The sequence below is a fragment of the Crinia signifera genome, chromosome 3 (assembly GCF_055691185.1).
Source record: "Crinia signifera chromosome 3, ASM5569118v1, whole genome shotgun sequence".
Classification (NCBI taxonomy): Eukaryota; Metazoa; Chordata; class Amphibia; order Anura; family Myobatrachidae; genus Crinia; species Crinia signifera.
Window position 1 is genome coordinate 29,785,319 of NC_139219.1, and position 144,179 is coordinate 29,929,497.

Here is a 144,179-nt window from a genome sequence, read left to right on the forward strand (position 1 = left end):
CTTGGACACAGGGTTTCATGCGGCCGAAGGGGAGCAAAATAATTCGATGGTCACCGACCATCAAATAATTTTCCTCCCCTTCAGAAATAAAACACGAAACTGACCTTATATCCCCTGCTGATCGCCGAATACGGGGCTGAAGCTGATGTCATGTGACACTCAAAGGGGTTTCCCGGACACTCCCAGCGGTTTCCCGGACTTCTAAGCCGTTTGCTCTGACACTCCCATCGGTTTCCGGGACACTCCCAGAGGGGTGTGGCCTCATGATGAGGGGGTGTGGCCTTGAAACGAGTCACTTGCACAAGGCCCCCGTTTTGCCGCTACTGCCCCTCTGCCTGTGGGGAATAGACGCTGTGCACATGCTGACAAGCGGCTGGCAGCTGGGACTCCCAACTGCTCCCCCGCCATGGGACGCTGCTGGTTCCGGGTTGGCCATGGGTTGGGTCCCCAAAAACCGGGACGTTCCCGCGGTAAATGGGACAGTTGGAAGGTGTGGTCCCAGACACTCCCAGCGGTTTCCTGCACACTCCCAGCGGTTTCCTGCACACTCCCATTGGTTTCCCGGACACTCCCATTGGTTTCCCGGACACTCCCATTGGTTTCCTGGACACTCCCAGAGGTATCCTAGGCACGCCTGTGTTTTTCTTACACTCCCTCTGCCGGTTACCACCCCCAGTGATCAGAAAAAGTTGCTGGAATTCATTGGAGCCAGGCGTCGGCTGCCGTGCGAACTCGCAGCCATGCAATCAGGTCTGAATTGGGCCCTATGTGTGTGGGGGTTAGTGGGCAAGTTTGCTTATGTATATATTTATTTATACAACTCTAGTGCTATATTGTAGCCCGTTCATCCACAATCCTGCATGCTGCATGACCACCTGTGCGCACACCACTGGCCTGGAGGAACGGAGATGTGATATTATCTGAGAGCTCAGCACATTCCACAACGTCCAGTCATCTCTGTGTCTGTACAGCAGTCAGGTAACCAGAGAGAGTGCAGGAGCCGCAGTACAGACACCACCCCCAGTCAGCTGTTTTCGCTCCCAGGAGTGCGCAAATCTGGGGTCCAAGTGGAGCAGGAGTGACGCAATTATCTTTTTTTAGACGAGATCCACCGCCTAGGATCGCATTGCAATATGCAGGGCCGGTTTGGGGGGGGGGGGGAGGGTCTCAGGGGGTCAGTAGCGACCTCGTCATGGGAGGGTTCTTAATCAGAGGAAGCGCTGAGTAAGGTACAGAGGGACAAACACAGGCCTTTCGTGTGGTATTTTATACATATATATTATGTTTATATTGCCCCCCCCTAAAGCCACTGCCCGCCCCCCGCGTCACGGGCGTATTAGCATGGGAACACCCAAGAAACGCTGGGCATTCCCGATGGTGCGTCCCTTTGCCGCCACCACACCTCCTGCCCGCACTGCTAGGTGCGAACGGGACGATGAACTAGCAGTAAGCTGTGCCCGCTAGAACCAAGCAGCTGCACATGCGCATAATTGTTTATGCACATGCGCAGTCGCTCAACATGTTCACGCAGGCGAGCGTATCAACCAGAGTGAGTGTAGCACAGGCAGTGAGAGCAGAGCACAGTGAGGGAGGGAGTGGAGCACAGGCAGTGTGGGTAGTGAGTAAATGTGGAGTAGAGAGCGTGTGTGGAGCACAGTGGGTAAAAAATGGGCGAGTAAGAGTAGAGTGCAGAGAGTGAGTGGAGCACAGACAGGGAGTGAGTGTGATGCACAGGCAGAGAGTGTGGAGCACAAAGAGGGAATGAGTGTGGAACACAGCCAGTGAGTGAGTGTTGAGCACAGGGAGGGAGTGTGTCACACAAGCAGTGAATATGAGTGGAGCACAGATAGGGAGTGAGTGTGGAGCATAGGCATTAGGTGAGTGTGGAGCACAGGAAATGAGTGAGTGTGCCACACAAGCAGTAAATGAGTGGAGTAGAGGGAGGGAGTGAGTGAGGAGCTCAGGGAGGGAGTGAGTGTGGCGAACAAGCAGTAAGTGAATGGAGCACAGGCAGTGAGTGAGTGTGGCGCACAAGCAGGGGCGTAGCTAAGGGTTCATGGGCCCTGGTGCGAAAGGTCACCTTGGGGCCCCCCTACATACAACAAAATTAAAATCTCGGTCTGTTTATATTTTAATACATCATTGCCAAGGGGGGTTAATGTCCGTTGCCATGGGTTCTTGCTCGTTGCCAAGGGGTTAATATGTGTTGCCAGGGGTTATTGGATGTTGCCAAGTGGTTAATTTTTTTTTTATCAGGGGTTAATGCTCGTTGCCAAGGGGGGTTTATTCCCGTTGCCAGGGGTTCTAGCTCGTTGCCAAGGGGTTAATACGTATGTGCCCACCCCAGCCACCCGCCCGTACACTGCTGTTGCTGCCCCTGCCTTACCCTGCGCAGAGAGAGACAGACGCTAGAGCATAGTTGCCTACCCTCCCGCATTTTGCGGGAGTCTCCCGCTTGTTGATCATTCCTCCCGGTCTCACTGGAATAGGCCTCATCCTCCCGGTTTTTTTAGCTCTACAGAGAAACCTGTGACTGCGCATGCGCGAGTCACAAAGTACCAGGGTTGGACTCTGTAAGCGCGACATCATGACGTACCCTGTCATGACGGCGCAGCTTTCCTGTTGAATGCCGGCCGTCGCGGGGCTCTGTGGGTACTGGTAGCGCTGTCCGCAGCAGCAGCTACACAGAGCTTGGCACTCAGGCAGCGCAGCATGGCCAGCGGGAGCGGGAACAGGAGCGGCCGCGGGAGACATTTATTGGTGAGTGCCGTGAAGACTACTCTAGTGTACAGTAGGAAATAGCCGCAAATGCAGCGCAGCACGGGGAGCATACACAGCGGTAGTGGGTAAGATTGATTGATTGGTGGATGGTCATGGAGAGCTTGTGGCTGCTGAGCTTTTGCTTATTAAATCACGAGGCCAACTTCAGCCTCGTTATTAAATCTCCAATAAGCAGTGGGGAGGGGGCAGAGGGAGATGAAACATTTTTATAAAGCTGCTTCAGCAGCGTGGATGGGGGGGCAATTGAATACGTTTTATGAATATGTGGGGCGGGGTAAGGGAGAGAGAAATCATTTACTCTATTACCTAGGGTAAAAAGTCAGGGTGGCACAGGGCACAGTTAGGGAGGGCACAGTCAGGGTCACACAGGGGGGAAAAGGGTAGAGTGGTGGTGGAAACATATGTGTCATTAGACACGCCCTATGGATGGAACATGACACGCCCCCCTCCACATCTAAAATCTCCCTGAAACTTCTTTTCAAATGTAGGCAACCCTGCGCTAGAGTCATTTTTCACTTCCAGCGTCTCTGACAGGGAGCACAGCTCTGCAGCCGCGTTACCAGGAAGTGCAGAGCTGCGCTTCCTGTCAGACGCTAGAGGTGAATTATGACTTCTAGCGTCTGTCTCTGTGTGCAGGGGAAGGCAGGGGCAGCCGTAGCTGACGGGCTGGTGGCCGGAAACATAGGCGCACCGGCAGCTATTGCAGTGCTGCCGGCAGCCTAGTGAGAGCTGAGATGAGGACTCGGAGCGGAGGTATGACCTCTGAGTAACCAGGCCGGACAGTGGCGGGGGCTGGGCCCCCCTGGCTCAGGGGCCCGGTCGCAGGTGCGACCGCTGCGACCCCTGTAGCTACGCCACTGCGCACAAGCAGTAAATGAGTGGAGCACAGAGAGGGAGGGAGTATGTGGAGCACAAGCAGTGAGTGTGGTGCACAAGGAGGGAGTGAGTGTGGAGCACAGGCAGGGAGTAAATTGTGGAGCACAGGGAGTGAGTGTGGATTACAGGGAGGGAGTGAGTGTGTGTGTGGAGTGCAGAGTGTGAGTGTAGCACAGGCAGTGAATGCGGGGCACAGTTAGGGAGGGAGTGGAGCACAGGCAGTGTGGGTAGTGAGTAAAAGTGAAGTACAGATCGTGTGTGGAGGACAATGAGTGGAAAATGAGTGGGTAATTAGAGTGGAGTGCAGAGAGTGAGTGGAGCACAGGGAGGGAGTGGAGCACAGGGAGGGAGTGGAGCACAAGCAGCGAGTGAGTATGGAGCAGGGAGAGAGTGCGAGTAGAGACTATGGTTTGTTGCTATGGTAACCCATGTTGTGCCCCGAACTTGAAGGGAGGGGGAGACCGCGGCCATTTTACTTTGTTACAACTTCTCCCAGACTCGGGCACACGGTGACCGCGCCGCCCGGGGACGGTACATACGGCAGAGTTCAGGTACAACAATAACAGGAGAGAGGCCGGGACTCGGGAGGTGTGCAGGAGGGCGGCCCGGGGGTGGGCGGGGAGGATGGCGGCCGCGGAGGGGCGGAGCTAGTCAGGGGTGTGGGTGACGTCACGACCGCTGCCGGGGGAGGGTCAGTATCGGCCTGTGTGTCCGCAGCGCCGCTCAGCCACCTCCTCCGCCGTCACACAAAGCTGGAGACACGGACGGGGCCACCGATGCCTGCAGGTGTGTGCTAGCGTCCGGTACCGGGCTGTGATCTCACTACGGCTGGGGGACTGTGCTACCGGCGTCTGTGAGGGGGTCTGCTCCATAGCGCTACATGGGGGGCACTGAACTGTACAGAGCGCTATATGGGGGGGATCTGACTGGTACAGAGCTCTAGACTATATGGGGGGGATCTGACTGGTACAGAGCACTATATGGGGGGATCTGACTGGTACAGAGCAATATAATGGGGGCTCTGACTGGTACACAGCGATATATGGGGGGGCTCTGACTGGTACACAGTGCTATATGGGGGGCTCTGACTGGTACAGAGCGCTATATGAGGGGCTCTGACTGGTACAGAGCGCTATATGGGGGGATCTGACTGGTACACAGCTCTATATGGGTGGATCTGTCTGGTACAGAGCTCTATATGGGGGGATCTGACTGGTACAGAGCGCTATATGGGAGCGCTATATGGGAGCGCTATATGGGGGGGGGGATCTGACTGGTATAGAGCCCTATATGGGGTGATCTGACTGGTACAGAGCTCTATATGGGGAGATCTGACTGCTACAGAGTGCAATATGGGTGAAGGGGGATCTGACTGGTACAGAGTGCTGTATGGGGGATCTGACTGGTACAGAGCACTATATCTGGGGATCTGACTGGTACAGAGCACTATATCTGGGGATCTGACTGGTACAGAGCACTATATGGGGGATCTGATTGGTACAGAGCACTATATGGGGGATCTGACTGCTACAGGGCACTATATGGGGGGGATCTGACTGGTACAGGGCACTATATGGGGGGGATCTGACTGGTACAGGGCACTATATGGGGGGATCTGACTGGTACAGGGCACTATATGGGGGGGATCTGACTGGTACAGAGCACTATATGGGGGGGATCTGACTGGTACAGAGCACTATATGGGGGGGATCTGACTGGTACAGAGCACTATATGGGGGGATCTGACTGGTACAAAGCACTATATGGGGGGGATCTGACTGGTACAGAGTACTATATGGGAGGGATCTGACTGGTACAGAGCACTATATGGGGGGGATCTGACTGGTACAGAGCACTATATGGGGGGGATCTGACTGGTACAAAGCACTATATGGGGGGATCTGAATGGTACAAAGCACTATATGGGGGGGATCTGAATGGTACAAAGCACTATATGGGGGGGATCTGAATGGTACAAAGCACTATATGGGGGGGATCTGAATGGTACAAAGCACTATATGGGGGGGATCTGACTGGTACAGAGCACTATATGGGGGGGATATGACTGGTACAGAGCACTATATGGGGGGGGGGCTGACTGGTACAGAGCACTATATGGGGGGGATCTGACTGGTACAGAGCACTATATGGGGGGGATCTGACTGGTACAGAGCACTATATGGGGGGGATCTGACTGGTACAGAGCACTATATGGGGGGGATCTGACTGGTACAGAGCACTATATGGGGGGATCTGAATGGTACAGAGCACTATATGGGGGGGATCTGACTGGTACAGAGCACTATATGGGGGGGATCTGACTGGTACAGAGCACTATATGGGGGGGATCTGACTGGTACAGAGCACTATATGGGGGGGATATGACTGGTATAGAGCACTATATGGGGGGGGGGGGCTGACTGGTACAGAGCACTATATGGGGGGGGGGGGGTGTCTGACTGGTACAGAGCGCTTTGTTGTGGGTGGTTATGAGCACTATGGGGGTGGTTAGGGGTACTATGGGTGGGTGCTGCCTGGTACGAATGATCTATGACAGCGGGCATAAGTTTGGGGGCAATCTGATCATGCCCAAGGTGGGGTGCTAACTCACAGAGAACAGCTGGCACAAAGTGGGGTGATAACTGCCAGAGAACAGCTTAGACAAAGTGGAGTCCGGTTGACAAAGTACAGCTGACACAGTGGGCACTACAGATCATTTGATAACACGGAGGTGAAACTGCTGGGCACAAACACCTTCCCACAAAGGCTTACTAGGGAGGTGTATGTGAAGGCCTGGGGCACAGGGTCTCGGTGACACAGGCATATAATGGTACATGCCCATAGCAGAGGAGACTATACCAGGCCTGTCACTTATGCATCTACTTGTACAATCCTAGGTCCCCATGCCCCATCAGTAATCCCGTGGTTGTGTTTACACTGAGCTCAGTGGTTCGAGATCATCCAACACATCTCTTCCGGACACGGCCTCTGGCTTCCATCCACTGCGTAAATGCGGTACGGGCCCAAAATGATGCCGGTAAGTAACTTTCTTCCATCCCGTATACGTTTGCTTATTCCTAGAGGTGGTTTTACAGTACACCTAAAGCCACGATAATCGTTCTGCACATACCTAAACAAGGACTATAGTGGCTATAGGGGTCTATAACATGTTTGTCATTGTAGTAGTAGTTGCAGAGATAGATCATTCGCATCTTATTGGGTGACAGTGGTATTGATTTCCTTACATGGGAGATTTCACATTCACCTGGTTACTACGTGGAAGATAAATACTCAGCTATATCTGGTTACTAGCATTGTGCTTTTAAATGTGGCTGCTATTGTTTAGTAAAGCACCCGCTCTGTGTGGAGCGGCTGTCCGGTCACCTGAGAACCCTTAAGCCTGCCTCTTTATACCACCCACCCATTATAATGCCAACTTGCAATGCCCCCCCGTGATTGCGCTCTGATTTTGGTGGTACTGTTCTGTTCCCAGCAAATTGTTGGGTTTATACTATAGACACCACTCTACTGACCCCCTCCTTGTGTTCCCGCTTGTGTTGCGCTGGGTGCCCTTTCGTTTTGAGTGTTGTTGTTTAAATTTCTCGCACTGAGATCCTTCAGTGTAAAGTCCACTCTTGTAGCAATAAATCTGAGTGGGAGTGACACTCGCAAAACTGTTGCGACACTTCATGTTCATTGTGAATTTTCCGTGTATGTGATCTGAAAGATCTAGGAATTCTCACATTCCAAATCATATCTGTAATTGTCGGAGAACCACTCCTTCAGATTTGTAGTGTGTTAGCTACGTGTATTAATGTTATCTGATATACAAGTATAATTGTGTGACTTGGTGAAGGTAGTGCACCTCTGAGATGCCCCAGGGTTACAAATTCCACAGGTTAAAGGACCATGAGACATTGACTGCCTGGCCGGCCAGATTCTCATATACAGTATTATTTCCCTGGGTTATTTTCCTGGCGTTTGCCCGCAGCTTCGCTCACGTGGGTGTCTGTTATTAATTGGCAAATGGAACACGCGCCGGGGTAGAGCACCTGGCCTTCCCTTTATTGCTCGCCTGATGTCACATGGTGATCATACATACCTCAGTTTCGTTCTATGTCCTTAAGCGATACAATAGTGACATCGCCATCCAGATTCATCCAGTAGTTTTTGCTTTATGCCGGAACAGACAGACACCAACAAAAATTCCAAATATTTGTTTGGTCTCCATGGTTAATATACAGTCCCTAGGAGTATATTTCTCAAAAACACTTCTATTTACAGATGGGGTATGTATAATTTATTTATTAACAGTTTCTTATATAGCGCACCCATAATCCCTGGCATTCAGGATGACAGCACTCAAAAGACCAACCCCGGGATCTCTATATGGAGAATGCACACGTGTGCTAACCCCCAAACCATTGCCGCGTGTCTAACCTCCGTATCTACCGCCTACCCCTAACCCCCCTTCCCCACAGCCTAAAGGTGCCCATATGCGACTTCTCCGAAGAGAGAAGTCACATTAGATTTCCCTTGACCCGTCCGGCAGCTTCCCTGTCAGCAGGACTGCATAGAATACACCGTATGCCAACCCAGCCAAGCCTGTTGAAGGCTGCCCAAACCGACACATCTATAGTGCAACCCATGTGATTTCCAGCTCCAATTGGATGTCAAACACATGCATTTTTAACACTTTTCATCCGATTTCTCTGGTGCGTCGGAATTGGATGAAAAATACCAAAATCTTACAAGTGTATGGGCACCTTAACCCTGACATAACCTAACCCCGCCTTCCCCAGCCGCATGCTCCTGCTCCCTGCATACTTACCAATTGTTGGTATTCCGGTGTATGCATCTTGGCCTTCTGACATCAGTGCACCCCGTATAGACACAACCCTCAGATTTTTCATTATATGTAGAGATTATTTTTTTTAAGTTCTAGGGAGATGATCCTGCTGTGTAAACTGATTGTTTAGACCAGGCATGTCCAAACTGTGGCCCTCCAGCTGTTGTGAAACTACACATCCCAGCATGCCTTTCCATAGTTTTAGAATTCCGTAATAGCAAAACTGTGGCATGGCATGATGGGACTTGTAGTTTCACAACAGCTGGAGGGCCATCGTTTGGACATGCCTAGTTTAGATGCTATGACTGTACATAACGTCCTTGGATATTACATACACCCTGCTGAAAGACATCTGGATGTCACTGTTCATTTGTTTTGAGGTTGTTCAGGGTAATATTTGCTCTCGCACTTGTCGGACAGGAGCGTTCGTGTTGGTCTGTTAATGAAAGGACAATTATGGTGAATTTGTGTTTTCAGTTTTTGGATAGCTTGAATTGTGCTGACCGGGGGCACATGATATAACTCTGGATTTACATGTAATCGGTGTTAGAGAGATGACAGTTGGGGGTATTTCATCTGGTTTATATAATGAGCCGGTCCCTGTATCTGTGACTGCATTATGCGGGCTGTGCCGTCCTTCCCATTGGAAATGTAGTGTCCTGGTATTGCAGGATAAATGCAGCAATGGCGGTCTGGAGAATTACCTGGAACTGGGGGGCATTGTGAAGTATCGCCCTATTTATATGAGAACTGGGATGCAGATCTTACACTGCTCACAGCGTTCAGGTTCAGCAATTGCCGGGTAATGTTGCTTATGCACCCGCCTCCAGCTTCGGTGCCTCATGCCTCAGTGATCTCTTTATAAAATTAATATTGGGGGTGATTCACCGGGATATGGTCGTATTATCGACCACACTTAGGTCAACAGGGTTCTAGGTCGACATGGATGAATGTCGACGTCTCTAGGTCAACATGAGACAATGTCGACATGGTTTTAGGTCGACATGGGTTATGTCAACAGGTCGCAATGTCGACATGGGGTTTTTCACTGTTTTTTTGTGCCGACAGGCGGTATTTCAGACCCTACCATCCACTAGGGCGTGGTGGGAGTATAAAATAGTGGTCCGAGCGATGCGAGGGGCTGTGGTTGACTTCTAACTGTGTCCATGACTTTTAACTGTGCCCCCCCCTTGCCGAGCGAAGGAAGCATTTGAATGGATGTGTTCGCTGACGTGACCGCACGGATGAAAAATCATTTGATGATCGCTGAAAAGGGGGTGTAGGCGCTGACGCCAGCTGCCCACCCAGTGCAGGCTTAGATCCGCCTGCATTTGCATGGAGACGCCTAGCGGTTTTCTGGTCACACCCACTATTTTTATGGGCACGCCCAGGAAATGCAGCCCCACTGCCCTGCCCCCTGACTGTGATGGTCAGTGAAGGCATTCACACTGCGGCCCTGCACATGCGTAAATTCACTGTTACCCATGCGCAGTGCAGCAATATCTGTCCCTGCATCGAATTCGCTGTGGCATGATTGTTGCTGAATCGGGCCCAGTGTTTCATTCTCTAGTATGTGGTACTCCTGCATTGCATGTGGTTTCCAGGATAAGCATGTATTGCAGGCAGTATTTACTACCGCTGCGTAACTCAGTCCCTCACCGCTGTCTGACCCTTAGAAGTGCCTGTTAGGGGATGCAGGCACTCTGGAATGACTCTCGCTTGCTTTATCTTCGTGTACAGGAGTGTTCGTTATGTCCACATGCCCTAATACTGGGTACACGCCAACTATTTACCACCTAACAGGCCCTTATCTATGAGAGGTCTAAGTGGAGATGGGTTCCAGTAATGGTGTGTGTGCACAACAAACAACAAACCTCCCCCCCCCCCTCCTCTCGCACTCAGAGCCTGTAACCACCTATATCCTCTCCTGGGAGACTGCTGGCTGCAATAGGTGCAGTGCTGTCCTTTCTAGTAATGCTGTATACACAGAGCAGTCAGACTCTCCCTCCTTATCTCTGTGGCCAGCCAGATAAGAGTCACTATAAACAGGTATGTCAGGCTGACATAGAGCAGGGCTGGAGTGATTGGGAAATATCCCACCCGCCTGCATATAAGGGGGCCGCCATTATTTATTAACCACATCTCATTTTATATTCTTGTAAATGTATCTTTGTGTCTAATGCCCGGCAAATGTAATTACTACCGCCTGGAGTTCTATGTAGAATGCTCGTCCCATACAGATGCAGGAGAAATCCATTTCCGTGTATGGACACGCCTCCTGTAATGTACCATCAGCGCTCGCTGCTCTGTGAACCGAAGTACTAGGAGAATACACCCCACTCGTTCTCTCAGGATCTGCTGCAGGACCTGGTGAATTGTGAGGTTCTCCACGGTCTGGTAGCGATGGCTGTTTCATAGGATGTTTACACAAGTTTTTATTGGCGTTATTTAATGATTTGACTGCTGTGAAATCCTATACCTCCAGCTTTAATGTTTTATGGGATTCCTCATGTGAATTCTTCCTCGATGGGATTCCTCGTCTGCTTTCCATAGCCCCTGGCTACACATCTGCTTTTGGCGCTGGACCACGGCTGCTCGCCATGGGGGTCCTGTTAGGACGGATTCAGTCTGGCGGAGACCTGCGGCTGGGAGATGGATGGCAGTGGGCATCTGTGGCAGTATTCTGACAGCATTAACCAACAGTGTACAGTCAGCACGTCGACACCAGAATGTCAACATGTTCTAAATTTTGACCTTTAAAAAGACAAATCCTTTCAATTTTAATGACTTTTGTGGGAAACGTTATGTCAGCATTTGACTGTCGACAGTTAATGGACACCAGAATGCTGACATGTTCTTAATGTCGACAGTCAACATATCATACCAACATGCCCAATAAGGATTTAGTGGAGTTTGATACATTACCCTTGTGATTATTCTTGGGCCTCGACTGCCACGGCGGGCCAATTGCCCGATCTAGGCTGCAGCCTGCGGGTTACACCGCTGTGTTACCGTTACCTGTCCGCCAAGTTCTATAAATGTCCTCATCAAATGCAAAGAACTGGTAAAGCCAGTGCTGGATGCATAATGTGTATTAAAGCTGTTGTGTTACTGATGTGAATAAGTGTGTCCTATGTCCTTCATGTCTCGTGTCGGCTCTCTCTGTGTCGGCACCTGACAGAGCAGGCAGAGTCTGAGTGACAAATTTGTATACTTGCTGTGTGGGTACAATAATGCAGTTGTTCCATATAGAATGTAACAATGTATTGCCATGCATGACTGGCTTGTGGCAGGCGTGGAACTGCAAGTCTCAGCATGCCCTGCCAAGCTCTTGCACTCTTAATCGCTAAAATGCTTCCTTCCTATTAGTGCTGGGATGATTATAGGTGACTTGAGCTAATAGCTGCAGCCCCCCCCCCACACACACACACAAAAAAAACCTGGGTTATTTGGTTCCTTGTTTGTATGTAACAGCTATTGTTGGTATTGGACTGTTTATGTCCACCTCTTGCACCTCTTGGGGGATGTCATTTTGTATTGTGTTGATACCCGACTGAGCAAGTTTGCACTTTTTTGTTCTTTTGTGTTGTCCAGAGGTCCCTGGGAGGCAACACAAGTGGTCTGCCATGGAACATTAAGCTGTTTAGCTGATACTGAGCGGTGTTGGCTCTCACATTGGAGCCCAGTTCAGCTTGGAAGTGTTGCTAGCCTCCAAACTTTCAAGCGTTCCCTGAAAACTCACCTCTTCAGGCAAGCCTATCATAGTTAAGTTCTACACACATAACCCTCTGAGGCACTTATGTATTATATAGTTTCCCTTCTGGACTTGTAACTTGGTGGGCCTGCTTTGCTATTACTGTTGCCTGTCCTTGTGTTTCCCTCCTATGTCCCTATAGATTGTAAGCTTGCAGCAGGGCCCTCCTGCCTCCAGGTCTGTCTGTTGTTACCCAGTTTGTCTTATCTCTGTCTACAATTGTAAAGCGCAACGGAATCTGCTGCGATATGTAAGAAACTGGAAATAAATAGACTTCAGCGATGGGGTTGGAGATCACCCAGTCTGGAATAAGTGGTGACGTGTTAGGCAGAGCCCCCCCCCCCTTTCCTTCTACCTGCTGCAGTAGGTTTAGAATGTCAAGACTGGACCTTGTAGTGAGAATGGGGTGGACTATAGCATAATAAGAGCCCCAGTATCCCATATAAAGCAATATCTGCTTTTGGTACACTGGTGGCACATGGGAGAGCTCTTATACATTCTTACTGAGCCAATAATCTTTCCTGCGCGATGTCAGTCCCTGCACTGTTCCTCTGACCATCAGATTATAGATGACTCTTTAATCCACCCCCCTTGCCGTCCCACATTGAGCCCAACATTCCTGAGTCAGCGCTCTGCCAGCAGCCCAGATCCACAGTAAGCAATCAAGGAGGGTCCAGCCAGTGCCACCAGCAAAGAGGTGCTGCAGCAGCTGCTGCATATATCCCAATAAGTGTCAGTGAAGTAACCACATTGGGGTGCAGCTGAGCCTCTGATGGGGAGCAGTTGGCTTGGCACCAGTCTAGGTGCTGAAATTCAGTGCGGCACCTAAATGCATGGCACGGGGCGGCATAGTGTACCCATCTCGTCACAGAACCTTTTACGAAACAACCCCTGCACCTGTCAGTTTGGTATACTTTGCATTCCTGTGAAACTTTTCCACTTCTGCTGTTGCCAAGTACCCGCATTGTCTTCCCATATAAACAGGATCGTGTTGATCGGTGTGTTTTCTGAGTAGTACAATTGTAGGGAAATGTGTTCTAGAGCAGCCAAACAATGGACAGTGTTCTAAGTGCTTCCTCCTGCTCCCTGCCTCACTGCTTGTGCTCCTCATCCAGTAGGATCTGCAGACTGGGGCCTATCAGGTACTACCTGCACATTCCTCATATCCCCTGAGCCAGTGATATCTGATATTCAGCGAGAGCTGTAACCAGAGAAACCGAGGCTTTTTTTTTTTTTTTTTTCATTCCTGATTGGCGTCTCTCTTCCTCTGTGTGCTAGATAGGTAATAGGAGACCGTGCCCCGATCTCTCTGTTTTGTAGCACGCTATCTGTACCTCCTTATTCTTGTTTTGATACCTGTCGTATCTGACACTTATACTCTTTGCCTACGGCACAATAGACGGGAAGTGTCAACCTGACTGGGGGCTGAGTCTCACAGCTTTTGGGGGGGGGGTGTCCCTGCCAGTTATTAATACTGAACATCTGACCTTTTATTTTCTAGGGCCTTGATGGCTAACCTTGACACTGCAGATGTTTTTAAACTACACATCCCAGCATGCTCTGCTTCAGTTTTGCTATTTTGGCCATGTTAAATCTGATGCAGAGCATGCAGGGATTTGTAGTTTAAAAACATCTGTGTCAAGGTTCTAGGGAGACGCAAGGAGCAGCCAGTGGCTGTGTGGCATAAATATTTTTAGGATAAAAACTAAGGGGCAGATGTATTAAGCCTGGTGAAGTGATAAAGTGGAAAGTAATAACGCAGCAGCCAACATGCTCCTAACTGCCATGTTACAGGCTGGGTTTGACAGTTTGGAGCGGATTGGCTGCTTCATTATCACCTTTCACTTTATCACTTCACTAGCTTCATAAATCTTCCCCTATTTTAGGAATGGCCATCTGTGCCATAGCCATCAATGTCATCGATGGTGATACTGCAACTGAATCGATAGTAAGTAATAAAGTATGTGATGGATGACCAATGATAGTTTTACCTATCGATGGTCATCCATTGGGCCAATCAGAATGTGGGGGTGGGCCTTCATGGGTGTTGGAGGGCAAAAACATTGATTTTTGCTGTGCCATCAATGGAGGGAAACCATCTGGTTCTCCCTCATCAATGGCAAAAGTGTTTGACATTGGCCATAAACCATTGATGACCATAAACCATTGATGATATTGTATAAGCAATCCCTCATCTATATCCCTTCTATGGCACTCTTGTCTGTCTTCGCCTCCCCTTTAGAATGTAAGCTCTCACAAGCAGGGCCCTCTCCCCACGTGCTTTTTCTGACAATTATTTTCTCCGTACTAACATAACCCTAGGCCTCTGCCGCCCTTATTACTTCAGTGTCCTGTCCTTGATGGCACTGTCCTTTTATTTACCATGCACTTGTCCTAAACTGCATTGTACTGTCAGTCATTTTATCTCATTTATGTGTTGCTAGGCGCTGCAGAACCCTTGTGGCGCCAAATAAATAATGATGACGGTCAGCAAGGTCGTTTTACTCCATGCCAAATAAGTCTGATTCTGGGGTCCCCAAAATATGTTTTAGGGTCCCCAGAATAAGGCGTTCTTGCTAAGTTCTCATCCCAGATTCTAGACGTGCTTTATGGCTACAGCTGCTGGATTTGTAGCGCTACATTTTTTTCCCTTTAATTTTTAAAATCCACCCTCCTCACTGATTTGGTGCAGGTGCTCGGATGAGCACAACCTAGGGGAAACTTTGCGGTGACAAGGACCTGCCACAGTGGGCTCATCCCTCCGCCTTTCATGTTCAGTACTATTTTAGGATTGGCCACGAGTAAACCGGTTTCACCTGGGCGTGCTGCTTGTTCCAGTACGAGTTGTTCATTCTCCGTGGAAGCGTCGGGGACATGTGTTGGTGATATAAGCCAGTGGCGCAGCCTCTGGTTTTCTACATACACCTTTCCGCCTTCAGAGCTATTCCAGGAATGTCAGGAATGTCCATTAGAGTCGGTGCGGTGCGTACCCGGTGTCACTGCACACCTCTCACCCACCCAGAACTGGATCTACAGTATACAGCAGTGATTTTCAACCTTTTTACCTTGCTGCACACTAAATAATATTTTAAAATTTCCAAGGCACACTATGAGATCCCCACAGGGCAAAACACCTTGGCCCCCACAGGAAAAAACAAACCTATTGCCCCCCATAGGGCAAAACACCTTGGCCCCCACAGGAAAAAACAAACCTATTGCCCCCCATATAAAAAACAATCACACTGGTCCCCACAGGTAACACAAATAAAATACATTTGCTCTTTAAATGAAAAGAAGAGACCAGTAAATAACACTTGAACTGGTGGTGGCTGTAAATGGGTTTGGGCATCTCTAGATCTGGGGGCACACTGGAGAACAGCTCAAGGCACACTAGTGTGCCACGGCACAGTGGTTGAAAAACACTGGTATACAGTGAGCGTTACGGTGCTGCGTGCCTCAGCTGGCCAATCAATGGGCTCGCCTCACAAATGGGTCACCCATTGTACTAGTCTATGTGCGGACAGGCCTCCGGTTCTAACCAACTGGGAAACCCAGGTTAAATAACATTATTATGTCGAGGGTGGAGCACTGACCTTTCCTTCCCCCTGGCGTGGCATTCCTACTTTTAGGAAGTTTTCCTACATAACACGTTGCTTTTAATTTTAAAAACAAAACAGAGCCACCGGGATCGCCTGTAATTTGGCAGTGTCGCTTTGTCCTTTATGGGGTTAAATTATCATTTGGATTAGGACGCTTCCTAGTTGTACAGTTCAGTCACCCGGATACAGCTGTCTGTGCCCAGGAAACCAGGAAAACCAGTTGTGTTATTTAGGAAGAGAGCAGGCTAGTGACTAATGCCGTCCTGGCTGTGTACTGCTGGTTACATCACTGTGTGTGCGGTTAGTGACTCACACCATCCTCGCTCTCGCACATCATGTTACGGCGTATGTACTATGTGTTCCTTATCTGTGCCTGCCAAGCAGCGGCCCGTGGATTGTCCCTACCACCCATCACACAAAGGGCTGTCTCCAAAACCATCAATTTCCACAGGATCGTTGGCTTATTTAGCAGGGTTCATTTACTTGTGCATCCAAATCATTTAGTTTTTTTAGGCTGTCATACAATTTTTTTTTAAATTTATTTACAGTTTCATATATATAGCGCAGCAGATTGCATTGCGTAGACAGTGATCAAACAAACTGGGTAACAACAGACAGACTTGGAGGTAGGAGGGCCCTGCTGCAAGCTTACAATCTATAGGGATATAGGAGAGAAACACAAGGACAGGCACCAGTAATAGCATGTAAAAAAACAAACCATGGCCCTTATTCTGATCGGTGCGGCCGGATCCGAATATGCGGCCAGGACCGTGCATGCGAAACCCCGCCTTCCATACGGATCGCCAACTCCGTCCGTACGCGGTAAGAAGCTGGCCGAACGGACCGCACGTGTATTTTTCATGGAATACGCCTCCTCCATCTCAGGGAACCTCCCCCATCATTCGATGGTCACAGAACATCAAATGCAGGACCGAGTGCTCCACCAGCTCCCGCAACCTCAGACCACACGGACATTTTTCCGTGCAAAAGTAGGGATCTGGGCGGGCAGCTGACATCCGGCGATGTCATATGTCCGCCCCCTACACCTGCGTCACGACTGCATTACCATACGTACGCCCAGCGTTTGCATGGGAACGCCCATGAAATGCGGGGCAAACGCATATGGTAATGAGCCCAAATAGCCCTTCACGCCCCTCTCCACCCCCTGTTCGGAGTGTTCACATTTCATGCAGGATTTGGCCGTACGCCCTGCTCGCACATGCGCAGAGACGCCTCTGCACATGCGCAGACACAAAACATCGGCGGTATGAACGCACGCGGATATTACCGCACCAACCAGAATAAGGGCCCATGTGCAAAAAGGAGTCCTTCAGAGCTGTGCGGGTTCTATGCTGGCATTATCCCTGTTACTGGAGTACTCTCCTTCAGAGCTGTGCGGGTCCTATGCTGGCATTATCCCTGTTACTGGAGTACTCTCCTTCAGAGCTGTGCGGGTTCTGTGCTGGCATTATCCCTGTTACTGGAGTACTCTCCTTCAGAACTGTGCGGGTCCTATGCTGGCATTATCCCTGTTACTGGAGTACTCTCCTTCAGAACTGTGCCGGTCCTGTGCTGGCATTATCCCTGTTACTGGAGTACTCTCCTTCAGAACTGTGCGGGTCCTATGCTGGCATTATCCCTGTTACTGGAGTACTCTCCTTCAGAGCTGTGCCGATCCTATTCTGGCATTATCCCTGTTACTGGAGTACTCTCCTTTAGAGCTGTGCCGGTCCTGTGCTAGCATTATCCCTGTTACTGGAGTACTCTCCTTCAGAACTGTGCGGGTCCTATGCTGGCATTATCCCTGTTACTGGAGTACTCTCCTTCAGAGCTGTGCGGGTCCTATGCTGGCATTATCCCTGTGACTGGAGTACTCTCCTTCAGAGCTGTGCAGGTCCTATGCTGGCATTATCCCTGTTACTGGAGTACTCTCCTTCAGAGCTGTGCGGGTCCTATGCTGGCATTATCCCTGTTACTGGAGTACTCTCCTTCAGAGCTGTGCGGGTTCTGTGCTGGCATTATCCCTGTTACTGGAGTACTCTCCTTTAGAGCTGTGCCGGTCCTGTGCTAGCATTATCCCTGTTACTGGAGTACTCTCCTTCAGAACTGTGCGGGTCCTATGCTGGCATTATCCCTGTTACTGGAGTACTCTTCTTCAGAGCTGTGCGGGTCCTATGCTGGCATTATCCCTGTGACTGGAGTACTCTCCTTCAGAGCTGTGCGGGTCCTATGCTGGCATTATCCCTGTTACTGGAGTACTCTCCTTCAGAGCTGTGCGGGTCCTATGCTGGCATTATCCCTGTTACTGGAGTACTCTCCTTCAGAGCTGTGCGGGTTCTGTGCTGGCATTATCCCTGTTACTGGAGTACTCTCCTTCAGAACTGTGCGGGTCCTATGCTGGCATTATCCCTGTTACTGGAGTACTCTCCTTCAGAGCTGTGCCGGTCCTGTGCTGGCATTATCCCTGTTACTGGAGTACTCTCCTTCAGAACTGTGCGGGTCCTATGCTGGCATTATCCCTGTTACTGGAGTACTCTCCTTCAGAGCTGTGCCGATCCTATTCTGGCATTATCCCTGTTACTGGAGTACTCTCCTTTAGAGCTGTGCCGGTCCTGTGCTAGCATTATCCCTGTTACTGGAGTACTCTCCTTCAGAACTGTGCGGGTCCTATGCTGGCATTATCCCTGTTACTGGAGTACTCTCCTTCAGAGCTGTGCGGGTCCTATGCTGGCATTATCCCTGTGACTGGAGTACTCTCCTTCAGAGCTGTGCGGGTCCTATGCTGGCATTATCCCTGTTACTGGAGTACTCTCCTTCAGAGCTGTGCGGGTCCTATGCTGGCATTATCCCTGTGACTGGAGTACTCTCCTTCAGAGCTGTGCAGGTCCTATGCTGGCATTATCCCTGTTACTGGAGTACTCTCCTTCAGAGCTGTGCGGGTCCTATGCTGGCATTATCCCTGTTACTGGAGTACTCTCCTTCAGAGCTGTGCGGGTTCTGTGCTGGCATTATCCCTGTTACTGGAGTACTCTCCTTTAGAGCTGTGCCGGTCCTGTGCTAGCATTATCCCTGTTACTGGAGTACTCTCCTTCAGAACTGTGCGGGTCCTATGCTGGCATTATCCCTGTTACTGGAGTACTCTTCTTCAGAGCTGTGCGGGTCCTATGCTGGCATTATCCCTGTGACTGGAGTACTCTCCTTCAGAGCTGTGCGGGTCCTATGCTGGCATTATCCCTGTTACTGGAGTACTCTCCTTCAGAGCTGTGCGGGTCCTATGCTGGCATTATCCCTGTTACTGGAGTACTCTCCTTCAGAGCTGTGCGGGTTCTGTGCTGGCATTATCCCTGTTACTGGAGTACTCTCCTTCAGAACTGTGCGGGTCCTATGCTGGCATTATCCCTGTTACTGGAGTACTCTCCTTCAGAGCTGTGCCGGTCCTGTGCTGGCATTATCCCTGTTACTGGAGTACTCTCCTTCAGAACTGTGCGGGTCCTATGCTGGCATTATCCCTGTTACTGGAGTACTCTCCTTCAGAGCTGTGCCGATCCTATTCTGGCATTATCCCTGTTACTGGAGTACTCTCCTTTAGAGCTGTGCCGGTCCTGTGCTAGCATTATCCCTGTTACTGGAGTACTCTCCTTCAGAACTGTGCGGGTCCTATGCTGGCATTATCCCTGTTACTGGAGTACTCTCCTTCAGAGCTGTGCGGGTCCTATGCTGGCATTATCCCTGTGACTGGAGTACTCTCCTTCAGAGCTGTGCGGGTCCTATGCTGGCATTATCCCTGTTACTGGAGTACTCTCCTTCAGAGCTGTGCGGGTCCTATGCTGGCATTATCCCTGTTACTGGAGTACTCTCCTTCAGAGCTGTGCGGGTTCTGTGCTGGCATTATCCCTGTTACTGGAGTACTCTCCTTTAGAGCTGTGCCGGTCCTGTGCTAGCATTATCCCTGTTACTGGAGTACTCTCCTTCAGAACTGTGCGGGTCCTATGCTGGCATTATCCCTGTTACTGGAGTACTCTCCTTCAGAGCTGTGCGGGTCCTATGCTGGCATTATCCCTGTGACTGGAGTACTCTCCTTCAGAGCTGTGCGGGTCCTATGCTGGCATTATCCCTGTTACTGGAGTACTCTCCTTCAGAGCTGTGCGGGTCCTGTGCTGGCATTATCCTTGTTACTGGAGTACTCTCCTTCAGAGCTGTGCGGGTCCTGTGCTGGCATTATCCTTGTTACTGGAGTACTCTCCTTCAGAGCTGTGCGGGTCCTGTGCTGGCATTATCCCTGTTACTGGAGTACTCTCCTTCAGAGCTGTGCGGGTCCTGTGCTGGCATTATCCTTGTTACTGGAGTACTCTCCTTCAGGGCTGTGCCTGTCCTGTGCTGGCATTATCCCTGTTACTGGAGTACTCTCCTTCAGAGCTGTGCCTGTCCTATGCTGGCATTATCCCTGTTATTGGAGTACTCTCCTTCAGAGCTGTGCCTGTCCTATGCTGGCATTATCCCTGTTACTGGAGTACTCTCCTTCAGAGCTGTGCCTGTCCTATGCTGGCATTATCCCTGTTACTGGAGTACTCTCCTTCAGAGCTGTGCGGGTCCTGTGCTGGCATTATCCTTGTTACTGGAGTACTCTCCTTCAGAGCTGTGCGGGTCCTGTGCTGGCATTATCCTTGTTACTGGAGTACTCTCCTTCAGAGCTGTGCGGGTCCTGTGCTGGCATTATCCTTGTTACTGGAGTACTCTCCTTCAGAGCTGTGCGGGTCCTGTGCTAGCATTATCCTTGTTACTGGAGTACTCTCCTTCAGAGCTGTGCCGGTCCTGTGCTGGCATTATCCCTGTTACTGGAGTACTGTCCTTCAGAGCTGTGCCTGTCTTATGCTGGCATTATCCCTGTTACTGGAGTACTCTCCTTCAGAGTTGTGCGGGTCCTGTGCTAGCATTATTCGTTTACTGGAGTACTCTCCTTCAGATCTTTGCTGGCTTCATCCCAGAGGGCGGGTGGGGTTGTTGTACCATTTGTCTGTACCTCTGATTTGTCCCTCGTGAGGCGGAACGCGGCACTTGCGCATTACAATCGTCATCCTGTGGTGCTGCAGAAAAACCGGTATAATCCATGTTTAATCTAATCTTGTATTGCGTGGTTTGTTCATCTATATTATATGATTTCAAACATGTGATCCACAATTTAGAGGAGAGCAGTCCCGGAAGGCATGTCTGTCTCCGCTGTATGTGACTATCATTAGATCCCGATCATGTGACGTTAAGTCCCCCAGTGTGATGCATTACACACGGATTCGCTGTGAGTGTGCCCACTGTCAGTATTGAGGCAGACTGTTCTTTCCCTAGAAAACAATATATTTTGAGCGCTACGGGCCTATGTTTGAGTGCTGTGTGCAAGTGGCTGCCCTCTGGAAGGGGGTTGCCGCCCCCAAAAAGGTTAGCAGAAAGAAGGAAATACCAGTAGGCGCCTTATGCACACAAATATAACAATTTATTAAATGAACCTATCATACACAAATTAATTAAAATAAATGGACACAAAATATATAACAACAATAGCAATATCAGTATAAAAAGTTAAAAAACATGTACAATAGCAAATGCTGATTTAATGTATAGTTACCAAGTCCCGGTAGATTTTATCATATGCGCATATGATGCCAGGTACTAATGTCCCGAATTGAAGGATAAATTGCCAGCGCTCTGTGGGAGTGAATAAAACCTGTAGAGTCTCCCAACAGGGTTTTTGTAATCCACAGCGGGGGTTTGAAATAACTTTGTGATGGCAGACGATGGTTAAGTGAAGCCGATGAAGTCGACACTTATGTGTCGATGGAGACGACAGCCACAGTGCTTACTTGTGGGCAAATAATTTGCAGCGGATCCCAGTTCAGGGTAACAAATACACCAATGTGCCCCACGCCTGGCGGTGTCAGATGGTTGCAGGGCAGCCGCACCGGCCAGACAGCCAAGTGCAAGCCGCTGGACACTGTGACAGATGGAGGCTGTTTGGGTCGGGAGTCTCGCGCGCTCTGCTGTGAGCGTACCAGCTGTATGCCGCGAGATGATACGGTGGCTGTATAACGTCTCCGGTGACACACCACTGTTGCGCTTATGAGAGGATGCAGGGACCGAGGTAAGCTGATTGTCGTGGAGCTCAATAGGTGAGAGATTCCTCCAGGTCCACTGACTCTATGGCGGCAAAAGGGCTCCTGTTCAAGACGCGTTTCGCCACGCTACGGCAGCTTTTTCAATTGAAAAAGCTGCCGTAGCGCGGCGAAACGCGTCTTGAACAGGAGCCCTGTTGCCGCCATCGAGTCAGTGGACCTGGAGGAATCTCTCACTTATTGAGCTCTACGACAATCAGCTTACCTCGGTCCCTGCATCCTCTCATAAGCGCAACAGTGGTGTGTCACCGGAGACGTTATACAGCCACCGTATCATCTCGCGGCATACAGCTGGTACGCTCACAGCAGAGCGCGCGAGACTCCCGACCCAAACAGCCTCCGTCTGTCACAGTGTCCAGCGGCTTGCACTTGGCTGTCTGGCCGGTGCGGCTGCTCTGCAACCATCTGACACCGCCAGGCGTGGGGCACATTGGTGTATTTGTTACCCTGAACTGGGATCCGCTGCAAATTATTTGCCCACAAGTAAGCACTGTGGCTGTCGTCTCCATCGACACATAAGTGTCGACTTCATCGGCTTCACTTAACCATCGTCTGCCATCACAAAGTTATTTCAAACCCCCGCTGTGGATTACAAAAACCCTGTTGGGAGACTCTACAGGTTTTATTCACTCCCACAGAGCGCTGGCAATTTATCCTTCAATTCGGGACATTAGTACCTGGCATCATATGCGCATATGATAAAATCTACCGGGACTTGGTAACTATACATTAAATCAGCATTTGCTATTGTACATGTTTTTTAACTTTTTATACTGATATTGCTATTGTTGTTATATATTTTGTGTCCATTTATTTTAATTAATTTGTGTATGATAGGTTCATTTAATAAATTGTTATATTTGTGTGCATAAGGCGCCTACTGGTATTTCCTTCTTTCTGTTCTTTCCCTAGGCTGTAACGGAGAGATGATCTGCATGCAATCCTTGGAATTGATTTATGGAAGCTGCAGAGGGCTGCTCCATGGCCTAACCCCACGCTTTGCAGGGTGCATCGATTGGCGGAGCGAGAGGATAGCGATTTGCCATGCCAGGGGAACTTAATGTTTATCCTAGCACCCTGCATCTTTGAAAACCTGCTTCTAGCACAGGTCCGGTCTGCATATCTGTGCTGAAATACAGACCACACTGTGCTATAAGCATAGAGCGACACCCCAGGCTGGGAGGAGGAACAGCATGGTTTTGAAAGATGCTGGGTGCCAGAACACAGAAATATCTCGTTACTTACTGTACAGACTACAATGTCAATGCAGGGCTGGTGGCCTATGGTTGGATAAGGGGGGGGGGGGGTGCGGTGCGTTGCGTTCTATATTGTGCAGCAATAATGTAAAGCTTTCTATCCATAACTGCTGACCCGCACAGAATCCCTGTTCCGCTGAGCTGCCAGGATAATATCTGCTGAGGGGGAATGTTCCACGTTCTATATGAGATTTGTGCAGAGGTAGCGGCAGTAGTTGCCAGCAATGTCCCAGCCGGCTGAGTAGCTGTAATATAAGGGCCGCATCCTCCCAGTAACCTGCGTAAGGCTGCAATGTACTCGTATCCTGGATAAGTGGGGTTCATACCTCTGATTCCCGGCCACGCCGCATACAGCTCACCAGGCTATTGTGTAACTGTTTGTCTACACCTGACAGCTCTTCAGCAGCTGATATTTCCCATATTGTCTGTATTGTTCACTGTTTATACAAGTATGCCTCATATGTGTACTTTACACAGGAGCAAGTAAGTGTCACATTTGGCTCCATTTAAAAGCTCTGTACTCTAAAGGCAAGTAAGAGTGCCGTCATCATTGCCGACACGTCTACTGGGTGGAATGACTGACCTAGTAAAGTTTAATTCTACTTATTAACTTCTTACTAATTGTAGCGGCAGCATATTCAGTAGCGCTTTCCGATGTTGTCCAACCTGGACATTGCTTATGCTTGGGAAGCAGGACTGATACTGGGGTCCTGGGACAGGGTTCTGTCTCTGGCCCCTCTAGATGCATCTAGTTTGGGGTCTCTCTGTGGTTGGGAGGGAGGGGGACTCTCACTGCTCCCATCCGTGAGAACTGTCCTGACGGTGACTCCCAAATAAATGATTCACTGCCAGCCTGTCACCGTGCCACAGAGGCTTAATGAATAGCAGCCCCCTCTCCATAGGACAGGCAGTGTACAGGGGTTATGTGTTACATGGGGAATGTGGTGCTGCATGGGGGTGGGGAGTGAGTTGCTGAAGGGGGGGATGGATGGGAAACAAATGCTTACGGAGGTCAGAAGGGGCAGAATGAAAGATGACCTGTTTTACCATGGGGCCATAGGCTGACAGACAAAATACGGGAGCCAATGGGCAAATCGGGAGGATGTTTCTGCAACCACTGAAGTGATTCCCAAAACTTGCAATGATCTCAGGCCCATTGGGTAAAGGCAGCCTTGGACCCATCTGCAGAGTAACCGCCACCATGGTCTCTGTTATACATACCCGACGCATTAACTGACTGGCATCTTGGTCATGGCGCCAGGTCTCCCTCTGTTGCAGGGGGAGACGGCTTTCTGCAGGAAAAACCTGCTGGCTTCTAACACTAGGCCGCATGTGTAAAAGCTGCAAAAGTAAAACTGCGCCACTGTGTAAGGAGCAGATATACGCTGCTGACGCCTTCACCAGTATTCTATTGGTATGTCTGCATCCATAGTCATCATTGATGTCAACATTGTTCTAAAAATGGCATTTCCATGAAGATTAGCATCGCCACCCGGGTTAGTGACGGTGACTGTAAAATAACCCAGCGTCGACAATTCTAGCAGTGTTGACGTGTTTAAAGTCTTGAATATATACCGAACCCATACCTGGCGAGTTGTAGTGTGGCAATCTAACTCCTGAGAATAAGGCCTAGCTGGCAGTCCAGGACCAGTTAGCAGTAGTCGGCAATTCATGTCCTAAGGTCTACACATGTGGTTCCAGGCGTTTGTGGGTGGAACGACGGGTATATGGATAGGGTGCCTTTCACCAACAGTATCTCTGCTTAGCATATGCTGTTCTGTTCCTTCTCTTGTCACTTACTGTAATAATATTTGACGCTGTCTTCCACAGATGTTCCTCACGGTTTATCTGAGCAACAATGAGCAACATTTCACCGAGGTGCCAGTCACCCCCGAGACCACTTGCAGAGAGGTGGTTGAGCTGTGCAAGGAGCCGGGCGAGACGGAGTGCCACTTATCCGAAGTCTGGCGAGGCACAGGTATGGCTCCTATTTACTATTGGAGTTATCCCACGCTATGGGGTCATTTTACCAAGATGGGAGTTCTGTGGAAGATAGCAACCAATCATTATCTTCTAGAAGATAATAGCATCTTCAATAGAACGTCAATCAGTAACTTTACCCCTATGTCTTTTAATACTGTACTTCCAAATATGTATCAGTCTTGAAGAGAACTGTTTCCACCTCTACGATATCATCAGTGCAAGTAGCGATGCAGCAGATTACATCAGTGACTCTGGCTACGTAGTGTTTTGTTATTGTGCAGAATTACCCCTAGACTGCCCTATCCCGTATTCATGCTGGGAGGGGTTTTGCGGAGAACCTGCATTCAGGCGAATTAAGCCCCACACACTCTAAGCGATAATGTGTACGATATCGCCTAGTGTGTACACTCCCTGCTGTTAACGATGCACACTACCACGCGCATCATCCGGATGGGGGAGGTCCTCGTTAACGACCGCCTTTCTACAGCACACCCGTCGCTCGCCTTCGCCATCTCTCACCTAGGGGCAGGCATTGGCAAGTGTGTATGCCAGTGGTTCCCAAACGGTGTGCCATGGCACCTTGGGGTGCATCGGGACATAGCAGTGATGCCGTAAGTTGGGCCTGAAAAATTCAATTCAGTGTTTGCGGCTTCTGATTATAACACATGTGGTCAAATAGAAGCGGATCCTGTTCCTCACCGTATAACTAACCCTATGGGTGACATATAAACACAATTTACTTAATTTAGTATTTTTTTAAAATTTCTCAATAAGAACTTTTGGACTGGGGGTGCCATGAATAAAATTTGAATACACTAGGGCGCCGTGATTTTAAAAAGTGGGAACCACCAGTGCATGCACTTGCCGATTCGGTCTCCCCCAACCGCAGGGTTGCCTCGTGTGTATGGGGCTTAAGCCCAAGATTTTAAATCCACAATAATTTAAAAGGCCAAAGCCAGGTTGGTTTCGATTTTTTTTTTATTATATTGCCCATTTAAAAATACAGTCTAAATCTCTGTCATTATCTGTGACTGCATCTCGCAGGCTGATAGATGTTTTCTAGTTGTCTAATATTTACCCGGCAGCCGTCTTGAAATTGTCTCCCCGGCTGTGGTAAGTTTGTACATGTTCTGTAGAGCAGATGCTCCTGTTGCAGACAGAACGCAGTACCTGTGACGATGAGTGTGGTAGCCGACAGCTGTGAGGCCGATCCCATTGAATGAATTGTATTGCTGTTGGGGATTTGTACGGTTTTGCAGACCGTGTACCAGAATCCCCTCCTAGAGGTGTGGGGAAGGGTTGCTTGACTGTGAACCCCCAAACGTTGCGTCTTTGCCCATTTTCCAGGCAGTTACAGTGTTCAGCATCGAGCTGGGTCTCTGCGCACTTTCTGATTAATGGGATGAAGTGAGTGACCTCACCATGATAGAGGGGAACCCCCGCCCCCACCCCAAATGTCTGTGTTTAGTTTCTCAGCGGCCTGCGTGTACAATGCTGTGGCTGGGAAGAGTGTGCGTAGATAGTAATTGTGAAATGCTCTTGTGTTCCCTGTATCCAGCAGAGGAGAATGGCTCTTTGTGTTCATACATTAGCTTTTGGCACTCACTGGGAATAATTCCCTTTATTCATAGGGAGAATGTGAGCGCTGAGCTTGGCAGAGAGGATTTTGCTTTTTTAAACCTGGTTTAATTTTATTCTGGCAAAGAGTTTCTCTAAAAATGTCAAGGTTGGGGAATGAGCGTTGTGTTCGGCCCGCCGCGCCTCTGCTCTCTTGCGTTTATAATGCGGCAGCCCTCGTTATCCTGGATGTCCGCAATGCTGCATTCTCTCATTAGCTGCCACATTCATTTGCTGCTGAAACACTACGGACCGCTGGCCTTTCTTCCCTAGGGCCGGTGTCATAACTGAGAGGGGCGCCGCAGCTGGATTCTGAATATGTACTTCTTTCGGTTGAAATTTGAAATGCAGAGAGCGCTTGCAGAGGCGATAATTACCTGAGCTTGTATAGTGGCCGGAAAATATCTAATCCTTTGGGTGCCAAGTGAATTTGTCAAAATAGGTGTGAAAAATGCCAAGCAAACATTGTATTCATCATACTGACCTGTAATGTTACCTTACATAGTTCCTTTACCCAACTTTTTTTATTTGAAATTATATAACTAATGTGAGCGACGCTGGCATTTATAGGGGATAATTTGATCAGCTCTTAAATGGGTTAAAATGCAGGAATGTTAAATGGCGAGAAAATAACCAATGTGTATTTTTTTGTGGTTTCATTTGTTTGTTTTCTTTTGCCAAAGTATATTTTAATACATTTTAATTTGGTACCCTGATTTGCCGTGTATTTCTCCCTCTGCGCAATTAATGATTTTATTGAGAGCAAGTTGAAATACCTGTCTGTGAGACTTCTAGAATTTGGTTTAGTGCATTTTCACTCAAGAGCTTCATCATGAAGATCAGTGAACATTCTAAATTTTTATATCTGAAAAAAGTTATTTAACATTTGGAAATAGTTTTTAATCGTTTCCACCGTATCTCCAAATCTACCTTGAATAGTAGTAAATAGAGAAACTGTAATCTTGCTGAAACAAGTGGTCCCCTGTAATGGGGTGCTTGCCATGGAGGCTTATTAACTCTGACGCTCAATCCTCTATGGAACAGATGGCTGAAATGGTCCATGAGACAACAGCAGATCACGACGTCTACAGACATTTGCCGTAGTAGCAAGGGGCAGTTTTTTTTTTTTTTTTTTTTTTTTTTTAAACATGTACAAAAAAAAAAAAAGGTACTTGTGTACTTTCACGGCTCCCACGATGTGCATCGTACAGGGAAAAATCGCATGAGATCGCATGCAATCTGATGCGATGCGATGTCATTTTTCACAGAAATTATGGACATGAGTTGAAATCATGTAAAATGCACCCCAAATGTAATTTTTCACACTGTACCACCCGCACTATCAACGCCAACCCGAAGCGTGGCGAGGGGCGGCGGTACGCGTCCTACGACCTTTTCATACCCCCACTATCCACGTCGGCGTGGAGTTGAGAATAGAAAGTGTGGCGAGCCACCGAGCCCGAAGCGTGGCGAGTGGACATGGATACCTGTGAAGCCCGCGAGGGGACACGTATACCTGTGAAGGTATCCGCTTCCCCTCGCGGGGTTCGCTGCGCTCTCCACGCTTCGGGCTCGCTGCGCTCTCCACGCTTCGGGTTCGCTGCGCTCGCCATGCTTCGGGTTGGCGTTGATAGTGGGGGTGGTACAGTGTGAAAAATGACATCGCATTGCATCAGATCGCATGCGATCGTATGCGATTTTATAAAAAATGCATAAAAACACGGGAACATTGCATCGCATGCCACTACATAGGGCATGCGATGGGAGCCGTGAAAGTCCACAAGTACCCAAAAAAATAAAAATAAAATCATGTTTACCTTTTCATGTGTCTCCAACTGTTGTAAAACTACACATCCCATCATGCTCGGAGGTGTAGTTTCCCAACAACTGGAGAGCCACAGACTGCGCTAGCAGAAGTACTGTTACCACAGATGGGTAACTGTTTGCTGTTGCTCCGACAGATCAATATTCGCGCTGCAGCAGAGACTGACCGCGGCACTTTACAGCGGCGTCACTCCTGGCGCTCTTGTAGTCCGTGATGGCAGATTTTCTGGTTCTTTGTCCTTGATCAGTTCCTGGGCTACAGTTTGGAGTCTCTACGTAACACAATGGAACCTTTTCTAACGGCATTAATGACTTTTGTTTCAGAGCGCCCTGTAGCAGACAACGAGCGGATGTACGATGTTCTGCATAAGTATGGGACGCAGAGGAATGAGGCGCGGTTTTACTTGCGTCACGAGGGTCCTCCTTCTAGAGATTCCGGTAGGTTGCGATCTCCCTGCTTCTCAATAGCAAATGTCTCCATCTTGTTCGAGTTTTCTGGCCAGCTCTGGTGATGGGGAGCTCAGCAGAAATGGGTGGGGTGGGGGGGAAATATTCCCGATAGACCCGTGGCGTTTGTAGCATCGGCATAGTATGGCTATGTATAAGCCGCTTCCACTTGCATAGAAACAGCGGGGTGTATTCAATGCGGCTGGCGAAAACGAGCCGCCTTCACCGTTTAACTCGCTCGTCCTATTCTACGTTCCGGGGTAATCCTCGTCATCAGAGGACAGCGACGATTCCCCATAATGGCGAGGTCCGCTGCATATAGCCAAGAGCCTCGCCATTTGGATGGCAACACTCGCTGTTTCCACCTAGTCTTTTTTAGAAATAGTGAGGTGGAAACGGCGAGGTGGAAACGGCGAGTGCAGGGTTTTAGTAGATTACTGAGGGCAGGCTATGATGGCGTACAATAGGCACTGCTCCCCGTCATAACGCGCCTGTTTGGCATATACTAAATATACCCCAGTGTGGGAAGTGCACTTGGGCAGGGCGATAGTGTATGGGGGGGGGGGGGGGGGGGTATGAGATGAAATCTGCAAAATTGTTGGAGCCCAGAAACGTGCACCAATTACTTGTAATTGTGTTGCCCATAATGCTAACTTTACGTTTAATGTCAGCCCTAGGCTCTCCTCTGCCCTCTCCTGCCAGACTTGGAAATTAATATACTGTTAAATATGAGTCATTTATTACCATTACGTCCTGCAGAATAATCCTCATCTCGTGGTTACACCCAATGACCTCTTCAATCACTTTAAGTCATTTGTTGTGCTTTATCTGGTAACCGGAGATGTGTTCCTCTCCCTTCACCCAATCGCACAGCATGTAACGTGTATTGTCTGTCTCGAGCCCCTTTGATTTCATGTCGGTGGTTGAGGATGTTGTTTCTTGTATGTAAACAAACATCTGAATCTCAGTGAGCTGTTCAGACAGGTTCAACCCCTGGCACATATGTAACAAAGCTGAAAATCTCTGTATTCATAGCAAATGCCAGTGAAAAGGTTTTTAGACCATTAAGGACATGCCTGTGGTGCGAGCAAAAGAGAGAGAAAGCTTAGTAGCTGCTCCATGCATCTGTGATGTCACTTCTGCTTGGGGACTGGTTACTGTGGTCACTAGTACCTGGGTAATGTTTACTGTGCTCCATCCTTCGGTGATGTCACTAGCACCTGAGGAATGGTTAGTCTGCTCCATGCCTCAGTGATGTCACTAGTATCTGGGGGATGGTTATTCTGCTTCATGCATCGGGGATGTCGCTAGTATCTGGGGAATGGTTAGTCTGCTCCATCCCTCGGTCATATCACTAGTATCTGGGGAATGGTTAGTCTGCTCCATGCCTCAGTGATGTCACTAGTACCTAGGGATGGGTTAGTCTGTTCCATGCCTCAGTGATGTCACTAGTATCTGGGGGATGGTTATTCTGCTTCATGCATCGGGGATGTCGCTAGTATCTGGGGAATGGTTAGTCTGCTCCATCCCTCGTGATATCACTAGTATCTGGGGAATGGTTAGTCTGCTCCATGCCTCAGTGATGGCACTAGTACCTAGGGATGGGTTAGTCTGCTCCATGCCTCAGTGATGTCACTAGTAGTATCAGGGAATTGGTTAGTCTGCTCTATTCCTCAGTGATGTCACTAGTACCTAGGGATGGGTTAGTCTGCTCCATCCCTCGGTGATATCACTACTATCTGGGGGATGGTTATTCTGCTTCATGCCTCGGTGATGTCACTAGTATCTGGACAATGGTTATTCTGCTTCATGCCTCGGTGATGTCACTAGTATCTGGACGATGGTTAGTCTGCTCCGTGCCTCAGTAATGCTACTAGTTCTGTGTCAACTTTTAAGCCCGTTTCTCATAAATATCAATGGTCTCACCTACAGTATGTTCTATGTAAGCAACACTCGTACATTGAGGTTGTTGCCATTATTTTCTGGTTGTAACCCTCTTTTCTCCCCCTGTCCCAGGGAATGCACAGAGAGGCCATGACCCCAATGTGAAGTGGAATGGGGTGAAGGCGCCCGCTGACAGGAGGATAGAAAACGGGGTAAATGCATTTCAAGGGTCTGATTACAAGTATATGTACACTGTATTGTATTACTGATTTATACAAAAGCAGCCGTGTCGCCATTGCAATTCACCTACCTTCCACCTAAATCCGGCACCATCCCAGCGATCTGTACCAGCTTCCTATTGTGTGAAGCCTCCCTTATACCCCTATATAGCAACATTATTATGGCCTGATACATGAGTGACCAGTCCAGCCAATGGGGTAGTTTTCAGTAGATTGCTCCATATTTAGTTTCTCTGTTGAACCATTGGTGGGGCACCAAGCACCATGGGTTATAGTAGTGATGGCTAACCTTGACACTCCAGCTGTTGTTGATTTACACATCCCATCATGCCCTGCATCCATTTTACTATTTGGCCATGCTAAAACTGATGCAGGGCATGCTGGGATTTGTAGTTCAACAACAGCTGGGGTGTCAAGGTTAGCCACCACTGGGTTATAGCGTCCAGTGTAAATTTACTGGCAACAGGCTCAGACTCCTCCCCCTCTGCATCCAGAACACATGGCATTTATTACCCAGGGCTGGTACAGTCATTGTCCAGCTGCACTGCGTAGCGGCCCCTTTGTGATTTAGACCTTCTGTAATGTGGCAAACATCCAGATCTTCGCAGTACGACCAATCACATTGGCCACAGATGCAGCTGCCAGCACGGGGACTGCGGTATATAGACTTATGTTCACGAGTCTCTGTTTTAAAGCAGGTTAATAGCCCCCGGATGGACATGACGCTGGCGGAACTGCAGGAGATGGCGGCCCGGCAGCAGCAGCAAATCGAAACGCAACAACTAATGCTGGCCACTAAGGTGCGTTAAACAAAGAAACTGACACTTTGTCCATTTATGGGAATGTTGCATATTTTACAATATGTTTAGAACAGGCGCCGCCATACAACTGACGCGGCTTCTGTGGTTACTGTAGGAGCAGCGGCTGAAGTATCTCAAACAGCAGGACCAGCGCCAGCATCAACAGGCGAGCGAGCAGGACAAGCTGAAGCGGCTGCGGGAGATCGCAGAGAACCAGGAGGCCAAGCTGAAGAAAGTGCGAGCGCTGAAGGGTCACGTGGAGCAGAAAAGGCTCAGCAACGGGCGATTAGGTGAGCCGCCGGTGCGATTTGGCCACTTTTCAACCTATTCTGACGGACCAGGGCGAGAACTCAGGTGACAAGTGGCCAAATCACATGTATTTGACATCCGATCAGATGCGTTTTGCAGCCGAATTGCTGTAGCATTTTAATTAATAGCGTTTTTTTTTTTTTTTTTTTACTCCCGTGTACCCTCCCCTCATTGTTTGCTTTTGTCTCTCTCTCCTTTCCCATCTATCAGTGGAAGAAATCGAGCAGATGAATAACTTGTTCCAGCAGAAACAGAAAGAGTTGATGGTGGCCGTTTCCAAAGTGGAGGAACTGAACCGCCAGCTGGAGATGCTGAAGAACGGACGCATCGAGGGTTATCACGACAACCAATCCGCCGTGGCTGAACTTGACCGCTTGTACAAAGAGCTTCAGGTGAGCCACCGATTTGTGGGTGGGGACCATGAGATGGAATATTCACTTAACAAGAGGAAGACAGCACGTGATGCAGTTTAGGAAACATTTTATTGTGTAAACTTTTTTTTTTTTAATTCGTTCTTTTTAAATTATTATCAATTTTTTTTCAATTTTTTTTTATCATGTTAGATATTTTTCCTGTGTGGTTTCCTTTTTTAAGCTGATATCTATACGTATAGTACCCGCAATATTCCCTGTATAGATAGGCTTTTATTTCCACGATCCGTGCTCCTCCAATTGTCACTTGTGCAGATTAGCATTCAGGGCTTGCCTAGCTGCTCTCCTAGAGTCCTCTGTCTAAGCTCTCTCTCTCCCTGTGTGACTGCATTCAGCTGAGGAACAAGCTGAACCAGGAGCAGAATGCCAAGCTGCAGCAGCGCCGGGAGAGCCTGAACAAGCGCAACTCGGAGGTGGCCGCCATGGACAAGCGCGTCAGCGAGCTGCGAGACCGTCTCTGGAAGAAGAAGGTGGCTCTGCAGCAGAAGGAGAACGTACCAGTAAGTGACACACGGGATACCCAGCGAGCTGTGCTCTTTCTGTCCTGTACTCTGTTATATTGCTGTATTAACCCAGGCTCTGCCGTGTTACACCGTAATACCCAGCAGAATTGTGCATGGGCCTCACGTGATTGGTGCTAGTACAGACTAACCCAGAGACCTGACGTTGGCTCTGTCCATAGGATAATGGTGATCCTGTATAGCACTGATGTTGAGTCAGTGTATCGCTCATGGGTCACATGTCCGCTCCTTCGTGCCAATCAGAGTCCTTGGCTTATGGTGATGCAGGGAGTTCAGAAATTGAACAATTAGCTGCCCCAATGTAACAAGCACAAGAGGTCAGAGAAGTGGTAAAAGTAACTAAGAGCCAAATTCAGTAAATCATGAAACTTTGGGGCAGCTTCAGACACATTCGTTATGGTCCGAATTCATCCCCGTCACCAATGGTCGGTGTGTACAGAGGGTGATGACCATCGAATGCTTTTTCCTCCTTGCGGCCTGATGTGAGGGCTATGGTACTGTACACACCCCCTTTGCATGCTACTGAGGGGATTCGCGTAGCGGGGGAGGCTAGTGTTCAGCTGGGCGGTGTTTAACTGTACGCTATTACATGCAGGTATAAATCAGGCCTTTTGTGTCTGGAATACACCATGCTGCAATGCGAGGGGGGGGGGGATGCACTTATATTCTTTCTGTGCTGGGAAAATACTGTCTACTTCTGCATGCAGCCCACTGATTTTTACACTGCAATTGATTGAACACAACCCACCCAAATCTAACTCTTCATGTTACATCTGCCCCCTGCAGTGCAGCATGGCTTTACCCAATTGCTTGCTGAATCAGGCCGACCATTGAACAATACAGATGACCATAGGAGACTGCTGTAGCTGGCATGATTGTGACAGAGGAGTACAATGTGCTGATCCATGTATATCAGTTCACCTCTGAGGGGAGAACGTCCTTGGTCACAGTTTTGCAACAACAAAGGTTTTTTGCAGATTTGTGCCGAACGGCAAAACCAACTGCTATGAATCTGCCGCCTGGAGCGTATTACCAGCGGTATACAGTATTGTAATCCATGAAGCGAGGTTTCTTTCTAGTAACCATGCTGAAAAATAAGTGACTCTCTGTTTCCTGCAGTGCATGTGCCGCCGCTGCAGCAGGGATCACATGACTATAGGCCAATGCCGCCAGCTGTGCGCTCAGTATATAACTGATAGGTGTAATGGTCTGTCGTCTGCGGCTAGCCTACGCCATAGCGTCGCACGCTGAGCCTCCATCACTAGACGTGCAAGAGAAGCCGCTGCTTGCATGGGGTGATGGATAGATTAGGCACAATCCATTATATTAATGCGGTTCGGAGCATGGGACTTAGCTGTGTGTTGTGTTGTGGCCGTGGTCTGCGCTTCCTACGCTGTGTTCCCCCTGTGTGATATGCTGCCCCTGTCCCGCTAGCTCCCCCTATCTGTAGTATTGCTTTGTGCGTGTGGGTGTTTTGTGTTGAAAAGCTTGCAACCTCTCTTCAATTTAGATTTCATCTGATGGGAATCTACCTCAGCAGGTAGCGAGTGCCCCCAGCAGGGTGGCAGCTGTGGGCCCTTACATCCAGTCTGCCACAATGCCCCGCCTTCCATCCAGATCCGAGCTGCTGGTCAAAGCACCCTACTCCGAGGGCACCGCCACCACTACCACCGTCCAAGTGCCTGACGTGCCTCTGAAGTCACAAACCTTGCCTAACATGAAGAATGCATCCCAAGGTAAGGCGTAGTCTGGGGATCGTTTGGCCCAGTAGGGTCGGCTGGTCTAAACCAAATTTGTCCTTTTTTTGGGTTGTTTATTTAATTCTGCTTAGACTGCGGGACATGACTGCTTAGGAAAAAAGTAAGAGGCTTTTTAAGGGATTCCCCTTGTTGCTTCTGGTCTTTTTTTAAGTGAGCTGAATGATTGCAGTAAATCAGAGGTGGCCAAACTGGTCCTCGAGATGTAGAATGTGCCGGTTAGAAATGAATGCATAACATGTTTGAAAATGTGAGTTAGTAATAACTGCACCTGTGCACCAGCTAGGGGGCCTGGGAAATGTGACAGTTAGTAATAACTGCACCTGTGCACCAGCTAGGGGCCTGGGAAATGTGACAGTAATGACTGCACCGGTGCACCAGCTAGGGGGTCTGGGACATGTGACAGTTAGTAATGACTGCACCGGTGCACCAGCTAGGTGGTCTGGGAAATGTGACAGTTAGTAATAACTGCACCTGTGCACCAGCTAGGGGGCCTGGGACATGTGACAGTTAGTAATGGCTGCACCGGTGCACCAGCTAGGGGGCCTGGGAAATGTGACAGTAATAACTGAACCTGTGCACCAGCTAGGGGGCCTGGGAAATGTGACAGTTAGTAATGACTGCAAATGTGCACCAGCTAGGGGGCCTGGGAAATGTGACAGTTAGTAATAACTGCACCTGTGCACCTGCTAGGGGGCCTGGGAAATGTGACAGTTAGTAATGACTGCACCGGTGCCCCAGCTAGGGGGTCTGGGACATGTGACAGTTAGTAATGACTGCACCGGTGCACCAGCTAGGTGGTCTGGGAAATGTGACAGCTGGTGTGCAGGTGCAGTCATTACTATCTGTCACATTTCCCAGACCACCTAGCTGGTACACAGGTGTAGTCATTACTAACTAAGTGGTCTGGGAAATGTGAAGCACTGGCAGATCTCGAGGGCATGTTTGGCCCACCTGCAACACAGCAGAGAGGAAGGGAGGGTGAACCAGATCCGAGCATCAGTTACAACTCCAAAAGCTCCTCCCCTAACAATCCTGTAGGGCAGGAGAAAAAACACAACGAAAGCTGGCCATACATCTACAGATTGATTGTCAGATTGGGCTGGTTGGAACAAAAATCTGGTAATACCTGAAATAGGTCAACATGGCTAAGGTTGACGGGGTCGGAAGGTTGACACAAGCATTAGGTCGACAATTGGAAGGTTGATATGGGCTTCGGTCACCACGCCATAGTGGATAGTAGGCAAGGAAATACTGCATGTCGGCTAAAAAAAAAGTGAAAAACTCATGGCGACCTTCCCATTGTCGACCTAATGCTTGTGTTGACCTTAGCCATGTCGAATCCCCTCCCCCCAAAAAAAGTTTTACAAAAACCTTTTTTTCATATCATAGTGCAGCTGGGGTGAGGGGTGGTCAGGTAGACTTCGTCTTGCTCAGCTATAAGGATAAATGTAGCCGAGACGTTCCATTCTATCTGCAACCAATGGGGAATCCCTCAGGATGCAGAGTGACTGCACGGACCATTGTTCTAGATCAGTGGTGGCCAACCCGTGGCTCTTGAGCCTCATGTGGCTCTCCCCCTTGTAAAGTGCGGCTCCTGCTCCCACTGCTGCCCGCCGCCCACCGTCCGTCCCAGTCCCCCCTGCTGCCGGTTCCCTGAATCCCTTCTCTTTCTGAGGGGAGGAGAGCACGCATCGCGCATCTCTCCTACCCCTTACTGTGCATCCTTGTGACTGGGCCGTCCGCCAATCAGAGCTCGCGGGCCAGCAGCCAATCAGAAGCCGGCCAGCGAGCTTTGATTGGTGGACAGCCCAGTCACAGGGAAGTGAGGAGGAAGTAGACACGCGGTGTGCTGTGCTCTCCTTCCATCAGTGACATGACAGGAGGACTGTAGGGGGACACCAGACTGTCCTCTCCCTGCCTGGCAGCAGCAGCAACAACGGTGAGTGCTGTTGCTGGGACATTTGCACTGTGGGGGCATAGCAGTTTATGGCACTGTGGGGGCATACCAGCTTTCTGGCACCATAGGGGCATACCCGACACCGTGTGGTGCATACCTGGCACCATGGGGGGCATATGTGTATCTGGCACTATTGGGGGCATATGTATATATGGCACTGCACTATTGGAGGCATATTTGTATCACACCAACCCAAGGGGTCAAAATAAACTACGCCCCTTTTTTGGGCGCATGCGCCTTCGGCGTGCGCATGATGTCGGCTCTTTAGCTTGACTACCGATATTTTTCGGCTCTTTACCTCTGACCGGTTGGCCACCCCTGTTCTAGATCATTGGTCACTTTATGATACAATAAATGTATTTATCACTGCATCTGTCACTGAAAACTTAGTGACTTCTGCAATATTGTCAAATAGAAATATAATGCTAGGAAACTATTGCATCCGGCTGTACGTAATACTATACACCCATGTATATTATTATTATTTTCTTATATAGCGCACACATATTTTGCAGCACGGATGGTGTAATGGTTAGTATTACAGCCTCACAGCACTGGGGTCAGGGGTTCCATTCCCACCATGGCCCTAACTGTGCGGAGTTTGTATGTTCTCCACGTGCTTGCGTGGGTTTCTTTAAGGTTCTCCAGTTTCCCGCAATCCAAAAATATACTGGTAGGTTAATTGGATCCCAACAAAATTAACCCTAGAATGTCTGTGTGTGCGTGTACATGTGGTAGGGAATATAGATTGTAAGCTCCACTGGGGCAGGGACTGATGTGATTGTTCAACTGTTTTTTTTTTTTGTACATCGCTGTGGAATATGTGTGCGCTATATAAATAAATATGGTTGTTTTATAGTCCTCTAAGCTGTAACGTTTATAAAGCCCACACAGGGTTAATCACTGTCCTTCCCTGGACCACTGCTGACCGCCGTAGGGATATACCGGAGACATTGGCAGATTGCACACCGCCAGTCTCCCACGTGTTTGGCCACTTTGTGCTTTTTTCCATGAATAGAAGCATATGGCTGTATACGGTGCAGCAGTTCTCCTCCCCGATCCTTATTCCTGGGGGTATTGTTGCATGGTTACACCTGCCAGGGAGCTCACAGTAACGGGGCAGCGCTGTTTCCTAGCCCACGCTGTGCCCCGTGATTTATGCCCGTCAGTGGGCAGTGAATAGAGGGTTTGTTGTGCGTCCTGCGGCTGTACATCACAGAACAGTCTGCATTGTGTGTGATGTTTGTTTCTGCTGGTTGTGTCTCCCAGGCACGGGGGGCCACACGCACAAGATGCCTGGCACTGATTGGAGCACCGCCAATGGCGACAGTCAAGGACCGGTGAACGGCTCTGTCAGCGCTGCCGGGAAGGGTGAGTGGTATTACCAGTGATTTGTAGTAATACGGGACCTGTGATCATATACCCTGAGGCACTGATGGGGTCTTATGGCAGTACTTAAATCACTTTTATTCTATATCTGGTGATGCCACCATGCTGTGCAGGTCACCGGACCTACAGGCTGGCCTATGTACACGTACCCTCCTTTCATTGTTAATAGTGCAGGCATCTTTTTTTTTGCAAGTTTCTCCGTTAATATGCATCTTACTTGCAACTAAGACGCACAAGCAGCTTCTGCTGATTAAAATGATATGCTGCATGCCTATATTCGGTGTGTGTGACTACCGCTGTATCTGCATACAGAATTCTACGCCAGTTTTCAGGGAAAACACTGTAACGTTGCATTTCTTATGCAGATACAGCGGTGGCTTCATGACTAAGACGCTATTTTATGTTAACGCCTGGCGCTACAGAGTCACACGGAGTTGTACGTGTTACATATAGCGCTACTTGTATTGAGTGGTGGTTTTGGGCATCCCCCGGTCACAGGTCACCGGTTTTGCCGTAACTGACCTCCTATCTTGCAGCTGCAAACGCTGACCCCTCTGTGCGGGACAAGGATAAGAAGACCCGGCCCAGCTCCATGTTCGACTCTGTCCAGCCGCCTCCAGGACCCCCCAATTTCGGGACATTAAGAAAAAATCAGAGCAGTGAAGACCTCCTTAGAGATGGCCAGGTATTTCTATGTTCCGCACAGAATGATGCACGTGTTCTGCTTTTACGCATGTAGGTCAATGTTGGGGATAATAAAATGCTGGCCACACCCACATTGCACTGACCACACCTCCCGCTCTTCCCACAATAGGTCATTTGATCATGTTCAGCCGCAGGTCCATGTGGCACTTAATCCCTGGCTTTGGTTAAGTGAAGTAAAGTTTGGGGAGAGGGGGAGGGGGGGGGGTGGTTGATGTTCTAGTGCAGGACTGTTTTGGCATCTGGGGGTGTCTGCCATGTGACCTGACTCCCCTAGTATGCTGTATAGCCACTCAGAGCAAACCTCCCACTTTCTGTATTATCTGTAGCAGTCCTGGCCAATCTATTGTTCTCCAGCTGTTTGGGAACTACACATCCCAGCATGCCTTGCCACAGTTTTAGCATTCCATAATAGCAAAACTGTGGCGGGGCATGATGGAACTTGTATGTTCCCAGCAGTTGGTGAGCCATAGGTTGGCCAGGCCTAATCTATAGTCTACGGCTTGAATAACTGAAAGACTGTTCACCTTCTTTTTCTCTTCTCCCTCCCCCAGGTGGCTAATAAAAATGTCAAGGTCCCCCCACCAGTACCTTCAAAACCGAAACAGATACACCTGCCTTACTATGGACAAGCACCCCAGGCTCCTCCTGCCGAAGCGAAGGCCGAGGTCCCGCCTAAGGCACTTGCAAACAAACAGAAGGGGGCATCTCAGCAGCGGGTGCCTGCACCTCCTGCTCAGGAGCTTCCCCCGCCTGCCAAGATAGATAATCCACCTGCCGTAGCTGTTCGTCCATTCACTCCTCAACCAGCCAAAGAGCCACCGCCCCCACCATTCCGTAAACCCCAGATGGTGGCTGCAAGTTCTATCTATTCCATGTACACCCAACATCAAACACCTGGGAAGAACTACAGCGTGCACAGTGTCCTCAACAGAGCCCAGACCCGACAACACTACCCCAGCGGTAAGATCACTATTGTAGAACCTCTGCTTTATATTTCCGAGGTTGCGTTCTATGTATGAGCCAAGGGATCTAGTTATCAGAAACTATATGTTGGGTGGAGATTAATGGTACATTATTTGCTTTTTTTTCCCCCCAGTATATGGTAAACCAGTCATTGGCGGCGCCGGAGGTCCAAGCCAGCACAACGGAAATCTGCCGATAGATGCCACTCTAGTAGATGGACATGGTAAATCAGGCAGCCCGGAGCCGGAGTCCGAGGTGCCAGTGTCTGGTAGCGACAACCCAGAGACTGAAAGAATCCCCCGTCCACTTAGCCCAACCAAACTCCTGCCATTCTTATCCAATCCCTACCGGAACCAGAGCGACGCTGACTTGGAGGCCCTCCGAAAGAAACTTTACAATGCCCCCAGGCCTCTAAAGAAACGCAGCTCCATCACAGAGCCCGAAGGACCCAACGGCCCAAACATCCAGAAGCTCCTCTACCAGAGGACCACTCTGGCTGCGATGGAGACCATTTCTGCCCCTAAGCAGACCTCTGTGAGCTCCATCTCTGAAAGCACAGCGGAGAACCAAGGTGCACAGGTCTCTGTGGACCTAGAGACTGAGGCTCCGTCAGAAGCCGCTTCCACATTACATGTCCTGGACATTGTCCCACCAGTGGAGGAGGAGGATCAGGATCATCATCATGCAACTTTGTTTCCTGACGAAATCGAGATCCTTTCACCACAGCTTGGCCCCGATAGTATCCCAGAGGGCATTCCATTTGAAGTACTGTCTCCTACAATTGAGGAGGCAGAGCCGAGTCCGGAATCGGAGCAGCCGTCTCTGCCCTATGTTGAGGAGTACCCACCTTACCCTCCACCTCCGTATCCTACTGCTGGAGACCCGGAGAGCTTAGTGGAGGACTCTAATAGCATGCTACCTCCAGAGATCACCGGGCAGTTCTCTCTCCCTCCAGTGAGTACCGGACCCCTCAGTCCACAACACACACCAAATGTCTAGCCTTATTCCTTCAATGTTATGCTACTGAGGTAATAGGGATACGCGGCCACTCGCTGTTTATAATGGCGCCTGACACTTCTAATTATGGGGCCCTAGGCATGGGTAATAGTAATTTTATTTACCTAGTGTTTTTCTCCAATAGAACTCAAGAGGAGAGGCAGCCATTTTGTGTCATCAGCAAGTATTATCCTACTTACAAAGGATCCATGTGAGGCGGCCATTTTAAGCACACTACATAGAAGTACGATGGTCAGAATAGGCAATAATGATACATAATTGGGTAAATTAAAGACTTCTAGGTTCTATTCTTGCACCCTATAGAGTAGGGATTCCATTATACTGCAGCAAGAAGAGGCCTATAAAGCGGTCAGCATATTGTGCACAGATGTACATGGTAAAATGGATGAATAACCATACATGAAGACAGTATGCATTAAAACCATAGTAGTCCAAGTTAAGAAGCGATGTGTCCTTGTATCAATTGCTGTGGGAGGAGGTGGAATAACAGCTGGTGGTCTCTCTCCTCACAGGGGAAAAGGACAAACCTGCGGAAGAACGGGTCAGAGCGGATCGCACACGGGATGAGAGTCAAGTTTAACCCCCTCGCTCTGCTCCTGGATTCCTCATTGGAAGGAGAGTTTGACCTCGTCCAGAGAATTATCTATGAAGTAAGTGGTGTGTTCCCCTAGTACAGTACAGTGCGGAGCCTCTGTCCCAAAGCTTCTGGACTCCAGACAGACCTTCACTATTGTCCTCTGTCCAACAGACTAAGCCAAATCTGTCCATATGTGCCTTATTAATATTATTTTCATCATTTATTTATACCACAAGGGTTCCGCAGTGCCTAACTATACATAAATGAGCAAAAAAAAAGAAAAACAATTAAATAACGAATTATAGCACGAGGCAATTTAAGACAAGTACATGGTAAAGACAGTTGCATCAGGGGACAGGACAATGGTAGAGATACACGTAACCTGTAGTATATCCGTACTTTTTTAAAGCCATTTTCTAGTATTTAGAAGTTCTTTTATTACCTTATAACTAATAGTGAGGGCCCCTCATGAGGTCCTTTATCGTCAGCCCCAAATTAGATTAATCAGCCCCTTTTTTCTGCCCCACACCACATTCTACACCTGCCTAATCCTAACCCCTCCCCTCTTATTGCCTAACTTTAACCTCCCCTCTAATGCATAACTCTATGTCCCCCTAGCATAACTTTAACCTTCCACTGTGGACCCTAACTGTTCCTAGTGCCCAGGCTAACACTAACGCTCTCCCTGGTGCCTAACCACAACCGCCTCCCCTCCTGCAGCCTAACCCTAACACCACCTAGTTCCTAATCCTCCCCTCCTGCAGCCTTATCCTATCACCACCTAGTTCCTAACCCTCCCCTCCTGCAGCCTAACCCTAACACCACCTAGTTCCTAATCCTCCCCTCCTGCAGCCTAATCCTATCACCACCTAGTTCCTAACCCTCCACTCCTACAGCCGAACCCTAACACCACCTAGTTCCTAACCCTCCCCTCCTGCAGCCGAACCCTATCACCACCTAGTTCCTAACCCTCCCCTCCTGCAGCCTAATCCTATCACCACCTAGTTCCTAACCCTCCCCTCCTGCAGCCTAATCCTATCACCACCTAGTTCCTAACCCTCCCCTCCTGCAGCCGAACCCTAACACCACCTAGTTCCTAACCCTCCCCTCCTGCAGCCGAACCCTATCACCACCTAGTTCCTAACCCTCCCCTCCTGCAGCCTAATCCTATCACCACCTAGTTCCTAACCCTCCCCTCCTGCAGCCGAACCCTAACACCACCTAGTTCCTAACCCTCCCCTCCTGCAGCCGAACCCTAACACCACCTAGTTCCTAACCCTCCCCTCCTGCAGCCTAACCCTAACACCACCTAGTTCCTTACCCTCCCCTCCTGCAGCCTAACCCTAACACCACCTAGTTCCTAACCCTCCCCTCCTGCAGCTGAACCCTAACACCACCTAGTTCCTAACCCTCCCCTCCTGCAGCCTAACCCTAACACCAGCTAGTTCCTTACCCTCCCCTCCTGCAGCCTAACCCTAACACCACCTAGTTCCTAACCCTCCCCTCCTGCAGCTGAACCCTAACACCACCTAGTTCCTAACCCTCCCCTCCTGCAGCCGAACCCTATCACCACCTAGTTCCTAACCCTCCCCTCCTGCAGCCGAACCCTAACACCACCTAGTTCCTAACCCTCCCCTCCTGCAGCCTAATCCTATCACCACCTAGTTCCTAACCCTCCCCTCCTGCAGCCTAACCCTCTTCCCTAGTGCTTACCCCTATTATGAGAGACTAACCCTAATTCTCCCCCTAACCCTTACCTCACCTCCTGGAACCCGACCATCCACTGCAGATTCGTCCAAACACGTCCACAATATGCCTAAGTGTGTCCCCTGCCTTATCAGGTCTCTCCTATGCTGCTTATATGTTGTAGTAGTTTACAATGCCTAGACCTGACACCTGTCTGTACCCTATTACCAGGTGGAGGATCCCAGTCAGCCCAATGATGAGGGGATCACCGCCCTTCACAACGCTGTGTGCGCCGGGCACACAGAGATCGTCAAGTTCCTGGTACAGTTTGGAGTGAATGTAAACGCAGCAGACAGTGACGGCTGGTACGTGACAATCCACCATATTCCTTTTGCATTTAAGTCGTTCGTGTAACTTTGCAAAAACTCAGAAACCATGCGCTCTTCTAAAGCTTTATGTGCGGCAAGCAGAGGCGCTGTCTGCAAGGGAAAGTTAGCAGTGAGAAGAGATGCTGGTATAGATGGTCACTATAAGCTGTAATTGAAGTGTGAGACCAGGGAGGGGGGGGGGGGGGGGGAGAGGGCAGTGAGACAAGGTCGGAAGAGGGCTGGGAGAGCGGGAGGTCAGTAAGGACAGACTGGAGGAGAGCGAGCTGGTAGTGCGGGAGGCCAGTGAGGACAGACTGGAGGGGAGCGAGCTGGTAGTGCGGGAGGCCAGTGAGGATAGACTGGAGGGGAGCAAGCTGGTAGTGCGGGAGGCCAGTGAGGACAGACTGGAGGGGAGCGAGCTGGTAGTGAGGGAGGCCAGTGAGGACAGACTGGAGGGGAGCGAGCTGGTAGTGCGGGAGGCTGGTGAGGACAGAGTGGAGGGGAGTGAGCTGGTAGTGCGGGAGACCGGTGAGGACAGATTGGAGGGGGGAGCAAGCTGGTAGTGCGGGAGGACAGTCTGGAGGTGAGCAAGCTGGGAAAGCGGGAGGCCAGACTGGATGGGAGCGAGCTGGGAGAGCGGGAGGCCAGACTGGATGGGAGAGCGGGAGGCCAGACTGGACGGGAGAGCGGGAGGCCAGACTGGACGGGAGAGCGGGAGGCCAGACTGGACGGGAGAGCGGGAGGCCAGACTGGACGGGAGAGCGGGAGGCCAGACTGGACGGGAGAGCGGGAGGCCAGACTGGACGGGAGAGCGGGAGGCCAGACTGGACGGGAGAGCGGGAGGCCAGACTGGACAGGAGCGAGCTGGGAGAGCGGGAGGCCAGACTGGACTGAGCTGGGAGAGCGGGAGGCCAGGGAGGACAGACTGGAGGGCGGTGAGCTGGTAGTGCAGGAGGCCATTGAGGACAGACTGGATGGGAGAGAGCTGGTAGTGCGGGAGGGCAGAGAGGACAGACTGGAGGGGAGTGAGCTGGTACTGGGGAAGTCCAGAGAGGACAGACTGGAGGGGAGTGAGCTGGTAGTGCGGGAGGGCAGAGAGGACAGACTGGAGGGGAGTGAGCTGGTACTGGGGAAGTCCAGAGAGGACGGACTGGAGGGGAGTGAGCTGGTAGTGCGGGAGGGCAGAGAGGACAGACTGGAGGTGAGGGAGCTGGTAGTGCGGGAGGGCAGAGAGGACAGACTGGAGGTGAGGGAGCTGGTAGTGCGGGAGGGCAGAGAGGACAGACTGGAGGTGAGGGAGCTGGTAGTGCGGGAGGGCAAAGAGGACAGACTGGAGGTGAGGGAGCTGGTAGTGCGGGAGGGCAGAGAGGACAGACTGGAGGTGAGGGAGCTGGTAGTACGGGAGGGCAGAGAGGACAGACTGGAGGTGAGGGAGCTGGTAGTACGGGAGGGCAGAGAGGACAGACTGGAGGTGAGGGAGCTGGTAGTACGGGAGGGCAGAGAGGACAGACTGGAGGTGAGGGAGCTGGTAGTGCGGGAGGGCAGAGAGGACAGACTGGAGGTGAGGGAGCAGGTAGTACGGGAGGGCAGAGAGGACAGACTGGAGGTGAGGGAGCTGGTAGTGCGGGAGGGCAGAGAGGACAGACTGGAGGTGAGGGAGCTGGTAGTACGGGAGGGCAGAGAGGACAGACTGGAGGTGAGGGAGCTGGTAGTACGGGAGGGCAGAGAGGAGAATGTTGCAGTAAGTGAACTGTGAGATAACCAGTGAGTGAATAATAAGCTTAGTTGCACTCTGGGAGAGGAACAGCCTGACACATCGATGTAGCATAGCTGAAACTGACAGGATTGAGCCCAAATGCCTCTGAGATCTGGGTGGACAGACCTTTCCTTTGCACCACAATACTGGTGAGCGATCACCATCCGTTCACTAGGGACGGTCTCAGGCCTCAGTGGGGTCACCGGGAGCAGCACAATGTGAACCTTACATTTGAAGTTTTGCCAGTGACCTCCGCCAGCTCCAGCTCTGCATTAGTCCTACTACATGGTTCTGGATACAGGACACCGGATGTATAGTTTGCTTAGGACTTGATGGGTGGATTCGCACCACTAATATTCTTGGTCTTGTTCCCTCAATGCCAGGACCCCGCTGCACTGCGCTGCCTCCTGTAATAATGTCCAGGTCTGCAAGTTCCTGGTGGAATCTGGGGCGGCTGTCTTTGCCATGACGTACAGCGACAGACAGACGGCTGCCGACAAATGCGAGGAGATGGAGGAAGGCTACAGCCAGTGCTCCCAGTTTCTCTATGGTAAGGACAGACGGGCGCATGATGCACCCATCCATCTATTAATCAGAACTGTTCTGTTCCTCACCTAGGATGGATGGAGATCATCTACAAACTCTGTCCTCCAGGCATCCTAGCAGTCCAGGTTCTGGTATAAGCCTACTGAAATACGAATTGTCACCTGTGATTAAACCTGGAAATCCTTAAGACATGGACTGTTAAGGTGCCTTGAGGATGAGTTTGGAAACCACTGATCTTGGGCTGACGGTACTGGGAAACCCCACCCTGCTCCTATCTGCTCCTACCTCCAATCTCTGTCTTTGCGGCGCCCTCTCTCTATATCCATAAATATAGATTGCTGTCTGCATGTGTATAGTATATAGCGTATAGTACACATGCATTGCCATTGTGTGTCCCAGCATGTTATACATACATTGCATTGTCTGCTCAGTGTATAGTATACATACATTACCATTGTCTGTTTGTGTGTCATATATATATATATTTTCCATCTTTAACGTTTCTGTTTTGGCCTCTGGTTTGTACAGAAAATAATCAGAAATGTTTTCTGTAAAGTCTTTGCTGTTTTCATGAGATTCTGAGCTGCGAGCAGGATTTTCCCTTATACCTATTACATGAGCGCAAGAGTCCTGTCCCTGCGGTGTCCGGTGCGACCCTCAGGATCTCCCGTCGGACGCTGTACGCAGCTACACAGACCAGGGTTACGTGTTTCCCTGGCTCCCAGCGCATGTACTGGCGGCTGCAGTAGGTGGCTCCCAGCCATTGCCAGGAATGTGGCAGATTACAGGCCTCCGGCTTTCACTGCTTGGGGCTGAGAAAATAATCGTCTGCGTGCTGATTAGATTACTCACTGCTGAACGCCCAGATTCACCCTTTAGCAGCCTTAGCACAATGCTGCGATAGGCTAATCCCATCACATTACAGCTTTCCTGGGATTTCTGCTAGTATCTTTCTTTTTGTGTGTATGAGTGCGATGGTGTCTATGAAAGCAGAGCTTGTATTGGCTCCTCTGCTGTGGAACTACATGTCCCAGCAATTCCTGTCCGGTGGCTATCAGAGTGCCAAGACAGTGTTGTTTATAATAAGGCTTACCGCACTATCCCCTTAAACCAGGACGTTCATGGATTACGCCGGTTCTGCAGCTGATTAAATACTGATGAAGTACAGGCTCAAAGCCAGCCGCAGAACCAGTCATTCATGTGTCCTGGTTTAAAGGGATATTTTAAAGGGATGGTATGGTAACCCTATTTATAACCTTGATATTGTCTATATTTCATAATAAAAGTAGGCAGTGTGTGTATACGGTAACAACGGTGTACCGGCGGCTTCATCCAGTCATGTATACTGTGCTATGGGCAAAGCTGTGAGATACATCGGGTGTACTGAGCCATTGGAGACCACATTCTAATGTACAGTGTGTTGTAACCACAGGTGTGCAGGAGAAGATGGGCATCATGAACCGCGGCGTTATCTATGCTCTGTGGGACTACGAGCCGGAGACTGACGACGAGCTGGGCCTGAGGGAAGGGGACTGTATGACCATCCTGCGCAGGGAGGACGAGGATGAGACTGAGTGGTGGTGGGCTCGTCTACAAGACCAGGAAGGATACGTCCCACGCAACCTGCTCGGGGTATGTACCCCTGCCATCTGTTTTGGTATTTTGTGCCATGGACTGAATTCTAGGTGTGGATTTGGGATCACATCTTGTGCGTCAGTACATAGACATCCACTAAGGGTATAGAAGAAAATTACCTTGATGCAGTACCCAAAACTGTCCGCAAGTCACCCCAACAGACCAGGGTTTAGGGATTTTCCCTGCTTATTCACAGATGGTATAATCAAACGGAGATACTAATTAAGTCACCTGTGTTTTGGCATGGATATCCTTAAAACCTGGACTATTGGGGTGCCTTGAGGCCCGTGCTTGGGAGCCCCAGATTTATTTAAGACTGTGCTAATGATCCTGGCTCTGACTTTTGTGTGTGAAATGGGTATAAGGAGGGGGATATTCAGTTATTGGGGATGTGCTGCGATCATCCCTGTGATCCTCAGCTGTGCTCATATCAGCCAGTTACAGTGCAGGTATTCAGTTACTGGGGATGTGCTGCGACCATCCCTGTGATGCCCAGCTGTGCACACATCAGCCAGTTACAGTACAGGTATTCAGTTACTGGGAATGTGCTGCGATCGTCCCTGTGATCCTCAGCTGTGCACACATCAGCCAGTTACAGTACAGATATTCAGTTACTGGGAATGTGCTGTGATCATCCCTGTGATGCCCAGCTGTGCACACATCAGCCAGTTACAGTACAGATATTCAGTTATTGGGGATGTGCTGCGATCATCCCTGTGATCCTCAGCTGTGCACATATCAGCCAGTTACAGTACAGGTATTCAGTTACTGGGGATGTGCTGCGATCATCCCTGTGATGCCCAGCTGTGCAGATATCAGCCAGTTACAGTACAGGTATTCAGTTACTGGGGATGTGCTGCGATCATCCCTGTGATGCCCAGCTGTGCACATATCAGCCAGTTACAGTACAGATATTCAGTTATTGGGGATGTGCTGCGATCATCCCTGTGATCCTCAGCTGTGCACATATCAGCCAGTTACAGTACAGGTATTCAGTTACTGGGGATGTGCTGCGATCATCCCTGTGATGCCCAGCTGTGCAGATATCAGCCAGTTACAGTACAGGTATTCAGTTACTGGGGATGTGCTGCGATCATCCCTGTGATGCCCAGCTGTGCACATATCAGCCAGTTACAGTACAGATATTCAGTTACTGGGGATGTGCTGTGATCATCCCTGTGATGCTCAGCTGTGCACACATCAGCCAGTTACAGTGCAGGTATTCAGTTACCGGGGATGTGCTGCGATCATCCCTGTGATGCTCAGCTGTGCACACATCAGCCAGTTACAGTGCAGGTATTCAGTTACCGGGGATGTGCTGCGATCATCCCTGTGATGCTCAGCTGTGCACACATCAGCCAGTTACAGTGCAGGTATATATCGGCCAGTTACAGTACAGGTATTCAGTTACTGGGGATGTGCTGCGAACATCCCTGTGATCCTCAGCTGTGCACATATCAGCCAGTTACAGTACAGGTATTCAGTTACTGGGGATGTGCTGCGATCATCCCTGTGATGCCCAGCTGTGCAGATATCAGCCAGTTACAGTACAGGTATTCAGTTACTGGGGATGTGCTGCGATCATCCCTGTGATGCCCAGCTGTGCACATATCAGCCAGTTACAGTACAGATATTCAGTTACTGGGGATGTGCTGTGATCATCCCTGTGATGCTCAGCTGTGCACACATCAGCCAGTTACAGTGCAGGTATTCAGTTACCGGGGATGTGCTGCGATCATCCCTGTGATGCTCAGCTGTGCACACATCAGCCAGTTACAGTGCAGGTATTCAGTTACCGGGGATGTGCTGCGATCATCCCTGTGATGCTCAGCTGTGCACACATCAGCCAGTTACAGTGCAGGTATTCAGTTACCGGGGATGTGCTGCGATCATCCCTGTGATGCTCAGCTGTGCACACATCAGCCAGTTACAGTGCAGGTATATATCGGCCAGTTACAGTACAGGTATTCAGTTACTGGGGATGTGCTGCGATCATCCCTGTGATGCCCAGCTGTGCACATATCAGCGACTTACAGTACAGATATTCAGTGACTGGGGATGTGCTGCGATCATCCCTGTGATGCTCAGCTGTGCACATATCAGCCAGTTACAGTACAGGTATTCAGTTACTGGGGATGTGCTGCGATCACCCCTGTGATGCTCAGCTGTGCACATATAAGCCAGTTACAGTACAGGTATTCAGTTACCGGGGATGTGCTGCGATCATCCCTGTGATGCTCAGCTGTGCACATATCAGCCAATTACAGTGCAGGTATATATCGGCCAGTTACAGTACAGGTATTCAGTTACTGGGGATGTGCTGCGATCATCCCTGTGATGCCTAGCTGTGCACATATCAGCCAGTTACAGTACAGGTATTCAGTAACTGGGGATGTGCTGCGATCATCCCTGTGATGCTCAGCTGTGCACATATCAGCCAGTTACAGTACAGGTATTCAGTGACTGGGGATGTGCTGCGATCATCCCTGTGATCCTCAGCTGTGCACATATCAGCCAGTTACAGTACAGGTATTCAGTTACTGGGGATGTGCTGCGATCATCCCTGTGATCCTCAGCTGTGCACATATCAGCCAGTTACAGTACAGGTATTCAGTTACTGGGGATGTGCTGCGGTCATCCCTGTTATGCTCAGCTGTGCACATATCAGCCAGTTACAGTACAGGTATTCAGTTACTGGGGATGTGCTGCGATCACCCCTGTGATGCTCAGCTGTGCACATATAAGCCAGTTACAGTGCAGGTATTCAGTTACCGGGGATGTGCTGCGATCATCCCTGTGATGCCCAGCTGTGCACATATCAGCCAGTTACAGTACAGGAATTTGGGACAGATTTTTTAAGCTTAATGAAGTGATAATGCGTCTGGTTTTTATCACCAGCCAATCAGCTCCTAACTGTGAAGTTACAGGCTTGGTTTAAATATGACAGGTAGGAGCTGATTGGCCATTGATAAAAACCAGACACTTTATCACTTCACTGAGCTTAATAAATCTACCCCTCAGTTACTGGGGATGTGCTTCGATCATCCCTGTGATGCTCAGCTGTGCACATATCCCCCAGTTACAGTACCGCTGAGCATTACCGTTTCTTGTGCACACCCCTCTGGCAGGTGAAGCAGAAGTTGCCAAGAAGAAAGCAAAGTGCTGTTTTAGAACAGCACACCGTGTCCATCCCATTGAACCCCCATGCAAGTTTTTCTTGTGTTATACTTAAAATAGTTTTAGAACGGATTCTGTCACGTTCTAATATTCATCTCCTATTTTCTCTGCAGCTCTACCCAAGAATTAAACCAAGACAGAGAACTTTGGCTTAAAGTCTTAAGGAACTTGGGGATGATGAGAAGGAGCCAAGTCGGCCTTCCCAGAAACACCTAGAAGTTAGCGCCGTTCGAAAAAATACGTTTGCCAAACAAATGAAGGAACGTCTGCACATTTATAAACAAACCATGTATCGGAATTCCGCTGCTGAATGGACTCACAATGGCGGCTGCATCTATAAACTGTCTGAAATGGGCGCCGAGACACAATGCCGCCTGCGCTACCTTTACATTCATAATCGGCTTGTGACTGGGGCTCATTCCTGAATCTGTGCGCGTGGACAGCTCGGCATCGGAGCAGTGCCCAGAGGTCCGTGTCTACGTCTGTCCATGTACGGACCACACTATGAATGTTGACTCATGCGTCATTTTATTTTTATCACTAATACGAGGCGTATGCATTTTTGGTGACCATCTAGATATAGATATTTTCAGTATTTTACTAAAACATTGTTTTATATTTATATTTTTCCTTATGTAGCTTAGAAATATCATGTAAACTTAAAAGGAAAAGAGATTTTAATAAAAAAAAATGTGATGTGAAACGTGTAGATTGGAAGTGATTGTACAGATTTAGATCTGCCACAAGGTGGCGCCTGTGAGAGCGTTCCCAGATTAGGGTTTACATAGAGCTTGCCACTTTACTTTCTGTTCTTCGGATGCGCAGGGTTCCCTGGGCATAGAACTGCTCCTCTCATCCTATTAGACTTGTTAGGAACAATCAAAACAAATGTTTCCACCTGAACTACCCATACATGTGACCTAGATGTGTGAGGGGCATCGCCACCTCGCCACTTGTTTTACTGTCATCTGTCTTTATGATAGAAAATAGCCTCCATATATTTTTCTTTTATTATTTGTAATCCTTACATATAGAAATTGCATGGCATGGGCAAAACAGACCCAAAAATCATTAATACGTCCGCTAAAGTGGTCAAAAAACATGTGGACTGGTGCTGAATTCACCAATTCACGTGGTTCTCACCTCAAAATATTGTCGTTGAAAATTGACAACTTCATCTGGCAAAAGAAATCTGTCAATAATTGAATACACCCCATGGTGTCTGAGTTAATAACCAGTTCAGAATCACTCCCATTAGCCAAGCCATCTCTGAGTCTAATACCCCTTTCACACTCGCAGAGCCGGGTCATACCCGGGAATGTGTTCCCGGGACTCTACCCGGGAATGTACCCTTTCACACTGCACTCAGACCTGGGGTCGACCCGGGACAGCCTCATTCACACTGTTCCCGGGAAATCCCTGCAAATACATATGCATGTCATTAGAAATGGACTCCAGGGCTCTGAAAGATGACCTCAGCATTTGTGAGCCCAAGAAAGCTCCAATTAGCAGCTTTTTTTAAAGTCCTGGGTATGGGACCATTCACACTGACCGCATCCCGGGTCGATTACGGAATCTACCCAGGTCAGGACCTGGGAAGCAATCCTGGGATGTTCATCCAGGGATAGTCTTTCTAGACCCTTTCACACTGAGCTAAATCCCGGTTTGATGCGCGTACATGTGCAAAAACCCGGGATATTTTTGCAAGTGTGAAAGGGCTATAAGTAGCATATTTCCAATGCATTGCCAATACTGGGCCTCATTGACATTTGATGTTTTCTCACTGTTCACGTGAAATGAGTGAATAGCCATGGCTGTTTTACTCTGGAATTAATTGCAAAGTGAAGACACTTGGGGGCGGTTTCTGGGAGTGTGATTGGATAAATGCGGATATGTCATGTCTGTTCAGAAAGCGTTAGCTGTGTGTGCACAACTTACCAGCTGCAGTCGCACTTACTATTAGGACTGCGTCCCAGGAGAGCAGCTCCGCCTCCACGTCTACATGATGGCACCAATGTATCAGCAATTATACGACATCGGATGGATATGATGCACCAGCAGTATGGGTCCCTGTGCTCAGCTTAGCTTCTGCCCATATTATCATATATTTGTATGAGTGTGGAAAAAAACTGCAAGTACTGCTTCTGAAGAAGGCCCGCTGTGCGTTCCAATCACAGCGGCTCTTCTGTGTGTACGCATTGTGTGTCGTACAGGTGTAAGGATTGTTGTGAATGTGCTGTGGCAAAATAGCGCTCAACTCCATGCCCACGGCGTTGTGGGCTGGATTCAAATGTGGTCGCCACTGAGTGATTAACCGTAGGCTTCACATGCGCCAAGGTATCTTTACATATGCCGCTCGCAGTGAGGGATCAGACGCAGAGTGATTGACAGGGCATAAACCGTGGCATCAGCGTCGTATCACCCCCAGCCAGGGGGAATTACAGGAAGATCGACAGGCCTTAGGTTGACACACTCAAAAGGTCCACATGGCATTAGGTTGACATGGTTTTTTCACGGTTTTTCCTGAATGTTGACAGTCAACATGGACACTGTATCGGTGCTTTGCATGCCATGCTTCGGGCACGGTGCCTCGCTACACTCAGCCCACTATTCTATTCTCCCTCCGATCCCTAGTGGATGGTAGGGCATGACATACCGCCTATCGGTACATGTCGGCTTAAAAAAAAAAAAATAGGTGATTCATCGCGCCCCACGGGCGCTCTTCACCCCGCCGAAAGGGGCTGCGCCCCCTTAATTTGTGAATGTTTGTATATGAGAAAGATGGTTAGAATTGTATGTAAGATGCCTGTATTGCAACTTGAGTTTTAGGTGAAATGTGTTAAATAGAGAGCATATGATGTGGAAGGGGGTGTGTATTGTTTTGTTTAATTAAAAAGCGGTTACAGAGTAAGATGTACATTGATAGTGTGGATGGTACAGTGACATTTGTGGGTGTGTGCAATAGTATAGTAGGGTGTTTTTGAGTCACTGGCGGAAGTCACGATACAGGAAAACAGGAGGCTGGGTAGTGATAGGGGTGTGTGGGCATAAGGGGGACTAAATAGGAGGGTGGGGGACACTGTGCAGCTTCTGCTAGTGGGTGAGGGTCCAGCGTGGCAGCACAGGAGTAAAGGACGGTGGCCCTGAGTCAGTGTCTCCTCCTACTGGGTGGGAGTTAGGGTGCATGAGAGCAGGAGGCTGGGATATGAGGCATGATAGGGGTATGTGGGCAACACGGCGTCAGCGACTCCCCAGTGGTGGAAGTTACGGTTCAGGAGAGCAGGAAGCTGGGTAGTGATAGGGGTGTGTGGGCATAAGGGGGACTAAAGAGGAGGGTGGGGTACATTGTGCAGCTTCTGCCAGTGGGTGAGGGTCCAGCGTGGCAGCACAGGACGGTGCCCCTGAGTCAGTATCTCATCCTACTGGATGGGAGTTGGGGTGCATGAGAGCAGGAGGCTGGGTGGTAAAGCATGATAGGGGAATGTGGGCAACACAGGGTGAGCGGGTCCCCACTGGCGGAAGTTACGGGGCAGGAGAACATGAGGCAGGGCAGTGATAGAGGTGTGTGGGCATGAGGGGTAGTAAAGGTTTTTGGCTGTTGCAGAGTAGGGATGGGCATTGGTGCAGACGCCATCGATGGATGGCATTGATGGTGATTTTGCACCCTGCCATCGATAGTAGTAAAATATTACTTGTATAACCATTGATTGTTGTAGCTATCGATGGTCATCCATATTATCTGACTGAATAGGCCGTGGGTCAATCAGAACGCGGTGGCGGGACTTCCGGGTGTGGGGGGGCGGAGCTATGCTCCGTGTCCCGGCACCATAATTGGTGGTGGGCGTGTACTGTAGGTAGCCCTGGCTGGGTGGGGGGAGGTGTGTAGAACACTGGTCTTTTCCCTAGGGGGGGGGGGGGGGGGCGGGTTTGTGTATCCCGCTGGGCGGGAACGTTATACACAGAGGGGATGAGTGACAGGTCTGGCTATATATATATATATATATATATATATATATGAGATTTCTTGTGTCCACCTAATGACCCTGTCGACCCAGTGACCATATAACCCCCTCGACATGGGTGCAGTCCATTCTCCTCTCACCTGTTTGACCGAGTACGCTGTTGCTACGATTTTATTGGACGTCTCACTTATGGGTGGCAGCTTCTACACTTGTGATGCCTAGCAGTTTCGTCACTGATCAGGATCGGTGCTGCGTCGACCTTGCGACCGTGTTGGTATCAGGCCCTTAGATTGGTTTATCTGTGTTGTAATAGAGCTTTCCCCAACCAGCCATGGAATAAATAGACAACACCGGTTATTTCACCTCTTTCATTGACCAGTATATATTACAGTTGCAGAACTTATTATATAAATACGTCTCTTCCTAAAATATAGCATTTCCAGTTTTGCATAGATCATTTATTGGAGAACACTGAGACTGATGGCTAATATCACACCCCCTTCTTAATGTACCCGTCTACCCCACACACAGAGAGAAGCCACTGGGACCACTATTCATGGGGTGCAGCTTCCCCATTACCCGAGGACCAGTGACATCACCAGGCACCGTGTGTCCTACCGGCTGTATCCTCCGCTTCTGCCTGCTGCCTGTCTGTGGCTAGACCCCAGCCCTTGTTCTAAGCTATTTTTCTCTTGGTTAAGACAGTTTGGTTGATGCTGAAGGCAGTTGCGGCAACGAGCTTTAATGGCAAATGAAAGATCCAGATACATAGTCCAAGTGGGCATACGGCGGGACCTTCTGTAAAAGGGGTTTGCATTCCGGTGTAGCGGCGGTGGGAGAAGTAGGGTCTGGTCCCGGACAGTAAATGACCCATAAAAGGCACGGAATCCTGGACAGAACATTGGTACATTTCTTGACCTCCGGTCTCTCCTGGTGCATAGTAAGTCCGGGTCCTTGTCACAGCAGCTCACAGGACAGTGTACGCCATCCACTGAAAAACAGTTAGTTAGTACATACGGTCTGACAGCGTTACCGAAGAGTAGGTGGTAAAATAAGTTCTTAATCATGGATAGAGGAGCTGACGAACCAAGTCAAGGTGACCCTCACTGTACATTTATATCAGCACAGCTAGGAGAATACTGAACCTGGCAGTGGCGTATCAGTAACCACCACCAACCCCGGATGCGCTGGGGGTCTTTGGGCGCTAGTGTTACACCGCTGACGGGACCTGCATTAAAAGTGTCCCTCCCAAAATGGCAGCCACCTTGCAGGAGACTGTTATTGAGACTTTTAGAAGAGGAAGTGGCCATTTTGGGAGGAACATTTTTAATAGGAGTGACAAACCCTCCAGTAGCCTGGGAATCCTCTGACAAAAACCAGGTACCAAGAGATGAGAGGGGCGTCAGGTGTCTAGTACGCCACTGCACACCGGATCTGGTACGGAGCATGAGGATTATTCATCATAATGACCTGTAATGTTACCTTATACAGGAAATATCATTTTTTATTTGAATTTATATAACAAATGTGAGTGACGCCGGCGTCTTTAACAGATATTTTGCACATCTCTCTCAGATGTTGGCACTCAGAGCGTTAACTATGCACTAGCTATGGGTAGGCAGTAAAAGTATCTGGTAAGGCTAGACCACTTAGCTCTGCCAGCTGCGATTGGTTTGTCTTGACTATCATTTTGGGATAGCTATGGCTGTATTGTATCTGTAGGTGGCGGTTGTAGTAGTCACTAGTGGCCACTAGATGGTGCCATCATTTGTCCTGATATGTGATAGATCATTTATACTTACAGAATTAAAAGAAAGGGACACCACGCCGCTCTTCTCTTCATCCATCTTCTTGAACAGTTCTGCAAGTTATAAAAAGTCTGATTTTAAAAGAAAATAATTCATTTGGTGATGACGGAAGTTTGGGGGTGATTCAGATAGGATCGCTCAGGTCTGAATTTGCTACGCGGGGGCGTTTATTCACCTGTGATAGGCGGGGAGGGGGCGACACATTGGACCAGCCAGCGGTTTATGGGCGTGCCTGGGTGTACACCTGTAAACGCAGGCGTGTCCATGTCTGCTTGGGGCGGACAGCTGCCGTCACTCTGTGCGGGGCCGCATGCGAGCGGATGTGTAAGCGCGCATATCTGCTTGCATGCTAGTGTGGAGATACGGGCGACGGGGTGCCATTTACATTGGCAACGAATATACGCAGCCTAGCGAGCAGGGTCTGAATCAGGCCCTTTGTCAGAGGCATAGCAAAATGTGCTCAGGGCCACAAGAGAAGGGCGCAAGGCTAGAACACCAGACATCTAAAAAAACAATAACACTAAGGGGTAAATTTAACTAAGATGAGAGTTCTATTGAAGATGTGATGTTGCTATTGGCAACCAATCAGATTCTACAAGAAATAGAAGTAGAATCTGGTTGGTTGCTATGGGTAACATTCCATCTTCAATAGAACTCCCATCTTGGTGAATTTACCACTAGGTGCAGACAACTGCTGCAATGGAACTACAAGTCTCAGCATGACAATCTAGGCCTTTGTGAATTGCGTTAGTCACCCGTCACTTACTAAACATGATCTCCAGCCGCAGGAGGCATCTCACAAAGTTATCGAAGTCTATAGAGAAGTCGTCATCTGCAAACCGGGCCACCAGCATCTGGTGCAGCTGGGAGTTCAGCTTAAATCCTGGAAGTACAACAGGGATAAGGAGTTTGCGATCATCTGACACACGGTAGAGTGCAACGGGATGCGGTCGTAATACCGAACGCCGCAATGCCGGCACTTTGTCCCTCTGCGAGCGTAGCGAGGCACCGGGCCCGCATGGGGGGTTGATCCACGACACCCCCCCCTTGTCGGCATTGCAGCAGTCGGGATTCCAGCGTCGGTATTTCGACCGAGGGGAGATGGACCACCTCCATCCGATATGCCAACTAAGGCCCGGGGAAAGTGAGCACAGGTAGGTCTATGCGATTGCACCTCTCCTAGGCTGCATATGTGCTGCGCCCACTTTTGCTGCAGAGTGGTAGGCAGCCTTGGCGCAGTCCTCACACCCTGAGGGGTGAGCCCAGACAGCGTCACCACCACAGCTTGCCATTTGTGAACTAGTACACATGCTGCGGCGCCCTCTTTAGGAATACGGAGAAAATAGAAGACGGCAGCGGCACTCAGGGGCTTGAAATAGTCAGTGTATTTAAAAAAAAAAAAAAAAAAAATCACATAAAACAGCCAAAGTTTTGGGGTTCAAAATCCCTTTGTCAGGGCTTTGTAGGCCACAAAAAAAACTTGTGTTGACTTTTTCATGTGTCGACATTTTGCTGTCAACCTAGACATTGTCCGTGAGGTTTACCACACTGGTGCTGAAATCCCAAGTACAGAGACTTAAAAAAAACCCGCCCCCACCTGTCAGAGATTCATCCCCCAGCAGCCAACACCGTGGTTAGTACAGAACTCTACAGACTCTGTCCCGCCTGGGCGACCTCGCGGATGTTCCGGCTAGGTCTTGGTACACATCTAACTAATGGGCAGAGAGAGGACCTGGCAAGGACGCACCCACAAAGGGGTTTAGCCTTGTACTTACCTGCTGCTTCCAGGGCTTTCCTCATCTCCATAGAGCTCATGGTCCCTGAGCGATCCACGTCGATACTCCGGTAAATTTTCTACAGTAAGAAGAAGACAAAAAAAAACATCAGTGCTTCATCCAATGCTAATTTGGGATTATATAGGCCCCGCTGTGAGCCCAAATTCATACACAGATCTGAAAGCCTTCTTCACAATCATAAAATAAGGGGGGAGTGTCAGCCGGGACAGACGCGGGAGGAAAGTCACGGCCACCAACAGCTAACTGTGGTAAGGATTCTACAGGACACATTCATGTCTCCACCTTTGTGAACTCCACTCGTACCGCCCTGTATTGCTGGGCACAAATAATGGCTGCATAGGGGACGTATGATACTATTAGGGGTATTAAATCCCAGTGCTAATTTTTCGTATGCAGCATTGGTGAAAATCGTGTGGATTGTCGAGATTTCAGCGAATTCACGTTTTATTGGTGAATTTGCGACTGTACCATACCCTCCAACTGTACCGATTTAGCCGGTACAGTACCGTTTTTTAATGGTCTGTACCGGCTAAATCTAACTGTACCGAATGTACCGATTTTTTTGTAGCCAGCCAGCGCCTCTGGGAGTTGTAGTTTTGGAAACTGTCAGCATCCAATCAGAGTGAGGATGCTACAGTGAGCCACTGAAAATGCGATGACTTGACCAATAAGGGCTGTGCTGGGAAGAGTGATGTGAGCTGCAGCTAATGAAGCGGCTAGTTGTAGGCTGTGTGGGTGGGCGCGTGTGAGACTTGGTGAGTGACAGTAGCCGAGTCTCGCACAGTGCACACTGTCTGTGACTGTGCGCCCGCTCTTCCGGGTGTATCGGTCTGTGCAGGCGGATACGGGACATGGCTTGCAGAGCTGGATGAGATGCCCGTGCCCTGCGCCAGCTTCTCCCTGAAACTTGACATACTAGCGGCTTCCTGGTCGGGTGTGAGGGCCGCCCTGCACCTGATGTGCGGTGACTGGGTCTGGGTGCTGGGGAGTCCTCCCCGGGGTTAGGGCGGCATGTTTAGAATATAAAATAATGCTGAGCAGGGGATACGGGGATGGGGCAGCTGAGCTAGGCAAGGAGCATGCAATAAAAAAAAAATGCACACAGTACACATTCGGAAAGGGGGTGTGAACACGCCCACTTCCCCTGTGACCACGCCTACTTCACGCATGGCCACACCCCCTTCCCGAATGTGTACCGATTCCTGCCCTTCAGATGTTGGAGGGTATGCTGTACTGATCAGTGAATTATTGCCGATTTCTTTGCCTGGCCAGGATTTAATACACCCTATGAGTCGATTCGATGCACCGTCCTGGGAATGTCCGATCATGAGTTCCCTACATCAAATATTTCTACTTGCTAAAACAAAGGAATGCCCAACAAACTGGCGATGTAGTGGGTACCCTATATATGGCAACAGCGCCAGGTGTTGGACCCACCCCCTAAATTCTATGACAGCATGACATCACACCTATGGGGTGGGGCCATAAGCTCTGGTAAGTACAGCGCTGCCCTAAGGATGCTCCGGTAGCTCTGCAGTTGCGCTACTTGGTGCCATTCTCGCGACCCTGCAAGGAGGTGCCATGGGGAAGCAAGGATGCGGACATCAAGGCCCAGTGCGGTGGCACCGCTCATGCACCCCGAGTTACCGCCCTGTATGACAATTATAGGCCCCACATCTGCAAATGGTGGCAAACAATGGCTGACAGTCTGGCTTCTATGATGTGTTCTGTCCTCCTGATAAGGCACCTATCACAATTACCCATGGATATATTACACATCCAGCTGTACGTATATCTGATGAGTACAGAAGAAGAAGGGTTGCAGAGTACTATCCCTAGATCACCCTGTGAGTATGGAGCAACACACCTACAGGTAACACTTACCTGGTATTTCTGCAATTTTGACCAGAGAATGTTGAATTCGACCAGACCTAGTTTTCCAGACCCATCAGACTGTGGACAAGGGCTCAGGTCAAAGAAAAAGCACATTATCTGGGTTGAAGATTTCTCTAAATCATAGACTCCCAGCATTTTCCAGGAATTGTTTGGCATGAGGCCGGGATGCTCTGTTATTTTGAGGTTTTTGAGGAACTTGGCTTTGGTTTGTTTTATTAGTTAGTGGCAGCCATAAAATGAGCGTTAAGGTGCTGCGCTGCCCCCAGCTGGTGGCGTAGACATACGTCATGCAATAACTCACAGGTGGGTCAATTCGGTCTGCCCCCACTCCAGCTCCACCTGACTCTCCTGCCATCCACTCAGCCGGTCCTGGTCCCGCCCACACCTCCCACATGTAGTCATCATCTATAAATTTTGGTGAATGTTTTCATTACCAGTGATAGAAGTGTGTAACCCGAAAACTGAGCTCTGGAACGCTGAGGTTCTTCAGCCTTAATTTTAGCTTTGTTTAGTGCTGATGACACTAGGGATAGTCATCGACCATTGATGGTTTACCACTGAAGCTCGAGGATTTTGCCATTATCCCTTTATCCATACAGGGCATACTCTTCGCAGGGACTGTAGAAGGGCCAGGTGCTGGCTCCTCACAGGGACTGTAGGAGGGGCCAAGTGCTCGCTGCTCACATGCACTGTAGGAGGGGCCAGGTGCTCGCTCCTCACAGTGACTGAAGGAGGGGCCAGGAGCCCACTCCTCACAGAGACTGTAGGAGGGGCCAGGTGCCCACTCCTCACAGCGATTGTAGGAGGGGCCAGGTGCTCGCTCCTCACAGAGACTGAAGGAGGGGCCAGGTGCTCGCTCCTCACAGGGACTGTCGGAGAGGCCAGTTGCACGCTCCTCACAGAGACTGTAGGAGGGGCCAAGTTCTGGCTCCTCAGAGGGACTGTAGGAGGGGCCAAGTGCTCGCTGCTCACAGGGACTGTAGGAGGGGCCAGGTGCTTACTCCTCACAGGGACTGAAGTTGGGGCCAGGTGCTTACTCCTCACAGAGACTGTAGGAGGGGCAGGTGCTCGCTGCTCATAGGGACTGAAGGAGGGGCCATGTGCTCGCTCCTCACAGGGACTGAGGGTAGGGTCAGGTGCTGGCTCCTCACAGGGACTGTAGGAGGGGTCAGGTGCACGCTCCTCAGAGGGACTGTAGGAGGAGCCAAGTGCTGACTCCTCACAGGGACTGAAGGAGGGGCCAGGTGCTCGCTGTTCACAGGGACTGTAGGTGGGGCCAAGTTCTGGCTTCTCAAAGGGACTGTAGGAGGGGCCAAGTTCTGGCTTCTCAAAGGGACTGTAGGAGGGGCCAAGTGCTCGCTGCTCACAGGGACTGTAGGAGGGGTCAGGTGCTTGCTCCTCACAGGGACTGTAGGAGGGGCTATGTGCCCAGTCCTCACAGAGACTGTAGGAGGGGCCAGGTGCCCACTCCTCACAGCGATAGTAGGAAGGGCCAGGTGCTCGCTCCTCAAAGGGACTGTAGGAGGGGCCAAGTACTCGCTGCTCATAGGGACTGAAGGTGGGGCCAGGTGCTTACTCCTCACAGAGACTGTAGGAGGGGCCAGGTGCCCTCTCCTCACAGCGATTGTAGGAGGGACCAGGTGCTCGCTCCTCACAGGGACTGAAGGAGGGGCCAGGTGCTCGCTCCTCATAGGGACTGAAGGTGGGGTCAGGTGCTGGCTCCTCACAGGGACTGTAGGAGGGGCCAGGTGCCTGCTCCTCACAGGGACTGTAGGAGGGGCCCAGTCCTGACTCCTCACAGGGACTGAAGGAGGGTCCAGGTGCTCGCTGTTCACAGGGACTGTAGGTGGGCAAGGTGCTCGCTGTTCACAGGGACTGTAGGTGGGGCCAGGTGCTCGCTCCTCACAGGGGCTATAAGAGGGGCCAGGTGCTTGCTCCTCAAAGAGACTGTAGGAAGGGTCAGGTGCTCGCACCTCACAGAGACTGTAGGAGGGGCCAGGTGTACGCTCCTCACAGAGACTGTAGGAGGGGCCAGTTACTCTCTCCTCATATAGACTGTAGGAGGGGCCAGGTACTCTCTGCTCATAAAGACTGTAGGAGGGGCCAAGTGCTGACTCCTCACAGGGACTGAAGGAGGGGCCAGGTGCTCGCTGTTCACAGGGACTGTAGGAGGGGCCAGGTGCTTACTCCTTACAGGGGCTATAGGAGGGGACAGGTACTCGCTCCTCACAGGGACTGTAGGAGGGGCCAGGTGCCTGCTCCTCACAGAGACTGTAGGAGGGGTCAGGTGTTCGCTCCTCACAGGGACTGTAGGAGGGGCCAGGTGCTCGCTCCTTACGGGGCTTTAGGAGGGGACAGGTGCTTTCTATTCACAGGGACTGTAGGAGGGGCCAGGTGCTCACTCCTTACAGGGGCTTTAGGAGGGGACAGGTGCTTGCTCCTCACAGGGACTTCTAGGGGGTGCTAGGTGCCTGCTCCTCACAGGGACTGTAGGAGATCTATGATGATCAGGTATATTACACTTTCTCCCATTTCATTCTCTGAGATATATCTGTAGAAGACTAGTTCACATGGCTGCCCTGGACGGACGCTGTAATCGGGACCCGTGATCATGTTCAGCACCAGTCAGAGGATACATCCAGCAGATCAATGATGGTCTTGCAAGTTTCTATAGTGAAGCCGTCAGATTTGATGTCCTCCTCTAAGTGAGAGAAGCAGCAGGTTAGTAGGGGAAATACATTTTGTAATACCATTACTAACCCTATAATCCCTGACCTAGCAGCACAAAGGAGACATTACCTGCGTATAACATATTAGGGCGGTGTCAGAGCAGCATTGCAGTAGATATTATATTAGGGCAGTGTCAGACCAGCATTGCAGTAAATATTATATTAGGGTGGTGTCAGACCAGCATTGCAGTAGATATTATATTAGGGTGGTGTCAGACCAGCATTGCAGTGGCTATATTAGGACAGTGTCAGACCAGCATTGCAGTAGATATTATATTATGGCAGTATCAGCCCAGCATTGCAGTAGATATTATATTAGGGTGATGTCAGAGCAGCATTGCAGTGGCTATATTAGGGTGGTGTCAGAGCAGCATTGCAGTGGCTATATTAGGGTGGTGTCAGACCAGCATTGCAGTGGATATTATATTTGGGCAGTATCAGACCAGCATTGCAGTGGATATTATATTAGGGCGGTATCAGCCCAGCATTGCAGTGGATATTATTTTAGGGTGGTGTCAGACCAGCATTGCAGTGGATAAATTAGGGCAGTGTTAGACCAGCATTGCAGTGGATAAATTAGGGCAGTGTTAGACCAGCATTGGAGTGGATATTATATTAGGGCAGTATCAGTTCAGCATTGCAGTGGATATTATATTAGGGTGGTGACAGACCAGCATTGCAGTGGATATTATTTTTTGGGTGGTGAGAGACCTGCATTGTAGTGGATATTATATTAGGATGGTGTCAGAGCAGCATTGCAGTGGCTATATTAGGGCAGTGTCAGACCAGCATTGCAGTGTATATTATTTTTTGGGCGGTGAGAGACCAGCATTGCAATGGGTATTGTATTATGGAGATGTCAGACCAGCACTGCAGTGGCTATATTAGGGCAGTGTCAGACCAGCATTCCAGTGGCTATATTAGGGCAGTGTCAGACCAGCATTGCAGTGGATATTATATTAGGGCGGGGAGAGCCCAGCAATTATTTCCCTTCTTTGGTTTTCTGTTTCATCTATATCTTTATATCATCAGGCAGATAAAGGTCACATGTTCTCTGAGACCTCTGATCTGAACATAGCATTGACAGACACGACTCAGCTGCTCTCAGGCTGATATTGGTTTGTGTCTCGCAGCCACATCTCAATAAAGAGGGTTACACTGAATGGCGGATACTTACGTTTCGAAACCACCTTCTGTAGAATATTAAACAGTTCGAATGCGGAGATCTCCTTATCCTGAAGACAGAACACGAGTGTTAGAGACCTGTACAAGTTGGGGGTCCCTTATATATTATTATATTTCCAGTCCAGTACATTAAGGCATTTATCACTATAACATAAGAATCTGATCAGAGTAGGACGACCACCATAGTGATCGCACAGCAGAAACTAACGACCCCAACCCAGAATCCGCGATTCATGCGCAAATCCAATCTCGCGGTGCAGAAAAGCCTGGTGCATTCTGCAGGTGGAGGGGAGTTTATTGTAGCTTATCTGGGAGGGGGATCGGTGGTGTTGGAAGCAGCAGAATGAAGCTGAAGAGGAAGCAGGCCACCCAATACATACCCTATGGGAACATTCATGTTTACACCATAGCCCCACCTTCTAAAAACCAAGCCATGAACTGAGACCCCCCACCCAACATCAGCCGCAGACTTTATCCTCCCACAGTGGCAGGAAACCAGTGCCAGGACTGCCGTCATCTTCCCATGGATGCAGGAAACCAGTGCCAGGACTGCCATCATCTTCCCATGGATGCAGGAAACCAGTGCCAGGACTGCCATCATCTTCCCATGGAAGCAGGAAACCAGTGCCAGGACTGCCATCATCTTCCCATGGATGCAGGAAACCAGTGCCAGGACTGCCGTCAACTTCTCGTGGATGCAGGAAACCAGTGCCAGGACTGCCGTCATCTTCCTGTGGATGCAGGACACCAGTGCCAGGACTGCCATCATCTTCCCATGGATGCAGGAAACCAGTGCCAGGACTGCCGTCAACTTCTCGTGGATGCAGGAAACCAGTGCCAGGACTTCCATCATCTTCCCGTGGATGCAGGAAACCAGTGCCAGGACTGCCATCATCTTCCCATGGAAGCAGGAAACCAGTGCCAGGACTGCCATCATCTTCCCATGGATGCAGGAAACCAGTGCCAGGACTGCCGTCAACTTCTCGTGGATGCAGGAAACCAGTGCCAGGACTGCCGTCATCTTCCTGTGGATGCAGGACACCAGTGCCAGGACTGCCATCATCTTCCCATGGATGCAGGAAACCAGTGCCAGGACTTCTATCATCTTCCCGTGGATGCAGGACACCAGTGCCAGGACTGCCATCATCTTCCCTTGAATACAGGAAACCAGTGCCAGGACTGCCGTCATCTTCCCATGGATGCAGGAAACCAGTGCCAGGACTGCCATCATCTTCCCGTGGATGCAGGACACCAGTGCCAGGACTTCTGTCATCTTCCCTTGAATACAGTAAACCAGTGCCATGGCTGCCATCCTCGTCCTGTGGATGCAGGAAACCAGTACCAGGACTGCCACCCCAGGAGAAGCTATTGGTTTCTCCATCAATTACGGCTTATGAAAAGGCCCAGGATCAGTCCCCGTAGAGCCCCACCCACAGAGCCCCCCAATCACCAATCATACACATCGATTTGCTTTTGATTCGATGTTAAATTCGATTTTCTATTAGATCTTTCCATTCGATTTGGCATTAGATTGTACACATTTGATTTACTAGATCGAATTCGATATTTCCTTGGCTGCACAGTAGATTTTTCTGTTCGATTTTGTGAAAACTGGAGCATGCATCGAATTGAATGCAGATCGAAACCATTCGATTTGGTTTAGGATTCGATTTGATTTTGCTTCTATAAGCACTTCTATACTTAATACTTCTATAAGCAAAATCAAATCCAAAAATCGAAAAAAAAAAAAAAAAACAAAACGATGCATGTGTACAGGGCTTTAGCCTAAAACTTTCCAGGTAAAATGACCAACATGATGGTGGAAACTGCATCCGTTGCACATTGTGAGGAGCATCTGACACTATGGAACACTAAATACTAAATTTAAAGTGAATTTGAGGTGCTTAGCATAATTTTGACCCCCCCCCCCCCCCCAATAAAAAAAGGTCCATCAAACGCTGTGATCAGGTTCCCTAACACTAAAGTTACTTTGTTCCCACCACAACAAGACTCTAATTCAGGCATGTCCAAACTGTGGCCCTCCAGCTGTTGTAAAACTACACATCCCAGCATGCATTGCTATAGTTTTTGCATTCTCTAAAAGTAAAATTGTGCTAAGGCATGATGGGACTTGTAGTTTCACAACAGCTGGAGGGCCATAGTTTGGGCATGCCTGCTCTAATTAATAGTTTTTATGTAAATGGTGCCACATGGGGTCCCCAATAATACAACCCTAAGGATGGAGATACAAGAGAGTCTGACGACAGATACAGGGGTGTACTTGAGGCTATACTCTCTGTCTGCTTCCGCCCGGCATAACATTCAGCGCAGGACCGCAGTATCTGGCGTAGCCAAACGTGCTGGGACATTGCCCCTCATTTCGCCTAAGGCGCATGCAGGTAAGACAGAGGCAGCAGCTATGAGCGCCCATATGCCAAGCGGGTACAAAGTGTAATAGAGAACCTGCTGACTGGTGCCCAGTTTAAAATTCGATGGTGAGCAGCTTCCTACCGGGATTTGGAAATTTTTGCTCAAATACGATTGGATGTGCAGCCGTACACATTCATTCAGACAGCGTGCACATTCATTCGCAATGTGGGATTTCACTGGGGCGGAGTCTAAACTGATGGCGGCTGTGCGATCAGGTCTGAATCAGGCCCACAGAGCGCCCCTGCACAAAGTCACATTCAGAGCTCAGACTGGGATAGGAAGATGGCAGGAAGCAGAGCAGAGGGGAAGCTGGGAATGGCGCACACAGCGATACAAACATCCTACCTCCGGTGCCAGCTTTACCGATGACAAAACAAAACCAAAACAAGTGGTTAGTAGGAAGACAATGGAAACGCTGCAGAGCCCATGAGAAGAGATTAGTGCGGAGACAGTGATATTATAATACACGCTTATTTATATCCTATAATATATAGTAGCTACCAAGCGACAATAGTGCTTCATCTACCTCCCATCTCACTGCGGTTCACAGATATTTCCATTACTATTATCCTTTATTTATATGGCGCCATAAGGGATCTGCAGCACCCAATTACAGAGTACATAAATGAGCAAAACAGGAAACAGTGACTAACAGGTGAATACAATAGAGGGCAGGTACAGGGCACATAACCATAGCTGCATCAGCAGCGTACACGGACATAAGTACCAGGGCAGAGAACAAGGGATCCACAGCACCCTATTAGTAGAAGGGAAAAACACATGAGGGAAGAGTGTCCTGCTCGTGAGAGCTTATGCAACCCTATGGGTCAGCAAACAAAAATCTCTGAGTCTGAGGCTACCGTCAGGTGCGGCATATTGAATTGAGCCCAAAATGTCAATTAATAAAATATGGACAAAATCGTCCATGACGCTTTCCAACTGCAACTCCCATATATCTAGGCCACACCCATTTTTGCCAATGCCACGCCCGTTTCACCGCTGAAAATCAGAAATCTTGTTTAAAACCTAGAACGTGACCTATAGTTATCACTTTCTGCCTACTCTGTCTGCATATAACTTCAAAACATAACTCTAGAATATACAATAAAATGTATTTGCACTAAAGCAATTCAACAACTCATTAAAAATTCAGCCCTCGGATAATGACTGCATGAATAATGAATAGCCAAATGCACTCAGTTATGAGGGAGAGGAGCATTTAGGGACAGTAATGTAAATGTCTGCTGATAGCTGTCATAGGCAAGAAATAACTATTACACTTGTGCGTTCTGTCTCTGTCTGTCTGTACGCACTCAGGAAACATGGAACATGCAAATGAAGTGTGTGTGTATAACTGAAGAACAGACACGCCTAGATGAGTTACTGGGTAGGGATATACACGCAGAGCAGGCTGAAAAGTACGAAAGACATAAAACAGACTCACTCCATAATTACTAATAATTTGGCGGGAATCCTTAATGAGTGGAATCGCCACAGTGCACTCACCTCGCCGGCCAGCTGCATAAACAGCAATCTGAAGTACGGATCAATATGGTCTTCATTCAAATCAGGCTAGGAGGAAAAATAGCACATGACGTAATATTATAAAAGTCGCTGATATAAACATTTGAAGAGATCCTTAAAGGCACTTACAGAAGCAATTATGTATAAACTGATGGATCTGAACATTATGTAAAAGCCTCAGCATAGCAAAATCAAATAAAAAAATGTCAAAAATCAATTTTAAGAGCTTTTTGGCCCATCGCAGCAGCTGTACAATCATAGGCTTCAGGCTGAGGCGTTATGGAGGCGGGTAAGGACAGAACTCGGTGTAAGGCCCACACAGCAGCTTCCACGTGAAATATGTATAACAAGTCTAGATTACCTCATCAATATTGGCCTCGATCTCGTCATCGACGACTCTGAAACCATAACAAACAGTAAGTCAGTCGCTATGGCAAGAATCTGAATATTACGCGGGCGCTGCAGTCAGCCAGTGTTATTAGCGGTATGCTATGATGTTCACGGTGGGAATTTCACAAGGAGAAAGGTGATGACCCATCTTTACCAAGACCACGTGAAGTAGCGTGCCACCGCCATTAAAGATAACATGCTCCACCCACTTTTAAAATGTTTCCACCACAAATGCATTAGCCCCATCTGTAAATACCAACAAGTCCGGTGCATGCGTCATGTAGTCAGCGGATGGAATTTCCGACCCAATGAGCCCTATTTCAGCAGATGACATTGTGCATCGCTGATGATTTTATACTGCTGCCGTTTAACGATTTCCCCACGAATGGGTCACGAAATTGCCCAGCGACACTCACTGTGACTCTGCATTCTTCTCGGAGAAGACCCGGACACAGAAGTCGCCCACTTTGTTGGGTTCAAAGGTGGATGGGACGATGATATACTCTCCGGGTGGCAGGCGGAATCGGTTGAGAACCTCGCGCAGGTTTATGTAGGTGTCCGAGCGCTCTTTGGCCTTATTCCTGAGGAAGAAGTCTCTGCTGAGGTGGACGTTTGTCTGACCCTGCATCTGGGAAGGTCGCACACATGCGCAGCATAAAGGGATGTATCAAATTTTTGTTGCATCGCGAGCATTACAATCGGTCTATAGCTTAACCCTTTGAGCCAAGCGAACATCTTTATCCATCACAATGACCGGTAATGTTACCTTACATAGGAAATATGATCCTTTTCTTAACGCATTTTTTTTATTTGAATTTATATAACAAATGTGAGCGACGCTGGCATTTTTAGCGGATATTTTTTACATCTCACAGAGATGTCGGCACTCAAAGGGTTAACAAATTAACAACAACATTTATTTCAATTATTTCGGGATCATGTCCGATAAAAAAAAAAAATATTCCCCTCCTATGTATAAATTACCACCCAAACATTTACATATTTTTGCACTGTTTCCTAATTTATGTCACACACTTACCTTGCTATAGTTTAGGGATAAAAACCTTTGTTAAGGTAATAATGGGAACACAAGTAACGTACCTGCGCTGGGACCTATTAACAAAAGTAAAAAAACAAAAACATTATCATATAATGTATAATGTATAGAGACATCGCGACTCTAGTCCGAGTCAGACACAATATGGACAGTACACGCACAGAGATGACTTGATTCTGCATAGGCCACACCACAGAATTACATATATCATAACAACCACAATGAGGCTCCAATGGTTTTTTTTTTAAAGCCCCCGATTTATAATTTCTGTATCATTTATTTGCATATTAAATAAATATAGCCTACATTTGTAAGGTGACGTTACACAGTAGAAAGACTCCTCAAAAGGGGAGCGCTTCATTTTTGCAATATCATTTGCTGGATGAGTACACAGAGTTGGGTTTCCCATTATACTGAACAAACCAGAGCTTCGGGGAAGGAAATAAGCCAAAACTGAACGTTCCTTCAATTTGCATTTGCAATCTTCACATTACTGAATAAACTTTGCTACGTTACAGTATATACCAGTGACGGCTAACTTTGACGCTCCAGCTGTTGTTGAACTACACATCCCAGCATGCCATGCATCGGTTTTAGCATGGCCAAATAGCAAAACAGTAGCAGGGCATGCTGGGATGTGTAGTTCAACAACAGCTGGAGTGTCAAGGTCAGCCATCACTGGTATATACCTTCATAAAACTAAGATAGACCTTGAAGAAAGCGCATTGCGGAACATTGGGGCATGGAAAATGCAAACCGGGCCAAATAACTGAATGAAAACCGTTCTGCCAAGAGGAACAGCATCCGTAATATGGCCAAGGGAATTTGGCAAGCTGCCAAAAAGTTACACCGAAAACCGCATTACCCAGGTAACTTGTTATTAGAATTGCATGACGCTGCATAACTGGAAGTGACCAAATGAAACAGCCCCTGTAGAACTGCGTGTATCCATCCATCCATTGGGATGGACTCACCTCATAGATTGCAAATCCAATAGTGTGCATATCCTCTCCCATCTTCCTCGCTTTCCTCCGGTTCTTCTGAATCAGACCTACAATGAAGGTACAGCCTTCCTCGCCATCATCTGGATCATCATCAGCCTCATCCAGTTTTATCATGTACTGCGGGTTCATCCAGAACGAATCTGCGGACAGAAATGGTACCAGTGTGATCTAGACCATTGGTTCTCCAACTCAGTCCTCAGGTCATGTTTTCCAGGTCACCCAGCAGGCGCACTATGTATCGTCAACTGTCACATTTTTCAAATCCAAAAGTGACTTGGAAAACATGCACTGTGTGGGGGTCCAATTTATCGGATTGGTCAACTTATTGGATTGGCTACAGGTGGATCTTGCCTAGCTAACAATCAAATGATCTGATTGGCTACAGACTGATCCAGCCCTGTGTATATTCTAAATATCTGATTGGCTACAGGTTAACCCAGCAGTGTAAATATTCCAATGATGTCGCCAATGGTCCCACCCCCTAGATGTGACCTTGTGAGGTCACGGGTTTAGCGGGTGGGGTCACCATAGTGCGCGCTGCCTCCCTGTTCCATTGAAATCCTCATGTGTGACATGAAATTCATGCCCACTGGGAGTATAATAAGTCAGTAACTTTGCATTTAGAACAAACCAGGCTGCAATACAAGGGGGCAGATACATGTATTATGTCTGTGTGCAGGGTACATACCGGCTGCTGCTACATGTAGCCCATACATGCTGGGCAGCTTTGTCATAACACTGCAATTTAGAACAGAGTTTGGACACACCCAGGGGAGGTCCTGGAGGAGGGGTTGCAGCACAGTTCAAAATTCAAATAGGGGAGCCACACTCACTGCCACCAACTGCCATTCCCAACTGACGCAGTGGCAGTGGGTGTGGCACACCATTTGAATTTTTAACTGTGCTTCATTCGCTCCTCTGCCCCTAGACTGCATCTGGAGCTGCCCTTTCCTCAGCCTGTTGTGGTAACATTTCCCTATTCCGCCAAACACCAGAAACTCAGGAAATACCAATATTATATACCGGAGTGTTATAAGCCAGAACACAATATAATAGTCACCTGGAAAGTTCCTGCATCCCCCAGCCGTAGAGCCTCTCCTCCATGTTCCATCCATCTTGACCAGACTCCACTTCTTGTATTTGTCGGACGTTATGGTGTCCGGGGTGAGATTACAGATTTCAAGCCTTGAGTAATGCCTCAGGAAATCATTGTAGGACATCCTGAGGGAGACAAAAAAAACAGATACACCGCGGGAACAGCAGGTAAGTGTCACACCACCGACACTGCGTGTAGATGCATACGGTCAACATTCATGTATGTGGCACGTTGTGTTTATGACATTTACCAGGGTCACGGCCAATGTAGGATGGCGCCTTGTATTATGGTCTCTCATTTAGACCAGTGGTTCCCAACCCTGGTCCTCAAGTACCCCCAGGTCTCCACACAGAATCACAAGTGACATAATTAACTCCACCTGTGGATCTTTTAAAATGTGCCTGAATAATGAGTGCACCTGCTGGGTGACCTGGAAAACATGCACTGTTGGGGGTACTTGGGGACCAGGGTTGGGAACCACTGATTTAGACCTTTACAGCCTCAGTCACTTATTCAAAAGACTTAAAAACCAGAAGTCCATAAAAAATATGTATATTTATTAAGTGTCTCTTTTTCAGATAAGCTTGCTGTTGGAATGTTCCATACATAACGGTCTTTCACTTTAATGCTTGTACATGTGTGAGTTTGAAATGACAATGCAGAGCCCAGGGCGTTTCGTCTCATGTGAGACTTCATCAGGGGTTTTCAGAGATTGTGTGGAGATGCCACATGGTAAGTACATTCAGTAATGCATTTGATCTAAGGCTGCCAAGGTATAACTGATAGAATACCTCTTAGAACTGTAAAATGCTCAAAGTGTGGAGAGGAAAACTCAAATTTGATGTGGGCCCATAAACCCAAGGTAGTCTTTTAGATTCACACAATAAAAAGGCAAATTCAATATAGGCTAAAAGGTTTAAGAAAAAACACCAGTAAAGGGAATTGGTCTTGGGTAGATCACATCTTCTTGAGCCTTTGAGTCTATATTGGATTTCCATTTTTATTGTGTGAATCTAAAAGACTACCTTGGGTTTATGAGCCCACATCGAATTTGAGTTTTCCTCTAAACAGGGAAAGTAAAAACTGTCACAGCACAAAGTGAAAGTGTATTGCAGAAGCCGTCATTTTGACGGGCTTTTAACAATCGGAGGAGCGAGAAACCTAACTTCTCAGTAAGTGAACTGGGTTGAGTAAAAACAAAACACACTTCATTTTAATCATTTAATTAGACTATAAACAGTGCAAAGTCGTAATAAACCACTGTTGTAATACAGTAATAGCATTCGGGTATCAGAAATAGTGTAGTGTCTATGACATGACTGTTATTTTTTAACGATGTTCCATGAAAAAGTAGTTCCAGCTAATACTGATCGTGTTGCGCTGCAGTGCACAAGACGCCTGTAATGTGCCGTTAGTGGTATCTGGAGTTGTACACCACTCAGCATTACAGTGTGTTTATGAGTGACGTCCGTAACCGTGCAACCACAGGCACAAACTCACCCAAACAATCTGCGGAATTTCATATCGGAATAAATAAAACTTAGGGTTGGAGAGAAACCTGGTTTAGAACTCTGAAAATCTAAATGTCCAAAACTAAGCTGAGTATTTCAGTGTACTGTAATATACCCTGTCTGCACACTGGTTACACCCAGATTAGTCACTGCACAACATGTGGTGTGCATTTATTTCCACAGGAGGTGCGGTTTCCCATCCAGGCCACAGCGCACAATTGCAGGCTGAATATGCTGTGACCTTGCCTTATCTGATTTCTACCAGCAGGGGGAGCCCTGACTCACTGTCCTGCCAATGTTAGCAGGATAAGAATTTCCTGCTGTCTGTGGGTGAGGTTATGTGAGTCATCAATGGTGCCTCATCCCCTTCCTAAATGCTCATGGAAATAACATGTGGGAAAGAAGACAATACATTCTAAATTGTTCGTATAATAAATGCAGCTTTTCCTATACTCTCAGCTTGTGTGTGTGTGTGTACACAATTAGTGTGTGATTACATGTAAAATATATGCAGCAGAAATTGTAGAGGAGTAATAAATTAACCTTTACACTGCTGTACCGTTAATCAGCACAAACTACAGCAGACGACTGCGCCTAATCTAATTTACAAGCTGCATGTTCTATACTGAATCCGGGTTTTGGCCAATCACAGCCTCACAGCAGCCGGTTACCAGACGGACGGAAACATCTGTTCATTTAATTACTTTACTTAATATGGATAAGACATGATAAAATGACAGAGATGGGGAACCTGGAGCCCTCCAGCTGCTGTTGAACTACACATCCCAACATGCCCTGCAACAGTTTTGCTGTTTGGCCATGCTAAAACAATTGCAGGTGGAGGGCCGAAGGTTCCCCATCACTGCTTTAAGGAGTGTGATGTACAGACTATCACCCGTATATCGGGCAGCCTTTGTATCGCAGCGCTGCCAGTGTGACTAATGCCCAGGTTCTAAGTGGTCCACCCAGTAGTAATAATAAGTTCCATAAACACCTAAATGCAGGGCCGGCGCTACCCACTCAGCAGCTCCTGCAAAGCAGGGAGGCGCCATGCTGAAAAGGCGCTGTCTCCCTCCCTACTCTGCTAAAGCTGCCTCAGCCCTTACTGTCAATGCCTCCTGCACACTGCCCGCAGTGCCTGTCTGACAGCAGGCGGGCAGCAGAATAAAGAGCTGCTCCCTGCACAGCGGGCGGCAGTATGGAGAGGCTGAGCAGCTCCCTGCACCGCACACACACTGTCCTCCTCCTGTGACCTGCTCCCTCTTCCTCACGGACACTTGCGCTGAGGCATGTAGCGCTGTCTGTGAATGCCTGGATGACATGTCATGTCCGGATCCGCCCCCTACCCATTGCTCCCTGCGCCTGTCAGCTGTCAAGCAAATGATGAACAGGCAGCAGTGCCACCTCCCCTTCCTTCCCTTTTCTCAGTGTGCTGTGCCAGTGCCACTGCCAGTCCTCAACACTCCGCCCCCTCTATCTCCTCCCCTCTACTTCCATCTCCTTCTACTCTCCCCTCCTTTCCCCCTCAGTCACACGAGGGGTGTAATGCTGCACATACTTTTTGTACTGCTTTGAGATCGCATCGCACACACATTGCATGCATGCCGTGCAATGCGATCTAGCCCATAACGTATGAGATTCTCGCAGCGTGTATGGTGCCTGTAACATTTTGCGGACACAGCACTGAGATGGTGTATGCATACATGTACATGCACCCGAGATCCTCCATAGGATCGCATGTTGCATACGCTCCCACAATCGGGCTGCAGCTTGTTGCAATGGCAATGTGAAAGGGCGCAAAATGTATGGTTTGCAGGAGGGCGCCGGACACCATAGCACCGGCCCTGCCTAAATGTATCAATAACGCAAACGATATAATTGAACAAAATGTTATATAGCAGCATGAGTTCGTTAGTGACATTTTGCCTGAGCTGGGCACATCATATATAACATGAATCAGGCCCTTTGTCCGTAATGTGCAGAAAATTGTAATCGGTTGCAAACATCTGCCAGCTATTTACAATGCATCACCATTGTGCTCTGGAAAATGTGACAGTTGGTGCCTGTGTACCTGCCGGGTGACCTGGGACATGTGAACTGTTGGGGGATCTGGAAACTGTGACAGTAATTTGCACTAAATACGGATTTATTCAAATTCAACACCAGTAACAGAAACAGATAACTAATCCTGGCAATCTGCCCTTACCAGAACTCTCCGTCGTCGCACCTCTTGATTAAACGCTCTCGCTCGCTGGGATCCACAGAATTCCATTCGCTTGAGCTGGGTAGAAGAGGAGGATCCAATGTCAGATAAATCACACATCCTGGCTTTTTCTTACACAGCATCTAAGTGCAACTTTGTACCCAATCAGCTTTCATCTATCCCGTGTAAGTCAGACAATGAAAGCTTGAGTCTGATTGGTTGTCCTATTCCGTGTTTGTAGACAAATTCTACTTCCCCTTATTGCTGATACTCACTTATCGCTCCAGGCCCCGGTCCACTCAACCTCTCCCCAGGGATTTCGAATTCGGACTAGCTTCTCTGCACTGCCTCTGTAGTCCACCTGGGAGGATCAGAATGCGTATTTATATTCATATACATATAGAAAAGCAGAAAATCTATTTAAATTAAATAGAATTGAAAAAAAAGGTATTGTATAATACAGGGGCGTAGGGCCTGATTCAGTTTTGTAAAGCAAAAAAAAAAAAAGCATGCAACTTTGCAAGGGGAGAATATACATTTATATTGTTTCCGTGCAGAGTAATACTTGCTGCTTTTGCATGTAGCCCACAGATGTAGTTTTATTTTTACACTGCAATTTAGGTTTCAGTTTGAACACACCCCACCCAAATCTTATACTCTCTGCACCTGTTACATCTGCCTCACCTGCAGTGCAGCATTACCAAACTTTCTTATATAAGAAAAAAAATAAGTTTTCAGTCCATTGGTGCACAATCAGTCAAATTACAATAAGCTACCTCTTAAGACCAAACACTGCTTAGTGGGGCACTACTGAATGTGGGGCCTGATTCAACCCCGCTTGCTAAGCAGCATTATTTACTGCCTAGTGAGAGGGTATACCCCTTCCCCCTTTTGCCCACGAATGCCCGCGCCGGCATACAAATAGAGGTGTAGGCTTACACATTCACTCGCATGTAGGAGTACGGGTGAAAAAATTATTAGATGGTCCCCGTCCATCGAATGATTTTTTTCCCCTGAACAAAGAAAAGTTATTCTAGGTTTCCTTTTATATGGCTTGGAGGTGTCCTAATTTGGGGAGGGGGTAGTGTCATGTGACGTCAGCCACCAACCCGTGCAGGATTCGACCCACCTAAATTCGCACACCACCATTTTTTTTAGAGATGTGCAGGTTCTTATTTACTCTGATTTCAAAGCAGGATCTTATTGGCTATCCCTAATCACATGACAGTTGTTGACAGTTGATAGCCAATAAGATCCTGCTTTGAAATCAGAGTAAATCAGAGCCTGCACATCTATACTTTTTATGGACACGCCCAGGAAACGCTGGCAATTCTCATGCGACAGTCCCCTTGCCCGCACCCCCTCTACGCCTTGGTGAGTGTGGTACTTGCCGAAAACATTAGCACAGCGAATATGCGTATGCATAATTTTGCCGATCTGCATGCACAGACCCGGAACAGCGGTCCCCGCAGCAAATTCGCAGAGGACCGATCAGACCAAAATCACCCCATGATGTAATGCTGTCTTATTCCAGTAACAGAGGGAACAGGAACATGGCGATAAGCACTGACTGGATCTGAGAGGTGGTTTCTATGTTCCCCACATACTGTTGTGGGTTTCCCCATGCCAGCAGTGTGCCTGTAATGGGTTATTAGATTGTAAGCTCTGCGGCAGCAAGGACTGTTGGGAGTAAACATTCTCTCATTGTAAAGCGATTCGCAATATGTTGCTACTTTATATATATTACACAATAACACTCATGGGAAAACAGTATAATAGTATTCATTTAGATATACGGATAAATGTATGAGGAGTTTCCTGTACGCAAAGAGTAGCCAATACCGTACAGCTGAGGTCACAGCGCCCTTACCTCTTCTGCCGCGGTCAGGGAGTAGGCGTGGCCCTTCACAAGTTTCTGGGAAGTAATCGCCTCTGTCTCGGCGGCGCTTGTGATCTGCAAGATGGAAATAGGTGAAACGGCTGCAGCGTATCTGCCAATAGTGAGCGTCATTTCTCACATGCTATGTCCTTTGTACGCCTGCTACAGCCTGCCCTTGATGTAAGCGAGAAGCTCAGAGCGCACCTGCTGGGAGACGGTTACACACTTCCCAATACTAAACAACTGAAATTGCTTTGAAGTTGCGAATAAAGGTCCCATAGATACTACTGGACTTATTCATCATTGTTCAATGGAAAATACAATGTAACTAACACAAAAGAATGGGTCTGATTCATGTAAAGCAAAAAAAGAAAGTAACTTTGTGTCTGGAACAAACCATGTTGCCGTGCAAGGGAAGCCAATACATTTATAATGTTTCTGTGCAGGGTAAATACAATCTGCTTTTGCAAGTAGCCCACAGATGTTAAACAGCTTTATTTTTACACAGGAATTTAGATTTCAGTTTGAACACCCACCAAATCTAACTCTCTCTGCACATTACATCTGCCTCCCCTGCAGTGCAGCATGGGTGTGCCCAGTTCCTTGTTTGTTTTTTTGCTTTGCTTTGCACACTTGAATCAGGCCCTTGGTTTGGGTGAAATGTTATGTTTCATTAGAGGGTACTTGTTTCCTAGCACGGCCACACCGATGTTGATCGGGTCGGTCGCATCGCATCGATCACATCGCATGCGATGCGACGGACGCGATGGTCCCGATTTTTACATTGATTGAAATGTGAATAGTGTCCCTGGGACCCTATTTTACATTGGATTCAATGTAAAAGTCTCCCCAGACCCCAATTTTAACCCCCTCAACGGCACACCACGATTGACGCCAACCCGAAGCGTGGCGAGTGTAGCGAGCCCGTGAGGGGCGGCGGTATGCGTCCTTCGACCTTTTCATACCCCTACTATCCACGTCGGCGTGGAGTTGAGAATATAAAGTGTGGCGAGCCACCGAGCCCGAAGCGTGGCGAGCGCACGCGTATAACTTCACAGGTATACGCGTCCCCTCGCGGGGCTCGCCACGCTTCGGGCTCCGTGGCTCGCTGCGCTCGCCACACTTTATATTCTCAACTCCACGCCGACGTGGATAGTAGGGGTATGAAAAGGTCGGAGGACGCGTACCGCCACCCCTCGCGGGCTCGCTACGCTCGCCACGCTTCAGGTTGGCGTCAATCGTGGGGTGACATTCACAATGGGGGGGGGGCATATACAATGAGAAATGGGCCATATTGGCCCATTTCCCATTGTTAGCTATGTAAAATGTGCTTAATCGCGTCCATCGCATCTTGTGCCATTATAATGGCACAAGACCGACGCGATGAACGCGATTACAATGTTAAAAATATTTTAACATTGAACCCTATGGGAAAATCGGGTGCATCGCGTCGGTCGCGTCGCGTGCCATGTTAATGCACCCGACCGACGCGATGGACCCGATTTTGCCTAAACAGGACACTAACAAATAATGATCATTTATTTACTGGATTAAACAAAAATAAATTAAAATAATTAGTGGAGCATGGGCAGATATCTGGGTACCGTGCCAGTCACCCACGTCAAACCCTGGCAGAAATCACAGCTCCTGCAGCCATGGACTGTAAAAGACTTAGGGATCTATTTATTAAAATTGTGGAACATCATAACAGTAATGTCTGCGCCGCACCCAAATGGAGCATCACTTGAATTCCCCCCATAGAACTGAGGAGCAGCGTTAGCCTTTTATTATATAGGATTAATGCTATCAGTAGTTCTTTACTTTTTTATAGCCTTGATTAAAGTACGTATAAAGATAAATGTGTAGGGAGGCCTAAATTAAAGGCACGCAGATATGACACAATATGGATCTCTCCCATACTGCCCCCTGCTGGTGGAAGTCATGTGACCACACTGCAGTGACATCACCAGATATCCTGTCCACACAAAGCAGTGTCAGATAGGGCTCATTTATCCTCACATTAACTAGAGACCACTCACATCTATAGAGCAGCCCAGGAGCGACCCAGTCTGCAGGGCCTTCTGTATGATCTTGAATAGATTGGCTGGAGCCTTCTTCAGGTCGTACCATTCAGCAAGACCCCCGGTGAAATCTTCAAAGCCCTCAGTGGTGGCACCGCCAGACAGAGCCTCGTAAGATCCATTCAGCCTGTAAGGGACGACACAGATGTACTTACACATAACTTGTTTTAGGAGACATTAATGGTCACAAGAGATTTCTGCCCTCCGGTGTATATAGTGGTATAGGGCAGATTACAGTACCGGGGATGAGATAACAGCACAGCTCTGATTAGTGTAACAATGGTTTAAGCACCATATCAGGCTGACGCGTTTCATCTGTACACCTTAATATGGTTTAAATCCTTTATCTGCTAGGCCCGGCAGGCGGTGGGAACATGTGCATGGATGGATGATATAACGTACTTGGCATAGGCTTTCTCCAGCAGTGCGCTCCAGAATTCCGTCCCCTCAGCAGAGTGCAGGAAGACCAGCTCCCCGTCCTTGGTCGGTAGCCGATCATCTACGACCACATCCACCCATTCGCCAAACTGCCAGAACTGGAAGACGAGGAGAGAAACCGTCATTGCAGGAATAACTAGCCTCACCCTCTTCATCTCACTGAAATAACCCCATCCCGGATAAAGGTTCCGGGTAATTCCTCTCACAGTATACAATGGAACTCTAATCTGGCACCGCTGCAGATGGCCCCAGTGTTTGCTGCCTCTCCACGCGTTTCGCCATAACAGTGTGAACATTTATTTCTTTATTAACTAAACCATGAACACATTAGTTATCATTAAGAGGTAGAAGTGAGGGTAAGCCGAAATGTGTCACTTTCAAAGATGTGTATACACAACGATATACAACCACAACACACTCATATCTGAGGAGAATTAGAAGCTGTGCGTTGTATCTCATTATATTTGGACCACTTTTGTGTATTGCACATTATACATTGTAGGTCTTCATTGTAGTGTATAATCTTTCACCATTACCAGATATCCGGGGATATAGCCTGCATTATCAGTCCAGCGCATATTACACACAATTGCACTGGAAGATGTATCAGTCATAGGAGAGATATACCAACCAATCAGCTCCTAACTGCCATGTTACAGGATGTGCTGGAAAAATGACAGCTAGAAGTTGGTTGGTACTTTGGGCGGGATGTATTAATATACATCGCCGCCTGTCCAACGCGATGCCAGCCCATATGTACTAACGGCTAAGCAGGCTGTCCCCGGCGCCTCCTCCTCCCCCCTGCAGCCGGAAGGATGTCCGGCTGCGTTACTAGGGGGAGGACGGGCTTTCCTTCCGGGTCCAGGAGGACCTGGACCAGGTAACCCAGAGGGACGCGAGAGGAGGGTCAGCGGGTTTGCGGCGGAGGCGTCGGGTGGCGAAAAGAAGCCCATAGGCTTCTATAGGGTATCGCCACCCAAAGGGTGCGATACCCTTCCCTGCGGTAACGAGGCGGCAGGGTTTTAATACATAGGAAAATGCGGTAAAACTGGGGTTTTACCGCATTTTCCCCTTAGTACATCCCGCCCAGTATCCCTTTCCATGATTTAATACAGCTCTCCCTTCAGTCCTCAAGGCAACCTAACTTTTCAGGTATATCGGTGCTTCAGCGCAGGTGACTTAATACCTCAGTATATTTGCCTCAGACACCATCTTGCCTCAGACAAGGAAGTCCTTAAATCTCGGACTGTTAGGAAGCCTTGAGGACAAATTTTAGGAACCACTGTCCTTTTTCATAAATCGATTGCCGACAGTTGATAGCAACTTGTCCAAATATTCACTTCCATACGGAATCTTCTAGATGGATTTTATTGTGGTATTACCTGGAAATGGAATATTCCTGCGTAGTTGTCCTGGAAACTCTGATCTGTGGGAACCACCCGAGACAGGACCTGCTCATTGAGTGTGAGTGAGGCGATGGCGGCCAGCAGCCAGCAGTCCCCTGGAAGACAAAAGAACAGATTATGTGAGGCTGGTGGTAGATGTCATGGTGCATCCATTGGTGGCATCTAATGACCCTGGCAGTGGGCGTCTCAGCCCTTGCAAGTTCATACGCACGGATGTACACCGGGGAAGGGCTATGTAACAGACGGGTGACCACCAACACCAGCTGCCACCTCTGGGTCAGGGGCTGAATGAGGGACACTATACAACTGCTCCTGTAATCAAACGCCCCACCTGGAGCACCGAGACATACAGTCTCTGTGTAGACAGGTGTGGATCAGTTGGTCACCAGCAAGTTGTTAGACAGTCATTAGGTCGACATGTGTCTAGGTCGACATGTGTCTAGGTTGACATGAGTTAGTTTGACAGGGTGATTAGGTCGACAGGGTTTTTCACTGTTTTTTTTACCCGAATGTCAACACAGTCGACATGGACACAGGTTAAAGTGCACCGCGTCCCCTCACATGACTCGCTGGGCTCGCCATGCTTTGGGCTCGGTGCCTCACTGCGCTCGGCACACTATTTTATTCTCCCACCGTGCCCTAGTGGATGATAGGGCATGAAATACTGCCTGTCGGCACATGTCGGCTCAAAAAACAGTGAAAAACCCCAAGTCGACCTTTTGACTGTCGACCTAATGACCCTGTCAACCTAACCCATGTTGACATTCCTGCATGTCGACCTAGACACATGTTGACCTAAATGCATGTCGACCTAATGACTGTCTAACAACATGCTGGTGACCCAATGACCGTATCCTGTGTAGACTGGGAGGGAGGAGCCTGGCTATGGCATCACAGCAGGGGTGGGAGCACAACACAAGGGTGTGGGGGCACATTTGTGACTGCGTGTGGAAAGTACCCTGCTGCACCTTGGGTAGTACCGGCCCTGTGTGGGCATTAATAAAGTTCTGTGCATCTACTACAGGCCTTCATGTAGAAAATAATCTATATATTTACAGCATACTTGCCAACCCTCCCGCATTTAGCGGGAGGGTCCCGCTTTTTGCCTTACCCTCCCGCTGCCCGCAAAGCCCCTCTATCCTCCCGGTTTTCGGGACTCATTCCACATCATTCGGACTGCGCATGCGCGCCTCCGGAACTGTCGGGGGGCGGGGCTTGAATGGTGAAGTCAGTCGGCCACCGCGGGGGTTGTGGGTAACGGTGGCCGAGCTGCTGTGTGCAGTGTGCACAGAACGGAAGTCTGTGCTTCAGGTCGGAGCAGAGAGCTTGCAGCCGGGGCTTCCTTGAGGCTGGCCCCGCCCACCACACTGGGCTCCGTGTATCAGCCAGGCCAGCTCTTCCTTCCTGCTCCTCCTTTCTGCTTGTGCTTTGCTTCATCCCCCACCACACTGACTGCTGGGTCCCTGGAATGAGTACAGCCAGATGAGTGCTGTTCTAAGGGAATGGGGGCTGTGAGGGGTATAAAATAGTGTTTGTGTGTGTATTGGGTGTAATTTGGGGATACTGTGTTCAATGGTGTTTTGTGCAATGTGCTGGTTACTGAGTGTAATATGGAAGGGGGGAGCTGTGTGATGTACTATGGTGTTGTGTATAATGTGCTTTATATACAGGGTGTAATATGGGGGGCATAGTATAATGTGTGCAATGTGCTGTGTAATATGGGGAGCGGACTTGCCTACCCTCCTGCATTTTGCGAGTGGCTCCCGCTGCCCTGCAAATTGAAGCGCAGCTGTGTAATGCGGCTGTGGTGTCAGTGTGTAGCCCTCCTGTGTAATGCAGCTGTGGTGTCAGTGTGTAGCCCTCCTGTGTAATGCAGCTGTGGCGTCAGTGTGTAGCCCTCCTGTGTAATGCAGCTGTGGTGTCAGTGTGTAGCCCTCCTGTGTAATGCGGCTGTGGTGTCAGTGTGTAGCCCTCCTGTGTAATGCAGCTGTGGTGTCAGTGTGTAGCCCTCCTGTGTAATGCGGCTGTGGTGTTAGTGTGTAGCCCTCCTGTGTAATGCGGCTGTGGTGTCAGTGTGTAGCCCTCCTGTGTAATGCAGCTGTGACGTCAGTGTGTAGCCCTCCTGTGTAATGCAGCTGTGGTGTCAGTGTGTAGCCCTCCTGTGTAATGCGGCTGTGGTGTCAATGTGTAGCTCTCCTGTGTAATGCGGCTGTGGTGTCAATGTGTAGCCCTCCTGTGTAATGCGGCTGTGGTGTCAGTGTGTAGCCCTCCTGTGTAATGCGGCTGTGGTGTCAGTGTGTAGCCCTCCTGTGTAATGCGGCTGTGGTGTCAATGTGTAGCCCTCCTGTGTAATGCGGCTGTGGTGTCAGTGTGTAGCCCTCCTGTGTAATGCGGCTGTGGTGTCAGTGTGTAGCCCTCCTGTGTAATGCGGCTGTGGTGTCAATGTGTAGCCCTCCTGTGTAATGCGGCTGTGGTGTCAATGTGTAGCCCTCCTGTGTAATGCGGCTGTGGTGTCAATGTGTAGCCCTCCTGTGTAATGCGGCTGTGGTGTCAATGTGTAGCCCTCCTGTGTAATGCAGCTGTGGTGTCAATGTGTAGCCCTTCTGTGTAATGCAGCTGTGGTGTCAGTGTGTAGCCCTCCTGTGTAATGCAGCTGTGGTGTCAGTGTGTAGCCCTCCTGTGTAATGCAGCTGTGGTGTCAATGTGTAGCCCTCCTGTGTAATGCGGCTGTGGTGTCAATGTGTAGCCCTCCTGTGTAATGCGGCTGTGGTGTCAGTGTATAGCCCTCCTGTGTAATGCGGCTGTGGTGTCAATGTGTAGCCCTCCTGTGTAATGCGGCTGTGGTGTCAATGTGTAGCCCTCCTGTGTAATGCGGCTGTGGTGTCAGTGTGTAGCCCTCCTGTGTAATGCGGCTGTGGTGTCAGTGTGTAGCCCTCCTGTGTAATGCGGCTGTGGTGTCAATGTGTAGCCCTCCTGTGTAATGCAGCTGTGGTGTCAGTGTGTAGCCCTCCTGTGTAATGCAGCTGTGGTGTCAGTGTGTAGCCCTCCTGTGTAATGCGGCTGTGGTGTCAATGTGTAGCCCTCCTGTGTAATGCAGCTGTGGTGTCAATGTGTAGCCCTCCTGTGTAATGCGGCTGTGGTGTCAATGTGTAGCCCTCCTGTGTAATGCGGCTGTGGTGTCAGTGTGTAGCCCTCCTGTGTAATGCGGCTGTGGTGTCAATGTGTAGCCCTCCTGTGTAATGCAGCTGTGGTGTCAGTGTGTAGCCCTCCTGTGTAATGCGGCTGTGGTGTCAGTGTGTAGCCCTCCTGTGTAATGCGGCTGTGGTGTCAATGTGTAGCCCTCCTGTGTAATGCGGCTGTGGTGTCAATGTGTAGCCCTCCTGTGTAACGCGGCTGTGATGTCAGTGTGTAGCCCTCCTGTGTAATACGGCTGTGGTGTCAGTGTGTAGCCCTCCTGTGTAACACAGCTGTGGTGTCAATGTGTAGCCCTCCTGTGTAATGCAGCTGTGGTGTCAATGTGTAGCCCTCCTGTGTAATGCAGCTGTGATGTCAGTGTGTAGCCCTCCTGTGTAATGCGGCTGTGGTGTCAGTGTGTAGCCCTCCTGTGTAATGCAGCTGTGGTGTCAGTGTGTAGCCCTCCTGTGTAATGCGGCTGTGGTGTCAATGTGTAGCCCTCCTGTGTAATGCGGCTGTGGTGTCAATGTGTAGCCCTCCTGTGTAACGCGGCTGTGATGTCAGTGTGTAGCCCTCCTGTGTAATACGGCTGTGGTGTCAGTGTGTAGCCCTCCTGTGTAACACGGCTGTGGTGTCAATGTGTAGCCCTCCTGTGTAATGCAGCTGTGGTGTCAATGTGTAGCCCTCCTGTGTAAAGCAGCTGTGGTGTCAGTGTGTAGCCCTCCTGTGTAATGCGGCTGTGGTGTCAATGTGTAGCCCTCCTGTGTAATGCAGCTGTGGTGTCAATGTGTAGCCCTCCTGTGTAAAGCAGCTGTGGTGTCAGTGTGTAGCCCTCCTGTGTAATACAGCTGTGATGTCAGTGTGTAGCCAGTACAGCGCTTGGTAATTTGGTCTTTACTTGCCACTGCAGGACACACCCCTGAGTGACAGTAGACACGCCCCTTGGGTAGAATGTGATACGCCCCCCTCAACGGGGCACCGCACAATGCCTTACAGAGCGATCTATAATCTCCCTGAAACTTATTTTCAAAAGTAGGCAAGTATGATTTACAGTTACATAAAGATGTGTCGGGAATGTACCAGTAAAACGTCTGACGTATAAACCATTTACCAGGTTATACGGCCCCATTTTTGCTTAGGGTTAGTGTAATTTGCATCACGTTCCAAGGACATGATGCAGAGGTGCGCACTAACTGCACGCAACCCATTGCTGATGCGCAAATATACTGTAACCCCCTGCAGCAGCGCATGCGTTACACAGAGTATACACACACACAGGGGCTGTTCCATAGGGAAACGCTGGTGTCAGAAATAAGCCAGAGAATACCATCCGCGCGGTACCCTGAAGCCATAGGCTGGAGAACGTGTCAATGACGTGGCTAATGCTCATACCCGGTGCTGCAGCGCGCACGGGTAATAAAAGTGGGGGTCTCCATTCTGTGGGGAGGCTGGTACACAAGGGGGAGGCTGAAACAGAAAGAAGCCGAGATTACTGCAGGCGCCTATGAATCAGGCCCTTCGCATCTATTAATGTAAATAAGTCACATTGGACTTCCCAGAGTCTCCCGTAGCCATCGTGGCAACGCAGCGCGTGACCGCAGTTCTATGTCCGAGAGCAAAGCCCCATGGTCTGGATGAATAAACATTTGCTGAACCCAGCGACTGTGTGGGGAATGAGTGTGACTGATGTTCTGAATAGGAGATCTGTGCCTGCGGCTGCACGTTGTACAGCTCATTATGCAACTGGATTCCAGGCCCGACGCCAGTAGTGTACACTCTCAGGGTGAGATGTACTAAGCATTGAAAGTGAAAAACAACCAACCAATCAGCTTCTACCTGTCATTTTTCGGTACTTGTTTAGTTTCACGGCGGCAGCTTGGCCGCGCGCTACTTCCGGGTTCGGTGCTCACCAAACTTTCTAAAATAAACTAAATAAACTCCATGCCAACGTGGATAGTTCATACCCCCACTAGAGTTGGAGTTGAATTTAGATAGTGTGGCGAGCGTAGCGAGCCACCGAGCCCGTAGTGTGGGCGAGTGCAGCGAGCCCCGCAAGGGGACTCAGACGCGCGGCCATGCTGCTGCCGTGAAACTAAACAAGTACACAGCCTGTGACATGCCAGGTAGGAGCTGATTGGATCACTCAGGGGCGAAATTAGGGTTTCCGGCGCCTGGGGCAAGGCAGTCATTTGGTCACCCCCTCCCTAGTTTCACCCCTGAGTGATCCAATCAGCTCCTACCTGGCATGTCACAGGCTGTGTTTGAAAAATGGGACGGGCAGCGGCGGCTTTCACTTGTAGAAAGCTACGCTATTTGCCTGGCGGTGGGAAGCGCTGCTGATTTTGAAAAGACTTGCCGGACGCTGATTGGCTGAGAGAATTTAGCCAATCAGCGTCCGGCAAGTCTTTTTGAAATCTGCTTCCCGCATGGCAAATAGCGTAGCTTGCTTCCAGCTGCCGCTATGCCCGTCCCCGGACCCCCGCTGCCCGGACCTGACAGCCCCCCATGCAGCGCCCAGGGCGTGTGACCCCCTAGCCCCCACTAGTTACGGCCCTGGGATCACTCTCCATTTTATCACTTTTCAAGCTCAGTACATCTGGCCATCTTTGCGTCTGCAGGGTACCAGGTGTAATCTATTATTTCCACAACTGTAACATAACACACAGGAATACACAATACACCGCACTATAGGCCAGTGTAGGTAACAGAATACCATCGCACTAAATGCTCTGCAGGTTCAACGTCTCCTCACGTTCTCAGATGTTCCTCAGGACAATAGAAGTGGCCATGGTTCCAGGCTATAGGGTAACCGGTGACACATCACCTGCTTCCGTCTCCTAGCAACTGACAGGGGGGGCCCAAAGTGTCTGCTGGCACAACAGAAGGATGAGGCGACTTTATACAGTGGCCAAGTCACCCTCTAAAGCGCCAGGAGTGCCCATACGGGGTGTGGCTGAACGGCACGCCCGCACCTGCTAAACAGGTCACACAGATTTTGCAATGATTACAAAACATTGTGTACAGACAGAAGTCACTACGTATTACAATGCAAAACCACTTCTGAGCATATTTCCCCCCCCCCTACTAAGTAATTAGTGGCCGATGGCAATTAGAACCACAGTCAGGTGTGGCAGGAAGGATCATTAACGGCTAAACCCCATTGTCGTGATTAAGGAAGTCCTTATAATCTATCTATTATTAATACAGAAGGACGAATTATGAGTGACATATTTCAAGGATGCCGCTGCCTGAACAGATTCCAAAATTAAACATATTGGTTCATAGATTTGCAGAAAAATATATGGTACTTGTTTCCTAGCACGGCGCCCACGATATTCAGTCGTATGGCATTGTATTCATTGTATCGCATCGCATGCCATATGCAATGCGATTTTAAATTGTATAAGCACCCTAATGGGGGCTTACAATGTTAAATGCACCCCCACTTTCAACGGCAACCCGCAGCGTGGCGAGCGCAGCAAGCCAGCGAGGGGCGGAGGTACGCGTCCTCCGACCTTTTCATACCCCCACTATCCACGACGGCGTGGAGTTGATTGTATATAGTGTGGCGAGCGCAGCGAGCCCCCGAGCCCGAAGCGTGGCGAGCGCAGCGAGCCCTGCGAGGGGACACGTATTACTTTACATGTATTCAGCGTCCCCTCGCCACACTATATAAAATCAACTCCACGATGGTGGGGGTTTGAAAAGGTCGGAAGACGCGTACCGCAGCCCCTTGCCATGCTTCGGGTTGGCATTGATAGTGGGGGTGCTTTTAAACATTGTAAGCACCCATTACGTTGCTTATACAATTAATAATCTTATAGGGGGGCCATTTAACATTGAAAGCACCCATTAAGGTGCTTATACAATTTAAAATCGTATACAATCGCATTGTATGCCATATACAATGGTATACAATTTTAAATTGTATAACTTTGGATGCCATCGCGTCGCATCGCATACCATTGTAAGGCTTATGGTATACGATGCGATGGGCACCGTGCTAGGAAACAAGTACCAAAAATATTGCCATTGTCATCGCCTGCTTTATTTTGGATTTATGTTTTTAAAATGTTTGCCTGCCATTTACAATGCATCACCACTGTACTCTGGAAATGTGAGTTGGTGAACTCTCCCGTGAATGCGGTACTCAGATGCAAAGTTCTGCAATGCTGAAGAAGCCCTGCCAGGTGAAACGTGTAGATAGCAGAATCATCGATCCAGCCTCAGTACCCTTAAGCACTTAACGCGGCTGAGATGGGAGGTCTGACAGCAACCCCCCGTCCAGGCCCTACACAGTATTCTATAATACTATGATAAGCAGCCTGGCTACTATGCAAATTGCTCATCTGATCAGCTTCCCAGTGCCGGCCCCAGGTCTTTGTTACCACTGCTCTCAGCCCAATCAGCTTTTTGGGGGAATTCAATTAAAAGGCAGGAAATGTAAAAGAAACCCTGTGGATTATTCAATTGGAGGAGATAAGGGCCCTTATTCTCATCGGTGCGGATTTTTCCGCATGCGGTCGTCCCGCCGATGGTTTTCCACTGCGCATGTGCAGAGGTCACTCTGCGCATGTGCAAGCGGTTTCGCCGCACGTATTCTTTAGACGCCGCACAGGGGGCGGAGAGGGGCGTGAAGGGCTACTTAGCCTCATTACCCTATGCATACGCCCCGCGTTTCATGGGCGTTCCCATGCAAACGCAGGGCGTATGCATGGTAATGAAGCCGTGACGCATGTGTAGGGGGCGGGCATCTGACATCGCCGGATACATGATTTCATACGGACAAGTGTCCGTGTGGTCTAGGGTGACGGGAGCTGGTGGAGCGTGCGGCCCTGCATTCGATGTTCGGCGACCATCGAATGCAGGGGCTGCTCCCAAGATGGAGGAGGCGTATCCCCGTCCACTTTCATGCGGACCGCCACATATCCGCGTACGGACGGAGGTGGCGATCCATATGGAAGGCGGGGATTCGCCTGCACGGTCCTGGCCGCATATTCTGATCTGGCCGCACAGATCAGAATAAGGGCCAAGATGAGATGCCGTGATTTCTATAGCTGTAAATAACAATTTAAAGGGCCCATTAATCCGCGATTTTTAGCTATTTAAAACTCTTTGTGTATGATAAAGGGTGCTTCAGCCAATCAGCTCCCAACTATCATTTGTTCATCTCCTATACATTAGGCCGACTTGTCTGAAAGAAGAGCTCACTACGATTTGGCACTTGATGTGTCATTTTTCACATGGGATAAATTGCATGCGATTTATCCCATGTAAATTCCCGTGGAGCTGCAGGGGGTCTGGACTCCGAGCTGGATGGGGTCCAGGGCGGGCAGGAGTCTCCACAGTGTCCGGCAGGATGGTCACTGAGGAGACCGTGCAATCAGCGGCGGCAGTGTTTTGAAAACAATTCAAACTATAGGCTGGCCGCTGAGAGAGGATGCGCTCTCAACCAATCAGCGACCTCGTTGATGATTGGCTGGGAGCGCTCTCTCCCTCAGCCAATCAGCGGCAGGCCTATCGTTTGAATTGTTTTCAAAACACTGCCGCCGCTGACCAGCGCAGTGTTTCTGCAGAGCTGCCCCGGACCCTGCACTTGCCGCCCACCCCGCCTCCCCACTACCACTACAGACTAGGTCCCAAGTCGGGTGATCGGACGTGCAGCAGGTCCGACCACCCGACGCAGATCCAATGTGCACGGGACCGCGCATCGGATCTGAGGGGGCATCAAAACTAGCCAATTTTGGTCCGATTTCGGCCAGATCAGTTGGATCTGGCCGAAATCGGACCAAAATCGGCTAGTTTATGGGCAGCTTAACAGTCATATGTTTATAAAACGATAGTTGTGAGCTGTTTGGCTGGAGCACCATTTATCAATTAACATAGAATAGAATAGAATAGAATCCCTTTATTCGTCTCACAATGGAGAAATTTCAGAATAACAAAATTAACTGAGCCCCAAAGAAATGTACATCAGAAGACTGTGATCTGTGATTCGCGGTTGGCGTATTAAGGGAACACGACACCACGCTGCAGTACTGGTAGAATTAATGCAGTCTGTTCTACACTAATCTCCACAACAGAGGATGACACACGAAAGTAAATGTGGCTGTTTGGTTACCATGGCGATGTATAACAGGAAATCACAAACCCCCTTCCTATCACACCATTCACTTCCTCTTCTGTCGGCACAATCCTAAAGTGCCGCTGACTGAGGTACCTCACAGATGAGGGAACATGGGTCACACAGTGGGGGGCTGCTCATTTCGGTTTATGAATCACAATGTTGCCTTCATATTTATTACACATTTTAATTTGCTAGAAAATGACATATTGTATATTTATTTTCAGCTGCTTTTTTTGGGCAATCATGGTGGCATATCCTACGCCCATTCAATCAGGTTTGTGAGGTGTGACAGATAAAAATGTTGAACATACAAAAAAAACAACTATGGAGTCTATGGGGAGGGGGGGGGGGGGGTTATTCAGACCTGATTGTGCTGGGCTGCTAATTTGCAGAGCCCCGCAATCAGGTAATTGCCACCCCGCACAAGGCTGTGATAAGCCTGCGGAAATTTTGCAGCCCTGCAATCAGCTGCAGATCCATCCACAATCGCTCACTTTGGAGTGAGTTCTCAGTGCGTGCGGTATTTGCGTAGCCTGGGACTTACTCAGCAGCCACGATAGAAATAGGCCGATCGGGGGCGGAGCTGATGTGACACACCCTCCCTCCAAACGAGAGAGAACCAATCAATCAGTTCCTGACTGCTATGAATGTTTGATAATGACAGATGGGGGCAGATTGTTTGGTACTTTACCTCTCTCCACGGCTTAAAAATGTGATCCCATCGGCGGTATGTATCATACCTGAGGCGCAGGGACAGGACTCCGAAAAGAACCTGTACCTGCGATGTCCGGAGCTGGAAGTCGGGGGGGGGGGGGGGGGGGCAGTGCAAAGTGCAATCCCCATAGCCATAGGCAACAATGGGCTATCGCCATCTCAGAATGGCGATAGCCCGGGGATGCGAAGCTGGGCAGCCCGATGTTGATACATCGCCAGCTTCGCATCCCCCGTAGAAACCTATGGGAGATGTGGCTGATGGCGGTGAAGGGGGGATCGCAGCAGGCATTGGAGATTCACTTTGATACACTCGGGGTTTACTTCATATTTGCGGCTAACCCCCGAAAACGGGTGTTTTTCGGGGATTTAGCTGCAAATATTCTTTGATAAATGTGCCCCTTAGTACATAGACCACAAAATGCCAATTAGTCAACCCATAACTGTCATTTTTCAAACACGGCCTGTCACGTGACAGTTAGTAGCTGATTTGTTGGTACTTTATCACTCTTCACTGTATCTCCCTCCGGAGCTTAGTAAATAGACCCCTATATACTTTAGGCACTGCAAGCACCTGGGAACACATAGCGCTAATGGTGGGTGTCCCTGTGACGCAGACTTTAAGGGACAATATCTGCTAAGTAGTAACATCATTATGTAAACAATTTATATTATGAGTCCTCAGGGAGAAGTCATCCTTTGGGGAATCGGTTTAGTGATACAGAACCCTGGGGCGCTATATAAATAATATACACCAGTAATATGCTTCCGGCGTACCTGCAGGGTCCGGACTTACCTAGTGCTCCCTGACAAATATCAGTGCGAGTCGCTCCTCCGCTGATGAACTGAGGGCTGGAACACAGATCCTGAAACACAAGAATCTCTGTTACGTTCTGTAAGGGAACCACGGACAGGAGCCCCCACTATTCACACATTCTAACAGGAAGCCACAGAGGGGGGAGGAATGAAACCAGTGCTGTCCCCACAGTCACACTGGGTGTTTCCCGCACCTCTGCAGACCTTGACCTATGGGCGTAACTATGAGTCAACATGTCTTAAGTCAGCGTGGACAAAAGATCGACACAAGCAAAAAGTCGACATGAGATTTTCACAATTCTTTTACACTTTTAACACTTTTTACACATGTTTAGATTCCCCTTCACAACTGCCCCCACTGGGAATGGCCATGGCAGAGGTGAATTTTCCACAAGGCAACCTAGGCACCTGCCTAGGGCTCAGCAGGTCCCCAAGGGCCCCATAAAGATATCCCGACCATCCAGAATTTTCCCGTGGAGCATTACGTGACATCACACAGACCTGCCCACACTCCCAAAGTCCCTTTGATGGTCCTTGATAGGGTAAAAAAAATGTTTGTAAAGTAAAAAGAGCAGTCGGGTTACTGTAAATGTGACCCAGTTATTAGGCTACTTCCAAAACACTAAGAGCCGGATTCAGACGTACGCGACGCCGATGTTCGTGCAGCGCAGCATTTATCAGTAGACCTGTACACGTGCTGAGGGACTTTATCCATGCCGCCTGCAATCAGCAGCAAAAATATATTGGAACCGGTATCTGGCCTAGGGTCCCGTGAGGCCTGTAAATACACACATGCCAGTTAAAATATTATAACCCATTTAGAACATGATAATATTTGATGATATTTGTTTAGTCAGACGTTGAGGACAAAGTTTGCTGAAAGAAAGTGTCAATACGGAATCACCTTTCCCTTTCATTTATGTGTCACGCTAATTACACATGCTCGCGGGATTACGCATTTCAATAAAATTTTGATGGAACTCTTAAAAGACTCATTGAATTTAAAGGAGTATCCCTGGAGGCAGCCATTTTGTTTGTTGATCCAGAATTACCTCATCTCAAGTAAGTCTCCTGACAGGGGCATGAGCAGAACTTTGCCACACTATAGTGCCTCCATTTCATATAATGCCACATGACAGTGCCCCTTAAGACTAAAACACCCACTACAACACTTCTCTCACTGATAATGAAATGTCACACAATTCAGACTGGGAAATGGATCAGACCCCATTGCAAAGCAGGCAAATTGGTATGCAACTTTATAACTTGGATCCAGGCCCCCTAAACCTCATGACCCATAGGCAAACGCAGGGTGGGGTTTCGGTTGCCAGGAAATGACCATCCTCTTGGCATGTGGCAAGTGGAGCAGTGGCTCAAATTATGGTAATAGCAATGGTATGTAATAGAATTACTAGAACTGCCACCACATCATGCAGTGTAAGTGATAGAGTGGATCTGCTGCACACAGCTTCTTCTGCCATGTTTGCAGTGGTTGTGGATTCCTCAGTCAGTGAACTGGACCAGAGAGCAGCTACCAGGAAGAAGAGACAGGAGCCTTACCATGGGAGAATGTGAGCTTAGAAAGTGCCGTACTGGTTCTATTATGTTTCTGTGTTTATTATGGTATGTTTAACCTATTCCTGACCTCTTATTTGTATTATTTATATTGTGTAACTATAGTTCCGTTAATATTTTCTGACCCTTGAAAACTGGCATGCCAGCCACTGGATAAGGATTTTGCCCTCAAAATGGCTGACTCTGTTGTAGATGAATGGGGACACTTTGAAAGCTGCCGTCGGCGGCATCAGAAAGAAATAAGGTGAACCGTTTGCTAGGTCTGTAGCAGCTGCATAAAGCCTTAGGTCCTTCTGGAGATAGGCACTATAGAAATATTATTTTTATTATGTCGACAGACTGCCAGGGTATGGGTCGTATGGGTCAACAGTAAACAGTTTACAGTCAATAGGTTGACACAAGCAATAGGTCGACATGAAAAAAGGTCGGTACTTGTTTCCTAGCACGGCCACAAAGATCATGATCGTGGGCATCGTGAGGAAAAATCGGGGGCATCGCGGCCATCGCATGCACTAAAAAATCGGGTGCGATGGCCGCGATTTCCCCATAGGGAACAATGTTAAATGCCTCAATTTAGCCGCGATGCCCCCGATGTCCCATAGGAAACAATGTTAAATGTGTCAATTTACCCAAATCATCATAGGGAACAATGGTAAATGGCCCAGAAACCCCCCAAAACACCCCTGAACAGTGAAATGTCCCCACAAAAAGTATTTTACGCCACCCCACGATCAACGTGAACCCGAAGCGTGGCGAGCGCAGCGAGCCCGCGAGGGGCGGCGGTACGCATCCTCCGACCTTTTCATACCCCCACTATCCACGTCAGCGTGGAGTTCAGAATAGAATAGTGTGGCGAGCGCAGCGAGCCACCGAGCCCGAAGCGTGGCGAGCGCAGCGAGCCCCGCGAGGGGACGCGGATACCTGTGAAGCCCGCGAAGGGAAGCGTTTACCTGTGAAGGTATCCGCGTCCGCTCGCCACGCTTCGGGCTCGGTGGCTCGCTGCGCTCGCCACACTATTCTATTCTCAACTCCACGCCGACGTGGATAGTGGGGGTATGAAAAGGTCGGAGGACGCGTACCGTCGCCCCTCGCGGGCTCGCTGCACTCGCCACGCTTCGGGTTCACGTTGATCGTGGGGTGGCGTAAAATACTTTTGGGGGGACATTTCACTGTTCAGGGGTGTTTTGGGGGGTTTCTGGCCCATTTCCCATTGTTCCCTATGATGATTTGGGTAAATTGACCCATTTAACATTGTTTCCTATGGGAAATCGGGGGTATCGCGGCTAAATTGAGGCATTTAACATTGTTCCCTATGGGGAAATCGCGGGCATCGCGTCTGGACCATTTAAGCCTTTTTTAGCCGCATACGACGAGACCGACCCGATTTTGACTGTTTTCAATGCATTTCAATGGGATTGTGGCCGTGCTAGGAAACAAGTACCAAAAGGTCAAAAAAGTTTTTCACGGTTTTCGGTGTCTATGTGGATATACGTTGGCATGGACACCCTATGAGTGTATCGCGTCCCCTTGCACGGGCCCCTGTCCACTTAGATAGTATAGTATGAAAAACTGCCCTTTTTTTTTTTTTAAGTGCAGTTTTATATTTAAAAAAAAAAAACGTGTCTACTTTTTTGTGTGTCAACCTTTACCATGTCAACCTATTGCATGAGTCGAACTTTTGACCATGTCGACCTAAGGTATGTCAACCTTTTTTTCGCCTGTCCACCAATAGCGTTGGAATTATTGGCTGTCATCCCGACTGCCATGGTCATATATGGATAACCTATCGGTAACAGGCACTCTCACAACCAAACCACACGTCAGGCTTCCTTTTATGCTGCAAATCCGGTTTACAAACTGGATATTCTCAGGAGGATTATGGGAGGACACTGATGGTTTCCCATAGAATATTGACAATGTATAAATAGGTCCTGAGGATGCAGCCAATACAGCAATCTCCCTGCTAATGTGCTGCTGCTAATGCACCACTGCTGACAGCGCACTTCTCTACGGCTCTCAGGTGCCGTCCTCCGCCAGTTATGGTGATGATGTCATAAGGCTCATGGCTATGGATGTACAAGGTCTGCTAATGTAACAGAGTGTAGCACCCCATGCATCTGATGTCTCTCTGGCACCACATGGGCCGGGGGGGTCTATTTACTAAGCCTTGGAGAGCAATAAAGTGAATGGTGATAAAGTACCAGCCAATCAGATCCTGTCCTTTTTCAAACACAGCCTGTAACATGGCAGTTAGGAGCTGATGGGTTGGAACTTTATCTCTCTCCAATGCTTAGCACATGTCGACTGATTCAGGTCTGTTAGCAAGGCTGTAATTTTTTCCCTCGGAGAAGTCGCACGCAGTACTCCCTTGGGCCGCTCGGGACCTTCCCAGACGGCAGGATCGCAGGTGGTCCTTTTCCACGCAATATATCGCATGCAATCCCAGTTAAGACGGCGCGGCTCAGAAGTAATCCAAGAGATTGCTTCTGCAGCAGGGGCGACTCGGAGGGTCCGGTGGAATTACGCATGGGGCCACACATTGCATCGGACCTGCTGTCAGTCACCTGCAATTCGGGTTCTTTTCCTGTGATCGATTGCTGCAATCACAGGAATATAACCCATATTGCAGGTATATCACCCAGTGTATGGGGGCCTAACTCTCTCTGCACAAGTTACATCTGCCTTACCTGCAGTGCAGCATGGTTTTGTCCATCTGCAAAAACTGCAGCCTCGCTACCAGGTCCGAACAGGCCCATAGACGCTCTGTCTGTTATAACACTGTAGTATTTATATTATGCTGTATATACCTATTATAGTGCTATTCCCCAGGGATAGCTAAGGACATGGTTTACATAATTGATTCTGTATGGGACCATTAATATTAATGCTTAGGGAAAATTACATTATTACTACTTCATTTAGAGAACCCTTCTTTAGTTCTGATATGGTGCAGTGAGGGACGTGCGGTGAGGTAAATAGCTGAGGAGTCCCTGGCAAGTACCAGAGCCACATCTGCACACAATATATGAGCCATGGGGTACATGCCGGCATTATACACATGTGCAGCAGTATATACTGCTGGAGATTCGCTGAGTTTTGAGAAGAGAGTTTTGATAAGAGATGTGCAGAAAAGGTAGCCAGGTGAGGCAGTGCCTCACCTGCCATAGACTTTTTACTCCACAGTTTTGACTATAAAAATTATTAGATCTTTTGGTACTTGTGGAGTATCACGGCTCCCATCGTATGGCATTGTATGCCATATGTAGTGGCATACGATGCGATACGATTTTTACCGATTTTTGCGCATTTTTGATCAAAAATCGTATGCGACCATACGATGGCATCCGATGAGATGCGATGGCACCCTTTTGCACTGAAATGCATCAAAATGCATTGAAATGTGTATTAAAGTTGTGAAATGCCCCCAAATGCCATTTTTCATAGTGCACCACCCCCACTATCAACATCAACCCGAAGCGTGGCGAGTGCAGCAAGCCAGCGAGGGGCGGCGGTACGCGTCCTCCGACCTTTTCATACCCCCACTATCCACGTCGGCGTGGAGTTGAGAATAGAAAGTGTGGCGAGCCCCGCGAGGGGAAGCGGATACCTGTGAAGCCCGCGAGGGGACGCGTATAGCTGTGAAGGTATCCGCGTCCGCTCGCCACGCTTCGGGTTGACGTTGATAGTGGGAGTGGTGCACTATGAAAAATGGCATTTGGGGGCATTTCACAACTTTAATACACATTTCAATGCATTTCAGTGCAAAATCGGGTGCCATCGCATCGCATGCGATTTGATCGTATGCGATGCGATGCGATTATTTAGCATACGATGAAGGTCGTGGGAGCCGTGATACTCCACAAGTACCGATCTTTTTTATGTATTCTTTGTATTTTTGACATACTTTATAAACTCAAAACTTTGACGTATACCTTTGGTATGACAGAAATGGCTGTACCTCACCCAAATGCACGCCCCTGGTAGTTACACAATGATACATGTGCACAGAGCAAGGGACTGAATGCTAATTAAGCTGCAAGCTTCACGTCATTAAGGAAGAAGAACTGAGTGATTGCTTGGACTCTGATTTAATTGCTATAATTGGTTTATTTGCTGATCTGGCAGAATAGTTGTACATATAAATCCATATGCTAGATGATTGTGCAGCTATGGTGTGATATATTATTTGGGGTGTAACTTAATTTACTAATGGCTGTCGGGTGCCCAAGTCAGAGCAGGAGGCAGAGGCTGGGGGTGCGGTGATTATACATTCCTGCAGCATATGAAGGGAGGGGAGGTGCAGAACTGTCATTACTGGCCCTGATCTGTCAGCTCTGTGGTGGGACAGTCTCTGTAGTGCAGGAAACATGTGAGTCCCAGTATAGTGCTGCCAAGTGCAGCCTGACCCCCACTCCCACCCTGGGGCTGAGGCCTCCTCTCCTGGGATCAATCACTTCTTACATAAGGAAGTAAGTACAAAATAAAGTGATATGTATTTATATGACCACATGCAGTTCTGAAGTGGCACTCTACTGCAGAGACAGGGCCAGGTGTTGTGGAACTACAAGTATCAGCAATGCCTGGAATCAGGTTGTGCCTTGTAGTTCCACAACAGTTATAAAAATTAACTTACAGATAGAAAGGGAGGCACTGATGGGGAGAGGCATTGAGAGACGGAGGGGGGCACTGATGGAAACACTGATGGGGAGAGAGGGATGCACTGATAGAGACACGCACTGTTGGGGAGAGAGGGGTGGCACTGACAGCGAGTGGGGCACACACTGATGAAGAGGGAGGTACTGATGGAGGGGTATGGGTAAAATCCGGAATCGGATAAGACACCGGAATGCCGGACTGGACATCAAACTCTGCATTCCGGAGCTTGTAGTATCCGGTCTGGGGGTGTCCTGTCCGGGGGTGCTCCATCTGATGGGGCTGCTCTCGCACCTGTCACCTGGGAGAGGGGGGAGAATACAGCCTCACCGCATGGTCCGGGGGTGTAATAAAAACTGGAACGGTCCAGACCACACGGGGAGGCTGTAATCTCCCCTTCCCCAAGTCCCTGGTGTGAGCAATCACAGGCATCCCCCCGGACAAGACACCCCCCGCATGGGACACCCCTCGGACCAGACACTATAAGCTCCGGAATGCAGAGTTTGATGTCTGGTCCGGCGTTCCGGTGTCTTATCCGGGTCCGGTTTTTACTTAGTCCCCTGATGGAGGCACACACTGATAGAGGGAGAGGCACACACGGATAGGAGACACGCAATGATAGTGAGAGGCACGCACTGATGTAGAGGGAGGCACACACTGCTAGAGAGGAGGCACTGATGTAGAGGCACAGGGTGGCAGTGACTTACCGTCGGTCTCTTCCACACCACCCCCTGGACTTTGGCTGAGTTCTTTCCCAGCTCGTTGAACCCCAGGGAGGAATGTATGGCCGGGAATGAGATGTCCTTAAACAGGGTTCCGGATTGGAGGCACTCCGCCTTTAGTGCCTCATAGTCCTCGTTGAGGTACTTCAGAGCCATCTCATTGGTGCCATAGCCGGAGGCCAGAGCCCGGTCATGGGCCAGCCTGGCAGCCGCTCCGATCATGCCGCAGCCCGGGGTGAAGCACCAGCAGCTGACTGTGTCCGCAGTGATAGAACGTATCAGGCGGCGGCTGTGTGTGATCTGCGCTGGTCACAGTGCTACAATGTATCCGGCTGCTGCTGCTGGGTACCGGCCCCGCCCGCAGGGTGTGCCCCATCTGCCGGCAGCGCCCTCACCCGCCTGCCCACCCCACAACCAGCGTCCACAGGGCAGGGACGTTCCTCGGCAGCTTCCCCCTAGGTGTGAGCTCGAGCATTCCACCCCGCCGGGCCGCTTTGGGTTTGGGGCACAGGTAGGGGGTGTCCCCCTCAGGACCCCCATCTAAACTCAGACATATGATCACTATGTTTCCAGTGCGCTGGTATACATCACAGTATATGTGATGGCTGCACAGCACCACTGCTGTTACACTGTGTGCTGGTGTCAGTCTCAGTATAAATGTAATGGCTGCACAGCACCACTGCTGCTATTCTGTGTGCTGGTGTCAATCTCAGTATATGTGATGGCTGCACAGCACCACTGCTGTTACTCTTTGTGCTGCAGTCAGTCTCAGTATATGTGATAGCAGCACAGCACCTCTGCTATTAGTGTGTGCTGGTGGTGTCAGTCTCAGTATATGTGATAGTAGCACAGCACCACTGAAATTACTCTGTGCGCTGGTGTTAGTCTCAGTATAAATGATGGTTGCACAGCACCACTGCTGTTACTCTGTGTGCTTGTGTCAGTCTCAAATTAGATGATGGTTTCACTCTGTTGGTGTCAGTCTCAGTATATGTCATGGCTACACAGCACGACTGCTGTTACACTGTGTGCTGGTGTCAGTTTCCCTATATGTCATGGCTACACAGCACCACTGCTGTTACTATGTGCTGGTGTCAGTCTCAATATATGTGATAGCAGCACAGCACCATTGCTGTTACTGTGTGCTGGTGTTAGGCTCAGTATATGTGATAGTAACAGCAGTGGTTCTGCTATGTGTGCTGGTGTCAGTCTCAGTATAAATGTGATAGTTGCACAGCACCACTGCTGTTAACTCTGTGTGCTTGTGTCAGTCTCAGTATAAATGATGGTTGCACAGCACCACTGCTGTTACTCTGTATGTTGGTGTCAGTCTCAGTATATATCATGGCTGCACAGCACCACTGCTGTTATAATGTGTGCTGGTGTCAGTCTCAGTATATTTGATGGCTGCACTGCACCACTGCTGTTACTATGGCCTTTATTCAGATCTGATTGCAGTACAAATGTGGGTACTTGTTTCCTAGCATGGCGCCCATCGCATCGTATACCATAAGCCTAAATATGGTATACAATGCGATGCGACGCGATATTGTACAATAAAAAATCGTATAGCATCGTGTGCCATACAATGCGATGGTATACGATTTTTTATTGTACAACCACCCTGATGGGTACTTACAATGTTAAATGGCCCCCACTACCAACGTCAACCTGAAGCGTGGCGAGCACAGCGGTACGCATCCTACGACCTTTTCATACCCCCACTATCCACTTCGGCGTGGAGTTGATTTTAGATAGTGCGCTTCGGGTTTGCGTTGATAGTGGGGGTGCATTTAACATTTTAGGCACCCATTAGGGTGCTTATACAATAAAAAATCGTATGGGGGTGCATTTAACATTGAAAGCACCCATTAGGGTGCTTATACAATTAAAAATCGTATCGCATCACATCGCATGTGGCTATATGGCATGCAATGCGATTCGATGCATAAGATGGAAACAAGTACCCAAATTTGTTTGGAAAATAGGCAAAATCATGTGCTTTGCAGGTGGGGCAGATGTAACATGTGCAGAGAGTTAGATTTGTGTGAGTTATTTTGTTTCTGTGCAGGGAAAATACTGGCTGCATTATTTTTACACTGCAATTTAGATTTCAGTTTCAACACACCCCACCCAAATATAACTCTTTCTGCACATGTTACATCTGCCCCACCTGCAGTGCACATGATTTTGCCCATTTTCCAAACAAATTTGTACTGAATCAGATCTGAATAAGGGCCTATGTGTGGTGAAGTGGTGCACTGCGCCACTGCTGTTATTATGTGTGCTGGTGTCATTCTCAGTATGGGCGGGATGTATCAACGCTTACCGTGGCATTGACATCCCGTTTTCGCTTTCGCCACTTGTTCGCGTGATGTATGATTAAAGTTTTCATTTCCGCCGGGTTGAAGTATCGCTGAGTTTCCGGCGTGAAAGTTCCTCCCATTGCAGAGTATTATAGCTGAAGCGCTGTGTGATGTATTAACACTCGCAGCGCTCAGCTTGTCTTACATATAATTCGCCTTGTATTGCTGGCGAACTGCAGTTGTGACAGTTCAATTATTAAAGTATAATGTATTTCCAGTGTTGTATTTACCTTATGAAAACAGGTTGTGCTGTGGGATGTATTTTACTTGTTGTATGGGAGGCAAGATTGGTTTTTTTTTGGAAGGTGTGAGGCACAGATCATCAGGGCTGAGGCAGTGAGGTGTGAGGCACACTGCCTCTTGCCTAGCCCTGATGATCTGTGCCTCACACCTTCCAAAAAAGAACCAATCTTGCCTCCCATACAACAAGTAAAATACATCCCACAGCACAACCCAATAAGGTAAATACAACACGGGAAATACATTATACTTTAATAATTGAACTGTCACAACTGCAGTTCGCCAGCAATACAAGGGATAAGTCAAAAAAAGCTGAGCGCTGCGAGCCGGGGAAACCCAGCCAGCAGCAGGACGCATCTGCGCATGCGCACAAAAAAAAAAAAACCGAAAAGATTCCGACGGAGGTCTGCATTACCGCAGACCTAAGAAGAGAGGGAAAAAATCATACATAACACAGAATACTCCGCAAAAAGCCAGCGAAAACACCACGAAAAAAAGGACTCCACTTCACTACAGAAATGCGAGTATTGATACATCCCGCCCTATATGTTTTGGCTGCACAGCACCACTGCTGTTACTATGTGGGCTGGTGTCATTCTCAGTATATGTTTTGGCTGCACAGCACCACTGCTGTTACTATGTGGGCTGGTGTAATTCTCAGCATATGTAATGGCTGCACAGTATCACTGCTATTACTCTGTGGGCTGGTGTAAATGTCAGTATATGTGATGGCTGCACAGCACCACTGCTGTTACTCTGTGGGCTGGGGCATCTCAGAATATGTGATCAATCAATCAACTTTATTGGCCATGTGTGCTAGCGCACACTAGGAATTTTTTTGGGATTTACAGTGCAGCATCAGCAGGGATGAGGGGGGGCATTACATACATTACATTGGGGTTTATTCTAGTTCATTCTTTCTGACAAAATCCTTCTTAGATGGACAAAACCATGTGCACTGCAGGGGGGCAGATGTAACATGTGCAGATAGAATTAGATTTGGGTGAGTTATTTTGTTTCTGTGCAGGGAAAATACTGACTGCTTTATTTTACACTGCAATATAGATCTCACTTTGAAGAAAAACCCCACCCAAATCTAATTCTATCTGCACAAGTTACATCTGCCCCACCCGCATTGCACATGGTTTTGTCCATCTAAGAAGGATTTTGTCAGAAAGAATGAACTAGAATAACCCATGCGGGGACGACATGCCCACTGAGCAGCTCAGCGCCTAGGCAGCCATCAAGCGGCGCCACTGCTGCAGCCAGGTAGGTGACGATATAAGCAGGGACAGTACAGTTATCACACAGGGAACACCTACCCGCTGAGCTGCACAGGGCCTAGGCAGCCATCCATGGTACCACTGGTCACTTCAGCAGCCAAGTCAGTAACAATATAAGCAGGACAGTACAATTATCACACGGGGAACATGTATCCGCCAAGCTACACAGCGCCTAGGCAGCCATCAGCGGCGCCACTGCAGCAGCCAGGTAGGTAACAATATAAGCAGGAACAGTATTATGGCATACAGAGAACATTTACATTTTGACTGTCTGTAAATACCCTGTTTTGTTGTATCACTGTCCCCTTTGTAAAGCGCAACGGAATATGTTGCGCTATATAAGAAACTGTTAATAAATAAATATACCTACCAAGCTGCACAGCACCTAGGCAGCCATCAGTGGCGCCACTGGTCGTTGCCACAGCCAGGTAGGTAACATTATGGGCAAAGACAGCACAGCATACCTCCCAACTTTCTGAAGAATCAAATAGGGACACTCGCGCGGCCCGAAAAGGGGTGTGTCATATGCAAATGAGGGCATGGCTTATGCAAATTAGGTTGCGCCCTCGTTTTCGGCCGCGAATAGACGCTGTGCGCATGCGCACAGCGTCTATTCTGTGAGATTGGGGGGGACTCCCAACTGCCCCCCCCCCCCACAGCGGGACACTGCCACCCGCGGGAGGGACATGGGAACGTCACCAAAAATTGGGACGTTCCTGCGTTTAGCGGGACAGTTGGGAGGTATGGCACAGTTACAGCAGAGACATTACAGTTACGACACAGGGGACATGAGGTTACATATGGCTGAGTGCATAGATCCCAGGCAGCCATTTGCGGCGCCCACTTCCTGTAGGAGAACCAGTGGTGGGGAGGGTGGGGGAGAGAGAGTCACTGAGGCCTGGGGAGAGGCAGTGAGGCCTGGGGCTGGAGTTGGGCATCCCCTGGGCTGAGTTCCACGCCGCTGCCCCCTATAGTCAATCATACATCTTCCCTGAGGTGGGGGGGGGGGGGGGGGGCGCCACAGCATAGAAGGCTCCTGCATCTGCTGGTGCTGGGGGACAGAGGCTGGGGCCTGATCTTTCTCTGGCTGGGTGCCGCCTCCGGGTGCTCTCATCTGAGCGGCTCCTGGCAGGCAACCGCCAGTCCGTGTCAGCATCAGCCAGCGCGCATCTTGGAAACGCTCGTACAACCTATTCTTGGCAATATATGCGTGAGCTTGTGAGAATCACACATGTCCACGTTCGCCGGCTCGCCTTTCGCTGGAAGCCACCAGATACCGATATCTGGCATGCTGGCAGCAACAGGGAGAGCGGCCTCAATGATTCCTACAGGGCAGACAAAACCTCTTGCAATAGTCTTTTAAGCGTGGGCTCCATACCTCCCAACTTTTCATGTGAAGAAATAAGGGGGCGTGGCGTATGCAAATGAGGGTGCGGCTTATGCTAATTAGCCGCGACCTCATTTTCATACGAGAATAGACGCTGTGCGCATGCGCACAGCGTCTATTCTACTACATTTGGGGGTCTCCCAACTGCCACCCCCCGCAGCGGGACAATGCCTGCCGCGGGTGGGACGTCGGGACAGGACCCGAAAATCGGGACTGTCCCGACGGAATCGTGACAGTTGGGAGGTATGGTCACTCTACAGTGACGTAGCTCAGATAGCATCAGAATAGCTAACCCCTATTTGATGTAGAAGAATGACAAAGTCACTTATGAGATGTGTCATATACATTCCTGGCATTATAATAAAGTTAGTCTCACTGAAAACAAACATCTGCTTTCAGTCCCTCAAATAACTTGGAGCCTCGGGAAGTAGAGGAAAGTGATTTTTTTTTTTTTATTAATTAATGGATCTAGCCCCATATAACTACTACTAGTTAAAAGCCCATCAAAGTGACGGCTTCTGCAATGTACTTTCAGTTTGTGCTGTGACAGTTTTAGGCCACAAACTCCCCACCCCCACTCCCTATCTGCTCCTACCTTTAATCTCTGTCTTCACAGCTCCCTCTCTCCATATCCATCAAGTTTGAAACAGATCAGTGTCCCTGCAAAAATTGCTTTCACTTTCTGTTATGACATCGTTTAACACACAAAGAAGTATTTTGGTCAGCTGAACGGCCTCTAGTGGTCACTAACGATACTTCACCTTATATAGAACACTGAGGTCATGGGATCGATTCCCACCATGGCCCTAACTGTGCAGAGTTTGTATATTCTCCCCATTAATTGGTTCCAAACCATATTTTTATCCTAGATTGTCTGTGTGTGCTCGTACATGTGGTAGGGAATACAGATTGTAAGCTCCACTGGGGCAGGGACTGATGTGACTGTTCAAAATATTCTCTGTAAAATGCTGTGGAATATGTGTGCGCTATATAAATATCTTGAAATAATAAGTACAGTATACTGAATATTAGATGACATGTAACACTACCATCTTGTGGTCATCTATGAGTACTACAGAATTGTATATGCTGATTTCAAACTTATAACTTAATTTACTCATTAATTTACTAGCTACCTTCATCTCACAAGCTACAGGTTCTGGTGGGTACTAGAACAGTATACTCCAAGTTATCTGCCACCTTCTTAAGGCTTAAGGTGGGCATACATCGAGACGTTTTGGTCCGATTTGGTCCGATTGCGATCAATCGGCCAGTTAAATCGGACCAAATAGTTTCTTCATGACATGGCGTCGGGTCCGATGCGCGGTCCCGTGCGTATCGGACCCGGCCCCAGGGGTCGGACCGGCGGGACATAGGATCCGTCGCAATCGGGGGGACAGGCGCATTGCTGGGGCGGGCGCAGTGCTGGGGCGGGCGAATGATCATCAGTGTGCACTGTGTCCAGCACCGTAGCAGGCGGGCAGCAGCCGCGGCAATTACAACTTTAAAATAGCATGTCAAATGACTGCCCGGCTAATGATTGGCTGAGATAGAGCACTCTCAGCCAATCACCGGCCTCCCTCTGCGGCCGCTGATTGGCTGAGAGTGCTCTATTTCAGCCAATCAAAAGCCGGAGAGTCATTTGATTATTTTGAAGATGTAATAGCTGCCGCTGCCCGCCCGCTGCGACGCAGGACACAGTGAGTCTGTTGAGCGCTGCTGCCCCATTCCTTCCTCCCCAGCCGGCCACTCATTTGAGAGCCCCCACTGTTTCCTCCCCAGCCACCCGCCCCCACTGCTCCTCACCGCCCTGCAGCTCCCTGCTATTTTTTTTTTTACATGTGATAAATCGCATGCGATTTATCACATGTAAAAAATGGCACATCAATACCTAATCGTATGTGAGCCTCCCGGGGAGCTGCCGGGCGGCTTGGAGGAGAATTGGGTCCGACTTGTCCTTAGGACAAGTCGGCTCTATGTATGGGGGCCATTACCGTGGCCCTGACATAAAAATACATGCTTAATGGGAACCAAAATGAGTGGGTCCCATGGTTTTGTTGTTAACAGGTTATTCATCATCTTGTCAATATTTGTTATAATCTGTTTGATGTGTGTGAGCAAAGCTGCTGTTGTGTGCGCTGTCTAGTAACTTAAAGCCTGGGTGGCAAGTCCAAAGCCCAGGCCCATAAGAAATTGCCCATCATTACGGATGGTGTAATGGTTAGCATTACTGCCTCAGAGCGCTGAGGTCATGGGTTCGATTCCCACCATGGCCCTAACTGTGTGGAGTTTGTATATTCTCCCCATACTTGCGTGGGTCTCCTCCGGGTGCTCCGGTTTCCTCCCACAATCCAAAAATATACTAGTAGGTTAATTGGCTTCCACCAAAATTAACCCTAGAATGTCTGTGTGTGCGTGTACATGTGGAAGGGAATATAGATTGTAAGCTCCACTGGGGCAGGGACTGATGTGAGTGATCAAATATTCTATGTACAGCGCTGCGGAATATGTATGCGCTATATAAGAAACTGTTAATAAATAAATAATAAATCATTAAATAGCGTGAAGACAGATCAGCATTGATATTGCATGGGTAAGCCTGCTGATATGTGAAACTATAAGCCAAGTGCACTTATTGTATTCCTCTCCTAACATGATGCTGCTAGGTGCAGACTGAGTCTGCCAGGAGAAGAAATATTCTGTTAAGAAGTAAAATTACCGGCACCTCAATATGAATTGTTTCTCACAAAGCTGCTGGGGTATAGGGACAGTCAGTCCCTATATGGAAAAGCACAAAAAAGCAAGACTACAATGAATTAAGAACACAATGTGCTAGATAAATAAATGTATGTAATAACAATAATTGCCACTTGATACATAATAAAAAACATATACAATAAATGATTAAAAGCAGAATGCCTCACTCACAGGATGGATATAGGAGCCAGGGATATTGTGGGCTCAAATGGTTGATAGTCAATAACTTTGAGGACGGGTAAGTGCCCTTTACCAGTTTTGCTGCTGTTGGTTAATGAAGAGATCAGGGTAAAGTGTGTGTGTGGGGGGGGGGGGGGGGAGGGTAAAGTGTGTGTGTGTGTGTGTGTGTGTGTGTGGGGGGGGGGGGGGTCACAGGTCCTCTCTATTTGTACAGTTCCTCAGTTTGGTGATGCTGGAGGGTGCTGTGAGGATATAAGCCCTCAGGGGATTTTGGTGAAGATCGAAATCACAGGTCCTCTCTAGTAGTACGGTATCCCGGTTAGGTGCAGCTGGAGGAAGTGTGGATGAAGTGGCCCCTCAGATGTTGTTATCCCTCTTGAATTGGACAATGCCCCAGTAATAATTTGAGGAGTCTGAGGAGTGGGTGTCACGCTAGCAGTAGCACGAGCTGGAGTGTAATGGAGGCTAGGTGCCTTGATGTAAGGTTTTTGCATAGACGACAGAAGGGAGGGATGCAATTGGATAAAAGAAAACCAGTTTTAATATAGATACTGCGATACAGAAGATGAACTGTGGCACAAAGGTAATACTGAAGATATGAAATAACCAGAGTCAATGATATATAAAACTTATTGTAAAGTTCGTAGTGGATGGATAACGAGGTTAAAAACTGAGGATGACTTGAAGTGTAGATTTGAAGAATAAACGTAAACTTGAATAGTTGATTTGAAGGATTTACTTGAAGAGATGATTGAATTGAAGATTGAATGAAAGATTGGATGATTGAATGGTTGAACGATTGGAAGATTGGACGATTGGATGGTTGATAGGATGAATCTGGGAAGTATTGCAGCAGGCCTGAGTAGCTGTGACCAGGGAGAGTTGCAGTGGAAGTAACCGTCAGGTGAGGAAAGGGTGATCTGCAGGTGGATGGTCTTCACAGCAGTGGATTCAGTCTGGAGATAGCTGACAGGCAGCAGCGCTTTCAGCAGGAGTGGGAGTCAGATGTCTAGGGAAAGAACATCATTGTACTGACTGCCTGTTTGGCCCAGCTGGTCAGTATTTAAAAGGAGAGCTGCACTGTAATTGGCTGAAGGTAATTGGTAGTGCAGCCTGGTTGGAGAAACCAACAAGATGGCCGCCGCCAGGGAAGGCGACAGGTTTCAGAACCAGGAAGTGTGTGCAGTACACTCCAGGCAGCGTGTCCAGCAAGGCCCAGGCAGAGTTCACAGCATCATGGCGCCTCAGTGTGGGAGGCATGGGTGGCAGACATGGTGCTCGTGACAGCACCCCCTCCTTAACGAGTGGCCCCAGGACACCTCTTAGGCTTAGCTGGACATTTCCTGTGAAAATCTTTGATTAGTTTGGGTGCGTGTACCTCTGTGGCATTGGTCCAAGATCTCTCTTCTGGGCCATATCCTTTCCAGTCGATCAGGTACTGGAGTCTCTTGTACCTTATACGAGAGTCCAAGATGCGAGCCACTTCATATTCCACGCCCCTGTGAGTAAAGACTTTAGGAGATTTGGGGAGACTTGCATGATATTTGTTTAGAATCAATGGCTTGTTTAAGGAGACATGAAAAGAGTTGGGAACCCTTAAATAATGAGGTAATTTTAATTTGTAGGCAACTGGGTTGATGATCTGCATGATTGGAAAAGGACCGATGAACCGCAGTGCAAACTTCATTGAAGGGACCCGAAGGCGAAGATTCCGTGTGGACAGCCATACCTTATCACCTACTTTTAAATTTGGAACTGCTCTTCTTCTTCTTCTATCGGCAAATTTTTTGTACCTTTGAGAGGCGCTGACAAAGGATTTCCTGACCTTTCTCCAATGGTGACGCAGTTGCTGGAGAGTCAAGGTTACCGCTGGCACAGATGTCGAAGGAAGCCGCTGGAAATCAGGAACCTTGGGATGGAAGCCATAGTTAATAAAGAAAGGAGTAGAAGAAGCAGACGAGTGATACTGATTGTTATGGCCAAACTCGGCCCATGGCAATACCTCAACCCAATCATCTTGAGAAGAGGACACATGTAAACGTAAAAATGTTTCTACATCCTGATTGACTCTTTCCGTTTGGCCATTAGATTGTGGATGATAGGCTGTACTAAGTTGAATCTTGAGGACTTTACACAATGCTCTCCAGAATTTGGCCACAAACTGAACCCCTCGATCGGACACAATCTCTTCGGGTAGTCCATGGACTCTGAAGATCTCTTTTATAAACAAATCAGCAAGCTTGGGAGCTGAAGGTAACCCCTTCAGAGGAATTAAATGCGCCATTTTCGAGAATCGATCGATAATGACCCATATGGTACTATAACCATCTGAGGATGGTAGATCTGTGATGAAGTCTATCGACAAATGAGTCCACGGTCCCCGTGGGATCGAGAGTGGCCTCAATGGACCTATTGGCGCTAGATTGGATGACTTATGTTGGGCACAATGAGGTCAGGATGCAATATACTCTTGCACATCCTTTTTTAAAGCAGGCCACCAATATTTTCGGGACAATAATTCATAGGTCTTTTGAACCCCTGGGCGCCCGGAGAATTTTGAATTGTGGGCTCACCGCAAGACTTGACTCCTTGAATTAGTTCTGACAAATGTTTTACCTGGAGGCACCGATACTTGCACTGTGGTAGCAGCAAAGGCACTTGGATCCAGAATTGGACTTCTTTCAAAGGATCTGGACTCCTCCTCTGTTTCCCATGACCTAGAAAGAGCATCTGCTTTGCGGTTCTTTACTCCTGGAGAGAGAAAGACAACTTATAATTAAATCTGGCAAAGAATAATGCCCATCTGGCCTGCCGAGGATTAAGACATTGTGCATTTTTTAGATAAAGCAAATTTTTATGATCGGTAACAACATTAATAATATGAACTACCCCCTCCAATAAATAACGCCATTCTTCTAGTGCCATCTTGATGGCCAATAATTCCTGATCCCCTATGGCATAATTTTGTTCAGCCGATGGGAATCTTTTTGAGAAAAACCCACAGGGGTGTAACTGTCCATCACTCTTTGCCTGGGAAAGTACAGCTCCTACACCGATGGAAGAGGCGTCAACCTCCAATGTAAAAGGCAAAGTGACGTCTGGTTGGGCCAGCACTGGTGCTGTGATGAATTTTCTCTTGAGAGTGATAAAAGCCTTGGAAGCTTCAGGATTCCATTTAGAGGGTTTGGCACCTTTACGAGTGAGCGCAGTGATGGGGGCAACTATTGTAGAAAATCCTTTGATAAATTTTCTGTAATAGTTCGCAAATCCGAGGAACCTTTGGACCCCTCGGAGAGTATGAGGCTGAGGCCATGACTGAATTGCCTCTACTTTGGCTGGATCCATTTCTAGACCAGAGCCTGACACACTGGGCGGTATTCAATGAGCCTGATTCGCCATGTTTTTATGGGGAATTTGTGCTGTTTGGTGAATTTTGGACTAAAACGGTGAATCACCCTATTCAATGACCACATGGCGAATACATTTGAAGGTTTTTTTCGCCATGATTCACCGAGTAGCAATTGCTATCTTTTGATGGAGAAGTGGAATGTGAACTTTTAAAATAAAGTGTTTTGTTTTTTACATTTGGAGTAAAAAAATCAGGAATTTTATTCTGAGGAGGGGCAAAAAAATATATATATATATTTTTTTTACACAGCAGCCAGCAGGGGGCGCCGGAGCCGAGCCGCTCATTACATATTCATATATTCACTGCACCCGATCGTTACGATCAGGTGTAGTGAATATAGGTCCCCTGCTGGCACCCCCGGGGGGCAGCCTGTGCTGCCTGGCACCCGGGGAGCCCACCTCGACCCCACAAACGTTCTGGGGCAGGCAGAGAGACTTCCATCTCTCTGCCTGCCACCGTCCTCATGCTCCCTGCGGCATTCGCCGCAGGAGCTCATATTCGCTGGTCAGGGGCTCGCTGCCCCTGACTCGTTGAATACCGGAGCCGGTGAGGCTCCGGAACGTGGCGAATGTGCAGCGAATCCAAAAAAGGATTCGCTGCACCTCGCAGGTATTCTCATTGAATACCGCCCAATGTATCCCAGGAAGGGTATAGAAGGCACCTCGAAAATGCATTTCTCCAACTTACAGAAGAGAAGATTTTTTCTAAGGCGTGACAGTACCTCTCTGATGAGTTCTTGATGCTCCTGACGACTGTTGAAAAATATAAGAATATCGTTGAGATAAACCACAACATGTTTATACAGAAGGTCTCTAAATAGCTCATTCATATAGGACTGGAAAACTGTGGGAGCATTACTCAACCCAAAAGGCATAAGGAGATACTCATAATGTCCATCTCTAGTATTGAAGGCAGTTTTCCATTCATCTCCTTCCCGGATGCGGATAAGATTGTAGGCTCCGCGTAGATCTAGCTTAGTAAAGATGGTGGCTCCCTTAATACGATCGAACAATTCTGTAATAAGTGGCAGTGGGTAACGATTCTTAATGGTGATTTCATCCAGGCCACGGTAATCGATACAAGGCCGCAACCCTCCATCCTTTTTCTTAACAAAGAAAAACCCAGCCCCAGCAGGAGAGGATGAAGGACGAATGAACCCTTTGGAAAGGTTTTATTTTATGTACTCTGACATTGCTTGTGTCTCTGGCACGGACAATGGGTACGTACGGCCTCGTGGAGGATTTTTGCCTGGTAGCAATTCGATGGGACAGTCCCATGGACGATGAGGAGGTAATTGGTCAGTAGCTTTCTTGCAGAATACGTCAGCGAAGTCTCTATATGAGGTAGGTAACCCTTCTGGGATTTGGAGGGTGACTTGACGGGATGGTGTCACCGTTTTAAGGCAGGACTTGGTGCAGGATGCACCCCACGCCAAGACCTGGGACGAGGCCCAATCTATACTACGGTTATGGGCATGTAACCAGGGGAGGCCCAAAACGATTGGGTATGTTGACTTGGGTATGACAAGAAACTGTATTTTTTCTACATGCAACAGACCGATTTGTAGGGTTAAAGGTTGGGTTTGCAAAGTAACAGTCTCACCTAATATACGACTCCCATCCACAGCTGTTATATATACTGGATGCTGAAGGGGAACAGTAGGTAATTGCCAACGTTTGACGACATCAGCCGTGATGAAACTTTCCGCTGCTTCTGAGTCCAGGAGTGCTGGTAAATGTCGGAGCTGTTGTTTGACTTGTAGTGATACTTGAAAAATACAGTCTTTAGTATTTGGAGAGGTAGTAACAACTCCTAACCTGCCCTCTCTCTTACAGGTTAGGTTCTGGCGTTTCCCGGTCTCTTGGGACAAGAATCCACGGAATGCTGAGGATCAGCGCAATAGAGACAGAGATGTTCATCATGCCAACGTCTTTGTTCGGCTGAGGACAACTTGAAACGGTTAACCTGCATAGATTCTTCCGTCGGTAGTGGCGGAGTTTTGGGTATAGGTAGATGCCGACTAGATGCCATACATCTTCACCTGTCTTCATTAGAAGGTTTTATACACGGGATACGGTCGGTTGGTCGACCATACCAGTCATTAGGTCGACACCTTTGGGTCGACACACAGGAAGGTTGATAGTCTAGGTCGACATGGGTGAAGGTTGACATGAGTCTAGGTCGACATGGGACAAGGTCGACACATGAGTTAGGTCGACATGGGTTAGGGCGACAGTCAAAAGGTCGACATGGTCTTTTTCACTGTTTTTTGAGCCGACATGCGCCCACAGATGGTATTTCATGCCCTACCATCCACTAATGCGTAGCGGGAGAATAAAATAGTGTGCCGAGTGTAGCGCCTGCACTTAAAACTGAGTCCATGTTGACTGTGTCGACATTTGGGTAAAAAAAGTGAAAAACCCCATGTCAACCTATTGACTGTCAACCCAACGGTGTTGACAGTGTACATCACTGTAGACTGATCATTGGTAGGGAACTAGTTAGGACATGGGAAGCAGGATACCGCAGATGACAAGACACTCGCGGTGAGGATGAGCGCAGCCTCAGCAGACAATGACCCGGGAGCGGGATTCTGGGAGTTTATCCTCACTGTACATACATAGTAATTGTTCCGGTTATTGTTTAGAGGTTTTGGATGGTTCCAAGTTAATACTAGAAATCTATTGGGCTTAGACCGTGGCATCTTGTCCCTGAGAAAGTCCCCTGTGACACCACGGCGGGGACAATATTAAGGCTCCAAATCTCCTGGCAAAGCTTTACAGAGCCGGCCTTAGGCATAGGCCAACTAGGCAATTGCCTAGGGCATTTGGAATGCCTAGGGGCATCAGCAGCTTCTGCTGATTAAAATGATATGCAGCATGCCTATTTTGTGTGTGTGAGTGAGGCTGTTAACGGCTGTGCGAGTCTTGTCTGCGGGTGGGTGGGTTGTGCAATAGTGTTCGGCATATGTGTAAGGGGCATTATGTGTGTCATGTATAAATGCATTAATAATGTGTGACATGTGTAAGGGGCATAATGTGTGTCATGTGTATAAGGGCATTAATAATGTGTGACATATGTGTAAGGGGCATTATGTGTGTCATGTGTAAATGCATTAATAATGTGTGACATATGTGTAAGGGCATAATGTGTGTCATGTGTATAAGGGCATTAATAATGTGTGACATGTGTAAGGTCCATTATTTGTGTCATTATGTGTATGAAGGGCATTAATAAAGGTTGGCATAATGTGTAAGGGGCTTTATGGTTATAAGGACATTAATAATGTGTGTCATGTGTAAGGGGCATTATTGTGTGGTATTATCAGGGGGTGCCTAGAGAATGGGGTAGGGGGTACAAATTACCCAGGCCAAAGTCTGATGAAAGGGCCCAGTGGGGGCCCCGGGCCCCGTCTCCTTAAGTGACAGCTCTTCTCCTCTATCCAGCACACACTGCTTTGTGCTGGGTTTCAGTGTGGCCATGGAGGTGCTTAAAATACAATATTTTCTCAGGATTTTTTTCGAAGGGTATAATGTGAATAATATGAGGAGTAATGTACATAAGGTAAAGTGGTACTACTGTGTGATGTAACGTGAATAAGGGACACCATCGCATGATATAATGTGAATAAAGATGCACTACTGTGTGGCATAATTTGAATTGGGGGTACTATTGTGTGGCCATGCCCCTTCCCAGCAAGAACACACCCTTGTTTGGGCTTCGCACCGAATGGGTGCTCTGTTTCTATTTAAAATATTGCGGGTAGGAGCACCAAAATGATGACTGCAATGATGAGGGTTGATGATGCTGGGAAAGGGGAGCAGGGTCAGAGGCGGAACTAGTGGCGGTGCTAGGGGGCAACAGTCAAAATCTTGCCTAGGGCATAATTTAGGCTAGGGCCGGCTCTGAAGCTTTAACAAACAGCCACTAGGCTACAGAGAGGTTACCTGAGGGGCTGGCCTTTGATAACATTCCAAATCTTCCAGTATCACATTATCTGTGTAATAATGCCAAGGCTGGGGTGCAGGGGCCTGTGCCTAGTACATGTGAGGACATACTCAATACTACTTAACCCCTCTATTCTGGGAGAAAACTCTCTCACCTGAACCCCCTGACCAGACGCCCACCTTCCACTTATCCTCCAGTTCTAAGTGTACCCCTAAAGCTTACCCATACTTGCTGGCCTTATGGCGTGCAACCTTGTCAGTGCAACAGGGGAGCATTGGTGTAGAACAGGGCGGCCCGGAAGTGTGAAGATGCGATCACGCCATCTCATTCCTGCTATACATTCCTGCCATTGTACAGTGTGAGGCGGGACTACAATGATGCGATTCAATGCGATTCATCTGCTCACCCGCACTTATGTGCAAAAAAGGAGTATTTGGTTCAGGCACATTTGTGTGTGTGTGTGTGTGTGTGTGAGAGAGATAGGGCGCCTCCTAGTGTAATATGCAGGTAATTACAAGCAGAGTGATAATTAAAATTACTATGAAAGTGTTTATACCTACAGGGGTGGATCTACAATGAGGCTAATGGAGTGTAAGCTTCAGGGCCCCAAACCCCAGTCTATGACGTTATTTTATTGACCGAATCATCAGCTGTCTTATTTGTGTCTTTTACACCAAAATCTGATTCTCCCCTCTTTGGGCACATATGTACTAAGCTTCAAAAAAAAAGTGACAACACGCAGAGAGATTATTATGATTACTAGTTGATTCATCGCACCCTACGGGCGCTCTTCACACTGTCGTAAGGGGCTGCGCCCCCTTAATTTGTGAACATTTGTATATGAAAAAGATGGTTAGAATTGTATGAAAGATGGCCTGTATTGCAACTTGAGTTATAGGTGAAATGTGTTATATAGAGAGCATATGATGTGGAAGGGGGTGTGTATTGTTTTGTTTAATTAAAAAGCAGTTACAGAGTAAGATGTACATTGATAGTGTGGAGGGTACAGTGACATTTGTGGGTGTGGGGGCGGGGGGGGGCTGTGTGTGCGTGTTGTTTAGGTGTGTGTGTGCAATAGTATAGTAGGGTGTTTCTGAGTCAGCGGCTCCCCACTGGCGGAGGTCACGACACAGGAAAACAGGAGGCTGGGTAGTGATAGGGGTGTGTGGGCATAAGGGGGACTAAAGAGGAGGGTGGGAGATACTGTGCAGCTTCTACCAGTAGGTGAGGGTCCAGCGTGGCAGTACAGGAGTACAGGATGGTGGCCCTGAGTCAGTGTCTCCTCCTACTGGGTGGGAGTTCGGGTGCATGAGAGCAGGAGGCTGGGCTATGAGGCATGATAGGGGCATGTGGGCAAAACAGCGTCATCGACTCCCCAGTGGTGGAAGTTACGGTTCAGGAGAGCAGGAAGCTGGGTAGTGATAGGGGTGTGTGAGTATACGGGGGACTAAAGAGGGGCTTAGGGGTGCCCTGAATTGTGGGAGGGGCGCGGGGGTGCCGTGAATCAAGGGAGGGAGGGGGCGCAGGTGTCCGCGAATTGCGGGAGAGGGCGGGGTCCGCAAAGCGTGGGAGGGGGCGTGAATTGCGCGAGGGGGTGTTGCGAATTGCAGGAGGGGGGTGACGTGAATCGCGCGAGGGGGTCCGTGAATTGCGGGAGGGGGGGCACGGGGCGCGATGAATCACCTAGTTGGTTATATATTCTTGTAGAAGGATGGTAGGATGTTGCTGTCATTCAGAATTCATTTACATAAACAGTAATAGTAGCAGTAAAAGATCTGACTTAAAACTCTTACAGTAAAACAGAACAGGTGTTATATATTATACAAAGAATTGGTTGATGATGTCTAGGTTGACGTGCACATAGTTGTCACTGGAAAAAAATTGCTACAAAAAAAAATCAACACAGAAAGGTCAACACATGTAAATGTTGACATAGGTGTGGCACTTCATTGGTGTCCATGTCGACACATGAGAATGAATATAAAAACATTAAAAAAAAGAAAAATAAATCTTCAAAAACTCATGTCAACCTTTTTCATTGTCGACCATAGCCGTGTCAGTGTTTTGCATGTGCCATTTAATCCTGGGGTTGCCGTGAATCGCGCGCGGGGGGGGGGGAGGGAGGAGGTGAGGGGTGTCCGCGAATCACGGGAGGAGGGGTCGTGGGTGGATGCTGTGAATTGCGGGAGGGGTGGTCGCGGGGGGGTGTGGGTGCTGCGAATCATGGGAGGGGGGGCGCGGGGGGTTGCAGTGAATCGTGGGAGGGTGGGTCGCGGGGCGGGGGGTTACCGCAATGACAGGGGGGGTCATGGGGGGGGAAATCACGTTAGGGAGGGTCGCGGGGGGGTGGGGGTACCGCGAACCGCGGGAGGGGGGGCCCGGGGGGTTGCGCGAATCATGGGAGGGGGGGTCGCGGGGTGCCGCAAATCGCAGGGGGGGTGTCACGGGGTGGGGCCGTGAATCGCGGGAGTTGTGGGGGGTGCCGCGAATTGCGGGGGGTGTACCGCGAATTGCGGGAGGGGGTCGCTGGGGTGCCGCAAATCGCCACCAGAAAAAATCAACACAGAAAGGTCAACACATTAAATGTTGACATAAGTGTGGCACTTCATTGGTGACCATGTCGACACATGAGAATGAATATGAAAACATTCTTAAAATAAAAAAAATCTTCAAAAACTCATGTCAACCTTTTTCATCGTCGACCATAGCCGTGTCAGTGTTTTGCATGCGACTTTTGATCCTCGGGTTGCTCTGAATCGCGCGGGGGGGGGGTGGTGGTGGGGGGTGTCCGCGGGAGGGGGGGTCGTGGGGGGGGGGTGTGCCATGAATCGCGGGAGGAGGGGGGGTCGCGGGGGGGGTGGGGTGCCCCGAATCGCCGGAGGGGGGATCGTGGGGGGGGGGTGCCGCGAATTGCGGTTGGGGGGGGGTTCACGGGGGCGGGGGAGCGTGCGAATCGTGAGAGGGGCCCCGCGAATCGTGGGAGGGGGGGTCGCGGGGGGGTGCCGCGAATCGCGGGAGGGGGGGCGGGGGAGAGGTTTTTGCAGCAAATCGCGCGGGGGAGTGTGTGCCGCGCGGGGTGGTGTGCCGCGAATCACGGGAGGGGGGGCGACGGGAGGCGCTCAGCTGGTGTGTCTGGTGAGTAGCTGTGTCTTTGCTGGGTAACATGGGGAGGCAGAGGGCTCACTGGGCTGGTTCTCTGTCATGTGAGTCAGTCATGTGAGTCAGAGGCTCCACCCAGCGTTAGAGAGTCAGACACACTTTGAGTGACAGATGTAGCCAAATATATGAGATTATTATCCTTTATTTATATGGCGCCACAAGGGTTCCGCAGCCCCAATTACAGAGTACACATAATCCAAACACTAAAACAGTGACTTACAGTTGAAGACAATACAGGACAAATACAGGGTAACTGATTATATGAACATCAGCCGATTACTGACATAAGTATCCAGGTGGCAGAAAACAGCATGCTATGGTGCAGTCGAAGACTGCTGAAATAAGAAAGGATAAGCACATGAGGTAAGAGGTCCCTGCTCGTGAGAGCTTACATTCTATAGCGGGGGTAGCCAACCCTAGTCCTCGAGAGCTACCAACAGTGCATGTTTTGCAGGTCTCCTCACAGAATCACAAGTGAGCTAATTAGCTCCATCTGTGTATCTTTTAAAATGTGTAAATGATTAATGAGTGCAGCTGTGCAGCAGCTAGATTGTCTGGAAAATGTGAACTGTTGGTAGCTCTCGAGGGCTAGGGTTGGCTACCACTGTTCTAGAGAGAGACAGAGGTTTTTTTTTCACTCGCATAGGACTGTCCTCTCATGAAAGGGACAGAATTAGGACCCCCCAAAGGTAACCTATATGATGGTATATCTATTTCAGATAATTGGGAGGTGTGCTACCACTGGACAACACAAATTGGACAAATAGGACAAATTATTTCAAGAAGAAACAAGAGAAAAGAATTGTCACTGGTGTGGTGCACCTATCAAAATAATTTTGCAAACAATAAAATTTAACCTTTAATACTTTGTTTAGAAACTTGCGAAAGATAAAACACACATAAAACACAGTGGAGGTGACGGACAAAAGATTGAATAAGTGTGTTAAAAAGACGGTGGCTTCTTGGCAACGCACTGATAACTGTTATAGTTCAGTGTATATTATATTATATAGTGCTACAGGTTCTTACAATCTAAGCGCTAGGAGAGAGGATTTGCTATGTATGACTCTCTATTGTATCGTTTAAACTGCCACTTCACTGCTATTCTCCTATCCACTAATGTGGAGATAGATACAATGTTTTGTATACTTTTATAAAGTTTCTGTATCAATGGAGTACCTCAGAGACAGTATTGGTTATGACAGCCTCTGGACTACAGGGAGTATAGTCACAATCGACCTAGAATTACCCAATTATTGACACATCAATTTAACACACTAATAATCTCTCAATTTAATGTGCATGGAGATGTATGTGGAATTGTTATGCTTTTAGGTGGTTTAAATTCCACACTCAAAATGAGATGGGCATTAGGTACAGTCTAAGTCAACAATATGTAATATTAGAAGCCGTGTGAGAATAACACAGGCCATGTCCGATGGGCTTTCAGTCATTCCCATCCATTCTTGTTGATGCATCTATTGTTTATGCATACATCCAACGGGTTAACCATGATGTAGTCATGTCCGAAAACGGGCACCACACAGGCACTATGATAGGTTATCTCCCAAAATGATGGGAAGCAAATAAATACCGACAAATATCTCTTATATATTTGGCTACATCAATCACTCAAAGTGTGTCTGACTCTCTAACGCTGGGTGGAGCCTCTGACTCACATGACAAAGAACCATCCCAGTGAGCCCTCTGCCTCCCCATGTTACCCAGCAAAGACACAGCTACTCACCAGACACACCAGGTGAGCGCCTCCCGCCGCCCCCTCCCGCGATTTGCGGCACCCCCCCCGCGATTCGCGGCACACCCCCCTCCCGCGCGGCCCCCCCTCCCGCGATTCGCGGCACACCCCCTGCGATTTACTGCAAAAACCTCTCCCCCGCCCCCCCCTCCCGCGATTCACGGCACCCCCCCGCGACCCCCCCTCCTGCGATTCGCTGGGCCCCTCTCACGATTCGCGCGCTCCCCCGCCCACGCGAACCCCCCCTACCGCAATTCGCGGCATACCCCCCCAAGCGATTTGTGGCAACCACAGCCCCCACGACCCCCCCTCCGGCGATTCGGGGCACCCCACCCCCCCGCGACCCCCCCTCCTCCCGCGATTCACGGCATCCACCCACGACCCCTCCTCCCGTGATTCGCGGACACCCCTCACCTCCTCCCTCCCCCCCCACACGCGATTCACGGCAACCCCAGGATTAAATGGCACATGTAAAACACTGACACGGCTATGGTCGACAATGAAAAAGGTTGACATGAGTTTTTGAAGATTTATTTTTCTTTTTTTGAATGTTTTCATATTCATTCTCATGTGTCAACATGGACACCAATGAAGTGCCACACCTATGTCAACATTTACATGTGTTGACCTTTCTGTGTTGATTTTTTCTTTCAGCAATTTTTTTCCAGTGACAACTATGTGCACGTCAACCTAGACATCATCAACCAATTCTTTGTATAATATATAACACCTGTTCTGTTTTACTGTAGGTGTTTTAAGTCAGATCTTTTACTGCTACTATTACTGTTTATGTAAATGCATTCTGAATGACAGCAACATCCTACCATCCTTCTACAAGAATATATAACCAACTAGGTGATTCATCGCGCTCCGAGCCCCCCCTCCCGCAATTCACGGACCCCCTCCCGCAATTCACGTCACCCCCCGCGCACCCCCCCTTCTGCAATTCGCAACCCACCCTCGCGCAATTCACGCCCCCTCCCACGCTTTGCGGACCCCCGCCCTCTCCCGCAATTCGCGGACACCTGCGCCCCCTCCCTCCCTTGATTCACGGCACCCCCTGCGCCCCTCCTTCAATTCACGGCACCCCTAAGCCCCTCTTTAGTCCCCCGTATACCCACACACCCCTATCACTACCCAGCTTCCTTCTCTCCTGAACCATAACTTCCACCACTGGGGAGTCGCTGACGCTGTTTTGCCCAAATGCCCCTATCATGCCTCATAGCCCAGCCTCCTGCTCTCATGCACCCGAACTCCCACCCAGTAGGAGGAGACACTGACTCAGGGCCACCATCCTGTACTGCCACGCTGGACCCTCACCTACTGGCAGAAGCTGCACAGTATCTCCCACCCTCCTCTTTAGTCCCCCTATGCTCACACACCCCTATCACTACCCAGCCTCCTGTTTTCCTGTGTCGTGACCTCCGCCAATGGGGAGCCGCTGACTCAAAAACACCCTACTATACTATTGCACACACACCTAAACAACACGCACACACAGCCCCCCCCCACACCCACAAATGTCACTGTACCATCCACACTATCAATGTACATCTTACTCTGTAACCGCTTTTTAATTAAACAAAACAATACACACCCCCTTCCAAATCATATGCTCTCTATTTAACACATTTCACCTATAACTCAAGTTGCAATACAGGCCATCTTTCATACAATTCTAACCATCTTTCTCATATACAAATGTTCACAAATTAAGGGGGCGCAGCCGCTTACGACGGTGTGAAAAGCGCCCGTAGGGCGCGATGAATCACCTAGTCTTTCATACAATTCTAACCATATGTCTCATATACAAATGTTCACAAATTAAGGGGGCGCAGCCCCTTACGACGGTGTGAAGAGCGCCCGTAGGGTGCGATGAATCACCTAGTATTAATATATTTACCTGTCATGAGTGCGCGTTCATCATTATGATAATAACAAATGTGCTATTTGCAGACATTGGCTTTATATATATCCACACATGCACACTATGGTACGGTACCTAATACCTCTAACTTCAAGAGGTAACCAAGAGGAATTATAACTCCCATAAACATATATACCCAATGTCTGGTTTATTGTACCTTAATTTAGTTTATTCAATTTATTCATCATATTTTACTTTTACTTTATTGTTATTTTTATTATATATCTGAGCTTCAGTACAAATCCACAACGGCAGATGTATGCTACATAACTCTAAATTCACAAATAGAGCTAATTTCCAATATCTGACGGACATGATGAAAGAAAAAATGCCAGATGTACACACCAGGCAATTTCACGATCATGACAAGACGACATTGTATATGGAAGCAGATACACCCACCTTTTGTCATACATAACATAGGAGTGGGAGGAGAATATGCCCCGACGTAATGAAATTAGCATGCGGCAATCAATCAACCAGCGGTGTGAACCGCGATTGTCTACACGCATTCACTGCAGGGTTCAAAAGGAGCTTACTGGTACGGGTCGGGTTGGCCTTGAAAAAGCTCATGCGAAGCGCGCGCCGTCTAGCGATGCGCTAATTAGCAATGCACGATTGTTAGTGATGCATTTTGATCTGTACTTTCTCCCACAGGTTCTTACCTAAAAACCCAGTTAAGGGTTTCTGCCATATTACTCGCAATTCTACAAGTTGCGGTGTGAACTACTGACACATTCCTGGCAAAGACAGTTACCGATGTCTACCCAGGCATTAGTGTCTACACGCGCTTGCTGAAAAGCAGCAGCCTCGGCACGCATTGTGGTATCAGTCATTTAGAAAGCCTGCTACAGACACTGTCACTACACATGAGATGTCTGTCCAGGCAACATTGTAGCACTGTTATCTGAGACTCAACTTATACAGCCACGGTGCTGAGACTATTAATATTGTTGAGTCACAATAATCTCAGTGCTCGTGCAGGCAGCATTACAATGTGTGCACCAGAGCTAAAAAATAATAATTTTTTAATCACACAGCCACGGTGCTGAGAGTAACAGTTGATCTTTTTGGTACTTGTGTATTATCACGGCGCCCACGAAATCGGCCGAAAATCGGCCACAAATCGCATGCAAAAACCGGATGCGATTTTGCGGCCGATTTTTGGCCGATTTTCATGCTGTTCCATCATTGCACACCTTGCACACCCCCGATTTCCATCGCAGTGCATCACATGCAATATAGTGACAATACATTTAGTACAAAAAGTATCTGCTGTAGATTTTTGTAATAGATCTCATCTCATCTGATCTCATCGCAAAACCGAGATGCGATGAGATGCGATATTGTATACAATGTTAATGGCGATAAAATATGACCAAAGAAACAATAAGCGAAAAGCGCAGGTTACGTACTATGTCCGTAACCAGCGTATCCTTTATACCTAGCCACGTGCGAACAAAGCGTAGCGCAGCGTAGCGTACCTTTATAATGTATTGTACACCAAAGAACTAATACCTTAATAAGAGATCCTTTCGCAGTACTCTGACTCTAATCTGCGAATATATACCTTTAAGGACAGAGTCCGTAATATACCTTATCGCTATGCGAATAAACAGACACAACTACGGTATAGAAGTAAGGAGATGAGAACTCCGTAAAAAGATGTATTTAAGTCCCTAACGGACAACAGGGGGTTACAGGAATAGAAATACAGATATAACAGGTAATACAATAGACTAACAATACAATTTAATAATCAGGCTCTACTAGGGGAAGAAACCAGATACAGGATACAATCAGCCAACAATACAAATAAGGATAAATACCGTGAATGCAACCGTTACCGTCTCCTCATCAAATATGCGCAGCGCAGTCCGGTCAGAGCTCGCTATCGTTCAGGGATGAACTATAGCCCGGTCGAAGGTCAGGGAAAGGAAGATGTGCCGAAGTGACCAAGGCCGCCCTGGGTCACCAATCTTATAGGGTTAGAAAGGGGAGGTCAAAGGCCATTCCTATTGGTCAGAGATCGTATGTCAGGTCCACTGTGATTGGGGGTTAGATGAGGCACCTGGTTTGAATAGGTGCAGGGGAGTGAACTTTAGGAGTCCTTTGTTTGTTAGTATCGTCGTCAGAGATTGTAAATAGCTGTAGAAACCGGTTACATCTAGATTCCTTTGTTATATACTTTCAACCGAAACTGTCTTGAGAATATGGATTATGTCCATAACTATCGGGCCGTGTCTATTGCGAAATATTCGCAATGACCGGAATACTGCGCATAAGATACGGAACGGAACGGAACGGTACTAAACACTATACAGACAGATGTATGCAATGCTAACTAAACTATGTGTGGCGTTCTAAACCTTTAACTATATTTTATTTAATGTAGGTATGTTATTATGAATTTATGTGTGATAGTATGGCTACTCTTCTGGTCCACTTTGTCACACATACTCGGGTATGGAAACTTTATTAGCGCAACTCTGCGAACCAAAATGGCGGCCATACTATCCTAAAATGGCGTGTATGCAACTCGACTTTCACAGTCCACCCTTTAACAGTAAATATAAAACTGTTACAATACAAAACATTTTAAACAGTAATACAAAAATTCATAATCCTAACAGAGAAATTAGGATCCGTGAATTGAACATATAAGGGGAGTAAACCATCTGCTCTCGGCCGATCCAGGATCATGGATAAACGATGGGCCGCATTTATCGAACAATCTACTCAGGGTCACGAAGGATAATGTACAATTTTGGGATAAAAATAAAAACAGGGGTGGTTACAACATATACACGTTCACAAATATGGTTTCTTTAAAGGGAGGTGGTTTCGATTCTAGGGTCATATACCAAACCCTGGTCTTCCTCTGTATCTCTCGTTCTTACACTCATGATTTCGGTACGTTTTGTCTTTCCCCGGGTCACCACCTTTAAACATTTGAACAATAGCACAAAGACTATGATGGCACCACCGATACAGAGAAGGAGTTTCCCTATGTTAGCGATGATTCCTTGCGCCCATTCTCCTAAACCGGAGAACCAGTGCATTGGATTCAACCAGGAGGTCCATTCACTAACTTTGTTACCTATTTCCGCCAGGCTGATATTATGTTCCCTTCTAAATTCCCATTTAAGCTGAAGAATCTCATCCATCCGATGATCAATGATTTCTTCTGGGTCTTCAGTATTGTTGGTGATATATGTACAACATTTCACCCCAAACTGTGTAGAGAGGGTGACACAATATCCTCCTGTCATAGCTGTCAGATAGTTCAACACCATCCGATGTTGGACTAGCTCTCTTTTATACGCTTGCAACTCCCTCCCAGTGTATCTAAAAGTGTCATCATAAATCTCAGTGATGTTATCTATCAAGCTGGCTAATGCTTGTATATATTTAAAATTTATGACTCCTCTGGCGGTATGGGTGATATCTAATGCAATGAGGAGTTGGATACCGAACGACTCGTGTATCATTTCAGAAGCTAGGGGTTCTTTCTTGATTGTTAAATCCCTTTTGTGGATTTGATCATAATGGGTATGAGTGTAAGGAGGAGGTATACCTCTGTGTATGCTCACCATCTCATCATGAGTGAGGGTCATCACTTCAGGTAATACTCTGCCTAGATAACAAATACCAACGTAGTTCATGGAGAGCCATTTGTACGCCCTTCTACCACAAATATAATAAACGTCGTCAGGGAGAAAATAAGGGACAGAGTATTTCATGATCTTGTCACACATTATCCATAAGAACATTCCCGTCCCCTGCTCCCTGACTTGTTCCTCACAAGTTTCTGGCTGTAGGGTCATATTACAGTAGCCGGCTGATACTCTGCCGGCCATCATTTTACTTTTCTTCACCGTGTAGACATATTTATAGTGTCTCCCACTGGTTCGGATTTTTAACAATAATTCCTTATCAATAGGCTCTCCATCTGGACGCTGGGAGTAAGTTATTGTCTGGTTGTGCCATGTCACTTCCCAAGTACCAATCGTTCTGGAACTAGAGAAGTTCATACATACCAGGGATTTGTCCACTTGGTATGGGTGTAATCTAAGACTAGGGGACCTGGTATACAGGTATCTCTTATCCAGTGGCCTCCCTTTATTTAGTACACTAATCTCAGAAATATTAAGCGGGTATGGGACTAGGCCTACACTACTCCTTTTATGTAGTACTTGTGAACACACCCAGCATTCTGTTCGGTTTAAGACCTTACCCACTAGTGAGTGGTAATCACTCAAGGGATGTCGGCCGGTAGTTGCCTTACTTGTCGACTGACATCGCTGGATGCATTCTTCTTCCATTTTAGGTTGACAATATCTACAGACACAGTACTCACCAGACAATAACCCATCACATAGCCCTTGAACTACGTTTTCCTCATACCTTTTACCTTCTCCTGTCATAGGTAAAGTATCAAGCTGATTTTGGGATTCTACTCCACCCATATCTGGGTCCATTATTACACTGTCAGGACTCCGCTCCGATCGCTCTAGTATGTGGCAGCCACCGAGTATCCTTGGATGAAGAAGAGGAAACAGAAAGAAAACAAAGAAATAGATGCATAACTGTGAACCTGTTGCTTGGAGTCCTTCCATCATCTCTACCCAGGGGACTTTTATTTGCTCTGCTCTTGGACCTTTGCTCGCTCAGGTTGCTCGACCTTGGCTGCTTTTCAGTCTTCCCGGAACAATGCTTCTAGCGACACTTCTTCTCTTTCGCTCTCTGCACACTGGGACTCTGGGTTACTGGCTTTCTTGCAGTGGGACGAATGTATCCAAGTCTCTCTCTCTGCGACTTTAATCGATGTAGTGCTGGTCAACAAAACTTGGTACGGTCCTTCCCAACGGTCTATCAAACAACCTGAGCGTAAAAAATTTCGGATCATAACAAAGTCTCCTGGTTTAAGATTATGACAATTCTCGGTAGGCATATCAGGTGTCAATAAATTCAGCTTCTTTTGTTGTTTCCTTAGCTGTTTGTTTAGCTTTAGGATATACTGTACAGTTAGCTCATTGTTACATTTGAGATCATCCTGTGGGTCTATCATGACGTGTGGCTGCCGACCAAACAATATCTCAAAGGGGGACAAGTTGAGCGGAGCCCTGGGAGTGGTCCTAATGCTATACAGCACAATAGGCAATGCCTCTGGCCATAACAACCCTGTTTCAGCCATAACTTTACCCAATTTGTTCTTAATAGTACCATTCATTCTCTCAACTTTGGCGCTCGCCTGGGGACGATATGGAGTATGAAGTTTACTATTAATCCCCAGGAGTTTACACATGATTTGGAAGACCTCTCCTGTGAAATGAGTGCCTCTGTCACTCTCAATGACCTTTGGGATACCATATCTACAGACAAACTCTTGACATATTTTCTTTGCTGTAAAGGTAGCAGTGTTGGAGGCAGCGGGAAAAGCCTCCACCCAGCTGGAAAACATGTCAACACATACTAATACATATTTCAAATTTCTACAGGGTGGTAACTGTATGAAGTCGATTTGTATTACCTGGAAAGGGCCTTCTGTAGGAGGGATGTGGGATGGCTCTGTTGGGATGGCTTTTCCAATGTTCTTCCTCAAACAGGTGAGGCATGACATTGCCACTCTACCTGCTTGAGAAGCGAACCCTGGTGCACACCAGTAGGCCTTTACCAGTTTGCACATACCTTCCTTCCCAAGATGTGTCAGCCCATGGGCCGCCTCGGCTAGACTAGGAAGGTATGCCCTGGGGGCCACTGGTTTCCCGTGTCCATCTCTCCAAAGTCCGGTGGACTCTTGGCCACATCCCTTCGACTTCCATACTGCTCTTTCCTGTGGGGAACACAAATTCTGCATGTCTATCAGTTTGGATGTGGATACCATGTTCAGTGTACAAAGGTTTGTAGGATGGGTGGAAATATTTACAGGGCATGCGGCCCTTTTCGCTGCCTCATCAGCGCGGCTGTTACCAAGTGACACCGGGTCCTTCTCTGATGTATGAGCTTTGCACTTGATAACAGCCACTCTGTCTGGAAGCTGGATAGCTCCCAGAAGTCTTCTAATGTATGTCGCATGCGCCACTGGTGTGCCAGCCGCCGTCATGAAATTTCGGAGGCGCCATAGGGCTCCAAAATCATGCACTACTCCGAAAGCATATCTGGAGTCGGTATATATGTTAACTGATTTTCCTTTGGCCAGTTCACATGCTCTGGTCAGTGCCACCAGTTCCGCTACTTGTGCTGAGTGAGGTGGTCCCAAGGGTTCAGCTTCCACAATACCTTCTCCATCTACTACCGCGTAGCCTGTGCACAGCTCTCCCGTCTCCGTCTGTCTATGACAGCTACCATCAGTGAATAAGGTTATGTCTACCTCACTTAATGGGCTGTCGCTTATGTCAGGACGTGCTGTAAAGGTCTGATTCAGGTAGGTCATGCAATCATGCTTGTCCTCACTCTCACCAAACTCTGCTTTACCATATTCAGCAACATTCCCATCACCCTCCACCCTTTGTGCCTTGGAGGGCACATGAGGAAGGAATGTGGCTGGGTTTAGTGTGTTGCATCTTTTGATGGTAATATTTACTGGGGCCATCAGCGCCAGTTCCCACTTTGTGAACCGTGCTGAGGACACATGACGTGTTTGGGCAGAATTTAGGAGGGCAGAGACAGCGTGGGGAGCATGAACTGTTAAATCGTGTCCCAACACCACGTCCTCACTCTTGCTTACTAGTTGTGCTATTGCGGCCACACTTCGTAAGCAAGTTGGGAGTGAGCGTGCTACTGTGTCCAGCTGGCCACTGTAGTACGCTACTGGTCGGTTGGCATCACCATGTTTTTGTACAAGAACTCCTGCCGCACACCCAGCTGATTCAGTTCCGTACAGTTCAAAGGGTTTCCCATAATCTGGCATTCCCAGTGCTGGGGCCTTTGTTAGGCTCACCTTTAGTTCCTCGAAAGCCAGCTCAGATTCCTCAGTATGAGAGACCCGGTCTGGCTTAGTTGAGGAAACCATCTCTTGTAGTGGTAATGCCAGAATAGAGAATCCTGGGATCCAATTGCGACAGTATCCACACATGCCTAGGAACGTACGGATCTGGTGCTGGGTCTGTGGCAGTGCCATGTTTCGAATTGCTTGGATTCGGTCGTCGGTGAGGTGTCTCAGCCCTTGGGTAAGGCAGTGGCCCAGATACTTAACCCTGGTCTGGCATAATTGTAGCTTATCCTTTGATACTTTATGTCCTGTCTTTGAGAGATGCATCAGCAGCTGTCTAGTGTCATCCACTGATGACTCCAGTGACTCAGAACACAACAATAAGTCATCGACATATTGTATAAGTATCGAACCACTCATGGGTTGAAAGGATTGTAAACAATCATGCAAGGCCTGGGAGAAGATGCTGGGGCTGTCTATGAATCCCTGGGGGAGTCGTGTCCAGGTATACTGTACTCCTCTGTAGGTAAAGGCGAACAGATACTGGCTGTCGGGGTGTAAAGGGACAGAGAAGAACGCAGAACACAAATCAATGACAGTGAAATGAGTACAATGAGGTGGGATTTGCATCAGGATGACAGCTGGGTTTGGCACTACGGGGAATTGGCTCTACTTTGTTTACCCCTCTTAAATCCTGCACTAGTCTGTAGCCCCTCCCCCCGCTCTTTTTCACAGGAAAGATGGGACTATTGGCCGTGCTGGAAGTTCTAACTAGGATTTCCTGTTGTAGCAATCGCTGGATCACAGGGTATACTCCTAGCTCAACTTCGGGTTTTAAAGGGTATTGCGGTATTTTTGGGGCTATCCTGCCTTCTTTTAAGCGGATCTCTACTGGAGCTACATTTGCCATCAGCCCAGCATCCTGTCCATCTTTAGTCCAAAGGGAACTCGGTATTTGTGCTGTAATTTCAGCTACCCTAGATGGATTTGACTCTATAACAGTGGAATACAACATTAGCCTCTGAGGACTGTCCAGCATATCTTGCACTTCTTGTGTAAGATTTCTAGGAGTGTCCAGGAATACCCCATCGGGGGTGCAATAGATGACACATCCCATTTTACATAGTAAATCTCTACCCAGGAGGTTAGTCGGGGCCGCTGCAGCCAACAGGACAGAATGTTTGGTATGCAGAGGCCCGATTGTAACCTCCGCTGGTTTCGTCAGTGGGTAATGTTGTATTTTTCCCGTTACCCCAATTGCTGCTACTGATTGGTCAGTGAAACCCAAGTGAAGAGGAGTGTTGAGAACAGATCTGGCCACCCCTGTATCAACCAAGAAGGTTTGCCTTACTCCAGCTATATCAACCTTCACCTGAGGTTCCTCTCTAAGGTGTTGTGTTAGTCTAACTGGCTGTAGGATACAGGTATGACCTGTTTCCTATTGTCTTACCTGGGTTGCCCTTAGTACAGTGCCAGCCATCAAATGGGGAGGAGGCATGTTGCGTGACCTGTCTGTCTCCTCCCACTGTCTAGGGGCTGGGTATCTCCGTGTCTCACCCTGGTGAGATTCCCATTCTCGCCTATGTGTTTTGTAACTCCTGGGGTTTCTTGACTTACATTGTGCTGCAATGTGTCCTTCCTTATTGCAGTTGTAGCAAATAATGGGCTTTCTACCTGTGTCCCTGGTGTTTCGTTGGTATGCAGTTTTATTTGGGGCATTTGTAAGGGCTTGGATGCTAACCATCATCAGTTTATCAGTTTGCAGTTCTCTGTGCTTCTTAATGTTACGGTCGTGGTCCACAGCAGATTCCCGTAGGGCATCTACTGTCATTCCAATTTGGAAAAGAAGTTTGGACTCTGGCTCTCAGGTTTTCTCTAAGCCCTTCCACTAGCACAGAGACAATCATCTCCCTCAGGTGGGGGTCGTCCTTAGGCTCGGAGACACCAGTGTATTTTGATACCGCCAGCAAGGCCTTAGCGAAATAATCAGCAGCAGATTTCCCATCCTTTTGTTTGATGGTAAAAATCCTGCTATATTCCACTGCCGCAGGAAAATATACTCCCAATTGTAAATTGATCAGGCGTATATTTTCCTGGTTGATCTCATCATTTATCTCCTTGTCCACTTTCAGTCCACTATCCTGAATGAATTTCGGGATGTCTATGTGAGTGGGGAGACAGGCCCTCAACATGATTCTCCAATCCTTGTTGGTGGGCTCATCAGAGTTTCCCAGATCCCTTACAAATTTCCGGCACAATGCCAGATCTTTCCTAGGATCAGGGAAATCAGTAATGATGGACCGCAGCTCTAACCGTGTCCATGGGTTTAGCATGGTCATCTTTCTGGTAGGTATCACACCCTCTCTGTCTGCCTTACCATAGGGAACCTCCAGTGTGCGTACGGGGTATGTTTGTACCACATCTGCATTACTGGGACCTGCTTGGGAGTCGTCTGTGTCTATGCTGTGCAGTGCTTTCTTACCTGGGTCCAATACTATGCTGTTGGCATCAGCCGTCTCCTCTTCCTGTGCTGGAGCCCCAGCAGCAGGTTTAGCCGGTTCAGCTTTTCCCTCAATCATGTTAATTGCGTGGGAGACGGCCAGTGCCAACAGCTGCTCGTTTTCCTCTCGTTCCTTATAAGGGGATAAGACAGGGTACAAGTTAGCAACAGGTAAATTACTACTGTCTTGCTTATTAGTCATTAACCCCTTCGGCACATATGGGGGTGGGGGAGCTGTTGCGGCTACGGTTGCATTTTTATTGTGGCTGATTGTATCTGGCACTGCCAGACACCTGATTCCCCATTGTTCCTGTCCTTCCTTCTGCCACAATTTAAGAATTTCTATGTGCTTTACTCTCTTCTTACGACTGGAGAGTAGACATATTTCATCTTTTACTGCCGATAAGACTTCTGGGTCAAAGCTACCAACACTGGGAAATTCTAACTTGCTGCCTTGTGTCATCTTTTTCCATTTCTTTTGGTAAACAACTGCTCGTTCACCGTGCTTACAGCACATAATGAAAGCCGCCGATCCTTTTGGTCGACTCGCTTCCTCCCTAACTGACACGTTATCACAGCGTGACCCGTTATTACCCATAATTACAGGAACAAACGTTCACAGCTAGTAGATACCGGTGGGTTATTACTTGTCTGAGAGCTCCCCAACCACTCACTTCTCAGCGTCCTAGAACAATCCCACAATCAAGCGGGTGCGAAGGCTACGAGGTATGATACTCAATCGCCAAGCTCTCAACTAGCAGCAAACTTCTAGTTGACCTACAAGGCGCGGCCAATCTTTCCAGGGCACAACAAACTTGTTTTCCTGTACCCCCAAAGACCGGATTTTCTAAAGTAGCTGATCGGATCACTGGGTTCCGATTTAGCTTCTTGTACCCTCCTAGTGGATCAAAATAGGTAGTTCCACGGAAGGGGCAGTTCCTATGGGCACGTCGTCACGTGCACCCTGGTCCTACACTGGACTGTCCTACACTGGACTACACTGCGCTTGAGTCGTGCCGTCACACACCCGTTCGCCTCAGTTTTGTTTCACACTGGGCGCTAGTTACACCTAGGTTTAATGCTTATACTTTAAATATTTCTGTACAGAAAATCTTCCCAGGCTGGTAGCTTCTCACCAGATACTTATGCAGGTATAAATCCCTTTTAAATAGCTATAGGAATCTATTAAAATAATGCTTGTGTTGCTTGTTTATGAGAAAATGAACAAAAAGAAAAAAAATTATTTTCTCTTATTAATCACCGCCTTATCCACAGTATATTACTATACTGTTTTAAATAAAGCTAGTGGTTTAATACTGTTCACCTTTGAGTTCCTATGTGTGCTGCATGTGCAGTGCCAGTGAACAGCCACGTGTGTACGTGTGTTTTGTTCACAGGCCTCCGATGAATCGGCCACCCACGTGTTCTATAGTGTATTTGCAAGGTTGCGCTCGAGTTTCGCTATACGCAGTAATTGCGCCTAAATGTGGAATAAATCCCTTAACTTCGTCCGAAAGTTACGTATCAAGATGCGAAATAAATCCCGCACTTGATCCGCAAATCACGTACAAAGATGCGAAAATTTCCCCGATGTGAGCACATGCGCGCGCACCTTGCGTAATACACAATAGACGCTTTACGTTACTGTAAAAGGCTCAGAACTTATCGCCACGTGGCGAGGTCCTTGGCCCTGCAGTAACTAACAATAAAAGTTATAGTTTTGCACAGAGGGGATCCTCTATGTACTATAATAAAACACAGGCCTTTGTCTCCACGTGTAATAAACAAGCAACTCAAGACACTATACCCCGTTAAACTACTTGTGGCAGGCCGAAGTACAGTTTACTAAACACTTAATATATGCTTTAAAACACGTGGCTTAACGTTTCACTTATTGTACTTCGGGTTCAGCGCTAGCACTTCCCGAACCCCGCACCGCCGCGGACCCGGCCTATCCAGCAATGGATAATAAATACTTCCACCCTTTTGCTGGTATAGGTCGGGCCGCACGCCTGGTACTGAGTTCCGGAATGTGAAACGGACGGACGAGCCCTCAATTGTTAATGGCGATAAAATATGACCAAAGAAACAATAAGCGAAAAGCGCAGGTTACTTACTATGTCCGTAACCAGCGTATCCTTTATACCTAGCCACGTGCGAACAAAGCGTAGCGCAGCGTAGCGTACCTTTATAATGTATTGTACACCAAAGAACTAATACCTTAATAAGAGATCCTTTCGCAGTACTCTGACTCTAATCTGCGAATATATACCTTTAAGGACAGAGTCCGTAATATACCTTATCGCTATGCGAATAAACAGACACACGGTATAGAAGTAAGGAGATGAGAACTCTGTAAAAAGATGTATTTTAGTCCCTAACGGACAACAGGGGGTTACAGGAATAGAAATACAGATATAACAGGTAATACAATAGACTAACAATACAATTTAATAATCAGGCTCTACTAGGGGAAGAAAACAGATACAGGATACAATCAGCCAACAATACAAATAAGGATAAATACCGTGAATGCAACCGTTACCGTCTCCTCATCAAATATGCGCAGCGCAGTCCGGTCAGAGCTCGCTATCGTTCAGGGATGAACTATAGCCCGGTCGAAGGTCAGGGAAAGGAAGATGTGCCGAAGTGACCAAGGCCGCCCTGGGTCACCTATCTTATAGGGTTAGAAAGGGGAGGTCAAAGGCCATTCCTATTGGTCAGAGATCTTATGTCAGGTCCACTGTGATTGGGGGTTAGATGAGGCACCTGGTTTGAATAGGTGCAGGGGAGTGAACTTTAGGAGTCCTTTGTTTGTTAGTATCGTCGTCAGAGATTGTAAATAGCTGTAGAAACCGGTTACATCTAGATTCCTTTGTTATATACTTTCAACCGAAACTGTCTTGAGAATATGGATTATGTCCATAACTATCGGGCCGTGTCTATTGCGAAATATTCGCAATGACCGGAATACTGCGCATAAGATACGGAACGGAACGGTACTAAACACTATACAGACAGATGTATGCAATGCTAACTAAACTATGTGTGGCGTTCTAAACCTTTAACTATATTTTATTTAATGTAGGTATGTTATTATGAATTTATGTGTGATAGTATGGCTACTCTTCTGGTCCACTTTGTCACACATACTCGGGTATGGAAACTTTATTAGCGCAACTCTGCGAACCAAAATGGCGGCCATACTATCCTAAAATGGCGTGTATGCAACTCGACTTTCACAACAATAATTGTAACGTGTATGAGCACCTTTAGACTGTACCTAATACCCATCTCATTGTGATTGTGGAATTTAAACCACCTAAAAGCATAACAATTCCACATAAATCTCCATGCACATTAAATTGGGAGATTTGGTACTTGTGTATTTTGGCGGCGCCCCCGATGTCCATCACGCAATTTTTTTATCGCATCGCATGCCATGCACCCGATGGCATGCAATGCGTTGCGATTTTTGACCCCTATGCGATGAAACATTGTATAAGCACCCAAATGGGTGCTTACAATGTTAAATGCACCCCCATGCCACCCCCCCACTATAAACGTGAACCCGAAGCATGGCGAGCGCAGCGAACCCGCGAGGGTCGGCGGTACGCGTCCTCCGACCTTTTCATACCCCCACTATCCACGTCAGCGTGGAGTTGAGAATAGAAAGTGTGGCTAGCGCAGCGAGCCACCGAGACCCGCGAGGGGACGTGTATACCTTCACAGGTATCCGCGTCCCTTCGCAGGCTTCAGAGGTATCCGCTGCGCTCGCCACACTTTCTATTCTCCACGCCGACGTGGATAGTGGTGGTATGAAAAGGTCGGAGGACGCGTTTATAGTGCGGGGGTGGCGTGGGGGTGCATTTAACATTGTAAGCACCCATTAGGGTGCTTATACAATGTTTAATTGCATCGCATGTTAGGGCATTGTATGCCATATACAATGTCATACAATTTTAACCCCTTCCCGACATTTGACGTACATTTACGTCATGGTCGGGAAGCACTTCCCGACACATGGCGTAAATGTACGTCATGGATTTAAACTGTCACCGCGTCTATAGACGCGGTGACAGTTTCAACATGTCTGCTGTCCCTGACAGCAGACATGTCCGTGCATGCCCAGGGGGGGCTGCGATGCCGCCCCCCCGTCGGCGATCGCTGTGATTGGCTGTTCAGTGTGAACAGCCATTCACAGCGTTTTCCTGTGTCACCGGCGAATAACGTTCGCCGGTGACACGGGATCAGAGGTGATTGGTGCTGTAAAGTACAGCACCAATCACCGCGGGGTGTAAGGGTGACACTGGTGTCACCCCACCTCACCCCGCCCGCCCCCAAAGGCCGTGATTGGTCCGTCGGACCGACGGACCAATCACAGCCAAGGAGGGGGATTTAAACTAACGGTGACTGCACTGCAGACGCCATTCCGGTCTGGAATAGCGTGCAGTGCGGTCACCGTACCCCCCTGCCGCCATACTGACCAGAACCTTGCTCCATACTTGCTCCATACTTACCTGATCGCTGCTTCATCACTGCTTCCTGGATCCTGTTGCTACTTGTGCCTTCCTGTGAAATTGTGCTGCTGCAGTGTACTAGCTAGATAGAGAGATAGATAGAGAGATAGAGAGAGATAGAGAGATAGAGAGAGATAGAGAGAGATAGAGAGAGATAGAGAGAGATAGAGAGAGAGATAGTGTCAGAGAGTGCTATATTTTGTGCTGCTGCAGTGTGATATAGTTATAGATAGAGAGAGAGAGATAGAGAGAGAGAGATAGATAGAGAGGCCTAGTGACATAGTGCTATATTTTGTGCTGCTGCAGTGTGATAGTTATAGAGAGATAGAGAGAGATAGAGAGAGAGAGATAGAGAGAGATAGTGACAGATTGTGCTATATATTTTTTATATAACTGACTGCTGCCCCCTCCTTTTGTGCTGATCAGTATAAATTAACTGATCAGCAACTTTTTGGGGGCGCAGGTTTTTTTTTATATATAGATATACCTGTCAGTGCTGCTGCTGCAGTGTCATAGAGTGATAGATAGTGAGAGATAGAGAGATAGAGAGAGATAGTGACAGAGAGTGATAGAGAGTGCTAAATTTTGTGTCTGCTGCCCCCGCCTTTTGTGCTGATCACTATATCTGAGGTGATCAGCAACTTTTTTGGGGGTACAGAGGTTTTTTTTTTTTTATATATACCTGTCAGTTGCACCAAAGGTTGTGCACCTGCTGCACCTCACTGGTAATCAGTGTCGCATCACTGATCACCTTTTTTTTTTGTGTGTGTGCTGTGGGGTCTTTTTTTAATTTTTTTTTTACACACACTGTGATTTTGTGGGTGTCCTGTGGCCGCTGTGCGCTGATCAGTGACGTACATCACTGATCATCTTTTTCGGCACAGGGTTGATCTATTTTTTTTTTTTTTTTGATCAAATTCCTGTTGCCTTTGAGCGCTGTTCAGTGACAGACGTTACTGACCAACATCTGTGCTCAATTTTTGGCGCAGGACCTTTTTTTTTTTTTTTAACCCCTTAAATTTTTTATTTTTAACCCCTTCATTTTTTTTTTTTTTATTGGTATAAAGTATTTTTTTTTTTCTGCACCACATACACACTACACACTACATACCCCCCGGATTGAAATAAAGTTTGTACCCCCCCCTACACTATACACGTGTTGAAACATTTCACTACCAGTAACACAAAAATAAAAATGGCATCCCAAATGTCCTCCCAAATGTCCTCCCAAATGTCCTCCCAGTCATCCAGGAGAATGTATTCAGTGGAGGAGGCATATGCCATGCTTGCTTCTGACTCTGACACAGCCAGTGATGCAAGCGGGGAATTTGAAGGATTTGCCTTAAGCTCCTCTTCCTCCTCTGGTGATGAGGGACCCCCTCAAAGACGCCCCCGTAGAGCAGCTGAGACCCCCCCCCCAATAATTGATCTCGTATGGACCCCACCACCAGACAATTTTGAGCCCCAGGTTCCTGAGTTTTTGGCCATGCCAGGAATCCAATTTGATTCCACAGGTCTCAGAGAAATTGACTTTTTCAAATTATTTTTCTCTGATGATTTTATAAATTTAATGGTGGACCAAACTAATTTATATGCCCAGCAGTTTATTGCTCAAAACCCCACGTCATCATTTGCTAGGTGGACCCCTGTAGATGCAGTAGAGATGATGACGTTTTGGGGTCTGGTGTTTCATATGGGCATAGTAAAAAAGCCAGAAATTAGGCAATATTGGAGTACAGATGTTCTGTACAGTACTCCATTTTACCGTATGGCCATGACCCGGACTCGATTTGAGACAATTCTTAAATTTATACATTACACCGATAATGCACAGTGCCCACCCAGAGATGATCCCACCTTTGACCGGCTATTCAAAGTCAGGCCGGTCATTGATCATTTCAGTGCCAAATTTGAAGAGGTGTACATCCCTGAAAAATTTATTTGTATCGACGAGTCCCTTATACATTTTAAAGGAAGGGTTAAATTCCGCCAGTACCTTCCCAGTAAGAGGGCAAGGTATGGCATAAAAATGTATAAACTGTGTGAAAGCACCTCAGGGTACACCCACAGGTTTAGGGTTTATGAAGGGAAGGATTCAAGAATTGAACCGCCAGAATGCCCCCCCTCCCTCGTAGGTGTTAGTGGGAAAATTGTCTGGGATTTAGTGCACCCCTTCCTGGATAAAGGTTATCACCTCTATGTGGATAACTTTTACACCAGCATCCCCCTGTTTAAGGCCCTTGGTTCAAGAGGTACAGCAGCTTGCGGTACTGTGCGCAAGAACCAAAGAGGCCTCCCAAAAACGCACATTGCCCAAGTAATGAGAAGGGGTGAAAGCAGGGGAATATGCAACGAAAATATGTTGTTGGTCAAATATAAGGACAAGAGGGATGTCCTTATACTGACAACAATTCACGGAGACAGTACCACCTCCATCCCTGTACGAGGTACCAGTACCCACACCTCCAAACCTAATTGTATCCTGGATTACAATAGGTACATGGGCGGAGTTGATCTTTCAGATCAGGTACTGAAGCCGTACAGTGCCCTGCGGAAAACAAAAATCTGGTACAAGAAGGTGGCCGTGTATATCATCCAGATGGCACTGTATAACGCTTACGTGCTATTCCGTTCTACCGGCCAGAGGGGGACATTTATGCACTTTCAAGAGGAAGTCATAAAGGGCCTAATATTTGGGAACCAGCAGGCAGAGGGCCCCAGTACTTCTAGTACTGGTCCCCGTATTGTACCAGGGCAGCATTTTCCTGATGAAATCCCCTCCACTGGAAAAAAGGGCAGGACACAAAAAAGGTGCAAAGTTTGCTATAAAAAGGGAATAAGAAAGCAAACTATTTTCCAGTGTGACACTTGCCCCGACAAACCCGGCCTATGTATAAAGGAGTGTTTTAAAATATACCACACATCTATGGAATATTAGGTTCATAATTTCACCGTGCTTCGGGGGTCTTGCTAATGCCACATAGCACCCACCATTCATTCCACCAGAATCTGAGCCGCAAAATCCAAAAATCACTCCTTCCCTTCTGAGTCCTGCCATGCACCCAACTGGTATTTTTTGGTCACATGTGAGGCATTGCCGTACTTGGGAGAAATTGGGGCACAGATTTTGGGGTGCTTTTTCTCCTTCATTCCTTGTGAAAATGAAAAATTTTGAGCCAGAACTGCATTTTTGTGTAAAAAAATGTAATTTTTCATGTTCACTGCCCACTTGTATCAAAATTGGTGAAACCCCTGGGGGTTTGAAATGTACACTATACCCCTAGATGAATTCCCTGAGGGGTGTAGTTTGCAAAATGGGGTGACTTGTGGGGGGGTTCCACTGTATTGGTGCAACATAGCACCCACCATTCATTCCACCAAAATCTGTGCTGCAAAATCCAAAAATCACTCCTTCCCTTCTGAGTCCTGCCATGCACCCAACTGGTACTTTTTGGTCACATGTGAGGCATTGCCGTACTTGGGAGAAATTGGGGCACATATTTTGGGGTGCTTTGTCTCCTTCATACCTTGTGAAAATTAAAAATTTTGAGCCAGAACTGCATTTTTGTGTAAAAAAATGTAATTTTTCATGTTCACTGCCCACTTGTATCAAAATTGGTGAAACCCCTGGGGGTTTGAAATGTACACTATACCCCTAGATGAATTCCCTGAGGGGTGTAGTTTGCAAAATGGGGTCACTTGTGGGGGGGTTCCACTGTATTGGTGCTTTGGGGGTCTTGCTAATGCGACATAGCACCCACCATCATTCCACCAGAATTTGTGCTGCAAAATCCAAATATCACTCCTTCCCTTCTGAGTCCTGCCACTTTTTGGTCACACATGAGGCATTGCCGTACTCGGGAGAAATTGGGGCACAGATTTTGGGGTGCTTTTTCTCCTTCATTCCTTGTGAAAATGAAAAATTTTGAGCCAGAACTGCATTTTTGTGTAAAAAAATGTAATTTTTCATGTTCACTGCCCACTTGTATCAAAATTGGTGAAACCCCTGGGGGTTTGAAATGTACACTATACCCCTAGATGAATTCCCTGAGGGGTGTAGTTTGCAAAATGGGGTGACTTGTGGGGGGGTTCCACTGTATTGGTGCAACATAGCACCCACCATTCATTCCACCAAAATCTGTGCTGCAAAATCCAAAAATCACTCCTTCCCTTCTGAGTCCTGCCATGCACCCAACTGGTACTTTTTGGTCACATGTGAGGCATTGCCGTACTTGGGAGAAATTGGGGCACATATTTTGGGGTGCTTTGTCTCCTTCATACCTTGTGAAAATTAAAAATTTTGAGCCAGAACTGCATTTTTGTGTAAAAAAATGTAATTTTTCATGTTCACTGCCCACTTGTATCAAAATTGGTGAAACCCCTGGGGGTTTGAAATGTACACTATACCCCTAGATGAATTCCCTGAGGGGTGTAGTTTGCAAAATGGGGTCACTTGTGGGGGGGTTCCACTGTCTTGGTGCTTGGGGGGTCTTGCTAATGCGACATAGCACCCACCAAAATTCCACCAGAATCTGAGCTGTAAAATCCAAAAATCACTCCTTCCCTTCTGAGTCCTGCCATGCACCCAACTGGTATTTTTTGGTCACATGTGAGGCATTGCCGTACTCGGGAGAAATTGGGGCACAGATTTTGGGGTGCTTTTTCTCCTTCATTCCTTGTGAAAATGAAAAATTTTGAGCCAGAACTGCATTTTTGTGTAAAAAAATGTAATTTTTCATGTTCACTGCCCACTTGTATCAAAATTGGTGAAACCCCTGGGGGTTTGAAATGTACACTATACCCCTAGATGAATTCCCTGAGGGGTGTCGTTTGCAAAATGGGGTCACTTGTGGGGGGGTTCCACTGTATTGGTGCTTGGGGGGTCTTGCTAATGCGACATAGCACCCACCAAAATACCACCAGAATCTGAGCTGCAAAATCCAAAAATCACTCCTTCCCTTCTGAGTCCTGCCATGCACCCAACTGGTATTTTTTGGTCACATGTGAGGCATTGCCGTACTCGGGAGAAATTGGGGCACAGATTTTGGGGTGCTTTTTCTCCTTCATTCCTTGTGAAAATGAAAAATATTGAGCCAGAACTGCATTTTTGTGTAAAAAAATGTAATTTTTCATGTTCACTGCCCACTTGTATCAAAATTGGTGAAACCCCTGGGGGTTTGAAATGTACACTATACCCCTAGATGAATTCCCTGAGGGGTGTAGTTTGCAAAATGGGGTGACTTGTGGGGGGGTTCCACTGTATTGGTGCAACATAGCACCCACCATTCATTCCACCAAAATCTGTGCTGCAAAATCCAAAAATCACTCCTTCCCTTCTGAGTCCTGTCATGCACCCAACTGGTATTTTTTGGTCACATGTGAGGCATTGCCGTACTCGGGAGAAATTGGGGCACAGATTTTGGGGTGCTTTTTCTCCTTCATTCCTTGTGAAAATGAAAAATTTTGAGCCAGAACTGCATTTTTGTGTAAAAAAATGTAATTTTTCATTTTCACTGCCCACTTGTATCAAAATTGGTGAAACCCCTGGGGGTTTGAAATGTACACTATACCCCTAGATGAATTCCCTGAGGGGTGTAGTTTGCAAAATGGGGTCACTTGTGGGGGGGTTCCACTGTCTTGGTGCTTGGGGGGTCTTGCTAATGCGACATAGCACCCACCAAAATTCCACCAGAATCTGAGCTGCAAAATCCAAAAATCACTCCTTCCCTTCTGAGTCCTGCCATGCACCCAACTGGTATTTTTTGGTCACATGTGAGGCATTGCCGTACTCGGGAGAAATTGGGGCACAGATTTTGGGGTGCTTTTTCTCCTTCATTCCTTGTGAAAATGAAAAATTTTGAGCCAGAACTGCATTTTTGTGTAAAAAAATGTAATTTTTCATGTTCACTGCCCACTTGTATCAAAATTGGTGAAACCCCTGGGGGTTTGAAATGTACACTATACCCCTAGATGAATTCCCTGAGGGGTGTAGTTTGCAAAATGGGGTCACTTGTGGGGGGGTTCCACTGTATTGGTGCTTGGGGGGTCTTGCTAATGCGACATAGCACCCACCAAAATTCCACCAGAATCTGAGCTGCAAAATCCAAAAATCACTCCTTCCCTTCTGAGTCCTGTCATGCACCCAACTGGTATTTTTTGGTCACATGTGAGGCATTGCCGTACTCGGGAGAAATTGGGGCACAGATTTTGGGGTGCTTTTTCTCCTTCATTCCTTGTGAAAATGAAAAATATTGAGCCAGAACTGCATTTTTGTGTAAAAAAATGTAATTTTTCATGTTCACTGCCCACTTGTATCAAAATTGGTGAAACCCCTGGGGGTTTGAAATGTACACTATACCCCTAGATGAATTCCCTGAGGGGTGTAGTTTGCAAAATGGGGTGACTTGTGGGGGGGTTCCACTGTATTGGTGCAACATAGCACCCACCATTCATTCCACCAAAATCTGTGCTGCAAAATCCAAAAATCACTCCTTCCCTTCTGAGTCCTGCCATGCACCCAACTGGTACTTTTTGGTCACATGTGAGGCATTGCCGTACTCGGGAGAAATTGGGGCACAGATTTTGGGGTGCTTTTTCTCCTTCATACCTTCTGAAAATGAAAAATTTTGAGCCAGAACTGCATTTTTGTGTAAAAAAATGTAATTTTTCATTTTCACTGCCCACTTGTATCAAAATTGGTGAAACCCCTGGGGGTTTAAAATGTACACTATACCCCTAGATGAATTCCCTGAGGGGTGTAGTTTGCAAAATGGGGTCACTTGTGGGGGGGTTCCACTGTATTGGTGCTTGGGGGGTCTTGCTAATGCGACATAGCACCCACCAAAATTCCACCAGAATCTGAGCTGCAAAATCCAAAAATCACTCCTTCCCTTCTGAGTCCTGCCATGCACCCAACTGGTATTTTTTGGTCACATGTGAGGCATTGCCGTACTCGGTAGAAATTGGGGCACAGATTTTGGGGGGCTTTGTCTCCTTCATTCCTTGTGAAAATGAAAAATTTTGAGCCAGAACTGCATTTTTGTGTAAAAAATTTAATTTTTCATTTTCACTGCCCAGTTGGACCACAATTGGTGAAACCCCTGGGGGTTTGAAATGTACACTATACCCCTAGATGAATTCCCTGAGGGGTGTAGTTTGCAAAATGGGGTCACTTGTGGGGGGGTTCCTAAATTTTAGCATCTTATGGTGCCTAGAAACCTACATGGTGCCTAAAAAATAATCTCATAAAAAGGAGGCTCCAAAATCAAGTAGGTGCTCCTTCTATTATGAAGCCTGTGGTTTGGTCAACGTGCACACTAGGGCCACATATAGGATATTTATGAAAACAAAAGATTTGGGGGAATCAATTTTTAGTCACATTTCTCTAGTAAAATGTACTGTGTTCCTTAGAAAAATGTATTAAAATTGCAAATCTGCAAAAAAAATGAAATTTTGAAATTTCACCTACACTTTGTTTTAATTCCTGTGAAACACCTAAAGGGTTAACAAACTTCCAAAATGCTGTTTTGAATACTGTGAGGGGTGCAGTTTTTGAAATGGCATCATTTATGGGGGTGTCTCACATACAAGTCCCTCAAAGTCACATCAGAACTGAACTGGTCCCTAAAAAAATCAGTGTTTGAAATTTTCTTGAAAATTTGAGAATTTGCTATTCATATTGTAAGCCTCCTAGTGTCCAAAAAAATTAAAAGGAAGTTGAAATAATGATGGAAACATAAAGTAGACATATGGTCTATGTTAGTTATTAACTATTTTGAGTGGTAAGATTATTTGTCTCACAAGCAGAAAATTTAACATTTTGCAAATCGCTAAATTTTCCATTTTTTCACGACATTTTGGTATTTTTCACAAAAAAACATAGACTGTATCGACCCAAATTTACCACTAATTTGAAGTACAATGTGTCACGAAAAAACAATCTCAAAATCACTGGGATAAGTAAAAGCAAAAAAAAGTTATCCCCACTTAAGTGAGACATGTCAGATTTGAAAAAAATGGCTCTGTCAGGAACGCAAAAACTAGCTCTGTCAGGAAGGGGTTAAAATTATATGACATTGTACAATATCGCGCGATATCGCATCGCATACCATCGCATGCCTTATGGTATGCGATGCGATGGGCGCCGCCAAAATACACAAGTACCGGACAGTTTTAGTGTGTTAAATTGATGTGTCAATTATTGTGTAATTCCAGGTCGATTGTGACTATACTCCCTGTAGTCCAGAGGCTGTCATAACCAATACTGTCTCCTAGATACTCCATTGATACAGAAACTTTATAAAAGTATACAAAACATTGTATCTATCTCCACATTAGTGGATAGGAGAATAGCGGTGAAGTGGCAGTTTAAACGATACAATAGAGAGTCATACATAGCAAATCCTCTCTCCTAGCGCTTAGATCGTAAGAACCTGTGGCATTGTATAATATAATATACACTGAACTATACCAGTTATCAGTGCGTTGCCAAGAAGCCACCGTCTTTATAACACACTTATTCAATCTTTTGTCCGTCACCTCCACTGTGTTTTATGTGTGTTTTATCTTTCGCAAGTTTCTAAACAAAGTATTAAAGGTTAAATTTTATTGTTTGCTAAATTATTTCGATTGGTGCACCACACCAGTGACAATTCTTTTCTCTTGTTTCTTCTTGAAATAATTTGTCCTACATTCTAGAGAGAGCTTACATTCTAAAGTTCTTCATATCTCTAGAGAGAGATGAAGAACCAGCTCATCACAGCTATTTTTTAAA

The 144,179-nt window shown here is 48.1% G+C and overlaps 2 protein-coding genes across 6 annotated transcripts; one reads left to right on the forward strand and one right to left on the reverse strand.

The window, feature by feature from the left end:
• The first annotated feature begins 4,076 nt into the window (after positions 1 to 4,076).
• TP53BP2 (tumor protein p53 binding protein 2) lies at positions 4,077 to 51,570 on the forward strand. Of its 5 annotated transcripts, none has more exons than XM_083175573.1 (19): positions 4,077 to 4,208; positions 6,555 to 6,694; positions 25,107 to 25,254; positions 29,025 to 29,138; positions 31,164 to 31,243; positions 31,966 to 32,070; positions 32,186 to 32,360; positions 32,590 to 32,771; positions 33,146 to 33,310; positions 34,842 to 35,067; positions 38,318 to 38,419; positions 38,974 to 39,122; positions 39,694 to 40,102; positions 40,239 to 41,059; positions 41,635 to 41,772; positions 43,617 to 43,750; positions 45,893 to 46,059; positions 47,488 to 47,687; positions 50,981 to 51,570. In XM_083175573.1, the coding sequence occupies exons 2-19, from the start codon at positions 6,668 to 6,670 to the stop codon at positions 51,020 to 51,022; spliced, it is 3,384 nt and encodes a 1,127-aa protein (XP_083031699.1). In that variant the 5' UTR covers positions 4,077 to 4,208; positions 6,555 to 6,667; the 3' UTR covers positions 51,023 to 51,570. The 5 variants fall into 5 exon arrangements, with proteins under 5 accessions (XP_083031699.1, XP_083031698.1, XP_083031702.1 ...); XM_083175572.1 differs by lacking the exon at positions 4,077 to 4,208 and adding an exon at positions 4,308 to 4,443; XM_083175576.1 differs by lacking the exon at positions 4,077 to 4,208 and adding an exon at positions 4,308 to 4,443 and having other exon boundaries at positions 34,869 to 35,067.
• A 3,625-nt stretch (positions 51,571 to 55,195) lies between these two features.
• On the reverse strand, positions 55,196 to 99,409 carry CAPN2 (calpain 2). The gene is made up of 21 exons (XM_083175578.1): positions 99,026 to 99,409; positions 92,071 to 92,140; positions 81,239 to 81,357; positions 79,821 to 79,954; positions 79,377 to 79,545; positions 77,329 to 77,412; positions 75,734 to 75,819; positions 75,462 to 75,536; positions 71,709 to 71,869; positions 70,619 to 70,788; positions 69,689 to 69,700; positions 69,004 to 69,215; positions 68,559 to 68,595; positions 68,180 to 68,245; positions 64,236 to 64,293; positions 62,966 to 63,030; positions 60,318 to 60,386; positions 58,413 to 58,491; positions 57,404 to 57,520; positions 56,632 to 56,690; positions 55,196 to 55,820 (listed from the first exon to the last, which is right to left on the reverse strand). Exons 1-21 carry the CDS (start codon positions 99,260 to 99,262, stop codon positions 55,797 to 55,799), a joined length of 2,103 nt encoding a protein of 700 aa, XP_083031704.1. The 5' UTR covers positions 99,263 to 99,409; the 3' UTR covers positions 55,196 to 55,796.
• Positions 99,410 to 144,179: the final 44,770 nt, after the last annotated feature.

Excerpts from the sequence above, each read along its gene's own strand:
- TP53BP2 (XM_083175573.1), top strand. The coding sequence starts at position 6,668 with ATGCGGTACGGGCCCAAAATGATGCCG. Across the intron at positions 25,255-29,024 it reads CGAAGTCTGGCGAGGCACAG|AGCGCCCTGTAGCAGACAAC; the intron begins GTATGGCTCCTA and ends CTTTTGTTTCAG. Across the intron at positions 32,071-32,185 it reads AACTAATGCTGGCCACTAAG|GAGCAGCGGCTGAAGTATCT; the intron begins GTGCGTTAAACA and ends TGGTTACTGTAG.
- CAPN2 (XM_083175578.1), bottom strand. The coding sequence starts at position 99,262 with ATGATCGGAGCGGCTGCCAGGCTGGCCCATGACCGGGCTCTGGCCTCC. Across the intron at positions 79,955-81,238 it reads CAGGAATATTCCATTTCCAG|TTCTGGCAGTTTGGCGAATG; the intron begins GTAATACCACAA and ends CTCGTCTTCCAG. Across the intron at positions 60,387-62,965 it reads CCATCATTGATCTGCTGGAT|TCTGATGGGTCTGGAAAACT; the intron begins GTATCCTCTGAC and ends CCTTGTCCACAG.